Raw genomic sequence first — 144,179 nt, forward strand, 5'->3', positions numbered from 1 at the left:
GTAAACAATTTTGAAATCAGTTATGAGAAGAGCAAGGATACAATCACACAGACTTAGAACACTTAGAATCACCACCATTTAACAGACAGTTTACACACAAGGGTGAAGGGGGTTGGGGACATATAGAGTTTATGTCAGGGATACATGAAGGTGGAAGTATATAGACAACAAATGCACAGAATACTTAGAAGTCTATTGACTCAGAGACTTAACTAGTTAGCCATGATAATAGATAGTGAGAACATAGAGCAGGACTGCAAAAAGAAGTCATGTTGAAACAGGGGTGCATTGGACAAGATTAATCATACAATTAGGGGTAATCAAGTTCATTAGGAGGCTAAGTTGCTAACATGATCGCATCAGTGGGTAAAGGGGGTAAGTAGGGACTAAGTAACCATGCTAGGAAAGTATCAAATAACCAAGTGAAATTAGACATGTTGATTACACATAAGGCAGAATTTAGACATGCTTAATAAAACAGCAAACAGGGAAACAAATTGAATAACATAGCCAATTGAACTAGTGCAGGAAAAGAACCGTGGAGTTTGAGTTTTAAAATTTAACTAGAGACATACCAGTTAAAGAAGAAAGTGCAGAACGTAAAAACAGGTGCAATTCCACTATCTAGCCTTGGCTTTATGCCAGCTAGACCAATAGTTAGCACAATTAACAAAGAAAAAAGAGAGAGTTTGAATGTATGTATGTGTATTCTGAACTGTGTGTTTGTGTCTGAGAGGTAAAAATAAGAGAGATTATATAGTAGTTCGAGAGTAGAGTAATTAAGGTAAAAGAATCAACTTCAGTCAATTAAGGAAGTCACAGAATCCAATCACATAAGTGTTTAGAATAAACCTCTCTTAATTGAAGGCAATTAGCCAAACGGTAATAATAAGGAGTCTAATTAAGGAAAGAAGTTCAAATCAAACCAAATAAATGAGTTCAAAATAAAATAATCAGGGGTCTAATTAAGGGAAGAATCATGTAAAGGAATCAGTAAATATACATGTAATCAAATAAGGCAAGAATGACTAATTAAGGTCGTAAATAGGGAAACAAGCAAGACTTAGGCATACAATTCTCTAATAGAGCAAATCAATCAGCCAAATTTCTAAGTAACAATGATTTCTGGAAAGAATATATCAACTCCCATAAATAGAAAATAAACTAAGTAAAGACTTCACAAAAATATAGAAATTAGCTAGAAAGACAGATTCGAACCCTAATAGGGCTCAATTAGGGTAAATTTATAGAATATGGATTTGACAAAGGAAAATCGTGTAAGTTAAAAATACAGGATGAGTTAATGCGATTGGTAACACTGAAAGACTCAAAATTGAATCAAAAATTAGAAGATCAGAGTTTCACATAAAATTGACTAGTGTTTAAGCATCTTTTGCACAAGTTAGTCAAGAAGATGAAAAGAGGATCGATTAAACATTAGAAGTCAGAAAACCTTTGAGAAACAACTCGTAATGAACCCTAGATTTAGGGAAAAGTAAGAATAGTCGATTAAAACCAGAAATATTCAGAGAAAAATATATAATAGTGCTCGATTCGTCTCAGATCTATACAGATTTGGAAATGATCGAAGGTAATGGACTTGGATTTTCTGAAAACATAACCGAGATGAGAGCATAAGTTTAGAAACCATAGATTCGTAACAATAAAAGAGAAGTTTTCACTCACATTTGAGAAAATGGCCTGACACAGGCTAATAAACGAAGGTTTCAACCCAGAACTAGCTAGGTTGTTTGAGATCTTCTCAAGGATCCAAGATATCAAAGAGCCATGGCGTGTAAGAGGCCAAGACTGAGCGGAGAAGACAAGAAAACATCACCACGCTGAGATATACACAAGTGATAGTGCTTGAGAACTAGGGTTTAGTTGAGAAAGTTTTAAGAGAAGAGAGAGATGAGGACGACATGTGAGGGAGTGAATGAAAGGGTTTGGAAGGGGGTCATTTAGGTTAATTATGGTAAGATGGGTTGTGGACCGTTGATAAAAAATGATCAACGATCAGAATTGAATGAGGGATTAGGTCAGATAGGTGTGTGTTGGGCTTAAAGGGATTGGTCCAATTCTAGAGGGTATTTGGGCTGGTTTGGTGGGTTAAATTTGAAAATAAGGGGCTATTTAATAAATACCCACGTAATTAAATAGAAATATTCTATAAAATAAGTAACAGATTATAAAAAATAATTTTAATGCATAGAAATGTTTTAAAATAATTATTAAATTTTTAGAAAATACAATGAGCTATTTTCTGTTAAAATAATGTAATAAGGTACACATGGGCTATAATTGCAAAATTATTGCAATTGTAGCCAAAGGGTACAAAACTGGCCATTTGTGAAATAATTTGAGCTTAAATACAACCATAAATAGTAATATTAAATCATGGAATGCTATAAAGTCATTTGTGATGCAATTTTGTAATTATTTATATAAATAAAATATTAGGATAAATTAAATTAAAAAATATAGAAATTATGGAAAAATATCAATTGATGCTAATGCATAGTTTTGAAGGTATACATGCACTTTAAAAATATTATAGGGAAAAATTAGGTATCAACAACTGCCCCTCTTTATCCGGTAATGATGAAAGAGTTTTCGGGTAAAGAAATGATGGCTAATTTTGACCAAATGGGATGTTTTTAGAAAAATAGAGGCCGAGCTCTGGTCTTTGAGATGCCTACATATCCCTGGTTTTACAGGAACCAGGCCATGTGTAGTTCCGGACCCAACGACGAGCGAAAGCCGATGGAGTTGTTATAGGAATGGTAGCTAATTTCAGGAAGGGTTCTTTTGTGAAGGGTAATGTTGGATGGAGTTATGATTATGGGTATGGAGTGTATCAGATGTATTATAGGGCAGACAGCTGTATATCACGAGGTAGGATGGGTAACATATGAGAATCGGTTATGAATGGCAAAGTGAAAATGGTATGAGCAGGAATCGGAACGAAGGTTGCTCCTATTTGAAAACGGTTACCTCCGGGACAACCTGCAAACTCAAAATATGACGCATGCAAGTACATAGGTTACTGCGAAAATTTAAACGTGATGCAAATTCCCTTTGGACCATAAAAGATTGCCTTTGGACGATGCGGATGACGTCCTTAGAATATGATGTCCCGGGCCATAAATTGTGAGATAGGAGATTTGAAGGCCATGAAATGATGTTCTCGGGCCATGAAAATGGTGCCTCTGAACTATTACACCTTTGAATAATGATATGCAAATTTGAGAGATCCTCAGGCCATGGCATGGTGTCTTCCGGCTATGAGGATGATTGCCTTTAGTCGATGACGCCTTTGGACAAGTTGTTGATATTTCAGCCCATGAGATGTAATAATATGATGCTAAAGTCAACAAGACAATTTTTAGTCTTATGAGGTTAAGGGAAGAGCTTCACCTGAATGAGGAGAAAATAGATAATGCCGAAATAGAGCGACATTTATGCAAGGAGGGACAATGCTTAGTCCCATGAGAAGGCAGTGCTTAGCCTTATGCAAAACTGGAGACAGAGCTTAGTCTCATGCAGGATACGGGACAGGGCTTAGTCCCAGGCAGATAGAAGGCAGAGCTTAGCCTTATGCAGATATGGAGGCAGGTCTTAGCCTCATGCAAGGTTCGAGACAAGGCTTAGTCCCATGCAAAGTTCGGTACAGGGCTTAGTTCTATGCAAAGTTCGGGATATGGCTTAGTGCCATGCAAATGGAAGGCAAAGCTTATCCTTATGCAAATATGGAGGCAGGGCTTAGCCTCATACAAGATTCGGGATAGGGCTTAGTCCCATGAAGATGGAATGCAGAGCTTAGCCTTATGTAGATATGGAGGCAGGGCTTAGCCTCATGCAAGATTTGGGACAGGGCTTAGTCCTATGCAAATATGGAGGCAGGGCTTAGCCTTATGCAAATATGGAGGCAGGGCTTAGCCTCATGCAATATGGAAACATGGCTTAGTCTCATGCAAATGGAAGGCAGTGCTTAGCCTTATGCAAATATGGAAGCAGTATGGAGGAAGGGATTAGCCTCATGCAAGGTGTGGGACATGGCTTAGTCCCATGCAAAGAACAAGTAGAAAATAAGAGTAGAATATGTCTTAGCTGGAGATATATTCAGTGCTTGAAGGTCCGATTGATAGTGATTCTATTGCGTGCATATATTTGCGAATGCTATGGTTACGTCAGATGTGCATGCGCTCAAAGAAAAATTGTAAGTTTTGTATGGGGAGGTTGGTTCGTGCCTTCGTCTGCTGGCTTTGCTCTTTTATTCTGGAGGCCTTGTTTTAGTTTCCCTGGGTAACACCTGGCTGTTACAGAAATAGAGTTTTCAAAAATATCCAATTATTGGTTAAAAATAAAGTTATTTTTTTTAGAAAATATAGGGAAATATCACGTAATTTTAGATGAACTAGTGATTGTAACACATTTCAGAGATGTTGTAGCTTTCTTGTATTAGAATTTTGAGGATCCTCCTCAAAATTCTGCCCCAGTTTGGTAAGTGATCCTTCGGCTATTTGCAAGTGATGAAACTTGTTGAACCTTCTTCGGAATTTTGCGAATCCTTCTCAAAATTCTCCCCCAATTTCTGACTTCCTGGCATGCGATAGCATCGGCTGGACTTGTTCCGGAATTTTGTGGGTTCTCATCAAAATTCTGCCCTAGTTTTTGGTTCTACGGGAAATGAAAATTTTATTATGATATGATTGAACCCACAGGGTTGCCTACGTATCCCCTCTTAAACGGTAATCAGGTGAAGCGTAGTTCAATTACATCAGATGAAGAAAATGGTAGTAGTCTAAACATAGTATCTTTTGACTGTGTCTGAATTGATTGGTTTTGGCCAGATTTCTCCGTCCATTTCTACAAGTATGAGTGCTCCTCCAGTTAGCACCTAGTGAATTATATAGGGACCTTGCCAGTTGGGAGAGAATTTCCCTTTGGCTTCATCTTGATGTGAGAAGTTCTTCTTCAGCACCAACTGTCCTGGTGCAAACTGTCTTGGTTAGACCCTTTTGTTGAAAGCTCTGGACATTCTGTTCTGATAAAGCTGACTATGACATGCTGCGTTCATTCTTTTTCCATCTATAAGGGCCAATTGCTCATAGCGGCTCCTTATCTATTCTGCATCGCTGAGTTCGGCTTCCTGTATGATCCTTAAAGAGGGAACCTCTACCTCGGCTAGGATGACAGCTTCGGTACCATAAACCACCATGTAGGGAGTTGTCTCGGTTGATGTGCTAAATGTAGTGCGGTATCTAACAAGGCAAAGGGTAACTTCTCATGCCATTGTTTGTGGTTTTCTACCATCTTCCTTAGTATCATCTTGATGTTCTTGTTGGCGGCTTCTACGACTCCATTCATCTGAGGTCTATATGCTGAGGAGTTCTTGTGCTTGATTTTTAAAGTTTCACACATGGCTTTCATCAGATCACTATTGAGATTGGTGGCATTATCAGTGATAATGGACTCGGGAACTCCGAATCGGCAAATAATACGATCCTTGACAAAGTCCGCAACGACTTTCTTGGTTACAGCTTTGTAGGATATAGCCTCTACCCATTTTGTGAAGTAGTCAATGGCCATTAGAATAAACCTGTGCCCGTTAAAAGCAGTAGGCTCGATCGGACCGATGACATCTATTCCCCAGGCAGCGAATGGCCAAGGTGAGCTTGTTGAATTTAGCTCATTTGGCGGCACTTTTTTCATATCAGCATGTACTTGACATTGGTAGCATTTACAGACATACTGGACGAAATCTGTCTCCATAGTCATCCAAAAATAACCGGCCCTAAGTATCTTCTTGGCCAAGACAAAACTATTCATATGTGGGCCACATGTCCCATCATGTATCTCTTCAAGTAGCTTAAAAGCTTCTTTTACATTGACACACCTTAGCAACCCCAAATCAGAGGTACTTCTATACAAGTTTCCTCCACTGTGGAAGAAGTGATTGGACAATCTTCGAAGTGTGCATTTCTGAGTATGGTTCACATGCTCCGGGTATTCTCCTTTCGCCAAATATTCCTTGATGTCATGGAACCAAGGTTTTCCATCAGTCTCCTCCTCAATATGGGCACAATACGCTAGCTGATTATGAATCCTCACTAGGATGGGATCAATGAAATTCTTGTCTGGATGCTGTATCATAGATAACAAAGTGGCCAATGCATTGGCAAACTCGTTTTGAATTTTGGGAACATGCCAAAACTCTATCTTCATGAACCTCTTTCTTAATTCCTGCACATGGTGCAGATATGGCAAAATCTTGGCATTCTTGGTGGCCTATTCTTCTTGTACCTGGTGCACAAGAAAAGCTGAATCACCGATTACCAGTAGCTCCTGAATATTCATGCTGAAGGCTTCATACTCTGCCATGTTATTGGTAAAGGGGAATCTGAGTTTAGCAGACACCAGATAATGCTGGCCAGTTTCCGATACCAAGACAGCTCCAATGCTCACTCCTTTGAAATTTGCAGCTCCATCAAAGAACATCCTCCAACCGTTGTAAGTTTCAGTGATATCCTTTCCTACGAATGACACTTATTCATTAGAAAATACGTTTTTAAGGGTTCGTATTCTCCTCCTACAGGATTTTCAGCAAGATAATCTACCAATGCTTGTCCTTTGACCGCCTTCTGAGTTGCATAGACGATGTCGAACTCTCTTAACAGTATCTACCACTTGGCTTATTTTCCTGTCGGCATGGGCTTCTGAAAGATGTACTTTAGGGGGTCCATCCTCGATATGAGATACGTGGTATGGGCACAGAAGTAATGCCTCAATTTTTGGGCCGTCCAGGTCAAAACACAACAAGTGCATTCCAATAGAGAGTATCGTGCCTCATAAGGTGTGAATTTCTGACTCAGGTAGTATATGGCTTGCTCCTTTCTCCCTGTCTTGTCATTTTGTCCCAAAACACATCCGAAGGCTCCAACTAATACAGATAGATAGAGTAGCAAAGGTCTACCTGGCTCTGGCGGGACCAAGACTGGTGGTGTGGATAGTTACTCCTTGATTTTGTCGAAAGCTTTCTGACAATCTTCGGTCCAACTTGTTTCGGCATCTTTCCTCAACATCTTGAAGATGACTTCACATATAATTGTGGACTGTTCTATGAAGCGACTTATATAGTTGAGACGCCCTAGAAGCTCATCACGTCCTTCTTGCTTCTTGGTGGTGGTAACTCTTGAATAGCCTTAACTTTGGACAGGTCCAACTCGATTCCCCGATGACTGACAATGAATCCCAACAACTTTCCTACAGGAACCCCGAATGCACATTTTGCGGGGTTCAATTTTAAGTTATACCTCCTTAACCTGTCGAAGAACTTTCTTAAGTCTGTTATGCGATCCGCGGCCATCTTAGATTTGATTATGACGTTGTCAACATACACCTCTATTTCTTTATGTATCATTTTATGGAAGATAGTTGTCATGGATCTCATGTAAGTAGCTCCAGCGTTCTTCAGAACAAATGGCATCATCTTTTAGCAGTACACCCCTATGGTGTAATAAAAGCTATTTTCTCTGCGTCTTCTTCATCCATCCAGATCTGGTGATAACCCGTGAAGAAATCTACAAAGGATTAGAGCTCATGCTTGGTGCAATTATCGATCAAGATGTAGATATTTGGTAGTGGGAAATCGTCCTTAGTACTTACTCTATTTAAGTCTTGATAGTCGACACATACTTTGACTTTTCCATCTTTCTTCGGAACTGGTACAATGTTGGTTAAACAGGTTGGGTACTCAACAACCCTGAGGACTTTGGCTTTGATCTTCTTAGTAACTTCCTCCTTGATTTTCAGGCTCATATCCGGTTTGAACTTTCTGAGTTTCTACTTCACCGGTGGACACATTGGATTGGTAAGCAACTTGTGAGCCACTATAGATGTGCTTAGACCGGTCATATCATCATATGACCATGCAAATGTGTCCTCACATTCCTTTAAGAAACGATTGTACCCCTCCCTCTCTGTCGGTGATAAGTGAATGCTTATGCGAGTCTCCTTGAAGGTTTCAGCATCTCCTAAATTTACTGATTCGGTTTCGTCCAGGTTGGACTTCGGCTTATTCTCAAAGTTCTCAACTTCTCTAAAAACCTCCTCAGGTATTTCATATTCTTCCTCCGAGTCACTATCCTTATATTTTATTGTCTCATTATATGTCATATTCACTGATTCATCAGGAAAGGTAATGATAACTCTTTAGAATGAAAAGTGTGGAAAATAGCAATGAATAATAAATAGCAATGCATTGATTAAAACTGAAAACATCCAAAACAAGTATGGCTCTATGAATCGAGCAATTATTTTAAAACAAGTGAGTTTTTAAAACAAAATTACTAAAAATATCTTAGATGCCTAGCATGGTTATAGAAATAAAATTAAGCTGATTGTAAAGCTACCTAGGGACTCGGCGAGCCCGGGATGGTGTGGCAGTCCAGTTCCTGAGAACAGCTCCCTTCTCCATAGTTTGAATGGTGAGGCCTTATTCCCCCTCCTCCTCAATTATTGCACTGCGATCCATATCCTCGTCCTCTAGGAATAGATTCCTCAATCCAGCTAACACTTCTTCTTCTGCAGTTCCCCATATTGTATCAGCCAGGTGAAAAGTCTGACCCAGATGTGGCACTGGTTGCTCGAGAGGGTAATAATTTCCATGCCATGGAGGCGACCAATCATCATACTCCTGCCATGTATACTGGTATCCAAGCTCGAAAGTAGTACCATGACGTTTCAGCTGTATTGGTTTGGTGATGCCTTGGAGATTCTTCCCAAGCCCTTTGCCGGGTTCATACCCAGACCATGCTAGTATGCTTTCTATTTTATTACTCCATAATTTGTCTTTCTCAACGGCATTGACATGTTTGATGTGATGATAAGTTTCCTTTCCTAGCCTTTTTCTGTTCCCAATAACTGGGATGGTTTGACTGGTGAAAATGGGGTTACTCCCATCCCCGTGAATGATCACCTCCTGATGGTTCCATTCGAACTTTAAGGCCCGGTGTAGTGTGGAAGCTGCAGCCCCAGTAGCATGTATCCAAGGTCGTCCTAATAGAAGATTGTATGAAGCTGATATGTCAAGAACTTGGAATTCAACATCGAATCAAGTTTGCCCTATCTGTAGACAAAGATTAATCTTCCCAGTCGTGGCCCTTTGGGACCCATCAAAAGCTTTCACGTTCATGCTTCCTGCCCATATTTTATGGAAACCTTTGCCCAATATTTTCAGAGTATCTAACGGACAAATGTTGAGGCTTGAACCTCCACCGATAAGGACGCTGGCAATGAACTTATCTTCAAATTGTACCGTGATATGCAACGCTCGGTTATGATTCAACCCTTCAGGCGGTAGTTCATCTTTGTGGAAGGTTATCTTATGATTTTCCAGCACTTGCCCTACCATGTTGTCCATATCCCCACAGGTGATATTGTTGGGCACGTAAGCTTCATTCAACACCTCCATCAAAGTATTCTTGTGCGCCTCCGAATTTTGCAGTAGTGACAGGATGGAGATGTGGGCAGGGGTTTTGTTCAGATAATCAATGACGGAGTATTCCCTCACCTGTACTTTCCTCCAAAGGTCATCTGGTCCTATTTCAATGACAGGCTGCTTGGTAGTGGTATCCTTACTTGGTTCTCCCAAGTGTTTAGGTATATAGACCCTTCCGGTCCTGGTCGTTCCTTGTGCAACATCAGATTCTTCCATCTTTGCCTTTACTTTTTGCGTAGCTTTGCCAACGTAATCCCATGGTATTACTTTTGAATCAAAAGGAGGTGTGGTTGATACTGTCATTGTGAAAGGTGTGGCTACTTCTACTTCAAATGGAACAGGTGTGGCTGCAGGTGGAGCTACCTCAACCTCAAATAGAACCGATGCGGCTACCTCAACCTTAACTGGCGACTGAGTCTGTACTACAATAGGAGTAAGTGTAATTGCAGGTTTAATGTCATCGCCTTCTCGAATAAGCCCAATCGACCCCTTAGGATCCCATTATTTGTCTATCTCTATCACATGTATTCCACCACCCCTATGATCCGGGAGAGGATTGTTGTGAACGTTGGGTGCAACTTCTTTTGCCTGTATGATCTTGTTATCAATCGGTGTGTGGATTTTGTATTTCAATGTTTGGCACTTGTAGATGGTGTGCCCCTGCATACCAGAGTGATATGCACAGGTTTTGTTTGGGTTGAACCATTGGGATGTGTTCTCCACTACCACAGCGAGAATAGGAGTGACATAACCAGCGACCTTCAACCTTTCATACAATTGGTCGATGGGTTCAGCAATAGCGGTGTATTGTGTTGGTAGTCTGCGGTCAAAATTGGGTCGCGGTCTTAGGTAGTTTTGACGAGTTGGAGGTGAATGGAAATGAGATAGTTGGGAATTATAGGTGTGACAGACAGTGGCTGGTTGGGAATATCTAAGAGATGAGGGTTGATATGTAGGTGGAGGTGTTTGGTATGTGGGTGGGGGTGTTTGGTATGTGGGTGGAGGTGTTTGGTATGTGAGTGGAGATGTTTGGTATGTGAGTGGAGATTTTGGGCCTTGAGCCACCATTACTGCCCCGACGTCTTTCTTTTTTGATATGTCGCCTGATTGTAGTGCTTTGTTCGTGGCCTGTAGTGCCTTAAAGTTTGTTCCAATTCCGCTCTTGATGCCTTTTTTGATCCTTTCACCAAGTTTGATGATATTGGAGAACTTATGGTTTCCAATAACCATCAACCTTCATAGTATTGCGGATCCATTGCTCGGACGAAGAACTTGTTCATCTGTTACTCGTCCAAAGCTGGCCTGACCTTGGCCGCTTCTAACCTCCAACGAGTAACATACTCGCGGAAAGTCTCGATGGGCTTCTTCTTGAGGTTCTGAATGTAGAAAACATCTGGTACATTTTCTGTGTTGAACCTGAATCGGTCCATGAAATCAGATGCCATACTCACCCAGTTGGACCATTTCTTAGGATCCTGGCTGATGTACCAGGACAAAGCATCTCCCGTAAGACTCTTCATAAAAAGTTTCATCCGGATCTTTTCATTCTTTCTGACCCTGACAAGCTTGTTACAATAGGTCCTTAGATGAATCCAAGGATCACCTATTCCATTAAACATTTCAAATTTGGGAGGTTTGTAACCCTCCGACAGTCCCACGTCCGGTTATATGCACAGATCCTCAAAATTCAAACCTTCTACCCCTTTGCCTCCTTCGACACCCTGAACTCGACTTGTCAATTTGTTGAGTTCCTCGGCCATGTTCTTGATGAGAAGGTCCTTCTCAGCGGATTCTAGTGTATAGGAGATTGGTTGAGTAGAGTGAGGTATGGTTTCCACATATATAAGGTTGTTTTCGTGAGTGTCAGGGACATGGGTGTAGTAGTGGTCATTGGTTGAGTTTTGAGGATCGGGAATGGGTTGTTGTGTGATATGGGGAGTGTGATAAGTAGCGGTTGGTGGTTATTGGATTGGTTGATGATGGTGTTGTGGTGGAGTTTCTTTTGGTAAGGGATTGAGATTTTGAGGTGGAGTTGCATATTGATGCAGTGTGAGAGGGTTTTGTGGATGCTGGTTTGGGGCATTTGGGGGAGGTGTTGGGTTTTTGATGTTTTATTGGTTGATATTAGGGACATTCAGGTGAGGGATAGGTTTGCTAAGTTACGGACCTGCTCAAGTTCTCCATGTAGCTCTAGTATCTTTTGCTCTAACCGTAAAACCAAATCATTTGGTGTTGGAGTACTCTGACCGTTCGAAGTTTCTACATTCTCCACATTTTCCTTTAGGATACCACTTAAGTCTTCCATTTTAGCTTTCCCTCTATTCTTTGTATTACTTGGAGGAGGAGGAAGTGGAGGGCCTCTAGATCTGGTGTGATACGCTGATGATGCCAGTATGTACGAACCAATATTAGGAGATGGGAATAAAGAATAAAGAAAAACAAAAGGTAAACAAGTCAGTAAGGGTTCTGAAATATTTTCAGTATTTAAACACATTGTGGGAATGTACATTTGTGTCCTAATTTAGGAGCCTCGTTATGCCCGAGGTAGGCCTACCGATAAATAGATTTTAGAGAAATTCAGTGCCAATAATTGCCTCATTTCATTAATGTAAAAATAAATAACCCAAAACGACACTAAATAATGTTACTAATGGAACTTGGCCTTATTACATTTAAAAGAAAATCGAGTAAGCCTAATCTACTTGGTTCTAGAAGGACCCTCTCCAGACAGGATGCTATTGTCGATCAGTTCTCCTAGCTCGCGTAGGTTCAGCAGTAAGAATGCCCTTGCCAAATGCCCTCCTTCGTTTCCCTCAGCGTTCCGGCAGTCAGTGACTCTCTTTCTTATCATCCCTTCCAATTCCATTAAACTATATTCCAAATATTATATCCTTTCTCTGGATTTAACAGCTCTCTCTTTCCACTCATTAATCATTTTCATATCGGCCTTATGTTGCGGCATATGCTCAGCTTCAGACTCTCGAACTCTTTTTTGTAGCTTGTTATACTTCACCTCTGCTTCAGCAAACTCATCTATGACCCTGTTTCCTGGACCAACCCTTGGTTCGAAGATTCCTGATAGATTATCATCCAACCATGAGGGGTAAAAGTATGAGTGGCCTGCATGATATCAGTCCTGCTCGATGGTATCCTTCTCCACGATGATCTTCAAAGTCCACATATGTTGTGCTTAATTCTTATATGGGATGGCGTCACCCTAGAAATCATCTATGAAGTGACTCATTTTAGCGACCCGTGGTATGACCTGTCTCCTGCCTGCCTGTCTCATAACCTTGAGGGGAGCATAAGGGTATATCCCCCTTAACCCAATCAACACCAAGTGTGGGATGTCTTTGGATCTGATGATGAACTCGTTGGCAGGGAACCACTCGATTATCCACTTAACCTGGTCCTCAGTTAACTTGTTGAAAAACTGCACCCATCCTACAACATCCTTAGGTTGAGCAAACATGTCCGAAATGTAAGTCATTCTCTTAGGGTGATGGAAAGTTATGTGGTCATTCCATGGCCTTCGTGGAAACTCCTGATGGTATTGACCCCTTTGGATATGCTCTAGAAACCAAACCTATAGCAGAAAATTGCAACCCTCAAAGAATCTGGACCCCTTCTGACAGCGTTCCAAGGCCCGGTACATATCTGCAATGATCATAGGGACAATGGCATATGTCTGCCCATCGATCCCGTCCATCAAAGTTTTGGCCACCATGACCAGCCTAGTATGGATTCTATCCCCTTGGATTGGGAATACCAGCATGCCCAAGAAACACATAATGAACACGAAGACCCTACGATGAACCCAGCCCAAAGAGGTGATTGAGAATTCATCATCAAAAATACGGTAAGAACTACTGTGATTGTATCCTTCATAGAGGAAGCCAAAAGGTATGTAGGAGTTCTTCAGGCACTCTAGATCATCATTTTTCTTCAGTCCCATCATTTTAAGGAATACTCTAGTGGTGCGATTTTCAGGTGCCAATAGACCAGGGCTATCCCAAGGCTGCCCAACAAATCCCCCTATTTCTTCTAGAAGAGGAGTCATTTCTATGTCCCCAAAGCGGAACACAACCCTTTCCTTGTCCCAAAACATAGTGGCAGCTTCAATCAACATTTTATTTTGCTTAAGATGCAACAGTGAAGGCAAATTTCCTAAAACTCGTTTCACATGATTTTGGTCACTTGAGGGAAGATCCCTCTACTAATCTAGCAAAAGTTAAGGTATGCTACCGACCATACCGAATCTGGGGACTCCGTGCCTCATTTTCTGCAAAACAAAAGATGGTTAGGCTCTTTCCCCCTCCAGGTTCATCTATTTATACAACAATGATTCGCATATTGGAACTTATTTCTCCCAAATTAATGCACACAATCGTGGTTGCGTCCGTTGGAATTATGGAAAACCCGATGGACTTTTGGACGAGGCTTGTCTTAACGGGTTATTATGCGGACAACACATCAACTCGGCTAGGTTTGATCATGATGCATGCACAATTAATCAGAGTAAGGTTGCTATAGAGGTCTAGACTGGGATCCTCAAGCGGAAAACTTGATCGACCAGTTTTACCGCAAAATACGCCTTTGGGAATTTAAAGGGTGATATATAGGAAGAGCGCAAACACTCATCAAGCGTTTCTATAGTATTGATTGCGCACAAGTGGATTATGATGTTAATCATGATTTATGCAACAATAAATAGCATGTTGTCAAGTATTTACACGTTAAAAAAATGATAAATACAGTATTTAAATAATTAAAAGACAGTTACAGAAAAGAAAACAAAGAGACAAGTCAGTTTCAGGAAGTAAAGGAAATCATAAATACTTGAAAATAAACAGTTAAATCCAAATAAAGGGGAGGGTGCATGGGATAAAGCATGATTAAGATTAATTCACAAAAACAAGTTCGTTATGGTAAGAGCCTAAAATATCCCCAGCAGAGTCACCATGTTGTCGTGCCCCCCTTTCTTCTTGTGGAGTCCGGGTTTCGACATTCATTGGGAACAACTCATTTCCTTTTGGGAATTGGGTATTTGAAGAGTCGCCACCTAACGGATTAAGGTTCATTAGGGCACCTAGAGCAATTAAATCATATAACCAGTTTGCATTACCATAGATTAGGGTAAGGGATCGAAATAACCTTGAGGGGAAGGTGTTAGGCATCCCTCGCGGTCCACAAGGGTAGGTCCTGGCCGAACTTAGTGGTGTAAATTAGTCATTTAACAGGTAAACAGTCTAAGCACACATTTTCAAATAAGGGAAGTTTATGCAGTCTAAGCACACATATATAATCAAGGAAGTCTCGATGGTTCAAGCACACATATGTAAATTTAAGAATATTAGACAGTCTAAGCACACTTACTTAAATTAAAGAAGTTTGGACAGTCTAAGCACACATACTTAAATTAAAGAAGTTTGGACAGTCTAAGCAAACATAAATTAAGGAAGGGAAGTCCGAAGTTGGTTAGCCTATAGGATCCTATCTGTACAATAACCGGTAAGCCTTCCTCAAATACAGGGGTTACACACGACATTGGCGCACAGGTGATCATATCCTTTTACTACCCATTACCCCCTTAGTGGTTATATAAGTGAGTTTAATTAACAAGCTCTAAGCGTGCTTTACCCGTCCCTTCCTTGTGGTCCCAGAGCTGTTTAGGACCTCTATACTTAGGCAGTTCTATGTCACGACCCAAATCGATGGGCCGCGATGGGAACCCAGTACCTTACTCAACCGAGTACCAACATAATGTATCTTTTCATGTCATACTATCATGGATAACTGAGTTGGAGAGGATGTCGTGAAATAGGTAGAATATAACAGGTAATGCCAACTTATACATAAGACATATGGGCCTCTAGGACCAAAATAACCACTTGGACACTGAATGTAGGCCGACAAGGCTATATAATCTTTTACGTACATGACATCTGTCTACAAGCCTCTAAGAATACATAATTTTCATAAAGGTCGGGACAGAGTCCCGCCATAACAAACAATACACATCTAACTCATACTAACCAAACAAGCAACTCCGAAATAAATGGAGCACACCAACATCTTCTGCTGAGCTGATAGCCTACTTGGAGGGCTCTTGACCTGTCTATCGGGACCTGTGGGCATGAAACACAGTGTAACTAGGTAAAAAGGGACGTCAGTACGAATAATGTACTGAGTATGTAAGGCACATAAATAAGTGTATGACAGACATGGAGGAAATATAGAGTAAATGACTTCACCTATAAGTATGAATAACTTTATAAATCATGAAATAATTATAGTATCATGTATATGTGTATGAATGTCATGTCGTGCATAGGTACATGTTTCATAACATCATCAGTTTCATAACATCATCAGCCTCTGAGGGCATCCCATCATATCATATCGGCCACTGTGGGCAAAATCATCATCGTATACCAGCTGATCAGGTGGTGGTGCGTATATAACGCCATAACCTTTCCCATATCCCATATACATATATATACATACATATATACGCGTATATAACGCCATCTGGTCATGGGTCAATGTACATGAATGTAATGCATGAAAAGTACGTTAATAAAATCTTTCATAATGTCATAAGACCATTTTTCTTTTGAGTAACATCATAAAGTAAATTCTTTTCAATTTTCGTATTTTTCTGATACCCATGAACATATGATAGAATAATATGATACATGGGGAATCAAGAATATAGGCATCCCTAGTATTTCTATGAATAGATTCATTTATGAAAGTTGCATATTTTGCTCATTTCATTTGTATCGTATGGATCATGCCAAAAGAAAGAAGGGATAGCCTTAACGTACCTGGACCGATTCCCTTGACAATTGCTCTAACACATGTCTTTTGCAAAGAATACATAACGGCAGATCGAAGTAGGAAAAAATTCGTATGATGTTCATGAGAAAGATGGTACCATTTTCTCTTGGAATTGCATCTTACGCTGCTATTACATGCTATAATCTCATATAATTCGCTGAAGATTCATCCTTCACTTAGTGAATATAACCCTTCTCATTTTGTGATTTTTAAGAAGCCTTTTTGTAGCTAATAATGTTACCAATGCAAATCTGATGGATAACACTCTTAAATGAATTAGAGAGGCTTATTATTAAAGTAGTGTGGGCCCCACTTGGTAAAAGTTACTTAGCAAAACAATTTCCCCAAGTGTGCCACTTTGTTAATGGTGTAAGAGTCACTTATTTATGCTCATTCTTGCTGCCACATTTTAGCTCATTAGTCTTATTCAAAGACTTTGGTTAATTAACCATTAATTATTAATTAACTAGTTAATTCCCCCATTATCCAATAATTCACATAACTAAGGATTATCTCAAATTACTTATAATACTACTCACTTTTAACTCATCTTATACACCTTACTACCATGGTCATATGGCACCTTGTATGACACTAGTCCATAAATACTGGGTCTCTTAGCTCTGGCCGTATTTTATCCCAACATGACAAACCTTGACGAAATTTATTTTCTTTTATTTACTTACCCTCTTACCTTCACGAATCTACTTATCACTTGTTCGAAATAGCATCATACTTAAAATCCAAAAATAACCTAATTCCCGAGCTTATATCAATTTGCTCATGGCGTACTTTTATGTACAAAAACATGGGGTGTAATATCATTCCCCTCTTTGGAACATTCGTCCTCAAATGTTGACTAGTGCACTTATCATTTTTATAGCATATGTCTTCCGAATGATTTATTACTCTCATTTCCATCTACACAACTGTACTGTGAATAAATCCAAAGGCCAGGGCATTCTCCCTTTTAAGTCTCTTTCTCACACCACGACTTGTAGTCGGAATCCTTCTAATCTCGTAACTGTTGCTACCTTCTATCGTGAAGCATTTATGACTCTAACTTTGTATGTGCACCTATGTGACTCTTCTCTTCTCTTTCCTCTAGCTTTTAGCCAATCTCTAGGCTTCACTTTGTGAACATATACAAAATTATGTCAAGCTGTCCCTTTGGGCTTCATTAGCTTTACTACATCTAAGTAGGCCATACTATACCATAATTCTTACTTTGATTTATTGATACTGAGGTCTGCTACCGAACTCCAGGTTACTCTCGTTGCTTATCCTATATGCATAAAGCTAAATCATTTAACGTTTCTTCATTACTGTTCATCTTAAGACAGATGGCCCAATCTCATCTCATTCTTTGTAACTTTTATACATCCATTGTTGATTCACCTTGATGTTGATCTGCAATCTACTACTAATAATGTGGCCTCTTATGTAACACTGCTGCTAGGGCTCACGTCTCATCGGGGAACATCTGAAATGATTAGACTGATCCACCTAGGGCCATACTATAATTCCATAAATGTATTTCATAGCATCCCAATGTGATTTACCTTACATGGGTATTTTAATCCGGTAGAATTTATGAAATCTTCTTCAAATCATTACTCAATCGAAGGCCCAACCGTCATCCTTTATCTATCACAATTACACCTTTATCCTACTAGCAGGGCAGCAGTCCATCTCTCCCAAATGCTATTACTCTTAGACTTTTTTAAGTTCGTTTGGGCTATGTTGAGCTTTCTATAACTTAGATAAATCATTAGCTCTCTTATTTTGATGGGCTCAATCCCGAGGACTTATCCACTCTCATCATCATCTCATTCACCCTTTCTCATCCTTACTCATGTCATAAAACCTTGTTGCTTTACTATACTTTAGCTTGCGGCCTATATGCATCTATTTATACTATTCGCAACCTTCCTTTAACTTGCACCATAGATTTGCTTATGTTATTCTGGAACATCTAGCGAGACATCACATCATCTCTAACCCTTCTTTTCCGTTTTGGCTAGATATTTCGGTACCTAGAAACCATATATGAGATGATATGCCACTAACGACGCTGCTATCATTCCTGGATAATGAATCCCCACGCTTCTAGCCTTTTATTTGAAGTATGGACCATTCACATTTGCACTTGAGTACCTCATACATTGTTCACCTTTACCTTACATTAAAATCTCACATCGTATCTTCTATCTCTTTCATGACCTCCCTTTCCCAAGGTGTAATTCACGTCCATAATTTGAAGCTCTATTATAATACTTGCACCTCTGGTGCATACACAATCCGGTGGGATCTTCGTACTAAATTCTTATGAGGCTGGTACTATTCTAACTAGCTTAAACATAAGGTCGTTATAGAATATGGCTACTGTACTATCCCTCTTGTACCTCGGATATTAAGAGTAATCCTGCAAGGTTCTCACACTAGGTTTATAATTTCCTGATTTACTTCGTTAATGTAACTCTTTAGTTTCTTCTTCCTTCTGATCAACCTTTATGTAGGTTTAAGCTATCTTCCGATCTGCGGCTCATGGTATTAGTTATTACTTTATCCCTTCATGGACGCTATGGAATATTCATGATACAATCTTTTAACAATTTAATCCTTTGTCTATGACTTGGGCTCAATTCTTTGTTTTAACTTATACCAGAGTCTTCTACGGCTATATGATTGTCAACATATATGCTGCATAGTAGCCCGAAATCTTAAGTGCGTTCATAACGTAACTAACTCCGGATTAATCATCGAAACGTTCCTTTTCAGCTTTCTTTAATGTAAGCTATTTATTTTTCCGATCTTTCTGCCCCCTTGTTGCATGCATACTTAGCTTATCTTAATTTTCACGCATGCTGGGGTTCTTGTGCAACTCATATGGTCTCGAATATCACTTTTGATTTTACTCCCCATTCATTAGCCACGGTAGGTGCAACTTTCTTATGAAGTGCGTACAATGTTGTTGTGAGACTATTGTTACATGACCATGTCTCCTTCAAGTTACAATGTTTAGGTTGAAGTCTTCTTCCTTATTTCCTTAGCTAGTCTTTCATTGTAGTACTTAGGAGGGGATCCTCTGACCCTCATAAAGCTGTGAGCTTATTACAAACTTTTTGATGTCCTTTCTTGCCTATAATTATTCGTAGTTGCTTATCTCTGTGCCCTTGTGCTTGTAGGGTTGCTTCTGAACTGATATTTTGATTGCCTTCCCAGTGGCACTTTCTTTTATCCCCGTAACATACATACAATATCTTTAACTACCTCGACTCCTATTTGAATATATCTCACGTATTATAGTGACATTACTGCGAGGTTGAATTCACTATACTAGGTTTTGCTATGTTTATCTTGCACGATCTATTGCTTTGTCTGTATCCTCTTGTCTAGCCATAACCAGGCTCTTCCTGAATCAACTACTAACTACTTATTGGCCCATTCTTATATTTATATTCCACGTAATCTTTCTTGGGTAATTTACTTTGTCTTAACCTACCTCTCGCACCGGCTCCTTATTCATCAATAACATCCCGGACAGGCAACCTTACTTCCTTTCCTTGACATCGTGCTTGCGTAATGTTCTAGAATCGTAGCATATCTGTAGGATTTGGATAAGTGCGATCTCCTTCCTTTCTTATTTTTATCGCATTCTTCCTTTACCATTTTATTGTTACTAGAACCACTTAATTCTGACTTAATGCTACATCACTCCATATTTCTGACTTAATGCTACATCACTCCATATTCCCCCCTTTATGGGAGTACTAAGAGTTGGAGCTAGGATGACCTACCTATAGATGTTTTACCCCTTCATCTTTGGCGTCCTTTCGCATCATCGATGACCCTTACTCGCCTTTAGGTAATCCTTTTGTACCAAGGATAACAAAATTCCTTACTTGCGATGGTGACAATTAGTGTAACTGGAACATACAGTCCCTTAAGCTTAACTTTGCTCACATTGTTTGCTTTAGGGAAGCGTCTTCCTGAATAGGTCATTCTTTGGATTTATGATGATGCCGACTATTGTCAAAACATTCAGCCCCTAATTTATGTTTAGTTTACCTTATTCACCAGCCCATACTGATTTGTATGACTTTGGAGTCTAACTTTTCCTTTTGGTAATTATGTTAGAGTCACGAACTTGTTTCTCGAAAAGAGGATAAGACTTTATGGCACATACTCTTTTGTGTCTCAAGGCCTATCACCTCTCGTCTTTTCCTTTACTTGACTATAGACTCTATAATACTGTCATTTTTTTACCTACCGCTGTCATCCATGTATCACATCTTACTCTTAATGCTTCATTAGCTCTCTTTTTATTTCCTGCTAATATTTCTGTCTATCACTTTATTTTGAAAACTTCAATACAATATTCTTTTGCTTTTATCTCCCCTTTGCTCTATCCACTGGCTCTTTGGGTTGCCTAGAATTATCTTTCTACTAGGGACGGGAGCCATACTAAGATAATATTTATCCCTTTCCAAGCTTCCAGTACCTATCTTTGTAGCACGCATATCTAGATGTACTATTTTAGAGTTCACTATCTAGGTGTCTCACAAGGAGATCAGTTACCACGTTTGCACTATCCTTCGGAAATGTCAACTAACTCTACCAATCCATCCACTATTTTGGGTTACTCTAACCTCAGCTGGATCCTGATAACCCATCATTCTCTTAAACTATATATGTTGGCTTCCATAGGGCATAACTGAGATCGGTGTGGCCGATTGTACATACATCTGTTATTGTTGAGGTAACTCAAAATGCTTATATTTCACTGCTTGAATTGTAAATATTGTTATTCTTCATTAACTAGGTACCTCGTATCCTTCTTCACCTTGCTTCTTTTACTTGATGAAACTTGTGTCTACCTTCTGATTCTCTTATTCATTTTTACCGTAAGAGTGGATAGACATTCTTGCCTTAAGGCTCCTTATCAAGAAGCTTACACCTTCTAGTACACGCATGGTCTGCCGAAGACCTCACATTTATTCATCATAAGCATGATGCAAAATTGAGTTCTTCTGACTCAACACTTCTATAGCTATATCTCTTACCGGCCGTCTTTCTAAATGTTGGCATCATTTACGAATAAGATAGTGTCACGACCCGGATTTTCCACCCTCGGGAGATGTGATGGCGCCTACAAATGGGAGCTAGGAAAGCCAAACCTTAACTATATACTACACTTTCACATTGCTTCTGTTTAACAAACACAAGGCGACAATATAATAAAAACCGAGTTTTAAGAAATAAAGCGGAAGTCAACAATTATATAACTTAAGGCTACGTCTATTACAACTTTTAAAACCTCAATACCCCAAAATATAGTGTCACAGTGTCAAAAACTGTCTAAGAGTCACTACAACTAAGGTCTGAAGAAAATACAATATACTGTTTCTGAACGCAAGAAAATCAAACAGATAAAAAGGAATAGAGGGGGATGCCAGGGCCTGCGGTCACTTGCAGGTCTACCTTGGGTCTCCGGGTGGACTGAAGGAAGCCCTCCAACTACTGTCCGAAAGCTGCTCCTGGATCTGCACACAGTGCAGAGTGTAGTATCAGCACAACCGACCCCATGTGCTGGTAAGTGTCTAGCCTAACATCGGCGAAGTAGTGACGAGGCTAGGACCAGACTACCAAATAAACATGTGCAGTTATATAATATATAGCCGAAAGTAAAGCAGAATAAACAATAAAGATGGGAAGGGGAAACATGCTTCGGGGAAAACAGGTAAAACAGAATATTAAGAGAACTATAAAGGAATCAAAATCCAACCACTAAAAAGACATCAAGTAAGGAAAGAAAACAACATAACTAGAATATCAACAAGGAAGAAGAATTCAACAATTTGCACGGCATCACCCTTCGTGCTTTTACTCTCAGCCTCACCAAAGCAGTTATATAATAAAAATGTGCATGGCATCACCCTTCGCGCTTTTACTCTTAGCCTCACCAAAGCAGTTATATAATAAAAATGTGCATGGCATCACCCTTCGTGCTTTTACTCTCTTTCCTCACCATATAATCAATAGAATCGGTACGGGAATGGAACAACAGTTAAACAATTAAATCCCGGCAAGGGAACATCAATTAAACAATTAATTCCCAGCAAGGGAACAACAAATAAATCAACAATAGCACGACAAGGGTGCCAACATATGATGTCTTCTCTTTCTCAATTTTACTTCACAACTCGAGCCAATGCTCTATAGGTTCGATTATCACTTATACTTTCACAACTCGAGCCAATGCTCTAAAAGTTCAATTGTCACTTATACTTTCACAATTTCGCTTATACAACTTGATCCAACGCTCCTCAATGTTCATAGGTCACAATTCTTTCCACAATATTTATACAACAATTAGAAATCTTCACCAAGGCATGATACAATGAAATCATGAAAATCACAATATAAGACTCACGGTCATGCTTGACACCAACGTATAGATACTCGTCACCATGCATATACATCGTACTCGACAAGAAGCAAGTAGCAAATAGGAAACAACTCCTAATCCCTCAAGCTAAGGTTAGACCAAACACTTACCTTGATGCCACAAACACAACTCAAGGTTCAATTATAGCTTTAGCCCTTGATTCCACCGCCAACCCGGGCCCATATGGTCAAAAACTGAGGTTTGAACCAAAACCCGATTACCCATTCCTCCATGAACCCAAATATATAATTTGTTTTGAAATCGTACCTCAAATCGAGGTCCAAATCCTCAATTTTTGAAAAACCTAGATTCTATCCAAAATACCCAATTTCCCCATGAAGATAATTGATTTCAAGTTGAAATCATGTTAAAAGATGTTAATGATTGAAGAAAACTAGTTAAAAATGACTTACAATTAATTTGGGGAAGAAAGGTTATTTGAAAATTGCCTCTTATGTTTTTGGGATTTTGAAAAGTGAGAAATAACTGAAAAGTCCTTTAAAATATACTCCTCTCAAACCCTCTCTGCGGACCGCATAAAAAAGGTCTGCGGCCGAGGACCTCCACCGCGGACCGTAAGAAATCAAGCACGGCCGCGAAGGTTGGCCTTGCTCACAGCAGACCGCACAAATCCCACCGCGGTCGCGGAGTCCCACTGCGGCCGCAAAGTCTCCACCTCGGCCGCGAAGCTTCTAACGCGGACCGCGTGACCTGGCTTCAGAGACCTGCAATTTCTCTGAATCTGCAACTTTTTCCTAAGTTCAAAACTTGCCGAAACACATCCGAAACACATCCGAAACACACTCGAGCCCTCGGGGCTCCTAACCAAACACACGTACTAACTCAACAACATCATACGAACTTATCCGTGCGATTAAATCGCCAAAATAACCTCAATAACAATGAATCAAACCCCAAAAATCAAGAACTCTCAAAGTTCATAACTCTTCAACCGGAAATCTAACTCATGTCAAATAAACTCCATTTTTCACCAAATTTCACAGTTATCTTTCAAATACAATAACAAATTTGTACCGGGCTCTGGAACCAAAATACGGGCCCGATAACAATGGTTTCATACATTAATTCTTTTCTTTATTGTTTAGATAATTCAGTAAAACAATTTCTTTCAAAAATTGATTTCTAAGGCTTGGGACCTCAGAATTCATTTCCGGGGATACGCCCAAGTCCCATATCTTACTGCGGACCTCCCAAGATCGTGGAACACGGATCCGGGTTCGTTTGCTACGAATATTGACCAAAGTCAACCACAATAAAAGTTTTAAATCTAAAAATTCTATTTCTCATATTTTTCACATAAAAGGTTTCCTGAATATAGGTCCGGACCACGCACGTAAATCAAGGTGGGGTAAAAAGGGAGGTTTTTAGGCCTCGGAACACTGAATGCACTTGCAACACAAGTGATGACCCTTTTTGGGTCATTACATTCTCCACATCTAAAACAACTATTCGTCCTCGAACGGACAAAAGAAGGAAGTACCTGAGTCGGGGAAATGATGGGGATAACGGCTACACATATCGGACTCGGACTCCCAGGTCGATGCCTCCGGGGGATGACCTCTCCAATGGACACGAACAGAAGGGAAACTCTTCGACCTCAACTGTCAAACCTTCCAGTCTAGAATAGCTACCGGCTTCTCCTCATAAGACAAGCCCTTGTCCAACTAGACAATGCTGAACACTTACCTTGTTCAACTGCCGGTAATCAATACACATTCTATTCGATCTGTCCTTCTTCTTAACAAACAACATCGGCGCACCCCAAGGCGAAACACTACGTCTAATGAAACCCTTCTCAAGCAAGTCTTGCAACTGTTTCTTCAACTCTTTCAACTCCGGCGGGGCCATACAATACGGCGAGATAGAAATGGGCTGAGTGTCCGGAGCCAAATCAATGCAAAAGTCAATATCCCTTTCGGGTTGCATACCCGACAGGTCTGAAGGGAAAACATCAGGAAACTCTCAAACAATGGGCACATAATCAATAAAAGGGACCTCAACACTAGAATCACGAACATATGCCAAATAGGCCAACCACCCCTTCTTGACCATACGCCGAGCCTTCACATACGAGATAACACTGCAGGTAGAATGACCAGGAGTCCCTCTCCACTCTAAACGGGGCAAATCCAGTAAGGCTAAGGTCACAGTCTTAGCATGATAGTCCAAGATAGCATGGTAAGGTGATAACCAATCCATCCCCAATATAACATCGAAATCGACCATGTTTATAAGGAGCTAATCCACACAAGTCTCAAGACCCCCAATCACCACAATACAAGAACGATGGACTCGATCTACTATAATAGAGTAACCCACCAGTGTAGACACATAAACATGAATACTCAATGAATCACTAGGCATGACTAGATACAGTGCAAAATAAGATGACACATACGAGTAGGTAGACCCTGGATCAAATAACACTGAAGCATCTCTATCACAAACCAAAATAGTTCCTGTATTGACTACATCTGAAGCCTTAGACTCGGGCCTGGATGGAAGGGAATAACATCGGGGCTGGGCCCCACCACCCTGAACTACATCTCTGGGACGGCCTACAACTGGCTGGCCTCCAACTCTGGCGGCTTGAGCTCCACCTCTAGTACCTCTACCTCCACCTCTAATACCTCTACCCGTACTTCTAGCTGGCTGGGAGGGATGTGGAACACCTGGTGCTTGTACCAAAGCACGATAACCCTGATGCTGAGAGCTACTCGGTGCTCGAGGGCAAAACCTGGCAATGTGACCCGTATCACCACAAGTGTAACAAGCCCTCGGCTACTGAGATTGCTGGCCCTGACGACCTGAATGATCACCCCGAAAACTCTGAAGCGGTGGTGCACTGATAGGAGTAGGTGGTGCACTGTAGGACTGCTGATCGGGATACTACATCTGGGGACCACGACCACCTGAAGTACCGTGAGAAACCTGGAGCGTTGACTGAGATAGCCTAGGAGGATGGCCTCTACCATACGAATCTCGACCTCCGGATGAGGTATCACTGAATCGGCCTGAATGATGGGGCCTCTTATGTGACCCATGGCCACCTCCCTATGAAAAAACCATCTCAACTCTACGGGCCACATTGGCCGCCTCTGGAAAGGTAATCTCACTCCCAGCCTCTCTAGCCATCTGAAGATGAATCGGCTGAATAAGATCGTCAATAAACCTCCTCACCCTCTCTCTCTCGGTGGGGAGTATGATGAGAGAATGTCGAGCTAAGTCGATGAACCTGGTCTCGTACTAGGTGACAGTCATGGAACCCTGCTAGAGGCGCTCAAACTGCCTCCGATAGGCCTCTCTCTGAGTAATGGGGAGAAACTTCTCCAGGACTAACACTGTAAACTGCTCCCAAGTCAAGGCTGGCGATCTGGTTGATCTCGTTAAGCAATAATCCCTCCACCAAGTCTTGGCGGATCCAAACAAGCAAAATGCAGCAAAATCAACCCCATTGGTCTCAACAATGCCCTTCCTAAGAACCTCGTGCCAGCTGTCTAGATAATCCAGGGGATCCTCAGTAGATGCACAACTAAAAGTAGAAGTGAAGAGCTTGGTGAACTTGTCCAGTCTCCACAAAGCATCGGCGGACATAGCCGCTCCATCACCAGTCTGAGCTACCACACCCGGCCGTACTGCTCTAACTAGCCGAACTGCTAGACTCTGAATCTGAGGAGCTACCTGCTCCGGAGTGCGAGTAGCAGGAGTCTGGGATGCTCCTCCAGCCTGAGAGATGGTTGGTGCTATAGGAAGCAAGCCTGCCCAAGTGACACTCTCCATGAGGCCCACCAATCGGACCAGAGCATCCTGAAGAATTGGGGTAGCAATTAACCCCTCTGGGACTTAAGCTGGGCCCATCGGAGCTGCTGGGGCCAGAACCTCGTCATCAAAATCAACCTGAGGCCACTGGTGCTGCTGCTCGGGGCTGAGCTCTACCCCTACCTCGGCCTCTAGCACGGCCTCGGCCTCGCCCTCTAGCACGGCCTCGGCCTCGCCCTTTTCCCCTTGTGGAAGCTGCTGCTAAGCGGTGGATGAGGAAGCGCGTGTTCTCGCCATCTGCAAAAGAACAGAGTAGAAGTTCAATTAGCATTGAGAAACAAAACCGCACGACGAGAAAGAACAAATGTGAAGTGTTTCCTAACTCTGTAGCCTCTAAGGGATAAATACAGACGTCTTCGTACTGATCCCTTAGACTCTACTAAGCTTTTCTGTGAACTGTGAGACCCATGCAACCTAGGGCTCTGATACCAACTTGTCACGACCTGGATTTCCCACCCTCGGGAGTCGTGATGGCGCCTACTAATGGAAGCTAGGAAAGCCAAACCTTAACTATATACTACACTTTCACATTGCTTCTGTTTAACAAACACAAGGCGACAATATAATAAAAATGGAATTTTAAGAAATAAAGCAGAAGTCAACAATTATATAAATTAAGGCTACGTCTATTACAACTTTTAAAACCTCAATACCCCAAAATCTGGTGTCACAGTGTCACAGATTGTCTAAGAGTCACTACAACCAAAGTTTGAAGAAAATACAATATGCTTTTTCCGAATGCAAGAAAATCAAAAAGAGAAAAAGGGATAGAGGGGGACGTCAGGGCCTGCGGTCGCCTGCAGGTCTACCTTGGGTCTCCGGGTGGACTGAAGGAAGCCCTCCAACTATTGTCCGAAAGCTGCTCCAGGATCTGCACACAGTTCAGAGTGTAGTATCAGTACAACCGACCCCATGTGCTGGTAAACATCTAGCCTAACATCGGTAAAGTAGTGACGAGTCTAGGACCAGACCACCAAATAAACCTGTGCAGTTCATATATATATATACAGCGGAAAAGAAATATAGAAAACAACCAGTCAATGTGGGAGGGAAAAACATGTTGTGGGGGAGATAATAGTTCCGAATAAAAATGCATCAAGTAAGGAATGTAAACAATATAACTAAAATATCAACAAGGAAGCAGAATTCAACAATTTGCACGGCATCACCCTTCGTGATTTTACTCTCAGCCTCACCAAAGTAGTTATATAATAAAAATGTACACGGCATCACCCTTCGTGCTTATACTCTCGTCCTAACCAAAACAATCATATAATGGAAATGTACACGGCATCACCCTTCATGTTTTTACTCTCTTTCCTCACCATATAATCAATAGAATCAGCATGAAATGGTACGCCGTGCGGCACGACATCACCCTTCGTGCTTTAACACTCTTCCTCACCCAAACAACAATCACAAGCAAAGGGGCAAGGGAATAAACAAAATAGTAATAGAGATCCCGACAATGGAACAACAGTTAAACAATTAGATCCCGGCAATGGAACAACAGTTAAACAATTAGATCCCGGCAATGGAACAACAGTTAAACAATTAAATCCCAGCAAGGCAACATAAATTAAACAATTAATTCCCGGTAAGGGAACAACAAATAAATCAACAATAGTACGGCAAGGGTGTCAACATATGATCTCTTCTCTTTCTCAATTTTACTTCACAATTCACTTCACAACTCGAGCCAATGCTCTAGAGGTTCAATTATCACTTATACTTTCACAACTCATTTCACAACTCGAGCCAATGCTCTAAAAGTTCAATTGTCACTTATACTTTTACAATTTCGCATATACAACTTGAGCCAACGCTCTTCAATGTTCATAGGTCACAATTCTTTCCACAATCTTTATACAACAATTAGAAATCTTCACCCAGGCATGAAAAATACAACGAAATCATGAAAATCACAATATAAGACTCACAGTCATGCTTGACACCAATATATAGATACTCGTCACCATGCCTATACGTTGTACTTGACAAGAAGCAAATAGCAAATAGGACACAACTCCTAATCCCTCAAGCTAAGGTTAGACCAAACACTTACATTGATGCCACGAACATAACTCAAGGTTCAATTATAGCTTTACCCCTTGATTCCACCGCTAACTCGCTCGTATCTAGTCACAAATTACTTAATTACATCAATAAACGCTAAATGAATCAACCCAAATGCATGAAAATGAGTTTTTTTCCAAAGTTTTACCCAAAAAGTTAAAAATCGCACCGGGCCCACATGGTCAAAACCCGAAGTTCGAACCAAAACTCGAGTACCCATTCCCCCATGAACCCAAATATATAATTTGTTTTGAAATTGTACCTCAAATCGAGGTCCAAATCCCCAATTTTTGAAAAACCTAGGTTCTATCCAAAACACCCAATTTCCCCCATGAAAATAATTTATTTGAAGTTGAAATCATGTTAAAAGATGTTAATGATTGAAGAAAACTAGTTAAAAATGACTTACAATTGATTTGGAGAAGAAAGGTTATTTGAAAAATCGCCTCTTATGTTTTTGGGGTTTTGAAAAATGAGAAATAACTTAAAAGTCCGTTTAAATATACTCCTCTCAGACCCTCTCCGCGGACCGCATAAAAAAGGTCTGCGTTCGCGGACCTCCACCGCGGACCGCACGAAATGGAGAGCGACAGCGAAGGTTGGCCTTGCTCACCGTAGACCACACAAATCCCACCGCAATCGCGGAGTCCCCACTGCGGCCGCGAAGCTTCCACCGTGGACCGCGTGACCTGGCTTGAGAGACCTGCAATTTCTCTGAATCTACAACTTTTTCCTAAGTTCAAAACTTGCCGAAACACATCCGAAACACACTCGATCCCTCGGGGCTCCTAACCAAACTGTCGCAACCCAAATCCCGGTCGTGATGGCGCCCAACACACTACTAGGCAAGCCCGACCATTATTCAACACTTAACCCAATTTATCAAAAATAGCGGAAAGAAATATCAATTAAACAAGATTAAAGTACTGAAGATTTTAACAAAATACACAATATAATCTCACTAGGACACGGTGTCACGAATCTGAGACTCTAGAATACAGAATATCATCCTAATACACGGTATATACAAAGTCTGATAATGCGGAAATAAAGAGATAGGATAGGAGGGAGAAGATCAATGGCTGCGAACGCCGTGAAGCTACCTCGATACTCCCAGAGGCTGGATCTGCTGATCAACTGGATCTACTGAGCCTGAGACTGCCCTGGATCTGCACACAAGGTACAGGGAGTAAAGTGAGTACTCCGACCCAGTGAGTAATAAAAGTAACTACAGTCCGAAGATAAGAAAATCCAGTAAATACACAAAGTAAGCTACAATTCGAATATATAGCAACATATGGAACTGAGCAGCTAAACACCAGTATAAATACAAATACATGAATGCAATGCAATGCATATGATGGTACATTCCAATACCCACTGCGGCGTGCATCCCGAGCCAACCATATTTATTTATCGTCGACGACGCTCACTGGGGGTGTGTACAGACTCCGGAGGGGCTCCTACAGCCCAAGCGCAATATCTTGGTCAGTCATTGTTACCTGACCGGTCAACCATTGTTACCTGACCAATTTATATCACACAGTGCCATTGTTACCACTATTCAAGTATATCATCCAGTGTCATTGTTACCACTATTTCAAGTATATCACACAGTGTCATTGTTACCACTGTTTCAAGTATATCACACAGTGTCATTGTTACCACTGTTTCAAGTATATCACACAGTATCATTGTTACCACTGTTTCAAGTCACTTTATAATCAGTCCAGAAAATCATATAATAAGCCCCTTGGGCATTTACAAAACAGAAGTTCCCAGCACGGAATACATTTAAAAATATCATTTAAGTTTTCAACACTTAGAATTATGGCTGAGTTTGCAAAACAGCATTTAAAACCTTAGACTGAAATTAAATGATATGCAAATCATGCTAAGCAGTAATATCAATCCTCGAAGGATTTTACAAATCGGCACAAGGCCCCAAACATGGCATCAAGCCCAGTAATATTAATGAAGTATGTGTATCAATCACCAGTATAGTATAAACATCACACGGGATGGACCAAGTCACAATCCCCAATAGTATCCGACCCCTCACTTGCCATGGAGTGCGTGTCACGCCTCAATATAGCGTTACAATGTGAAAGTCCGGGGTTTCAAACCCTTAAAACAGCATTTACATCTATTACTCACCTCAAGATGGCCAAAAGTCTACTCCGCGATGCCCTTTCCTTTCGAATCGACCTCTTCGCGCGACGAATCTTGCCAAAACCACAAGGAATATATTACAATAGGCTAAGGGAATATAACTCAATCGAAAAGACTCGAAAAATATCGAAAATACGAAGTTTGCAAAACCCGAGCCCCGGCCCCACTTCTCGAAAAATTACGAAAGTCACATCACCAGATTCCTCGTCTCGCCATGAGTCCGTACATATAAAATTTACCAAAATCGGAGTTCATTTGACCCCTCAAATCACCAAATCTTATTTTCAAATCTCTAGGCCTAAATCCTCAATTTTTCTACAATTTTCATGCTCAAATCCATACATAATTGATGTATTTAACTCAAAATAGGTGGGGATAACTTACCTTCACATTGATGATGAAAATCCCCTCTTGTAGCTCCCCAAAAATCGTCCATACTTTGAAGAAATGAAGAAAAGTGAGCTAAATCCGTGTATAAAAGAATCTGCCTGTGCTTCGGCGAGTTGTACCTTGCACTTGTGCTATACAAGTTGTACATCCTATTAAAATTGTTCCTTATCGGACACCTTCTGTTTAAACACCCATAACGTCTTGTATAAATATCCAAATGACAAACAGTTTGAAGATTTAGAAACTAGACTCAAAGATATTTAATTTGATAGGTTGTACACCATATAACACTTTATATATCCCGAGATATGAGCTTCTAAAATGCATCGTAAATTCTGCCGAAATTGCTTCAGCAGCCCTTTTCGATCCATCGTAACTTTCTTAGATGATATCCAAATCGCGAATGGTTTAACGTTCCGGCAACTAGAATGTATGTGCTACAACTTTCGTGTTTTGCACTTTTTCTGATTTCTTATAGATTACAAGATATGAGCTTCCAAACTGGACTACTCGCACCTAAAATTTTCTGGGCACAGCAGAATTTTTTGCAATTTTCTGCAATTTTTCCTTAGTCCGAAATCACTCCGAGACACCTCCGAAACACTCCCGAGCCCTCGGGGCTCCAAACCAAATATGAACATTGACTCTAAAACATCACACGAACTTTATCGAGCGATCAAATCGCCTAAATAACATCAAAATCAATGATTTGAGCCTTAAATCCAAGAATTCTTTCAAATTTCTTAAACTTTCAAATTTTTCAATTTAAGGCCGAAATCCGTCAAACAACGTCCGTTTGTAACCAAAATTTACAGGAAGCGCTTAACCAACATATATGACCTGTACCTTGCGTCAGAACCAAAATACGAGCCCGATACCATTACTTTCTGTTCAAATTTTATTTTCATTTTCCTTAAACATTTTCAGAAAACAATTTCACGAAAAAATTCATTTCTCGGGCCTAGGACCTCGGAATTCGATTCCGGAAACACGTTCAACTCCCATATTTTTCTATGGACCTTTCAAGACCAAAAAATCACGGGTCCGGGTCCGTTTACCAAAATTGTTGACCAAAGTCAACTTTAACAATATTAAATATCAAAAAATTTCAAATTTTTCCCATAAATCATATATTTCAACACAAAGATATTCCGGACACACTCCTAAGTCCCAAATAACCTAACGAAGCTATACAAACCATAAAATTTGCATTTCGAATCCGATATCAAAATTTCCATTTCCGGCCAAATTTTCTCAAAAACCTTCAATTTCCATCTTTAGCCGAACGACTCCAAAATGACCTACGGACCTCCGAATTCACTTCCGATCGCGCTCCCAAATACAGAATCACCATACAGAGCTACTCCAGTCTCGGAATCCCAAACGGACATCAATAACACTGAAATGCATTTAAACCAAACTGCTGCAATTTCTTCTAAAATGCTATCTTCCACAATAGGCGCCAAAACGCTCCCGGGTTATCCAAAACCCGATCCGGCCATACGCCCAAGTCTGAAATCATCATACGAACCTGCTGGAACCTTCGGATCCCAATTCCGAGGTCGTTTACTCAAAATTCCAATCCTAGTTCATTTCTTCAATTTTAAGCTTTCAAAATGAGAATTTTCATTTAGATTTGACTCCAAACTTCCTGAATTTTAATTCTGACCATACACACAAGTCAATATACCTGAGATGAAGCCGCTCATGGCCTCAAACTGCTGAATAACGTGTCGGAGCTCAAAATGACCGGTCGGGTCGTTACAATCTCCCCCACTTAAACATATGTTCGTCCTCGAACGTGCTGAGAACTACACTGAAGTAGTCTGGAATCACTTGTTTAACACATTATGCACCTTTCCATGCTACCACTACTTTGTTGAGCTCGATAATTCTGTAGATATACTTATTTATTCAAGCAAATAAGCCAGTAGGACCAATTCCAACATCCTGAATTCCCTGCCAAGCCTGTTTCCATCATACGACCACCATATCAATCTCCACACGCTGTACCCAAACATGACTGCATAACTTTGCTGAATTCACATTTTGCATCACTTTACTCATAGAACCACAATAACATTCTTTAAACATAATAGTCGAAATTCCACGAATCTGATGCTCCCATTGCATCTCATGATCTACACAGGTCTTGCTCAATTTATTTTTTATTTTTTTTAACACTGATACGACTAAAGAGATGTGCCGAAATTCATAACCAACTGCTGAATCAACAATTCATTGGATCTACACTCCTGACAAGTTCCATTACCTTGTCCCAAACCAAAGAATGATCTTTGCTCTATAATATACTTCATATAATCAGTTTGCACTGACCCTAAATCTAGTAACCTCGTCTCACCCAGTATGAACTGCTCAGGCAATAAGCCACCTCAGAAATAATCAAAAATCCCACAAGACGCCACAATGTGCCAGTATGCTATCAATTCGAACGCGATACAAAAGGAAGGCGAACCCTAGAAGGAACTATTCAACGCACACTAACATAGACTTCCTCAGAAAACAAGGAAACAGAACACACAAAAGCAAATATGGGCACTGAACTGAACATCACACTGTTGCGGCGTGCAACCCGATCCAAACAACATACCCATGGCGGTGTGCCACCTGATCCACATATAGAACTCACATAAGGAGATATACGTCGAGCTGAATAGCTCATCACATCAAAATAGCGAATATCGGTCATAAACACACTAAGGTGCATAATATCATTCCCAAGGAAACATATAGCGCTATAGGCTACAAACTCAAGCACAACTGAGGTGCGATATATGATCTAAGTCTCATCCTGCTCATATAACATCACCGCTGAGCGGAACCTCAACACATAAGGAATTTACCAAACCGTCTCACAACTCATACGGTGCAATATATCTTTACATGAATTAACTGACCACGAAATAAGACCGCGACTATCTTTCCATAAAGAGCGCATTACTGAAATAAACACAACTGGCCTGACGTAAGGCTCACTTCCACATTTAAATCTATCCACCAGCCTCAAGTCGATCCTGATCGTGCCAACCTAGGCCAATAATCTTTCACAGGTCCATAACCCAATAAACAGAGTGCCCTCCAGGCATAAATTCTCAAATGGATGATATTACCAAAATTCTCATACTTGGTTTAAATTTCTAATTAATCAAGTGACTACATGTCACACTTATACAATATTCATGTGGGACAAGCTCCCACCATCTTCCGAAATAATTAACGGGTCTGCACATCCAAACCACCGGCTTGTACTAATGCTGAAAAGCGATCAAGAATCCCTAACCAGGATGCAAAGCCTTTCTCACAGAACACCGACCTCAGGTGATACTGACGTCAATACCCATCTTACTCAAAACACTGAAACTCATATACTGCTCATCCGAGATCGTGACATCACAGTCATTGACCAAACTGCAACCTTGGTCCTTACTTCAAATTCCATACCACTCACTGCACCTCACGTGCCAATATACGATAGACGCGATTTCCATCACAACTCTGGAACCGCCGATAGGCTAATACTTCATCACATAAGACTTTCCATTTAACTCACTTCAGGAGAACTATAGCAGCATACAGGCGAATCCTCATAATCGTCGAATATGCCAATCTCTAAGTAGTTGTCCAAGCCACCATAACACTTTCTGGGATCCGCCTACTCATAATAGGCCCTAACAAAAGAATGCTTCAGAATAACATCAATCACTGCGGCCGACAAGCCTCACATGCATAACTCGATCACGTTGAACGAACCGATCACTAACACCAGTATACCAACTCAACTATGGCTAATCAATCTACTTCCTTCCAATTTATCTTTGATTGCCTTAGAAATAATAATATCTCCCTTTAACACCTAACTTATTTCAACCAAACTCACCCCGAGTGACCTTAAATCACGAGACCATGCTGTCTCAAATACCATGACCATTTCATGTCTCTCAAATGCTACACCACAAGTCAAAACATCATAGAACATTATGTGCCTTTGTTTATAAGCTGCTTCAAAAGCTTGACTCTTAATCGTACTTATAGACTCAAAATCATTAGGCACCACACTTTACCTCTTGAATTAACTAGGACCGCTATTGAGAGCCACCCAGCTCTGACTTGGCCCCGAATGCAACCAACTCTACTGAATTTTATAACATATGAATACCCTCTCGATAAAGCACCTAGAGGGATCACTTCCCTCGAAGCCTGCACCTATACGAGGCATAAATCATGAATCTTCCCTCAAGTCTGAACATGAGCCAATAATGCTAACCATAGCATGCATCCAACAATTCATTTACTCAAATTACCACTCATGGTCCTTTTCCGTAGCTGCAATAACCCACCAATACACCAATAACCAGAATTCATGCAGGTAATAAACCGTGCAATCAACTAATCAACAGCAAGCTCCCCAACTTGGCTCGAAGCCATAGATCACAACACATATACTCTATTGTTGTCGTAATATCATGGTGAGATTAAACTCACTCCATCATAAGCTCGTGGAAACACGAATCATCTAGAATTTTAACTCTTCTGCAATTCTTGCATTTACTCACACAACAGTTAAGCCCACTCTCTAGGCGACCAATTTTTTTTTAAGTCCTAAATTTTTCAAAAATTTCGGCAGAGCCTCCTTTGTAATTGGTCCTATCCACCTGCCAGAGAATCACCAAAACCATCCTAACAACACATCCACAACTTGACAAAGCATCACAATGCATATCAATTACATAAATCTAAATTGATACATGGACATGCGTTGCACATATTTGAATCATAACACATAGAAAATACCCTTCAACCCTCCATTATTGGGCTATTCAACCAAGTAGGAACATATTCTTCCTTTAATATTTTTGACCTTCAAGGTGGTCTCCTTGGCTCAACGATTTCGTCATAATACATTTACGGAAGCGATCTCAGCTCCCAGACTTATCTAACTAGGAGACACGAAAAATATTTTTCACGCGCCCATAACTCGGGCTACTCAACAAATCACAATAAGAAACGAATCACTTAACAGTTCATCTACTATCCAGTAGGCTTCTTCGCCACTACCAAGTCGTACAAATACACCTCGCAACACTAACATAGTCATCACGTGGATATCCAACCGCTATTCCGGCTAACAAGGACAATAATGAACATAAGAGTTCAAAATACATGCTCACAAAATCAGCACCTCGGTGCTCAAGCCATTGGCAAAGATTTGGCCTCAAGTCCTCCAGACTGGTCTAACTTCAAACTCACAGAGATTACACCTCGCCCCTCGATCGAGGAATCAAAAGCCATCGAGACACATCTGATACTGAGCGCCCGTTGGTGCATACGATCACGCGGAAGGAATTTTCAAAAGTTTCTTTTCAAGCTGATTCAAGGACGCACGATAAAAATTCAAGAATGTGAAGTTTTCCTAAAAGTTCGGCAGCCTCTCGAGGATAAGTACAGACGTCTCCGTACCGATCTGCGAGACTCTACTAAACTAGCTCATGACACGCGAGACCAAGTAACCTAGGCTCTGATACCAACTTGTCGCGACCCAAATCCCGGTCGTGATGGCGCCCAACACACTACTAGGCAAGCCCAACCATTATTCAACACTTAACCCAATTTATCAAAAATAGTGAAATGAAATATCAATTAAGCAAGATTAAAGTACTGAAGATTTTAACAAAATACATAATATAATCTCACTAGGACCTGGTGTCACGAATCTGAGCCTCTAGAATACAGAATATCATCCTAATACACGGTATATCCAAAGTCCGATAATGCGGAAATAAAGAGATAGGATAGGAGGGAGATGATCAATGGCTTCGAACGCCGTGCAGCTACCTCGATACTCCCAGAGGCTGGATCTGCTGATCAACTGGATCTACTGAGCCTGAGACTGCCCTGGATCTGCACACAAGGTGCAGGGAGTAAAGTGAGTACTCCGACCCAGTGAGTAATAAAAGTAACTACAGTCCGAAGATAAGAAAATCCAATAAATACACAAAGTAAGCTACAATCCGAATATATAGCAACATATGGAACAGAGCAGCTTAACACCAGTATAAATACAAATACATGAATGCAATGCAATGCATATGATGGTACATTCTAGTACCCACTGCGGCGTGCAGCCCGAGCCATCCATATTTATTTATCGTCGACGACGCTCACTGGGGGTGTGTACAGACTCCGGAGGGGCTCCTACAGCCCAAACGCAATATCTTAGTCAGTCATTGTTACCTGACCGGTCAGCCATTGTTACCTGACCAATTTATATCATACAGTGCCATTGTTACCACTTTTCAAGTATATCATCCAGTGTCATTGTTACCACTATTTCAAGTATATCACACAGTGTCATTGTTACCACTGTTTCAAGTATATCACACAATGTCATTGTTACCACTGTTTCAAGTATATCACACAATGTCATTGTTACCATTGTTTCAAGTCACTTTATAATCAGTCCAGACACTACAAAAAAAAAACTGGATTTAGCTACGAACGTCGTCGGTAATCTGTCGCTAAAATGCTCGTTGCTAGAAGAATCTTTTGATAATCCGTCGCTAATCCGTCGCTAAATGAGATTAGCGACGGATTTTTCTGTTTAGCTACAGATTTTGTCCGTCGCTAAACCCTGGTTTTTTTAGTAGTGAGAAAATAATATAATAAGCCCCTTGGGCATTTACAAAACAGAAGTTCCCAGCCCGGAATACATTTAAAAATATCATTTAAGTTTTCAACACTTAGAATTATGGCTGAGTTTGCCAAACAACATTTAAAACCTTGGACTGAAATTAAATGATATGCAAATCATGCTAAGCAGTAATATCAATCCTCGAAGGATTTTACAAATCGGTACAAGGCCCCAAACATGGCATCAAGCCCAGTAATATCAATGAAGTATGTGTATCAATCACCCGTATAGTATAAACATCACACGGGATGGACCAAGTCACAATCCCCAATAGTATCCGACCCCGCACTCGCCATGGAGTGCGTGTCACGCCTCAATATAGCGTTACGATGTGAAAGTCCGGGGTTTCAAACCCTCAGAACAGCATTTACATCTATTACTCACCTCAAGATGGCCAAAAGTCTACTCCGCGATGCCCTTTCCTTTCGAATCGACCTCCTCGCGCGTCGAATCTTGCCAAAACCATAAGGAATATATTACAATAGGCTAAGGGAATATAACCCAATCGAAAAGACTCGAAAAATATCGAAAATCACAAAATTTGCAAAACCCGAGCCCCGGGCCCACTTCTCGAAAAATTACGAAAGTCACATCACCAGATTCCTCGTCTCGCCACGAGTCCGTACATATAAAATTTACCAAAATCGGAGTTCATTTGGCCCCTCAAATCACCAAATCTTATTTTCAAATCCCTAGACCTAAATCCTCAATTTTTCTACAATTTTCATGCTCAAATCCATACATAATTGATGTACTTAACTCAAAATAGGTGGGGATAACTTAACTTCACATTGAAGATGAAAATCCCCTCTTGAAGCTCCCAAAAACTCGTCCATACTTTGAAGAAATGAAGAAAAGTGAGCTAAATCCGTGTATAAAAGAATCTGCATGTGCTTCGCCGAGTTGTACCTTGCACTTGTGCTACAAGTTGTACATCCTATTAAAATTGTTCCTTATCGGACACCTTCTATTTAAACACCCATAACGTCTTGTATAAATATCCAAATGACAAACGGTTTGAAGTTTTAGAAACTATACTCAAAGATCTTTAATTTGATAGGTTGTACACCATATAACTTTTTATATATCCCGAGATATGAGCTTCTAAAGTGCATCATAAATTCTGTCGAAATTGCTTCAGCATCCCTTTTCGATCCATCGTAACTTTCTGAGGTGATATCCAAATCGTGAATGGTTTAACTTTCCGGAAACTAGATTGTATGAGCTACAACTTTAGTGTTTTGCACTTTTTCTGATTTCTTATAGATTACAAGATATGAGCTTCCAAACTGGACTACTCGCACCTAAAATTTTCTGGGCACAGCAGAATTTTTTGCAATTTTCTGCAATTTTTCCTTAGTCCGAAATCACTCTGAGACACCTCCGAAACACTCCCGAGCCCTCGGGGCTCCAAATCAAATATGAACACTGACTCTAAAACATCACACGAACTTGCTCGAGCGATCAAATCGCCTAAATAACATCAAAATCAATGATTTGAGCCTTAAATCCAAGAATTCTTTCAAATTTCTTGAACTTTCAAATTTTCCAATTTAAGGCCGAAATCCGTCAAACAACGTCCGTTTGTAACCAAAATTTACAGGAAGCGCTTAACCAACATATATGACCTGTACCTTGCGTCAGAACCAAAATACGAGCCCGATACCATTACTTTCTGTTCAAATTTCATTTTCATTTTCCTTAAACATTTTCAGAAAACAATTTCACGAAAAAATTCATTTCTCGGGCCTAGGACCTCGGAATTCGATTCCGGAAACACGTTCAACTCCCATATTTTTCTATGGACCTTTCGAGACCAAAAAATCACGGGTCCGGGTCCGTTTACCTAAAGTGTTGACCAAAGTCAACTTTAACAATATTAAATATCAAAAAATTTCAAATTTTTCCCATAATTCATATATTTCAACACAAAGATATTCCGGACACACTCCTAAGTCCCAAATAACCTAACGAAGCTATCCAAACCATAAAATTCGCATTTCGAATCCGATATCAAAATTTCCACTTCCGGCCAAATTTTCTCAAAAACCTTCAATTTTCCATCTTTAGCCGAACGGCTCCAAAATGACCTACGGACCTCCGAATTCACTTCCGATCGCGCTCTTAAATCCAGAATCACCATACGGAGCTACTCCCAGTCTTGGAATCCCAAACAGACATCAATAACACTGAAATGCATTTTAAACCAAACTGATACAATTTCTTCTAAAATGCTATCTTCCACAATAGGCGCCAAAACGCTCCTAGGTTATCCAAAACCCGATCCGGGCATACGCCCAAGTCCGAAATCATCATACGAACCTGCTGGAACCTTCGGATCCCAATTCCTAGATCGTTTACTCAAAATTCCAATCCTAGTTCATTTCTTCAATTTTAAGCTTTCAAAATGAGAATTTCCATTTAGATTTGACTCCAAACTTCCTGAATTTTAATTCTGACCATACACACAAGTCAATATACCTGAGATGAAGTCGCTCATGGCCTCAAACTGCTGAATGATGCGCCGGAGCTCAAAACGACCGGTCGGGTCGTTACACAAACACACGTACTAACTCAACAACATCATACGAACTTATCTGTGCGATCAAATCGCCAAAATAACCTCAATAACAATGAATCAAACCTCAAAAATCAAGAACTCTCAAAGTTCATAACTCTTCAACCGGAAGTCTAACTCACGTCAAATAAACTCCGTTTTTACCAAATTTCACAATTATCTTTCAAATACTATAACAAGTTTGTACTGGGCTCCGGAACCAAAATATGGGCCCGATAACAATGGTTTCATACATTAACTCTTTTCTTTATTGCTTAGATAATTCAGTAAAACAAATTCTTTCAAAAATTGATTTCTAAGGCTTGGGACCTCGGAATTCATTTTCGGGCATACGCCCAAGTCCCATATCTTACTGCGGACCTCACGGGATCTTGGAACACGAATCCGGGTCCGTTTGCTATGATTGCTGACCAAAGTCAACCATAATCAAAGTTTTAACTCTAAAAATTCTATTTTTTATATTTTCACATAGAAGGCTTCCCGAATATAAGTCCGGACCAAGCACATAAATCAAGGTGGGGTAAAAAGGGAGGTTTTTTGGGCTCGGAACACTGAATGCACTTGCAACACAAGTGATGACCCCTTTTGGGTCATTACAGATAGAGATTAGGAAATTGAGTTCTTACAACTAAGCTTTACCACATGATCTAGAGTAAGAAGAAAGAGTGACAATCCTAAATGCCCTGTAGCCTCTTGTTTATAAGTGTGGTGCACGATACACCCATAAACAAGACTCTACTATACATGACTTGTAGACACCCTAGGACAGAATTACTCTGATACCACTTTTGTCACAACCCAAACCGATGGGGCGCGATGGGAAACTGGTACCTTACTCAACCGAGCACCAACATAACGTGTATTTTCATGTCATACTCTGCGTCGGAGAGGCTGCTATGAAATAGGTAGAATATAATAGGTAATGCTAACTTATACATAAGACATATGGGCCTCCAGGACCAAAATAACCACTTGGACACTGAACATAGGCCGGCAAGGCCATATAATCTTTTACGTACATGATATCTGTCTATAAGCCTTTAAGAATATATAATTTTCATAAAGGTCGGTATAGAGTCCTGCCATAACAAACAATACACATCTAACTCATACTAACCAAACAAGCAACTCCTAAGCAAATGGAGCGCACCAACAACTTCCGCTGAGCTGATAGCCTACTTGGAGGGCTCTCGACCTGTCTATCAGGACCTGCGGGCATGAAAAGTAGTGTCCCCGGGCAAAAAGGGACGTAAGTACGAATAATGTACTGAGTATGTAAGGCACATAAATTAGTGCATAACAGACTTGGAGGAAATATAGAGTAAATGACTTCACCTGTAAGTATGGATACTTTTATAAATCATAAAATAATTATAGTATCATACATATGCGTATGAATGTCATGTCGTGCATAGGTACATGTTTCATAATATTATCAGCCTCTAAGGGCATCCTATCATATCATCTTGGCCACTGTGGGCAAAATCATCAATGTATATCAGCTGATCAGGTGGTGGTGCATATATAATGCGATAACCTTTCCCATATCCCATATACATATATATATATATACATATATACGCATATATAATGTCATCTGGTCATGGGTCAATGTACACGAATGCAATGCATGAAAAGTACGTTATTAAAATCTTTCGGAATGTCATAAGACCATTTTGCCTTTGAGTAACATCATAAAGTAAATTCTTTTCAATTTTCGTATTTTTCTGAGACTCATGAACAGATGATAGAATAATATGACACCTGGGAAATCAAGAATATAGGCACCCCTAGTATTTTTATGAATAGAGTCATTTATGAAAGTTGCGTATTTTGCTCATTGCATTTGTATCGTATGGATCATGCCAAAAGAAAGAAGGGATATCCTTAACAAACTTGGACAGATTCCCTTGACAATTCCTCTAACACACGTCTTTTGTAAAGAATACATAACGGCAGATCGAAGTTGGAAAAAATCCGTATGATGTTCATGAGAAAGATGGTACCGTTTTCTCTTGGAATTGCATCTTACGCTGATATTACATGCTATAATCTCATATAATTCGCCAAAGATTCATCCATCACTTAGTGAATATGACCCTCCTCATTTTGTAATTTTTAAGAAGCCTTTTTGTAGCTAATAATGTTACCAATGCAAATCTGATGGATAACACTCTTAAAAGAATTAGAGAGGCTTATTATTAAAGTAGTATGGGCCCCACTTGGTAAAGGTTACTTGGCAAAATAATTTTCCTAAGTGTGCCACCTTGCTAATGGTGTAAGAGTCACTTATTTATGCTCATTCTTGCTGCCACGTTTTGGCTCATTAGTCTTATCCAAAGACTTTGGTTAATTAACCACAAATTATTAATTAACTAGTTAATTCCTCCATTATCCAATAATTCACATAATTAAGGATTATCTCAAATTACTTAAAATACTACTCACTTTTAACACACCTTATACACCTTACTACCATGGTCATGTGGTACCTTGTATGACACTATTCCATAAATACAGGGTATCTTAGCTCGGGCCGTATTTTATCCCAACATGACAAACCTCGACGAAATTCATTTTCTTTGATTTTTTTACCCTCTCACCTTCACGAATCTACTCATCACTTGTTCGAAATAGCATCATACTTAAAATCCAAAAATAATCTCATTCCCGAGCTTATATCAATTTGCTCATGGCGTACTTTTATGTACAAAAACATGGGATGTAACATTCTAGACACTCCTAAGGTATTTAAAAGGTAAAATCTAAGCGACAACAAAGAAAATATAGGCCCTGGAACATGGTATCTAAATGAGTATCACAGAATATGCAGCATTGTTTTAAAAGCGAAGTGATATAACCTGATCAATTGCCTACTGATTTAGAATCTTTTAAACTGGGCAAATTTACAAATAAGCAGAGCATAACTTTACAGTTTAGACCATTAATTGCCTAAGGCTTGCCTAGGCATGGGCTGTGTGCGATCATAATTCTGAGAACTAATTAAAAATAACTTAAAGTTATTCAGTCCTATAGGCATGCTGATTTAGGTAATTAATGTTGCAAACTGATTTCATGCATGTTTACACTAGAACATGATATCTACATGTTGGACTGTTTTAAAACCCCTTTTATAGACAGTTATTCATTTAAGCGACGTAGACACAATATAGAGTAAATGCAAACAGATTCCTAAGGCAAGATTCCTAATGCACAGGGAGAGATGGTCATTTTATTAAGCATGATTACGGTAATGACTTAATGACGGGATTTCCAGGTGGTAGCAACTTATGCTGAATCAGAAGAGAATTGATGAACTTATAACATATTTTCTAATATGCAAAAGTAATAAGTGTGAGCATCTTAAGGTAGGATTTCTAATATAAATAACATAGACCTATGACATGTTTCTAATGCAAGTAACATAGCATATATACCTAAAGCATGATTTCTAGCAAAATATAAACCCAAAGTAGGAAATTCATATATATATACCTAAGAGCATGATTTCTACTGTACAACAACATATATAAACCTAAAAGCATGATTTCTACCCGGTTTCCCAAAAGAAATCATATAGGAACCCTCCCCTTTTTACTAATCACCCCAATATCTATTTACAAAGAAAATTATTACAGACTAGGATCAAATGAATTACATAAGTAAATGAAACTATACTACAGGGAGCTTCAATACAGTCTTAGAAGCCAAAGATCTCACAACCAATAGTGTGTTCTGGTATGTCAGAGTTCCCTAAAGAGCTCAAGGATCCCGGGCAGTGTTTACACCAAGACCTTTCTCAAATAGGGATTGGTTATGTGCAGTGTGGAAGAGCCAGCCCTAGTATGCAAGAGTTTAGAGGGATCTCAAGGATCCCTAAGCAGTACACACACCAGAGGGGAAGAACTTAATAGTCTAAGAGTGGGGTGAGAGTGCTCGACATAGTTTTGAAAGACTTAGTAAAATAGTATAGAGATAACCTTTAGGAATGGAAAGATTCTCAGAAAAAGTTTAAGAAATATTAAGAGAGGAAAATAGTTTTGAAATCAGTTCTAAGAAGAGCAAGGATACAATCATACAGACTCGGAACACTTAGAATCACCACTATTTAACAAACAATTTACACACAAGGGTGAAGGGGGTTTGGGACATATAAAGTTCATGTCAGAGATACATGAAGGGGGGGGAGTATATAGACAACAAATGCACATAATACATAGAAGTCTATTGACTCAGAGACTTAACAAGTTAGCCATGATAATAGGTAGTGAGAACATAGAGCATGACTACAAAAAGAAGTAATGTTGAAATAGGGGTGCATTGGATAGGATTAGTCATACAATTAGGGGCAATCAAGTTTATTAGGAGGCTAAGTTGCTAACATGATCACATCAGTTAAAGGAAGGGGGTAAGCAGGGACTAAGTAAACATGCTAGACAAGTAGCAAATAACCAAGTGAAGTTGGACATGCTGATTGCACATAAGGTAGAATTTAGACATGCAGGAATAAGCATGGAGGGACACATAAAGTTGAGTTTCAAGATTTAACCAGAGACATACCGGTAAAAGAAGAAAATGTAGAACGTAAAAATAGGTGCAATTCCACTATCTAGCCTTGGCTTTCAACCGACTAGACCAACAGTTAGCACAAGTAACAAAGAAAGAAGAGAGAGTTTGAATGTATGTATATGTGTGAGCACGTGATTTTTTCCCTACGAGAACTACTCCCAAAAATTCAGAATAAAATGGTTTTGTGTTGTTTGTGATTTATTTGTATTTTTGTCCGTGCATGTTTTAAGAAAAATACAAAAATATGTGTTGCGTGTGCATTTTACAATTTAAAAATTAATTAAACAATCAAGTTTGTTTTACAAAATGAAAAAATCACAAAAATATGTACTTTGCATTTAATGTCCGAATTGTGTGATGTTTATCTTTATTGATGTTTAATTTCGTGTGATAGTTATTATTAAGAGTTAATATTTTTATTTAATTGTCGATTTTATAATTTAATTAGGATTTTTAGTTTTATTGTTGAAAAGGAAAATTGAAAGGGAAAAGAGAATAAGAAGAGGAAAATTCAGTTGGGCCAATTTGGCCAAGCCCAAATCCAAAAACACAGCCAAACCTGGCCAAAAAACCAGCCCATACCTGCCCCAAATCCAGTCCACTTGCGACCAATCCAGAACGACATCGTTTGCACATTGTGAATCTGGACCGCCAATCTCATACGATCAAATCCCAAATCGAACAAACAAACCCTAACACCAAACCTAGAGGCAGTTCGAGGAAAAATTGGGGGTTCTAATCGACTTTAGTCGAGTGTTCTCAGTTGAGAACACTCGATTAAAGTCCGTTTTTACCCCAAAAGGCTCAAGTCGGAGTTACGAGCAGAGCGAGTGAGAGATAGGTCTGAGTTCGGAGGTATTTCTTCTGTTTCTCTGTTTGTTTTTCATGTTTTGTTGTTTGTTTGTCTAAGATGAGTTCAAATTCGTCTTTTCTTTCTCCATCAGACATTTTATTTGGTCCAATTTTATTATTGCTTCTGTTTGTTGTCGATTGTTATATGTTATAATTTGTGTAATCGATTGAATAAGTGTCGTTGATTAGTCTGGTATGCTTGAATGTTAGATTAGCATGATAATAGTTTAATTTGTGGTTCATTCCAGTAGGTTTACCCTTCTGTTTCTTTTCTGTTCTAATTTTGTGTTGAAATAAGCCTGTTGGTATCATTTGTTTCAAATTGTTCCAATTTCCTTTTCTTATTGTTATTCACCATGTTTTTTCATATGAGTTCAATTCGTTTGTCGATTTCAGTACGTTTACAGTCATCATTCCTTCTGCCTAAGTTTGATTTAGAATTGTGAATGCAGTCAGTTAATCCCATGTACATATGCATCTTAGCAACTTTGCATCAGTCTACTATTTGATCTAATCTGAGTTCTAAGTTCAAACTGCTAGGGGAATTGAATTAAATTGGTTATAGCTGCTATAATTTGCTGATTAATTAGGAATCAATTTAGTTATCTTATTAAGGAGATTGGTTATAGCTGATGAGGTAAAAGGGATTGGGTAGGACAGTAATTTTAGGGGCTTTGGGAGGGTATTTTGGGATTGAAAAGGTTTGAAAGTAGTTTAAGTTGAATGGTCTGACATTAGGGTACTAAGATACCATTAAACTAATGAATTGTTTAAGTGCTAATGGGGAACAAAACATAATGGTAGGGGAAGGTTTAGAGGAAATGGATTAAGAAATAGGTGCCCATACCTATTTGAATTTAAATAAAGAAAAGACAAGGGTAGTGGGGAACAAGTGAATTAAAAAGAGAACAAAACATGTAGTAGTGGTCGAGGAATATCATGGGCAGAAAATCTGATAGTTTCAAGGCAGAGAGGGCAGGCCTATTTTTGGGTTATAAATAGAGTCATTTTAGACAGATTGGGGGGGGGGGTTCTGGAAATCTGAAGGGGCTTTTGAATCTGAAAAAGATCAATGTTTGAGAGATTAAAAAGGGTTGGCTTTTGAAAACACCACTCTTTCAAGAAGTCACACGTTTGAAAATCAATGGAAAAGGGTCCTAAAATCAGTCTAGGATAAATGTTAAGTCAGTTCTTGTTTCTTCTTTAGCTTGGGAGAATCAGTTTAAAAGGAAAAAAGGTTAGGCATTCATGGAGTTTGTTACTGTGCCATTGGGTCCAGAGTTGTTGCTGATTTGATTTTGAGTAAGCTGGGTCTGTTTTAGCTGTTTGGTTTCCTTCCTGAAGTTGAAACTAGTGTGTTGTCTAGTTAAAGTTGACTCTTGGACTGCTTTCTGCTACTCTTTTGGTTTGAAGTAGGTTTCAAGTTAGGTTTATTTTGGGTGTTGTTATTGATGTGTTGGTTTGTTTGTGTTGCTGTTTGGTATAGCTGGGGAATTTTTAACTGATTTTCCTAAGTTGCTGCTGGATATCTGTTACTGTTGCTGTTGTGCTGTGATATCTGTTGTGCTGATCACTCCTTCTTCTTTTCCATTGTATTCCATTTCTAGGTACACATTCTAAAAAACCTGTGTTGATGTAAGCTCGAATTTGAAGTTGAAGTTGAGATGAAATGGAAATGCAGCAGTTAGTTCTATTTGACATAACTGTATAAATAAACTGAAACTGTTTCTTTATTAGCTAGATTATCACTCGATATGTCTTGAATGTATATAAGCATGTGATCTCAAGCAGTGGTTGTGTTTAGTTTTATGTTAGGTTAATAGGATAGTTAGATTAATTTCAGTTTTGGTAATTTGTTTCGTGAAGTCATTTGAAAGCGATTCGCATTGCAATAAACCTTTAGTAATGGTCGTCATGTGTTTTGTACTAAAATATGACTGTTTATTTGCTACATCATGGCATGTTAAAATTGGCCCATAAAGAGTGTTGTGGTTATTTTGTTCAAGTTGTTCCAAGTAGAACAACTTACTGCTTTCACTATAAAATCAGGATGCTTACCTAATGATATGCAAATGAATAAGTAAATGCTTGACTTCAGGGGCTCGATCCCTCGATCTCTCCTACGCAGTTTGGCACGCCCCATTCGGTTTTGGGCTTGCCTCAAGGCCCACCTGTTGCTGTTCTTTCACAAGTAGAATTAGTTGGCCCATTTAATTTGGGCCTGATTTAAAGGTTTCAGTATATAGTTAACACAATATAAGTTTGGGGCTTTGAGGTAGGTAGCGGGTTCAAATTAAAAGGTCCATCCTTTTGTTTGGACTCGAACTTCAACTCGAAGCTCGCTTTTATAATATTAATTAATTAGGCCTTTTTCTCTATCTTTAGAGACAAAAGTAAATAGAGAACCATAGTCGCTTTAGGATGTCCTTAAAATAAATGAGGTGTGCCTCGCCTAATAAGTTGCAAACTGCGGGGCCCTCAATAGGTGCTTATGATAAACACTTAGGTTTCGGGATATGCCGTCTTAGCAAATTTCGTGGCATTCTCAAAATAATAACTCGTTAGCATCTTTAGGCGCGTATTTAATAATGTTACCTCCCTAAACTCGAGTGCACATTTATGTGACTCAAATCCAAATCTCAAAGAAGTTGGAACATATCAAATTTGCGGGTACATTTATGTGGCGCAGTTCGAGATGTATTCTCACAACGTTGCAATCTCTTTAAAAATAATAAATAATAGAAGTGGCTGATTAGCCCTTTTAAAAATAAGTGAGGCATGCCTCGCCGAATAAATTACAAATTGCGGGGCCCTCAACGGATAGTTATTTCAAATGCTTAGATTTCGAGATAGGCCGCATAGCGAACTTTACGGCTTTTCTCAAAATAACAACGCGTTAGTATCTTTAGGCGCGTATTTAATAATGTTATCTTCTTAAACTCGGGTGCACATTTATGTGACCCAAATTCAAATCTCAACGAAGTTGGAACGTATCGAAAATTGCGGGTACATTTATGTGGCGCAATTCGAGATGCATTCTCACGACGTTGCAATTCTTTAAATAATAAATGATAAAAGCGGTACAAGGTTAAAATTGGTACATAGGTTCAAAATGTATTAAAATCAGATAAATAAGCCAAATATGATAGTTGAGCGACCGTGCTAGAACCACGGAACTCGGGAATGCCTAACACCTTCTCTCGGGTTAACAGAATTCCTTATCCGGATTTCTGGTATGCTGAATGTTAAACAGAGTCATTCTTTTCCTCGGTTCGGGATTAAACCGGTGACTTGGGACACCATAAATCTCCCAAGTGGCGACTCTGAATTAAACAACAAATCCCGTTTCGATTGTCCTTTAATTTGAAAAACTCCCTCTGTGCCCCTGCGGGCGCGGGCCAAAAGGAAGTGTGACAGCTCTGGCGACTCTGCTGGGGAGATAAGAACCCAGAATCTCTGGTTCAGGGTTCAAGAATTCGAGCCTGGAATAATTGTTATCATTTGGCTTCATTTATTATTTGATCTTATTACATGTTTTGGCCTAAATGTGCAAAATGTTGCTTTTATCGCTTTGATATTATCTGAACTGTATATAAACTGCTACGAAACCCTTCTCTTCTCACCTTCGGGGATGTGCTTACTGGTTGAGACTCCCTATTCTGTTAGTGTCATATCCTGAAATAAGAAAGAGGCCGGACAAGTTACAAAGCCGGACGATCTCGCGGGTCCCCGGTACGTAGCCCCTCCTCGACTCGAGTTGTCCGCTCGGGTACACAGTCTAGAACAAATACCCAGGTTACAAACCTAGAATAACTCAGCTTCATGTCGGATCCCTAGTAGGAACGTTCATTTGCATCATGTGCATTTGACTTTGGAGGCTCAACACAGGGGTTGGGTCTGTCTAGGACAGGAGTACCAAAACGACAAAAGACCATCCTGATGCATCCAACTTGCTACCTGTGCATTTGTTTGCTTCGGACTTGCATGCTGACCGGCTTTTGAATACTTTGAGGAAAGAGAGATAGAGGTAGTTAATCGCCTGTTTTGAAAAAAAAAAATCAATGTCCAAATAGCGTCGAAACTCTGTCGAATTTTTGGAGAAAACAAAAAGGGTTTTGTTTATGATAAATGGTTTTATTTGCCATTGAAGAGACTCTTGTTTTCAAAAGAAGTTTGTTTTATCTACCCGAACTACGCCGGTTTGATTCTCACAGAGTGCGGGATACGTAGGCAACCCTCATCGGGTCCAACCTCCCCTTTACAAATATCAAAATTTTAATTTTCGTCATAAATAAGTCGGGTGACGCCGTTTTGTCAAAATAGCCGAATGTTCCCAAAAGGGATGCCGGAAGGCTGACTTTGCATAAACGGCCACTTGTAGTCATTTTTTTTTATTTTTGACCGGTTGACTCACCCAGCCTCAAAATCTTCGTTCCCGAAATGCTGAAAGGCCGTGTTCGGAATCGGATCTTTCTTTTAATCTGTGAAAAATTAAAAATAGCCAATTTGTTGAGTCAAATAAATTTTATTTTTTGCTTAATCACCTTAATAAATGTGCAGGATGAGCACGATGCAAAATGAACCTTTTTCAATAATGACTAAAATCCCTTTCAAGTTGCGGCTATGGTGGGATGATTTAGGTGGTGAAGGGCAAGATGAGGTCAAGAAATATCTAAAAGGTCTTACGGGTTTATTGGAAATCTAGCCTCAGGGGGATATCATAAGAGCTTTGGTCACCTGCTGGGACCCGGCACACAATGTCTTCCACTTCTCCGATTTTGAACTCACCCCGACTTTGGAGGAAATAGCCGGGTACATCGGAAATGCTGAAGTTCCGTTGAGACAAAAATACCTAGTTGCTCCAAGAGCTGTCACTGTGCATCGGTTTTTAGATTCGTTAAAGATCCCCAGGATGGTCCATAACCCAGATTTGGCCGCAGGCTTTTGTAATCCGCGCTTCATATATGACAGATACGGTCATGTCGGAGGATTCAACAACCCGGGTAACAAGTTATGCAGCAAAAGTAACCGTCAGAAATGGGAAGAGCATAGACGAGTGGCTTTTATGATAACCTTTTTGGGCCTTTTCCAAGGAAAGACGGAAACATTGATTTGAAAATAGCCGGGGTCATCAGTACCTTGATCACTCAAGATGAAAGCACTCTTGCGCCTATGATAGTATCTGATATCTTCCGAGCTCTCACACCCTGCAAAGCCAGAGGGAACTTTTTCGAGGGGTGTAACTTGTTGCTACAAATATGGATGACTGAGCATCTCTGCCACCGTTCCCAGCTCTTGAGTTATGGTTCTTCGAAGAAAACTTGCATAGAAGAGTTCTACACAAGAATCAAGGGGGTCAGTCTACCCGAGGAAGTTACGACGTGGACATCATTCTTTCGGACTCTCACCGCCAGCCAAATACAGTGGACACTAGGATGGTTGCTGTTGACGAGGTCATCCATATGCCAGAAGCTAGGACCTACTTTCTATTGATGGGGCTCAAGAGCATTTAGCCTTACGTGCCATATCGGGTTTTGAGACAACTTGGGAGATGCCAAACAGTGCCATAGGAGGAAGATCTTAGTGCTCAAGTAATTGAGATTAGCCCTGACGGACAGTTCCCTGAATCAAGAGTCCGTCAGATCTGGAGTGAATGCCAATATTTAAAAGCAGATACTTACGTGCAGGATCAGGCCAAAAGCGAAGTGGTGCCAGGATACCTTGCTTGGTACATGAGAGAACTTGAGCAATAAAGGCCGGCTAAAAGACCCATCTCCAGGAATTCGTCAAGGCATCGCAAGAACAGTGGGATTGGTTGGCTAAAGAGCACGAGTACAGGGTTACAATAGGCAAGTTGGAGAAGCAAGTTATAGATTTGAAATTTGAGAAAGATTTGCATATCGTTGCAGATGAGGGAGAAAAGAGAAACTAGATTAGGAAAACGAGGTCCTCAAAGCTCAAATCCAGGAAATGAAAATAGCTACCGGAAACCCGAAGAGAAGCCGGGTTGATGAAAGGCTCATAAACAGTCTAAAGAAGAAAGTCCTCGAGTATCAAGAAGACCTGGAAAAATCTAAAGCTGGTCTAGCGAGAATCCAGGTGAAATGGATAACGAAGGCAGAAGAACGAGCACGGTCTATGCAACAAATGAAGAGGGACTACGAAAGGAACATCGCTATATTGAGAGAAACAATATCCACTCTCAAAGAGCGGATCTTCAGACAAGCCCGAGATGCCAGAGCAGATAGGAAGCGCTACTATGATCTAATGGCCCGAATGGAGAAACAGATGAATGATTTTTAGGATCAACTCCTTTGCAACGCTCAAATGCTAGGGACGCGAAATCAACAAATAAAGCGATTGCTTATGGAAAGGGACAGAATCAAGGGAAGAATCGACGATATCAGGCACTACATCACCATAAAGTTCCTAGCTTGTGAGGATATGTCCCGTACCACCTTCTGTGCTTCAATAATGATTTATGTCCACCAAATCATGGAAGATTTGAAAGATCTACAAATGGGCCTTGCACCAAAGCCCGCGGCGAGGCCGAACGACACCCCGCGAGCGCCAAAATTCAAAACTCTAAAACATTCATAGTTTGAGTGTGTATTTTCCTCATAGTTTGAGTCTGTTGTCCGTCGGAGTTTGTATTTACCTTTTTGGCATAAAGCCTGTAGTCTGTATCAAGTTTGTCAATTTCCTTTCAAAAATATTTTGCCTTGTAATAAAACATTTTGCTAGTAAAGGTTGAAAAATCCAAAAATGGTGTCTTTATTCTCCGCACGTGTCGCAGAACTACGCGCGGTCTGGTTCATGCGGGGACATGATACATAGGCAATCCACATAAGATTCGACCACCACTAAAAAGAAAAAGATAAAGGAAAAGTGAATAAAAGAAAGGAAAAGAAAGAAATAAAAAGAGAGATAAAGAAAGTTTCAGAAACACTTAAACGAGGCACAAACAAAGTAAGCCGGAATGACGCATGCGGTCGAAGCAAAGACATGTTAGAAATGGTTAAACTGCCTAGGAATATTGCATCCCCCAACATGAAATTGCAATATGTGTTAAACTCTAACGCTAACAAGTTTGTTGTCTTTCCAAAGATTTCGAACCAGTTAGTTTGTTAAAACGTTCTGGCAGATTATCATTACCAAACAAGATCCAAAGGGCCCATACCAAAAAGCATGACTAGTTTAGACCAAAGTATCGAGGATGAAAGGACGGAGAATCAAATACTGAAGGAGGAAATGGATAAGATGAGACAGGAGATGAAAGAAATGCATCTGGCCTTAGCTAGGGTACAAAAGGTGGCTAACCCTCCCGTTACTCCCACTCTCCCACCAGGACACACGCCGGAATACCCTCCCCCCGGCTCTTCGATAAGCTTCCCCAGTCACCAATACTATCAGGGAAGAAATGCCTATGATCCCCAAGCTTCACAACCCAATCAGAACCCTCCTCCACCAAATGTTCCTGTTTTCGTGGCACCCCCACCAGCCACGCTGCAAAGATCATCCAGCGAGCTGTTGTTTCAGGCTCACGATAACCAATATTACCCCCTGAGCCAACCTTCAAAGCACCCGAGCCTCATACTTATAATACTCACTTTGAGATCCCGGTAGAGACTGAAAAGCCGGCTAAGAGCCCAGAGCAAGACGAAGTGCTTCGAAAGTTTAAAAGCCTGGAGCAGTCCTTCAGGAATATCCATGGGTTAGGCAACCAAATCAGTGTGGCCTACAAAGATCTGTGCCCATTCCCCGACATTCAATTGCCGGCAGGGTTCAAGATGCCAAAGTTTGATCTATACGAGGGCCACGGTGATCCAATGGCACATCTGCGAGGTTTTTGCAGTAAGATGAGAGGACCCAGGGGGAAAAGACGAGATGTTGATAGCTCATTTGGGTCAAAGTCTAAGCGGGTCTGCACTGGAATGGTACACAAGACAGGATCCTAGCAGGTGGTACACCTGGGACGATCTGGCACAAGCCTTTGCAGGCCACTTCTAGTACAACCTTGAGATCGTCACTGACCGTCACTCATTGCTGAAACTTGATAAGAAGCCCGAGGAAAGCTTCCGAGAATTTGGGTTTCGCTGGAGAGAGCAGGCGGCAAGAGTTGATCCTCCGATGAGAGAGGGGGAAATGGTGGACTACTTTCTGCAAACTCTGGAGCCAACTTACTTCGGTCACCTGGTGACGTCAGTTGGCAAATCTTTCAACGAAGTAGTAAAAATGGGCAGTATGATTGAAGAGGGACTTAAGTCCAACAAAATCCTGAGCTATTCGGCGATTAAAGCAACCACTCAGGCCATCCAGAGCGGCACGGGAGGTGCGCTCGAAAAGAAGAAAAGGGAAGATATCGCAACAGTCGAGGCAGGTACTTGGTCCAGATCTAGAGGTCCCCCCCCCTCACCACCAACCTAGACCCCATCACTCAAATTACACATACATTCCATACGGCCCTTCACAGCCCTACTACCCACCACAAGAGCCACATTTCTCTGTCCAACATGCCCAAACTTACACCTAGCCTCCAGCTCGCCCGTAATGGCGTGCACTGGCTCCCCAAAATACATATCCACCTCCACAAAACACATATCCACCACCAAGGGCCTACAGGAATCCTTCGGGACCAGGTTTCCGTGGGAATCAGACTTTCAGGAATGAAAGGATGCAGAGGCAGAGAACATTCACTCCACTGGGAGAAACCTATACTACTCCGTTCCACAAATTGAAGCAGTTAGGCCTATTGAGTCCTGTGGAGCCCAAATTGCCAAATCCCCTTCCCAAAAATCTAGACCATTCGGTAAGCTGTGAATATTGTTCGGGGGCTCCCGGGCACGATACTGAGAAGTGTTGGAAGTTGAAGACTGCCGTACAAGATCTTATTAACACAAATAGGTTCGAGGTCCAGGAGCCAAAGGCACCTAACATCAATCAGAACCCGTTGTCGGCACACCATGAAGCCCACATGATCGAACTAGTGCACGAAGGAGGGAAACTCAAGAAGCCCTCACAAACGGTAATGATGATCCGTGCCAGTCCGAAAGAAAAGGCGATCAGTGGAAAAGCGGTAGTGCAGTCGGAAAGGGTAGAAGGCAAACCAGTGGTGGTGATGGGGAAGAGTTTGTCTGATGTTTCCAAGAAGCCAGAGCCGGTCAAAGTAACGGTGCAAGGGATATCAAGCAAGCCAGTAGCCATGAAGGGGGCATGCATAGGACCAGTTGTTATCAGGACAGTAATGCAGTTGCCGATAATCAGCGAGAAAGCTGTACCACTGAGTTACAGTCAAGTAATGGCAATGCATAAGGGGAAGGAAGTTGTGGAGGAAATATATGAGGCACAAGGGTTAACTCGTTCGGGAAGGTGTTTTGCTCCCGCAGAGTTAAGAAGGGCCAATCCAGTAGCGACAAAAAATCCAGTTACTAAGGAATAGGCGGAAGAATTTTTAAAGAAAATGAAGGCGCAAGATTACTCCATTGTGGAGCAGTTGAGGAAGGCCCCGGCACAGATCTCATTGTTATCGTTGTTGATCCATTCAGACGAGCATCGCCGGATATTGATGAAAATTCTGAACGAAGCCCATGTTCTGGATAAGATGTCTGTGAACCATCTGGAGAAAATAGCAAACAAGATTTTCGAGGTCAACATGGTCACTTTTTCAGACGACGAGTTGCCCGTGGAGGGTACAGAACATAATAGAGACCTTTATTTGACCGTGAAGTGAGAAGACTCGGTAGTCACTCGAGTACTGATTGATAATGGATCCAGTGCCAATATCTATCCTTTGACCACGTTGAACAAACTGAAGGTCGATGGTGACAGGATTCACAAGAAAAACATCTATGTTCAAGGGTTTGATGGTGGTTGTATAGACACAGTGGGTGACATCATACTTGAATTAACAATTGGTCCAGTCGAGTTCACCATGGAGTTTCAAGTGTTAGACGTGGCAGTGTCATATAATCTTCTATTGGGGCGACCCTGGATCCACGCCGCCAAAGCAGTGCCTTCTACATTACATCAGATGGTCAAATTCGAGTGGGATAGGCAAGAGATCGCAGTACATGGGGAAGACAATGCAAGCGCCGTAAGTGATGCCATCGTACCCTTCATAGAGACTGATGATGATAAGGGACCGTGGGTTTACCAGGTTTTCGATACAGTTTTAATGGACAAAGTTCCCGAAGGTGAAAGCATCCCACTTCCCAAAATAGCAGCTGCAACTGTCATGGTAGCCTCGGAGATGTTGAAGAACGGGTTTGTGCCAGGCAAAGGTTTAGGGGCTGATCTTTAGGGTATTGTTCAGCCGGTTTCTTTGCCCAAAAATTTTGATACCTTTGGGTTGGGGTTCAAGCCTACATCGGCGGATGTGAGATAGGCCCGCAAGTTGAAGAAAAGAGTTCGGGTCCTTCCCAAGCCAATCCCGTGCCTATCCAAATCATTTGTCAGAGCAGGTATCAGAAAGTTGTCGGTCCCAAAAGTTATCGGACCACTGATTGGGCCAGATGGAGATTTGAATGAGGGCTTTGAAAGGTTGTTCGCCGATGTCAACATGATAGAAGCTGTAGAAGGGTCCAGTAGGTTAGATTTACAGTTTGTGGGGCCTAGGGCAAATATCAACAATTGGATGGCTACTCCCCTTCCTACCCAGAGGGAGTCTTGGTAGTGGGCTCTGATTTTTCTTTCTTGTTTTTTTTTATTATTCCAGGGTTGTAATCCAGTTTTGTTTTGTATTTGGCAAAGTGTGAAACTCTGTTATCCCGTATTTTAAAAAAAGTGAAAGCTTTTCTCTTCTTATTTTGTTTTAACTTTGTTTTCTTCTTTTCTCTTTCTAAACAGTTCTCTTTATATTGGTTCTAATGACATGGCATGCACAATGGATCTTCAACCTAGTCTAAAATATCAATCTGATTCCGAAATAATTGTGCAAAAGGTCGATTATGATGATGAATCGGAATACGATGAGGATGAAGCCTTCGAAGAGATAAACAGAGAGTTAAGCCAGTTTGAAGAGAAATCCAAGCCCAACTTAAATGACATAGAAGCCATCAATTTAGGGGATGCAGATGATATCAGGGAAACTAAAATAAGCATCCACATTGCACCGAATATCAGGGAAGAACTAATCAAAGCACTTATTGAGTTCAAAGACGTTTTTGCATGGTCGTATGATGACATGCCGGGGTTAAGCACGGATTTAGTGGTTCACAAATTGCCCATTAACCCGGCATGCCCTCCCGTCAAGCAGAAATTGAGGAAGTTCAAAACAGACATGAGTGTGAAGATTAAAGAGGAAGTAACCAAGAAGCTGCAAGCAAAGGTTATTCGGGTCACTCGATATCCTGATTGGTTGGCTAATGTGGTGCCAGTGCCGAAGAAAGATGGGAAGATCAGGGTGTGTGTCGATTACCGCAATTTGAAGAAGGAAAGCCCAAAGGATAACTTTCCATTACCCAACATCCATATATTGATCGATAATTATGCCGAACGTGAGATCGGGTCTTTTGTGGATTGCTATGCTGGGTATCATCAGATTCTGATGGATGAAGAAGATGCGGAAAAGACTGCTTTCATTACGCCGTGGGGGACTTATTGCTACCGGGTAATGCCATTTGGTTTGAAGAATGCTGGGGCAACGTACATGAGAGCAATGACTACTATGTTTCATGACATGATACACAAAGAGATTGAGGTATACATGGACGATGTGATCATAAAATCCAAGCATCAGGAAGACCACGTAGCAGACCTAAGGAAGTTTTTCCAAAGACTTTGAAGGTACGATATTAAGCTCAACCCGGCCAAATGTGCATTTGGTGTTCCATCTGGAAAGCTGTTGGGATTCATCGTCAGTAGGCGAGGCATTGAGTTGGACCCGTCAAAGATCAAATCCATCTAAGATTTGCCACCACCGAAGAACAAGACAGAAGTAATGAGTCTGTTAGGAAGGTTGAATTATATCAGTAGGTTTATTGCTCAACTCACAGCAACTTGTGAACCCATGTTTCGGCTACTGAAGAAAGATGTTGCGGTAGAATGGACGGCAGAATGTCAGGAAGCATTTGGCCAAATCAAAGGATATTTATCAAATCCACCTGTGTTGGTTCCACCTGAGCCGGGAAGACCGTTAATTCTTTATCTAACAGTCCTGGAGAATTCGTTTGGCTGCGTACTGGGGCAACACGACATTACAGGAAGGAAGGAGCAAGCCATCTATTATCTCAGCAAGAAGTTTACAGGCTATGAGGTTAAGTACACTCAACTCGAGAAGACATGTTGCGCCCTAACTTGGGTGGCCCAGAAATTGAAGCATTATCTGTCATCATATACTACTTATCTCATTTCACGCTTGGATCCACTGAAGTATATTTTCCAGAAGCCTATGCCCACAGGGAGATTGGCGAAATGGTAGATATTACTCACAGAATTCGACATCGTCTATGTGACGAGGATGGCCATGAAGGCCCAAGCATTGGCTGATCACTTGGCTGAGAATCCTATTGATGAAGAATACGAGCCCTTGAGGACGTATTTTCCTGATGAAGAAGTGATGCATATAGATGAGTTGGAAATGACCAAGGAACCAGGATGGAAGCTTTTTTTCGATGGAGCCGCAAATGCGAAGGGAGTTGGAATAGGAGAGGTACTTATTTCTGAAACAGGACATCATTATCCTGTTACGGCTCAGCTGCGTTTCTATTGTACCAACAACATGGCTGAGTATGAGGCATGCATTTTGGGTCTACGACTAGCTGCAGACATGGATGTCTAGGACGTCTTGGTCTTGGGAGACTTGGACCTCCTGGTGCATCAGATTCAGGGTGAATGGGAAATAAGGGATTTGAAGCTCATACCATATCGACAATGTTTGCACGATCTGAGCAAGAGATTTCGATCAGTGGAGTTTAGACACATCCCAAGAGTTCATAATGAGATTGCCGATGCTTTGGCCACCTTAGCATCAATATTGCACCACCTAGACAAAATTTATGTTGGCCCGTTGCATATTCAGGTTCGTGATCAGCATGCTTATTGCAACATGTTAGAGGAAGAACTGGATGGCGAACCATGGTTCTATGATGTCAAAGAATACTTCAGGATGGGGATATACCCGGAGCAGGCCATCGGAGATCAAAAGAGAGTCATTCGACGACTGAAAAATGGATTTTTCCTCAGTGGAGGAGTGTTGTACAAAAGAACACCAGATTTGGGATTGATGAAATGTTTAGATACTAGTCAAGCCACGACAGTTATGACAGAGGTACATGCTGGAGTTTGTGGGCCACATATGAGCGGATATGTATTGGCGATGAAAATTCTTCGAGCAGGGTACTATTGGCTCACTATGGAGCGTGATTGTATCTGTTTCGTGCGGAAATGCCATCAGTGTCAAATACACGGAGATCTGATTCATTCTCCGCCGATAGAATTGCATACAATGTCAGCACCATGGCCATTTGTTGCCTGGGGCATGGATATCATTGGACCAATTGAGCCAGCAGCATCCAACGGGCATAGGTTCATCCTGGTAGCCATTGATTATTTCACCAAATGGGTAGAGGCCAAAACTTTCAAGTTTGTGACCAAGAAGGCAGTGGTAGATTTTGTTCATTCCCATATCATCTGTAGATTTGGGATCCCAAAAGTGATCATCACGGACAATGGTGCTAATCTTAACAACGGTTTGATGAAATAAGTATGTCAACAGTTCAAGATTACACACCGTAATTCCACCCCATATCATCCCAAGGCGAATGGAGCAGTTGAGGCAGCCAACAAAAACATAAAGAAGATACTTCGGAAGATGGCAAAAGGTTCGAGGCAATGGCATGAAAAATTACCATTTGCATTGTTGGGTTATCGCACTACTGTCCGTACTTCAGTAGGGGCAACTCCTTATTTGTTGGTATACAGAACTGAAGCAGTAATACTGGCAGAAGATGAAATTCCATCCCTTCGGATTGTCGCTGAGGCTGAGATTGATGATGATGAATGGGTCAAAACTCGTCTGGAGCAGTTGAACTTGATTGATGAAAAAAGATTGGCAGCTGTGTGTCATGGACAGTTATATCAAAAGAGAATGGCAAGAGCATACAACAAAAAGGTGCGTCCCCAGGAGTTTGAAGTGGGCCAGCAAGTGCTGAAACACATCCTCCCACATCAGGCTGAGGCAAAGGGAAAGTTCGCCCCGAATTGGCAAGGGCCATTCATTGTAACCAGAGTGTTGTCCAATGGCGCTTTATTTTTAACAGATATCGAAGGGAAATGCATCGACATGGCTATCAATTCTGACGCAGTGAAGAGATATTATGTATGATTTCTTTTAATTGTAATTGTTGTTTGTTTGCATTTGGCATGGTATCGGAGAATGAAATGACGGAGTCAATTTGTTCTTCCATCCAAACACTTCAACCTTTGCTTCCCCTTTTGAGCCTTATTTATTCTTTCATACACCTCTTTGGAATCAGTAATGAAAATGAAAGAAAAAGAGAAGAGAAAAATAATGATAATAAAGACAAAAGAAAAGTCACAAGAAAAACAAAGGAATTGGGAACTACATTTGACCTGATTCCTCAAAAAAGGATACGTAGGCACCTCACGGCTCGGTCATAGTGTAACAAAAAATAAAAATCCCCAAGCAAGAAACTGGGGCAGAAGGTGTGTTTATAATTTTGGGAAGGAAGTTTGATTCCAAGAGTTGTAATGTTTTACCCATCAAAATTGTTTTGAACCTTTTGATACCCCTTTTCTTTTAGCCATACACAAAAACCCATATTGATGTCCAAAAAAGACCTGCCGATCAGTATCCGAGAAGTGCCAAGTCATGCAAATGGAAGTCGGGAATAACACTCTGATCCCCGGCAGAGAAGAGGATCATAAGCTGGAAATGAGTTGATAGCCGAAAGAATCCCCAGTAGAGAGAATCTTATCGGCAACACTCCAATCCCCAGCTGAGAAAGAGAAAATAAAATGAGAGAGTCTTATGGTGAAAACCTTCATAGGCACCGTAAGGCGACGAAAGCTGAGAGAAACAAAATGAGAGAGTCTTGTGGTGAAAACCTTCATAGGCACCAGAAGACGACGGGAGTTGAGATAAATGAGAGTCTTATTAGTGAAAACCCCTCGAAGGGCACTATAAGGCGACAAGATAAGATTGGCGGAAAGGATCCGTCGAGGCATCAAACAGTGCAAAAGTGTTGATTTGGCAAAAAGAGTTGGGCGCCTGCATATCCCCCAGTGAAATGAGGCCACCAGAAAGATTCATTGATACAAATAGACTGGGTTGATTAATCCGGAATGCACGACATGATCGTTGGGATCGGTTATATCATTCAGATAAGTCCTTTTCCTTTTCTCCTCCCCAGCATTTGTTTGAAAAGACTTCTTCCTTTTCCATCTTTTGAAATCATTACTTTTCATTTCTTTTGTTTTAAGAATTTTTCCTCCAGCGGTTTGTTTTGAGAAAGATTTTTCAGAGCTTACTACCAGTTGCCAAAACGGTGCAAAGCAAAATGCGAATAGGACAGTCCAAAGATAAGGCGACAAAGCAAAAAGAAGTTTGTCCCAAGACCAAATAATGAATGGGTCTAGATTCCAAGGGGACCAAATTTCCAGGGGAAGTTGGAGAAAAACAGAAAATTAGGAAGTTGAAAGTTATGGATCAAATTCCAAGAGGATCTCCAGCAGATTTGCGAGATGCAGGAACAACTCCGACAGATTATCGACCAAGTTCCGCGATGGTCGGATAACCCAGAGCGGGGAAGGAAGAGAAAAGAAAAACCATCCCCAGCAGGAATATCATCCCCAGCAAATAATATCATCCCCAACAATTTTCGTAATAAAACGCAAAGCAGGGAAAGGAAAAAGGGAAAAACCATCCCCAACAGGAGTGGCACGACCACTCACCACGTTTTAAACTAACAAATTTTTCTTTGATTTAAAGCAGGGGAAAGGAAATGTTATTGACAGCGGGAAGGCATGGCCACAAAGAAGATTATCAAACTGGGGCAGAAAATTTTCTCTAATTGCGAAGATTTTCTTGAAATCAGATACCCACTTGGGGAAGATGGAAGATAACACAAGTTTAGAAGGAAGTGGAATCCACAGCAGTTTACGGGAGAAGGCAATACAAGTTTTAAAGAAAGCAATCTTGGAAGAAGCAAGATAACCCAAGTTTTAATGGTAGTGGTCTTTGAATCAGTATCATCCCCACCATTGTTAAAAGGAGGAAAGTAACTAGTCTTAAAGAAGAAAAATAATTCCCCTGCAGTGTTATCCCCGACAGGTTTCAGAGAAGTGAAAACACCAGTATGAGGGAAGTAATTGTTGAAGAAGTCAGGAGCCCGCCTGTAGAATGGAGGTTGTTAAATTTTAAGTTGGAGTCAGGAGCCCTCCTGTAGAACAGAGGTTGTTTATTTTAAAAGTTGAAGAAGTCAAGAGCCCGCCTGTAGAGCGGAGGTTGTTTATTTTAAAAGTTGAAGAAATTAGGAGCCCGCCTGAAAAATGGAGGTGTTATATTTTTGAGTTGTAGTCAAAGTCAGGAGCCCGCCTGGAGAATAGAGGTGTTATATTTTTAAGAAGTTGTTGAAGTCAGGAGCCCGCCTGGAGAATGGAGGTGTTATGTTTTTAAGAAATTGTTGAGGTCAGGAACCCGCCTGGAGAATGAAGGTGTTATATTTTTGAGTTGTAGTCGAAGTTAGGAGCCCGCCTGAAAAATGGAGGTGTTATATTTTTGAGTTGTACTCGAAGTCAGGAGCCCTCCTGGAGAATAGAGGTGTTATATTTTTAAGAAGTTGTTGAAGTCAGGAGTCCGCCTGGAGAATGGAGGTGTTATGTTTTTAAGAAATTGTTGAGGTCAGGAACCCTCCTGGAGAATGGAGGTGTTATATTGTTGAGTTGTAGTCGAAGTCAGGAGCCCGCCTGAAAAATGGAGGTGTTATATTTTAAGTTGTAGTCGAAGACAGGAGCCCGCCTGGAGAATGGGGGTGTTATGTTTTTAAGAAATTGTTGAGGTCAGGAGTCCGCCTGGAGAATGGAGGTGTTATGTTTTTAAGAAATTGTTGAGGTCAGGAACCCGCCTGGAGAATGGAGGTGTTATATTGGTGAGTTGTAGTCGAAGTCAGAAGCCCGCCTGAAAAATGGAGGTGTTATATTTTAAGTTGTAGTCGAAGACAGGAGCCCGCCTGGAGAATGGAGGTATTATCTCTAAATTGTTTATTGAAGTCAGGAGCCCGCCTGGAGAATGGAGGTATTATCTTTTAAGTCGTAGTAGAAGTCAGGAGCCCGCCTAGAGAATGGAGGTGTTATGTTTTTTAAGAAATTGTTGAGGTCAGGAACCCGCCTGGAGAATGGAGGTGTTATATTTTTGAGTTGTAGTCGAAGTCAGGAGCCCACCTGAAAAATGGAGGTTGTTATATTTTAAGTCATAATTGAAGTCAGGAGCCCCGCCTGGAGAATGGAGGTGTTATATTTTTAAGAAGTTGTTGAAGTCAGGAGCCCGCCTGGAGAATGGAGGTTGTTAAATTTGAAGTTGAAGGAGTCAGGAGCCCGCCTGTAGAACGGAGGTTGTTATATTGGAGTCAGGAGCCCACCTGTAGAACGGAGGTTGTTATAATTTTAAGTTGATGAAGTCAGGAGCCCGCCTGTAGAACGGAGGTTGTTATGTTTAAAAGTTGAAGAAATCAGGAGCCCGCCTGTAGAATTGAGGTTGTTAAATTTGAAGTTGAAGGAGTCAGGAGCCCGCCTGTAGAACGGAGGTTGTTATATTTTAAGTTGGAGGAGTCAGGAGCCCGCCTGTAGAACGGAGGTTGTTATATTTTAAGTTGGAGGAATCAGGAGCCCGCCTGTAGAACGGAGGTTGTTATGTTTTAAGTTGGAGTCAGGAGCCCGCCTGGAGAATGGAGGTTGTTATTATTTTAAAAGTTGAAGAAGTCAAGAGACCACCTGTAGAATGGAGGTTGTTAAATTTTAAGTTGATGAAGTCAGGAGCCCGCCTGTAGAATGGAGGTTGTTAAATTTTAAGTTGATGGAGTCGGGAGCCCGCCCGTAGAACGGAGGTGTTACTTCTAGGTTGTTGCATTCGGCAGCCCACCCGTAGAACGGAGGCGTTACTTGTTAAGTTTTTAAATTCAGGAGCCCGCCTGCAGAACAGAGGAATACATTTCAAGATCAAATCAGAGGTCAGTAATGTGGAGGGTTACAACAAAATATCCCCAGCATGAATCCCATCGCAGAAATCAGAAAGAAGACCACAAGAACAAGTCGAAGATAGATAAGATTTTGTAATTCCTAGTTTAAGTCTAGCTTCTTGTTTTCTTTTAGCACGATGTAATAAGGAGGTCGGAAAGCAGTAGTAACGGCATGAAGCAGTAGTAACAACATGCAGCAGTAGTGATAGCAAAATTGCAGTCCCACGGTAGTCCCAGCTACCAAAACTTCCCGAACTACATTGACCTGATTCCCTCTTAGCCAGGGATATGTAGGAAACCTTCGAAGTAGAGGTTCGGTCAAATCTTTCAAAAAATGCTTCACACGGAGTAGCCGAACGGGCAAAAATTGCTCGTATCCGCTCACTTTATCTTTGCACGGAAACTCTTCGTGTTACCGGACAAAGAGGGGCAGCTGTGAGCACGTGATTTTTGCCCTACGAGAACTACTCCCAAAAATTCAGAATAAAATGTTTTGTGTTGCTTGTGATTTATTTGTATTTTTGTCTGTGCATGTTTTAAGAAAAATACAAAAATATGTGTTGCATGTGCATTTTACAATTTAGAAATTAATTAAACAATCAAGTTTGTTTTACAAAATAGAAAAATCACAAAAATATGTACTTTGCATTTTTTAAATTTAATGTCCGAATTGTGTTATCTTTATTGATGTTTAATTTCATGTGATAGTTATTATTAAGAGTTAATATTTTTAGTTAATTGTCGATTTTATAATTTAATTAGGATTTTTAGTTTTATTGTTGAAAAGGAAAATTGAAAGGGAAAAGAGAATAAGAAGAGGAAAATTCAGTTGGGCCAATTTGGCCAAGCCCAAATCCAAAAACACAGCCAAACCTGGCCAAAAAACCAGCTCATACCCGCCCCAAATCTAGTCCACCTGCGACCAATCCAGAACGACATCGTTTGGACATTGTGAATCTGGACCGTCAATCTCATACGATCAAACGGTCCAGTCCGCCTCCAGAATTATCCAAACGACATTGTTTTAAGTCAGTCAATCTCAACCATTCATTTGATTGGATCGAACGGTCCAGATCACCCCATCCTCACCCGGTCTAGCCCGACCCGCTTTACATTCAAACCGACCCAACCCCCGCCTAAAAGAAACGGTGTTGTTTCTATTAAGTGTTTAATCCAGTCCGTTAATTTTAATTAATCTAACGGACTAGATCGAATCTTTCATCCACTATATATTCCCAAACCATAGCCCCCCCCAAGCCAACCCCCTCACCTCTTCGCCTCTGAGCTTCAGAAACCAAACAGATCCTCCTCCTCTTACCACCATGCTCCACCCACCGGAAATCGCCCCACGGCGGTTCCGGTGGTCCAAACGACCCCATCTTTTCACCACTGATTCCTCTCGACCTCCCTATTCCGAATCCCTAACTCTTATCCCTCGAATCCCAGTCGTGTGCTTCGAATATTAGATCGAAAATCAGGCCGGAACCCTATCTCGTCCAATGGCCTCCAATTTCACACCACAGCTTCCCCAAGACTTCCTTGTTCCAGTCCCATACTCATTTCCCTTCGAATCAAGCCCAAGCGTTTTGAATATTCATTCGAAGGTACAAACCCTAGCGCCGCCACAAGATCCCCTAGTGGCGGCGCCTAACCTAAACCCTCCCAAACATACACCCGTTGACCACTAGACCTCCTCAGTCCCAAATCACACCCCAGTTTCGTTCGAATCTCATCGGAACTATTTAAATCCCAAATTGAACAAACAAACCCTAACACCAAACCTAGAGGCAGTCCGAGGAAAATTGGGGTTTGTAATTGACTTTAGTCGAGTGTTCTCAGTTGAGAACACTCGATTAAAGTCCATTTTTACCCCAAAAGGCTCAAGTCGGAGTTACGAGTAGAGCGAGTGAGAGATAGGTATGAGTTCGGAGGTATTTCTTCTGTTTCTCTGTTTGTTTTTCATGTTTTGTTGTTTATTTGTCTAAGATGAGTTCAAATTCGTCTTTTCTTTCTCCATCAGACCTTCTATTTGGTCCAATTTTATCATTGCTTCTGTTTGTTGTCGATTGTTATATGTTATAATTTGTGTAATCGATTGAATAAGTATCATCGATTAGTCTGGTATGCTTGAATGTTAGATTAGCATGATAATAATTTGTGGTTCATTCCAGTAGGTTTACCCTCCTATTTCTTTTCTGTTCTAATTTTGTGTTGAAATAAGCCTGTTGGTATCATTTGTTTCAAATTGTTCCAATTTCCTTTTCTCATTGTTATTCACCATGTTTTTTCATATGAGTTCAGTTCGTTTGTCGATTTCAGTACGTTTACAGTGATCATTCCTTCTGCCTAAGTTTAATTTAGAATTGTGAATGCAGTCAGTTAATCCCATGTACATATGCATCTTAGCAGCTTTGCATCAGTCTACTATTTGATCTAATCTGAGTTCTAAGTTCAAACAGCTAGGGGAATTGAATTAAATTGGTTATAGTTGCTGTAATTTGCTAATTAATTAGGAATCAGTTTAGTTATCTGATTAAGGAGATTGGTTATAGCTGATGAGGTAAAAGGGATTGGGTAGGAAAGTAATTTCAGGGGCTTTAGAAGGGTATTTTGGGATTGAAAAGGTTTGAAAGTAGTTTAAGTTGAATGGTCTGACATTAGGGTACTAAAATACCATTAAACTAATGAATTGTTTAAGTGCTAATGGGGAACAAAACATAATGGTAGGGGAAGGTTTAGAGGAAATGGATTAAGAAATAGGTGCCCATACCTATTTGAATTTAAATAAAGAAAATACAAGGGTAGTGGGGAACAAGTGAATTAAAAAGAGAACAAAACATGTAGTAGTGGTCGAGGAATATCATGGCCAGAAAATCTGATAGTTTCAAGGCAGAGAGGGCAGGCCTATTTTTGGGTTATAAATACAGTCATTTTAGACTGATTGGGGGGGATTCTGGAAATCTGAAGGGACTTTTGAATCTGAAAAAGATCACTGTTTGAGAGTCTAAAAAGGGTTGGCTTTTGAAAACATCACTCTTTCAAGAAGTCACACGTTTGAAAATCAATGGAAAATGGTCCTAAAATCAGTCTAGGATAGATGTTAAGTCAATTCTTGTTTCTTCTTTAGCTTGGCAGAATCAGTTTAAAAGGAAAAAAGGTTAGGCATTCATGGAGTTTGTTACTGTGCCATTGGGGTCCAGAGTTGTTGCTGATTTGATTTTGAGTAAGCTGGGTCTGTTGTATCTGTTTGGTTTCCTTCCTGAAGTTGAAACTAGTGTGTTGTCTAGTTAAAGTTGACTCTTGGACTGCTTTCTGCTACTCTTTTGGTTTGAAGTTGGTTTCAAGTTAGGTTTATTTTGGGTGTTGTTATTGCTGTGTTGGTTTGTTTGTGTTGCTGTTTGGTATAGCTGGGGAATTTTTAACTGGTTTTCCTTAGCTGCTGCTGGATATCTGTTACTGTTGCTGTTGTGTTGTGCTATCTGTTGTGCTGATCACTCCTTCTTCTTCTCCATTGTATTCCATTTCCAGGTACACATTCTAAAAAACCTGTGTTGATGTAAGCTCGAATTTGAAGTTGAAGTTGAGATGAAATGGAAATGCAGCAGTTAGTTCTATTTGACATAACTGTATAAATAAACTGAAACTGTTTCTTTATTAGCTAGATTATCACTCGATATGTCTTGAATGTATATAAGCCTGTGATCTCGAGCAGTGGTTGTATTTAGTTTTATGTTAGGTTAATAGGATAGTTAGATTAATTTCAGTTTTGGTAATTTGTTTCGTGAAGTCATTTGAAAGCGATTCACATTGCAATAAACCTTTAGTAATGGTCGTCATGTGTTTTGTACTAAAATAGGACTGTTTATTTGCTACATCATGGCATGTTAAAATTGGCCCATAAAGAGTGTTGTGGTTATTTTGTTCAAGTTGTTCCAAGTAGAACGACGTACTGCTTTCACTATAAAATCAGGATGCTTACCTAATGACATGCAAATGAATAAGTAAATGCTTGACTTCAGGGGCTCGATCCCTCGATCTCTCCTACGCAGCTTGGCACGCCCCATTCGGTTTTGGGCTTGCCTCAAGGCCCACCTGTTGTTGTTCGTTCACAAGTAGAATTAGTTGGCCCATTTAATTTGGGCCTGATTTAAAGGTTTCAGTATATAGTTAACACAATATAAGTTTGGGGCTTTGAGTTAGGTAGCGAGTTCAAATTAAAAGGTTCGTCCTTTTGTTTGGACTCGAACTTGAACTCGAAGCCCGCTTTTATAATATTAATTAATTAGGCCTTTTTCTCTATCTTTAGAGACAAAAGTAAATAGAGAACCATAGTCGCTTTAGGATGTCCTTAAAATAAACGAGGCGTGCCTCGGGCCCCGCAGTGTGCAACTTAATAAACGAGGCGTGCCTCGCCTAATAAGTTGCAAACTGCGGGGCCCTCAATAGGTGCTTATGATAAACACTTAGGTTTCGGGATATGTCGTCTTAGCAAATTTCGCGGCATTCTCAAAATAATAACGCGTTAGCATCTTTAGGCGCATATTTAATAATGTTACCTCCCTAAACTCGAGTGCACATTTATGTGACTCAAATCCAAATCTCAACGAAGTTGGAACGTATCAAAATTGCGGGTACATTTATGTGGCGCAGTTCGAGATGCATTCTCACGACGTTGCAATCTCTTTAAAAATAATAAATAATAGAAGTGGCTGATTAGCCCTTTTAAAAATAAGTGAGGCGTGCCTCGCCGAATAAATTACAAATTGTGGGGCCCTCAACGGATAGTTATTTCAAATGCTTAGATTTCGAGACAGGTTGCATAGCGAACTTTGCGGCTTTTCTCAAAATAACAACGTGTTAGTATCTTTAGGCGCATATTTAATAATGTTATCTTCCTAAACTCGGGTGAACATTTATGTGACCCAAATCCAAATCTCAACGAACTTGGAACATATTGAAAATTGCGGGTACATTTATGTGGCGCAATTCGAGATGCATTCTCACGACGTTGCAATTCTTTAAATAATAAATGATAAAAGCGGTTCAAGGTTAAATTGGTACATAGGTTCAAAATGTATTAAAATCAGATAAATAAGCCAAATATGACAGTTGAGCGACCGTGCTAGAACCACGGAACTCGGGAATGCCTAACACCTTCTCTCGGGTTAACAAAATTCCTTATCCGGATTTCTGGTACACTAACTGTTAAACAGAGTCATTCTTTTCCTCGGTTCGGGATTAAACCAGTGACTTGGGACACCATAAATCTCCCAAGTGGCGACTTTGAATTAAACAACAAATCCCGTTTCGATTGTCCTTTAATTGATAAAACTCCTTCTGTGCCCCTGCGGGCGCGGGCCAAAAGGAGGTGTGACAATGTGTATTCTGAACTGTGTGTTCGTGTTTGAGAGGTAAAAATAAGAGAGTTTATATAGTAGTTCGAGAGCAGAGTAATTAAGGTAAAAGAATCAACTTCAGTCAATTAGGAAGTCACGAAATCCAATCACATAAGGGTTCAGAATAAACCTCTCTTAATTAAAGGTAATTAGCCAAACCGTAATAATAGGGAGTCTAATTAAGGAAAGAAGTTCAAATCAAACCAAATAAAGGAGTTCAGAATAAAATAATCACGGGTCTAATTAAGGGAAGAATCATGTAAAAGAATCAGTAAATGTACAAGTAATCAAATGAGGCAAGAATGACTAATTAAGGTCATAAATAGGAAAACAGGCAAGACTTAGGCATACAAATCTCTAACAGAGCAAATCAATCAGCCAACAAGTAAAAATGATTTCTGGAAAGAATATATCAACTCCTATAAATAGAAAATAAACTAAATAAAGACTCCACAAAAATATAGAAATTAGCTGGATGCCCAGATTTGAACCCTAATAGGGCTCAATTAGGGTAAAATTACAGAATACTGGATTTGACAAAGGAAAATCATGTAAGTGAAAAATACAGGATGAGTTAATGCGATAGGTAACACTAAAAGACTCAAAATCAAAGCAAAAATTAGAAGATTAGAGTTTCACATAAAATCGACTAGGGTTTAAGCATCTTTTGCACAAGTCAGTCAAGAAGATGAAAAGAGGATCGATTAAACATTAGAAGTCAGAAAACCTTTGAGAAACAACTCGTAATGAACCCTAGCTTTAGGGAAAAGTAAGAATAGTCAATTAAAACAAGAAACTTTCAGAGAAAAACATGTAATAGTGCTCGATTCGTCTCAGATCTATACAGATATAGAAATGATCAAAGGTAATAGACTAGGGTTTTTTGAAAATATAACAGAGATAAGAGCATAAGTTTAGAAACCATAGATTCATAACACAACAAAGAGAAGTTCTCACTCACAGTCGAGAAAATGGCCTAAGACGGGCTAATAAACAAAGGTTTCAACCTAGAACCTGCTAGGTTCTTTGAGATCTTCTCAAAGATCCAAGAGATCAAAGAGCCATGGTATGTAAGAGGCCAAGACTGGCCGGAGAAGACAAGAAAACATCACAACGCTGTGATATACGCCAGTGACGACGCTTAAGAACTAGGGTTTACATGAGAGAGTTTTGAGAGAAGAGGGAGATGAGGACATAGTGTGAGGGAGTGAATGAGGGGGTTTGGGAGGGGGTCATCTAGGTTAATTATGGTAAGATGGGTTGTGGACCGTTGATCAAAAATGATCAACGGTCAGGATTGGATGGGGGTATTGGGTCGGGCAAGTGTGTGTTGGGCTTAAAGGGATTGGGCCAATTCTAGAGGGTTATTTGGTCTGGTTTGGTGGGTTAAATTTGAAAATAAGGGGCTATTTATTAAATACCCAAGTAATTAAATAAAAATATTTTATAAAATAATTAACAGATTATAAAAAGTAATTTTCATGCATAGAAATGTTTTAAAACAATTACTATATATTTAGAAAATACAATGAGCTATTTTCTGTTAAAATAATGTAATAAGGTACACATGGGCTATAATTACAAAATTATTGCAATTGTAGCCAAAGGGTGTAAATCTGGCCATTTGTGAAATAATTGAGCTTAAATACAACCATAAATAGTAATATTAAATCATGGAATGATATAAAGTCATTTGTGATGCAATTTTGTAATTATTTGTATAAATAAAATATTAGGATAAATTAATTTAAAAAATATAAAAATTATGAAAAATATCAATTGATGATAATGAATAGTTTTGAAGGTATATATACACTTTAAAATATTATAGAAAAAAATTGGGTATCAAAAGCAGTGATTTTGCTTTCCCAAGTTACTAGCAAAACCCTTGTCAAGATTTTCTCAACCTTGTCTTCTTCAAGAATAATTCCTCCAAGAGGCTTAAGTTCATTTGTTAGTGTTGTGGACTTTGTGTACATTTCTTGGATGGTTTCACCTTCCTTCATGGTGAAATTCTCATATTGAGAATACAACAGTGGTCCTCTTAATCTCTTTACTTGAGGAGTTCCTTCATGGGCCACTTGTAGAGTGTCCCAGATCTCCTTAACAGTAGTCCACTTTGAATTCTACTGTACTCGTCTAGACATAGTCCACACATAAGCCATTTCTTGCCCTTGGCATTCTTTTTCCATTTCTTCAAATCTTCAGCAGTATAGTCAACTCTCGTCTTTAGCACGTCCACTCGTTCAGCATTCTTCTTTGTAGTAGCCAGGGGACCATTAGTAACAATGTCCCAAAGTTTATAGTTTTCTCCTATGATGCGGTCTCTCATCCTGTTCTTCCACCAGGTATAGTACTGGCCATTAAAGAGTAGAGGCCTAGCAGTGGATTGTCCTTCCCAGTTTTCAGGTGGTGCACTCATCTTGATCTATTCCTACGGTGTCCGCCTCTTCAAGGATAACCTGCTCTTATACCAATTGATGTGTTATACTTTAATACCTCACAAGAGGGGAGGGGGGTGATTTGTGTGGTACCCAATTTTTGCTTAACTTGATTATAAAAGGAACTGATTCTTCTATATATTCCAACTACTACTGTTGCGGAATAATAAACACAGAAAATAAAGAACACAAATATTTTACATGGAAAACACCTAGCTCAAAAGGTGAAAAACTATGACCTACCTTCCAGTAGGATTTTCCCAAACTCTTCACTAAAATCACTGAGCCAAAAACTGCATTTACCAAAACTCTTTTGTAAACCTAGGTTTGCGACAACTTCAAGTTAACTCTAACTTGAAAACTCTAATTACCTAATACAATTGCTTCTAAAATAAGCTGAAAGATATAATGTAAAATCACCTACGACAATTGAATGGCTCTCTAAAAAAAGGATTTCCTATCGTTGCATGGGTTCCTTTTTGTATAAAACATATTGACTACAAATTGAACTAAAGAAAGAATGTTGACTGTTCGACAACGTTGGTTCGATCACCCCACATATCGACGGTTGCTTCAGGTTTGCATGCTTGAATCACACATAAATTGCTTGCAAAATTGCCTTGCTATTTTGCTCTCAATTCACGTTTAACTTCTGCTTATGTGCATTACCAGTAAAAGAGAACAACACTAATATTTAAGGAGTTATTAATTAGAGATTGACTAGGATATTGATGTTACACTTCCATGGTGGAAGAGTTCTTGTTGATCTCATACTCTAACTCTATTCTTTTCCTTAATCGTGTTCTCTTTGTGTAAGGAGTCTTTCTCCTTATCCAATATGCAACATTTTTGATCATGACTAGGAGATATCACTTTCGATAAGTTAGGTTTGTCTCCTTCACGTGCATCTCACATGTTTGTGTTGATCATAATTGTGCTTCACAAGATGGACCTAGTCTATGTCTGAGTTCCTTTGTCAGTCTTCAAAACTTCACCTTTACTTGGGCCAACAAGACCTCTTCAAGCTATACTAGGTCTTCTTTCCACATAACTACAATTCCTCCTGATTGGCCAACTGTAGAAGATTGGAATTGAGCTGAGAATTGAAGCTCGGCAATTAAGTACGTGTGATCAGCCATTCTTGTCTCAAGGAGGACAAGGGCTGCCGGTTGTGCAGCTTCACCATGGAGGTAGTGCCTGCAAAATTCAGCACTGTTGGCTCCTCTCGCATTCCATATTAAGAAATTCATCAGCAACTGATTTTGAGATTAGGCTTTCCTCTTGAGTCCCTTCCTCTTTCCCACTAGGGTTGAATTCTCTCCTCCCAATACATGGCTTATTGCAACTGCCTAGTTCCCTAAGCTTGGAGATGATGGAGCTTGGATATTTAGCTTACAATTTACTAGATTTCTAGGGCAGAGAGCAATAAGCATTTCTCCGCACTGCTCTTTGAACTCGATCACCATTGCCTCCTACATGAGTAGTACTGTTATTTTTAGGACTCCTAGCTTTTTTAAGATGTTTTCTAGGTCTGCGTTGGACTCTTTGAGATAGACTAGGGTTTGGTTTTTCTCCTTTATTAGCATGTCCATGGCTACAGTCTGATTTATTGGTGGGGGAGTTTTGAGGTTCACTGGTGTAGGAGTGGGTTGGTTCACCTGGGGCCATATTGTGAAGGTTGGTGATGGAAGGGGGGTGTTCAGGTCCATCAAAGGGAAGAAAGGTATTGTTTGGCAGAATTGGCCCATGAGAGAGTTGAGCTCTTCTATTGAGAGAAGTTGTTGAGTACCCATGTACTGGGCTTGGAGAAGTATGGATAGCCATAGTTGATGGTCGAAATTGGACAGACCCTGGTGAAGTAGGTGGGTTGCTAGTTGTGCCAAGTAGTGGGGGTCCTGAATGGTGATGGAGATGGGTACTGGACCAACCATCATTTATAGATTTTGGGAGCGGCCTTGTAGGTCCATCTCCATCCATGAGTCTGGTATCAAGTTTGGTGGTAATGGGATGGTGGACATGGTTAGATGGTGGTTGTTTAGTGGAGGATTTGGATTGTTTGGAGTCATCATTGAGAGGAGATTTTTGGGGAAGATCTCCGGTTGAGCTAGGCAAAGAAGGCATCTCTTCAGTTGCCTGTGTATAATCCATTTGGGGGCTATTAGGATCCGTGATGTGTTGATTGAGATCTTTGCTCAATCTTGAGGGAATGATACTCAGTATCACTTCACTGATGAGCAATTGATTCGATTTCCCCCCGCTGTTAGATTTACTCTACTGAGAACAGTGCAGACGGGGTGGGTTTGTTGAGTGTTTGAGTATGGGTGTGGGGAAGAGTGTGGTTAGGCTGTTGGGCTAGGTGGCTGGCCCACTGTAGATTATTTATTTTGGGGATTGTTTGTCAAGGTATAATTACCCAAATCTGGGTAAGTGCCAGGTGTAGAGATACTACTCAATTTGGGTGGGGGGCGGGGCAATTACCAAATTGATAATGGGCTCCATTCTTTCCCCTTGTTCCTTACACTTCTTTTCCCTTACACGTGCCCATAACCCGAAGGGAGGGATCTCTGGTCAATGGGGCAGTGGGATCCAAATGCCTTTTTAGCCTAGAGATTCGTGTGTTTAGGCTAGTGTGTGGTTGGCTTGTGGTTTGTAGAGGCGATGGGCCGATGTGGTCCAGGCCCAAATTTTGCTCTGTAACCCATTTTTGATAGTGTGGTTAGACTGCCCAGTGGTCCCTACGGCATTCATATTTTGGGCTTTGTGTAGTGACTGGTCATTGGGTCCCACAACATCTATGGTCCATTTGTGTTTTGGGTTCCGGTTGCCAGAATCTGTACCTGAAAAATGCTTAGGGTAAAGAAACTTACCTGAGGAGGCATAAAACCTCTTTACCTGGGAGTTGACTTGGGTGGCCTTGTGTCTATGGCGTCTGTGTTTTGAGAAAGTCACTGTGCGCCACTCAGAGATCTGTTCCCTTGGGTTGTCCTCGCTATTGGTGCCGCCAGTGTGTATTCCTTGTGTGTAGTTGATTGGAATTTGCAGCTTCTCATAGTATGGCTAATTCTCCCACATCCCGTACAAAGAATCCCTTCCCCTTCGTAGACTAGTTCCTGATTGTGGGTGCCAATAATGACTTTCGTTTTCACCGGAATATCTAGAGGAACCTGGACGCGAATTCTTCCGTATCTTCCTCTTATGGTAGATGGAGTGTATGTATCAATTTTTAGTATCTTGCCCACTCTGTTGCCTACTTGTTCTAAAATGGTTGTGTCATAGAATTTTGTTGGCAATGGTGGGAGTATGATCCAAACTATCGTAATGGCAAGCTTAGATGTTGCCAGAATAAAATTTGGTTCCCATTTGCGAATTGATAGGAAATGTCCTGCCACAAACCATGGTCCTTCACTTAGAACTTTGCTCATACTCTCCTCTATGTTGAATTTTGCGATAATGAAATCACCTCCTAAGTTAATTAGGGTAAGGGGTTCTTCTAGAGTTCCATAGATTGGAGAGTTTGGCCTTGAGTAGATGATGCAGGACTTTTTCCCCCAAACAGTTTAATGATCAAAGAGTATTTCCAAGGTTTATAAAGTCTAATTCCTCGATTGACTATGATCCAAACTATCGTAATGGCAAGCTTAGATGTTGCCAGAATAAAATTTGGTTCCCATTTGCGAATTGATACGAAATGTCCTGCCACAAACCATGGTCCTTCACTTAGAACTTTGCTCATACTCTCCTCTATGTTGAATTTTGCGATAATGAAATCACCTCCTAAGTTAATTAGGGTAAGGGGTTCTTCTAGAGTTCCATAGATTGGAGAGTTTGGCCTTGAGTAGATGATGCGGGATTTCCCCCCCAAATAGTTTAATGATCAAAGAGTATTTTCAAGGTTTATAAAGTCTAATTCCTCGATTGACAAAGGGATCTGTATGTTCCCCTAATTTAGATCGAAAGCCTGTGTGTGGGCACTGGATTGAAGTGGGTCATAGCTTGAAGAGGACGCAAGTTTTTTGTCCAATAGGACTTCTTTGAAAGAATTTGGATCTGATTTGTCTTCCTCCATAGCAATGATTGAGGCTGTTTGTGATATATCGGGAGGTTCTGGGGATTTTCCTATGGGGGGAGGGGGTCGCTGGATGGGAGTGGAGATGTGGTCATGCCTGGTAGGCTAGGGGGTTAGTATCTAGTTGGAGAGATGTTGGTCTTTCTCTCTCTAATAATTTCAAACTCATAGGTCATTGGTAGAGGTAAAGTGTCTGTAACTTGCCCTTCCATTAATTTGATCTATTCCTCTCTATCAATCTTAACATTGATGATATATACTAATCTCTGTTTCAAATTAGATGACACACTTCCTTATTAGTCTGTTTCAAAAAGAATGACACATTTCTACAATTAGAAATAATTCAACTTTCAACTCTTCATCTTATGCATTTTATCCTTAATGAGAAGCTTTTATAACCACACAAATGTCATGACCCTATAAAGCTTTTACCCCTTAACCTCTTAAGATCACAAATTTCAAAAGTCTTTTTTTCTTAAACTACGCGCCTAATCAAATTACCTCATCAAAATTGAAGCGGAGAAATTAGCATTTAATTTTTGGCTTGAATCCTGATTCCACTTCTGACTATTTAAATGACGGGTAATAATTGATTAGCATTTGTTATCTGTCTACATCTATTATAATACTACTTCTTTTTTCCTTTTCCCTTTTTTGGTTCTTGTATATAATATGGATATTAACACAATTTTTTCATGACCCATTTTTGGCCGGTATTAATATGAGTACTTTGGATTATGACCTCTTTTTTCAACATACTTCAAATCAATTCTATACTTTTGTTTGCTATCACTAAGACAGACTGCATTAGTGAAACCGTGAAGACAAAGTTAACCAAGCCAGTAAACACTGACAACGACGAGGTAAAAGACAACCCAATCATACATCTTTTTGATAAGTTAGAGACAACATATTCCAAACATCCACACTTGAAATCAACAGTCCATATTGTATGTGGATTATATGATTTTGGAAAAAGAAAATAATTGTATTTCACTTGAACGAGAAAAAAGAGAGAGAGTTGTACTCCAACATAGCAAAATTATCAATCAAAATACACCTAAATAAGTAATCTTTTTGAGAGGATATTAGCTATTGGTATAAATTATACAACTTAAATTAAATACTTCCTATAGAGCTTGAGAGGTCATCACTTGTTTCTAAATTGAATTATGCGCTCTGAGGCCTTAAAAACCTCTTTTAGCATCACCTTGATTTGTGTGCGCAGTCCGGGTGCGTAGACAGAAAGATTATATGTGAAAATCTATGAAAAATGATAACTTTTGACTATAAAATAAGTTAATTTGACTTCGGTCAACGTTTTGGGTAAACTGACCCGGACCCGTGATTTGATGGTCCCGGAAGGTCTGTAGGAAATATGGGACTTGGGCGTACGACCGGAATCGAATTCCGAGGTCCCAAACCCGAGAAATGAATTTTTAAAGAAAATTATTTTCTGAAATTGTTTAAATGAATTTGAAATAAATTTTGATTAGAACATGTTGGTATCGGGCTTGTATTTTGGTTCCAGCACTCGGTACAAGTCTTATATGTGATTTAAGATAACTCTGTGAAGTTTGGTAAGAAACGGAATCAGTTTGACGTGATTCAGACCGTAAATGCAAAGTTTGATGCTTTAAGAAGTTTTGAAATATTTTATTAATTTTGAGGTTTAATTCGTTATTATTGAGGTTATTTTGGCAATTTGATCGCACAGATAAGTTCATATGATGTTATTGAGTTAGTACGTATGTTTGGTTTTGAGCCCCGAGGGCTCGGGTGTGTTACGCATGTGTTTCGGAAGGTTTTTGGAACTCAAAATATTGCAGGTTTTTGTTGTTCAGTGCCCAGGGATTTTACTCTTCGCGTTCGCGTAAGGCAAATCTCCCAGGTGTCAGATTTCTTCTTCGCGAACGCAAAGCTTGAGACACGAATGCGAGGCTGAGGGGAGAATACTCTTCACGAACGCGTAAGGTTAAAGGCCTGGGGAGGGGTCACCATTTTGTGCATCGCGAACGCGGCCACTGTCTCGCGAACACGTAGGCTTGAGGATCCAAAGCTCCACGAAGGTCTGTCAGACCTAACGCATCGCGAACGCGATGGGCTTATTGCGAACGCGATGACCAATTTCGCCCAGTTATTTTAAAAGTCCAGAAACAGTAGCCATTACGGGATTTCTTCCAAAACTCATAACGTCTTCATCTAAACTCCAAATTGGGCGATTTTTAAAAGGATATTCCACCACCAATTCATAAGTATGTAATCTTAGACTCATTTACTTTAATTTTTATTAACACCCATTAGATTATAGGCTTAATTCATGTTTTAAGGGTAGAAAATTAGGAATTTGAGTAGAGTTAGGGCTTTTTGATTATTTGTGATTTGGACCGCGTTTTGGGGTCGAATTTTGGAACTAATTATATATTCGGTCTCATGGGTGAATGGGTGATCGGGTTTTGGTTCGAACCTTGTGTTTTGACCAAGCGGGCCTGGAGTTAATTTTTGGCTTTTTTGGGAAGAATGATTAGAAAGCTATAATTAAGCATTGGAATTGGATTGTTTAGCGCTTATTGATGTTATTAAGTCGATTATGTCTAGATACAATTTATTTGGAGCCAAATTCGAAAGGAAAAGCGGTGTTTGAGGCTTGAGTTGGTCGTGGAAGTTCGAGGTAAGTGTTTGGTCTAACCTTAGCTTGAGTGATTAGGAGTTGTGTCTTATTTGCTACATGGTAAATGTGGAGTACGACGTATAGGCATGGTGACGAGTATCTATTCGTTGGTGTCGAGAATGCCCGTGAGTCTTGTATTATAATTGTTATGACTCCGTTGTGGTTTATTGCGCTTCATATGTTATTATCACCATTGTTCTCTTGCCGGGATGTTTGTTTGATATTAAAGATCCTTTGTCGGGATGTTTGTTTTGATAGTATTGTTCCCTTGCAGGGATGTTTGTTTTGATTGTATTGATCCCTTGCCGGGATGTTTGTTTTGATATTATTGTTCCCTTGCCCGTATGTTGTTGAAATATCATTGTTCCCATGCCGGGAAGTTGTTATATTGCTCTTGTTTCCTTGCCGGAATTCTTGTGATTATTGTTGGTTTGTAAATGGGAGCGGGTGGCACGCCTACCACAAGATATAATGAAATGGGAGCGGGTGGTATGCCTACCACAAGATACATGAAATGGGAGGGGGTGACACGCCTGCCACAAGATACATGAAAAAGGAGCGGGCGGTACGCCTACCACAAGATACATGAAAAGGGAGCGGGTGGTATGCCTACCACAAGGTACATGAAATAGGAGAGGGTGGCACACCTACCACGAGATACAGGAAATGGGATTGGGTTGCACGCCTGCAACAAGATGTGAAAATAAAGTGAAATCTACCTTTGCATTCCTTATTCTTGTTAGTGGTTGGATTTTGATTCCTTTATAATCCTCTTGATATTCTGTTTTACCTGTTGTTCCCCAAAGCATGTTTACCCCCTCTCATCTTTACTTGTTTATTTATATATTTCTTTCCCGCTGTATATATTTGAACTGCATAGGTTTATCTGGAGTCTGGTCCTAGCCTCGTCACTACCTCGTTGGGGTTAGGCCAGGCACTAACCAGCATATGGGGTCAGTTGTGTTGGTGCTACACTCTGCACTCTGTGCAGATACCGGAGCAGCATTGGGACAGTAGCACTTGGGGAGCCAGCCTTCAGTCCATCTAGAGATCCCGAGATAGTCCTGTAGGCGTCCGCGGGCTCGGCATTCTCTTCTATCTATTTATATGTTCTGTTTTCACTTGCTTCTGAGACAGACTATATTTCCTTTTTAAGACATTTGTATATAGTACTCATAGACAGTCCGTGTATATTGTGATATCAGATTTCAGGTAGAAGAGTATGTTGGCATTGTAGCACTGATTTTGATCATTTTTAGCTATTTAAGTCTTCCGCTTATTCTGTTATCGTTAATTTTTAAATTGTCTTTTACTTGTTAATTCAAGTTGATAAAAGGATTAAAATAAAAGAGTTAGAATTTCTATATTTCGTGGCTTGCCTAGGTTCTACGAGTAGGCGCCATCACGACTCCCGATGGTAGAAAATCCGGGTTGTGACAAGTTGGTATCAGAGCTCTAGGTTACATAGGTCACACAATTCACGGACAAGCTTAGTAGAGTCTGAGGGATCGGTACAAAGACGTCTGTATTTATCCCCTAGAGGCTATATAGTTCGGAAAACTTCACATTTGTTCCTTCTTGTCGTGCGATTTTGTTTCTCGATGCTAATTGAATTTCTATTTTGTTCTTTCATAGATTGCGAGAACAGCGCTTCCTCATCCACCGCTCAGCAGCCCGAGCCCCCAACATCAGCTCCTACAAGAGGCAGAGGGCGAGGCCAAGGCCATGCTAGAGGCCGAGGTAGGGGCAGAGCTCAGCCCCGAGCAGCAGCACCAGTGGCGGAGCCTCAGGTTGACTTTGATTATGAGGTTCTGGCCCTAGCAGTTCCAGTGGGCCTAGCTCAGGTCCCAGAGGGGTTTATTGCTACCCCAGTTCTTCAGGATGCTCTGGCCCGTCTAGTGGGCCTCATGGAAAGTGTAACCCGAGCAGGCTTGCTTTCTGTAGCACTAACCATCTCACAGGCTGGAGGAGGAGCCTAGACTTCTACTACTTGCACTCCGGAGCAGGTAGCTCCCCAGATTCATACTCCAGCGATTCAGCCAGTTGGAGCAGTTCAGCCGGGTGTGGTAGCTTAGACCGGTGATGGAGCAGCTATGTCTGTCGATGCTTTGTGGAGGCTGGATAGGTTCACTAAGCTCTTCACTACCACTTTCAGCAGTGCATCTATTGAGGATCCACAGGATTTTCTAGACAGTTGCCATAAGGTTCTCAGGAACATGGGGATAGTTGAGACCAATGGGGTCGATTTTGCTACATTTCGCTTGTTTGGATCCGCCAAGACTTAGTGAAGAGATTATTGCGTGGCTAGACCAGACGGATCGCCAGCCTTGACTTGGGAGCAATTTACACAACTATTTTTTGGAGAAGTTTCTCCCCATTACTCAAAGAGAGGCCTATCGGAGGCAATTTGAGCGTCTCCAGCAGGGTTCTATGACTGTTACCCGGTATTAGACCAGATTCATCGACTTGGCTCATCATGTTCTTGTCATACTTCCCACCGAGAGAGAGGTTAAGGAGGTTTATTGATGGTCTTATTCAGCCGATTCGTCTTTAGATGGCTAGGAAGACTGGGAGTGAGATATTTTTCCAAGAGACGGCCAATGTGGCCAGGAGAGTGGAGATGGTTCTATCACAGGGAGGTGGTCATGGGTCGGACAAGAGGCCCCGTCATTTAGGCAGATTCAGTGGTACCTTGTCTAGAGGTAGGGATTCGTATGGTAGAGGTCATCCTCCTAGGCCATTTTAGTCAGCACTTCAGGTTTCTCATGGTGCTTCAGGTGGTCGTGGTCCTCAGATGCAGTATTCTGATCAGCAGTCCTTCAGTGCACCACTAGCTCCTATCAGTGCACCCCCGCTTCAGAGTTTCCAGGGTCGTCACCCCCAGCAGCCAAGGGCTTGTTTTACTTATGGTGACACGAGGCACATTGCTAGGTATTGCCCTCGAGCTTCGAGCAGTTCTCCGCATCAGGGTTCCCCTGCTATGGTTCAGGCACCAGGTGTTCCACAGGCCACCCAGCCAGAGGTGGGGGTAGAGGTTCTAGAGGTGGAGGTAGAGGTGCTAGAGGTGGAGCTCAGGCCGTTAGAGGTGGAGACCAGCGAGCAACAGGCCATCCTAGAGATGTAGTTCAGGGTGGTAGGGCCCAGCCCCGATGTTATGCTCTCCCATCCAGGCCCGAGGCTGAGGCTTCAGATGCAGTTATTACAGGTACGGTTTTGCTTTGTGATAGAGATGCTTCAGTGTTGTTTGATCCAGGGTCTATGTACTCGTATGTGTCATCCTATTTTGCATTGTATCTGGTTATGCCTAGTGATTCCTTGAGCGATCCTATTTATATGTCTACACCGATGGGTGATTCTATTATGGTAGATCGAGCCCATCGTTCATGTATAGTTGTGATTGGGGGTCTTGAGACTCGTATAGATTTGTTGCTTCTGGACATGGTTGATTTCGATGTTATATTGGGAATGGACTGGTTATCACCTTACCACGTTATACTGGACTGTCATGCTAAGACTGTGACCTTAGCCTTACCGGATTTGCCCCGTTTAGAATGGAGAAGGACTCCTGGTCATTCTATCCGCAGTGCTATCTCTTATGTGAAGGCTCGGCGCATGGTCGAGAAAGGGTGTTTGGCTTATTTGGCATATGTTCGTGATTCTAGTGCTGAGGTCCCTTCTATTGATTATGTGCCCATTGTTCGAGAGTTTCCTGAGGTATTCCCTTCAGACATGCCGGGTATGCCACCATACAGGGATATTGACTTTTGCATTGATTTGGCTTCGGGCACTCAGCCCATTTCTATCGTCGATTCATGAAGGGGTTTTCATCTATCACAGCCCCGATGACCAGGTTGACCCAGAAGGGTGGCTAGTTTAGATGGTCGGACGAGTGTGAGGCGAGCTTTCAAAAGCTCAAGACAGCTCTGACTATGGCACCGGTGTTGGTTTTGCCCTCAGGTTCAGGGCCTTATACAGTTTATTAGTGATGCATCTCGTATTGGACTTGGTGTAGTGTTGATGCAGGGTGGCAAGGTCATTGCCTATGCTTCACGGCAGTTGAAGATTCATGATAAGAGCTATCCAGTTCGTGATTTGGAGTTGGCATCCATTGTTCATGCGTTGAAGATTTGGAGGCATTATCTGTATGGCATGGCATGTGAGGTGTTCACGGATCACAAGAGTCTTCAGTATCTGTAGTTGGACAAGGAATTGTTTTATGAGGAGGAGTCGGTAGCTATCCTAGTCCGGCAGGTTCGTCAGTTGGGATCGAAGAGTTTTCCTTCTGTTTGTGTTCAGTGGAAAGGTCAGCCTCATGAGGCATCGACCTGGGAGTCTGAGTTCGATATGCGGAGCCGTTATCCCCATCTTTTCCCTGACTCAGGTACTTCCTTCTTATGTTCGTTCGAGGACGAATGATTATTTTAGAGGTGGAGAATGTGATGACCCAAAAGGTCATCAATTGTTTCTAAATTGAATTCTGCGCTTCGAGGCCTTAAAATCTCTTTTAGCATCACCTCGATTTACGTGCGCAGTCCAGGCGCATATCCAGAAAACTTATATATGAAAATCTGTGAAAAATGATAAATCTTGACTATAAAATGAGTTAATTTGACTTCGGTCAAAATTTTGGATAAACGGACACGGACCCGTGATTTGACGGTCCTGGAGGGTCCATAGGAAAATATGGGACTTGGGCATATGCCCGGAATCGAATTCTGAGGTCCCAAGCCCGAGAAATGAATTTTTAAAGAAAATTATTTTCTTAAATTGTTTAAAAGAATTTGAAATGAATTTTGATTAGAACATATTGGTATCGGGCCCGTATTTTGGTTCTGGCGCCCGGTACAGGTCTTATATGTGATTTAAGATAACTCTGTGAAGTTTGGTAAGAAACGGAATCCGTTTGACGTGATTCGGACCGTAAATGCAAAGTTTCATGCTTTAAGAAGTTTTGAAATATTTCATTGAATTTGAGGTTTAATTCATTGTTATTGAGGTTATTTCGGCAATTTGATCGCACAGATAAGTTTGTATGATGTTATTGAGTTAGTACGTATGTTTGAATTTGAGCCCCGAGGGCTCAGGTGTGTTTCGGATGTGTTTCGAAAGGTTTTTGGAACTCAAATAGTTGCAGGTTTTTGTTGTTCAGTGCCTAGGGATTTTACTCTTCGCGTTCACGTGGTCCCTCTCGCGAACGCGTAAGGAAAATCTCCCAGGTGCCAGATTTCTTCTTTTCGAATGCAAAGCTTGAGATGCGAATGCGAGTCTAAGGGGGGAATACCCTTCGCGAACGCGTCCATGCAATCGCGAACGCATAAGGTTAAAAGACTGGGGAGGGGTCACCATTTTGTGCATCTCGAATGTGGCCACTGTCCCGCGAACGCGTAGGCTTGAGGAGCCAAAGCTCCGCGAAGGTTTGTCAGACCTAACTCATCGCGAACGCGATGGGCTTATCGCGAACGCAATGACCAATTTCGCCCAGTTATTTTAAAAGTCCAAACACAGTAGCCATTACGGGATTTCTTCCAAAACTCATAACTTCTTCGTCTAAACTCCAAATTGGGCGATTTTTGAAAGGAGATTCCACCACCAATTCATAGGTATGTAATCTTAGACTCATTTTCTTCAATTTTCATTAACACCCATTAGATTCTAGGCTTAATTCATGTTTTAAGGGTAGAAAATTAGGGATTTGAGTAGAGTTAGAGCTTTTTGATTATTTGTGATTTGGACCTCGTTTTGGGGATGAATTTTGGAACTAATTATATATTCGGGCTCGTGGGTGAATGGGTGATCGGGTTTTGGTTCGAACCTCGTGTTTTGACCAAGTGGGTCTGGGGTTAATTTTTGGCTTTTTTGGGAAGAATGATTAGAAAGTTATAATTAAGCATTGGAATTGGATTGTTTAGCGCTTATTGATGTTATTAAGTCGATTATGTCTAGATACAATTTATTTGGAGCCGAATTCGAAAGGAAAAGCGGTGTTTGAGGCTTGAGTTGGTCGTGGAAGTTCGAGGTAAGTATTTGGTCTAACCTTAGCTTGAGGGATTAGGAGTTGTGTCTTATTTGCTACATGGTAATTGTGGAGTACGACGTATAGGCATGGTGACGAGTATCTATTCGTTGGTGTCGAGCATGCTCGTGAGTCTTGTATTATAATTGTTATGACTCCATTGTGGTTTATTGCACTTCATATGTTATTATCACCATTGTTCCCTTGCCGGGATGTTTGTTTGATATTAAAGATCCTTTGTCGGGATGTTTGTTTTGATAGTATTGTTCCCTTGCAGGGATGTTTGTTTTGATAGTATTGATCCCTTGCCGGGATGTTTGTTTTGATATTATTGTTCCCTTGCCGGTATGTTGTTGAAATATCATTGTTCCCTTGCCGGGAAGTTGTTATATTGCTCTTGTTCCCTTGCCAGAATTCCTTGTGATTATTGTTGGTTTGTAAATGAGAGCGGGTGGCACGCCTACCACAAGATATAATGAAATGGGAGCGGGTGGTATGCCTACCACGAGATACATGAAATGGGAGGGGGTGGCACGCCTGCCACAAGATAAATGAGATGGGAGCGAGTGGTACTCCTACCGCGAGATACATGAAATGGGAGCAGGTGTCACGCCTGCCACATGATAAATGAAAAGGGAGCGGGTGGTACGCCTACCACAAGATACATGAAAAGGGAGCGGGTGGTATGCCTACCACAAGGTATATGAAATGGGAGCGGGTGGCACACCTGCCACGAGATACAGGAAATGGGATCAGGTTGTACGCCTGCAACAAGATGTGAAAATAAAGTGAAATCTGCCTTTGCATTCCTTATTCTTATTAGTGGTTGGATTTTGATTCCTTTATAATCCTCTTGATATTCTTGTTTACCTGCTATTCCCCAAAGCATGTTTCCCCCTCCCATCTTTACTTGTTTATTTCTGTATTTTTTTACCGTTGTATATATTTGAACTGCACAGGTTTATCTGGAGTCTGGTCCTAGCCTCGTCACTACCTCGCCAGGGTTAGGCCTGGCACTTACCAGTACACGGGGTCGGTTGTGCTTACGCTACACTCTGCACTCTGTGCAGATACCGGAGCAGCATTGGGACAGTAGCACTTGGGGAGCCAGCCTTCAGTCTATCCAGAGATCCCGAGGTAGTCCTGCAGGCGTCCGCAGGCCCGGCGTTCTCTTCTATCCATTTATATGTTCTGTTTTCACTTGCTTCCGTGACAGACTGTATTTCCTTTTTCAGACATTTGTATGTAGTACTCATAGACAGTCCATGAATATTGTGACACCAGATTCCGGGTAGAGGAGTATGTTGGTATTGTAGTACTATTTTGATCATTTTTAGTTGTTTAAGTCTTTCGCTTATTCTGTTATCATTACTTTTTAAATTGTTGATTACTTGTTAATTCAAGTTGATAAAAGGATTAAAATGAAAGAGTTAGAATTTCTATATTTCGTGGCTTGCCTAACTTCTACGAGTAAACGCCATCACAACTTCTGAGGGTGGGAAATTCGTGACAAAAACACTATTGAAGAAATCCCTTGAGTTAGTCCCAACAAGGTAGGCTTTCTTTTTAATATTGGTGATAATTATATACTGGCATACATATTTAAGTAACTTGGGGTAACATATGGAAAATCTCATTGAGAGGAACTAGCAAAGGAAAGAAAAATGAGTCTAACAACATTAACATGTTTGTTGGGGAGATTGTCCTGACCTGAGGTGTGTCTACATGTATGGGTTTGTTGAGGTCCTTACACAGGCACGTGATTCTCTTTTATATTCTATCAAGAGTTCGGATTGCTTTACCTACGTAGAACGAAAAGAAGAAATTGGAAAGAAAAAAGAAGGAGCTATTCTGAAGCACTAGTTTTATTAATTGAATTGGTTTTCATTTATGGATCTCTGGTGAGTAAATTAATTAAAGTTGAGAATAGATGGAATTGCATTATGGTTTATGAGATTTGATGTGGTAAGGCTACTATGATGCTAAGGGATTAATTGTCATGACGTAAGTAAAAGTATTTTTTCTATAGTACCTCAAAATCCTCGAGTCGTCTTGACTATGACTTGAATCATGTTATGAACTTGGTGAAAAGTTTTTGTCTTGGAGTGTTGTTTAATAGTGATAGTGGCTGAAGGAGCTCTTTCGGACTAGAAAAGATGATAAATAAAAGAGAAGGAGAGAGATTCGATCAAACAAATTAAATATGACTCAAATTCTAAGTTGCACAACTCTTGATGTAAGAGAAACTCGATCATCATAATTTCTGAAGCAAACTTGTATTCTTCTAATTTGTTCTAGCCTTTCAAGATAATCAAAATGAGGTCCTAATAAGAGGTGAAGACTTCCATCAGCTCTTTCGGGTTTCAGCCCATCGCTTGCTAAAATAAAACTAGACCCAAAGAATCTAATAGAAAAGAGACGTAAATAATGGAAAAAATAGCACGGGCTAGCCAGTTTTCGGACTGGTCATTCAAAAATAGTCAGTATTTGTTAAGTCATTGAAAAATAATCATTATTTTGCTGTAACATTGAAAGTTCCAGCATAATATACTGGAGATCGGTGCACCTGTGTATGAACTTCTAGCATATTATGCTGGAACTCCAACACGCGGAAAGTTCCAGTATAATATACTGGACCGGTATATTATACTGGAACTCCAGTATATTTCCAGTATATTATACTGGAATTTCAGTATATTTTACTGGAGTATTTTTGCCGGATTTTGAACAATAATTTCGTTTAAATTTATCTTTATATGAAAAGTGGCTAAATTTTAATTACTTTTAAAACTGTAGCTATTTTTTAATGAACACTTGTAAATCTAGCTATTTTTGAATTTCTCCCTAAATAATGCTTTTTTGGTCAAACGCAGAAATAAGGCCCAAACCAATCATCAACTTACTTCATTTGTCTATCTTAAGCATTTCCAAAAGATAAAAGGTGAAAAGAAGATATGAAAGGAAAAGATAATCTGAAATCTTATACTACGGTAGTATTATGGTTACGTTGGTCATTAACAAGTAAATTATTGTACGACTTTACAAACGATAGGGTAACAAATAGAAGGGAAAAAATCACAAATGAGGGAGAAATAGAAAGTGTAAAATAACAGACGATAAGGTGCTGCTTAACCACAAAGCAGTATAAGAAGGAGGTCAAGTTGCTTAAAAAAATCAAAGAAATAGGATTCAAATAAAAAAATGCATGCATATATCATTAGAGGTGGAAAACACAAAGGAATCTTTTTGAGTTAATAGATGGTTAGGCTATAAAAGTGGTATTTATACAAAGGACAAGAAGATTTAAGATATGTCACTTTAAGACACGCGATGCATCTATATATATATATATATATATATAAAGTTGGGGATAGAATAAGTAATGTGGCCTCTCTAATGCTTGGATTCCTATTTATCTATTCTCTCATTTTTTGGCTTTTTTTCTCTTAGTTTCCCTTAAAAATATTACAAAATATAAAGATACCCTATTCACCTCTTCCTTAAATGTGTTTCATTAATTTCTTTCCTTATTAAATATCCAATTTGCTTTCACTATCCTTCTTTTTTTATGTTTCTTCTGTGCAAAATTTCTCATTATTACGATTCTTCCGTTTCACATGTTTAAGAGTAACTACTCCTTTATTTTCCTTGTTTGTGTTACCATGATCCTTTCCCATTATTTCTCATAACTCTATCAAATGTATATAAATTTAATTGCAGCAGCATATAAAATTAGTGGCTCTCACACTTCCCTCCCACATCTTTACTGGCTTTATTTTTTGAGTTTATACCTATGGGATAGTGAAGTTAAGATAGATCATATGATCAATTTCATGCCTCTCATTTTCACTTTGTTTTCTTTCTATGCATACACAAATACAAATCTTTTTCTTTCTTTCTACGAGAAAAAAAAAATCAGAACATGATAATGGAAGAAAATTGCAAGAAAGAGAGGTCACCGTGCTACATGCGAGCTCTTGGACTTTATCTGCTTGAAGGTGGTAGCTGCTATTTCATTTAATACAAAGAAAGAAATTGAAGAGAAAATAGAGAACCATGCCAATTAGTGAGGCATCACGAAAGGTGAAATAATTATTTTTTATCGATAAATTTCTTTTTTAATCCCTAGCAACTGGATATTTTACTTAATGAATATGCAGTTTGTTAGTAAATTGATGTCCTTTTAATTAATATGTGTTTAAGTTTTGTTTCATTTGCTTTAATTCCAGTAGGAATTTTATATGAAAAAATGTATAATTAGTAAAAATAAGTCTTTTGAGATGATGAAATACTATTAGATGTTCAACGTGAATTCTGGACTAAAAGGAATTTGCAATTTTACGGGAGTGGTTTTAATTTTGTCGGAGAAGTGGTGTATAAGGAGAAAACCAAATGAATAAAGAAAAAAAAAAGGAAGGAAAAAGAAAAAATCCAAAAGAAGAGAGTAGAAGATCGGAAGATAATGGAAGAGCCTCCTTAAAGTTGATCTGCTTCATACAAACTTGCAGTTTGATTATCATGTTGATTGGGTAGTATCTTTTAATAATTTTATATTGGCAATATTGGTAAGAAGACTTATGAAACGAGATTAATATCCAAATTAATTACTCCCTCCGTTTCAATTTATGTGAACCTATTTCCTTTTTAATCCGTGCCAAAAAGAATGACATCTTTTCTTATTTGGAAATAATTTACCTTTACACAATGATTTATAGCTACACAAAATATATGTGCCTCATTTTACACCACAAGATTAAAAGTCTTCTCTCTTTTCTTAAACTCCTTGCCGAGTCAAATGAGTTCACATAAATTGAAACGGAGGGAGTATATTCTATCTTATCAGTTTAAAAAGTTAGATAAACCAGTTTTAATTTATATGTGACACATTTCTCTCTCTTGATATATAGTTGAGAGAGAATTATTATATTTTGTGCTTGTGAGGATAGGAATCGTGATCTAAACAAGTCTTGATATTAAAACCTTAAAAGTAAGACATATAATTGAAATAAAAACCAAACATCATATGTAAGAACTACAAATTTAAAAACTAGCTCCTCACACCTATTTGTTTTAATTTATTTATCATTTGAATATTTAAAAATATTATTTCATGAATATAACGAGATATTTTATAATCGCGCGAAGCCCGAGATGTTCACTAGTTTATATATATGGGAAAAGCTTTTTTCAAATATCAAAGGAGCTGAGACAATTTATCTGGTCTTTGTGGGTAGTGAATTCTCTTCTTTTAAATTTAATTATAAAAAAATAGTTTGCTGCAGAAAACATCATGCATTCATGCAGGGTCCGGGGAAGGCCCGCACTTTACGAGTATGATGTAAACAGTCTAATATAATGCAAGTATTAGTGGCTGCTTTCGCGGTTCGAACCCGTGACCTATAGGTCACATGGAGACAACTTTACTTTTACTTCAAGACTCCCCTTAAAATTTAATTAAGGAATTTTAAATTTTATAGTAGCACATTTATTTCCTAAATTGTTTGTTTTCTGAGCATTAAAACTTCCAAAATTTGGCGACCAAAATTTACTAGAAATCCGGAAAAAAGTTACCAAAATTTGGCGACCAAAATTGGTCTATCAAGAAAAGTGACCAAAGTTGGTTGCTAAATTGGAGAAAATAATTAAATAATTATTCTAAAAACATTAGTGACCAAGGTTGGTTGCTTTTTGATCGATAATGTGGTCAAAATGTTGACCGGACTGGTCAGACTTGCTTGGTGTGACGACCCGGCCTGTCGTCACGTGATTTACTGCCCCGTTTCCCCTATTTTATGCTTCTTCATGTTTCGTTATCGGTATTCGATGTGTTAGAGTTAAATCGGATTGGTTTTGATGGGAAATGAGACACTTAGTCTCTTTAAGGAAGGCTTGTTTTGGAAAAGTCAACCAGATGTTGACTATTGAGTTAGAGGGCTCGGATGTGATTTCCGGTGATTCGGTTAGCTTCGGGGGTTGATATGTGGCTTAGGAGTGTGATCGGAATTGATTTTGGAGGTCCAGAGTAGAATTAGGCTTGAATTGGCGAAGTTAGTATTTTAGCGAATTCCGGTTGGTAGATGAGATTTTGATACGGGGGTTGGAATGGAATTTCGAGAGTTGCAGTAGCTTCGTTAGGTGATTTTTGATGTGTGTGCAAAATTTCAGATCATTCGGAAATGTTTTGGTCGAGTTTTTGATCAAATGCGTATTTCGGAAGTTTTTAAGAAATTTATGCTTGAATCCGATGTAATTTGATGGTTGTGGTGTTGTTTGTGGTGTTTTGATGATTGGAACAAGTTTGAATGATGTTTTAGGATGGGTTGGCACTTTTGGTTGAGGTCCCAGGGGCCTCGGGGTGATTTCGGAAGGTCAATCGGACCAATCTTGGTTTTTGAAGTTGCAGATTTCAGCTGAGTGTTGCAGAACATTTTTGTTCTCTACGATCGCAGGAGTACAATTGCGATCGCATAGAAGGTTTGGGGAAGGCCGTTCTGATTGTTCATTGCGATGACATGAGGAGTAATGCGATCGCATAGTGTTAAATGGACCTGAGGTTCTGAGGGGTACTTTGTTCAATGCGATTGCGGAGTAGTGTATGCGATCGCGTAGGTTTGATTGGTGAAGCAGTGCGATCGCAGTTAAGGGGTCGCGTTCGCATAGGACATTTTGGAGGCCTGGGAAAGTTGAGCTATGCGATTGCATAGAGTAAAATCTGTGCTGACATAAGGGTTTTAATAAACATTTCACCCGCGAACCAAGTCTCATTTCCTCCATTGTTGAGTAGCCTTGGGAGCTTTTGACGAGTATTAAAGAGGGTTTTGACTGGGAATCGATTGGAGGTGAGCCCTATGGCCTAGAAACGTCATTTAATTGTAGATTCAACATCTAAATTCATGGAAATTTGATTAAAAAGGGAAGGATTAGGGCTTGACTTTTGAAATAGAAATTTGGGGGTTTGAGGGAGCATTTGAGCTCGGATTTCGGTAAATTTGATATGTATAGACTCGTGGCGAGATAAGGAATCTGGTGATGTCAATTTTCTAATTTTTCGAGAAGTGGGCTCGGGGCTCGGGTTTTGCCAACTTCATGATTTTCGATATTTTTCGAGTCTTTTCGATTGGATTGTATTCCCTTAGCCTATTGTAACTTATTACTTGTGGTTTTGATCAGATTCGACGCTTGAGGAGGTTGATTTGTGAGGCAAGGGAGTAGCGAGCTAGGATTTCGGCCTACTTGAGGTGAGTAATGGTTATAAATGATGTTCTGAAGGTTTGAAACCCCGAATTTTGCACAACGTGGTACTATGTTGAGATGAGACACACGCTGTATGATGAGCATGAGGTCTGTTACTACTGGGGATTTGGACTCGGTCCATCCCGTTTGATGACTCTACTATACTTTTGACTGAGACTTAATTAAAATCATTATATTATGGGCTAGTTGTCATGTTTGGGGCCTTGTGCCGATCTGTAGAACCCTTAGGGGGCATTTGTATTGGTTGACCTCACTTTTCTTGTCGAAATCATACCCTCAGTCATGTTCTTAACTGATAAACATAATATGAACCAGCTTTAGAAATTGTTAAATCCTAATGAGAGTAACGTGTGGGTTGAGAACCCCGTCTTATCTTAGTGTGCCCGAGAGGCCAAGTCTATATTGACTGAGAGGGGTCGAGAACCCCATGGTGAGGGTATTTGATATGCTATGGATCGGGCTGCACACCGCAGCAGTATATATATTTATGCGGATCGGACTGCACGCAACAGTAGTATATTATATGGATCAGACTGCACGCCGCAGTAGTATATTATATGGATCGGACTGCACGCCGCAGTAGTATATTATATGGATCAGACTGCACGCCGCAGTAGTATATTATATGGGTCTGACTGCACGCCGCAGTAGTATAGCGCTTGGGCTGAAGGAGCCCCTCCGGAGTCTGCACACCCCTAGTGAGCGCAGTCAACTATTCTTGGATCGGGCTGCACGCCGCATCAGATATATATATATATATATATATATATATATATATATATATATATATATATGGATCGGGCTGCGCGCCACAGCAGTATACTATGTGGATCGGGCTGCACGCCGCAGCAGTACAAATATGAATTCGGTTATCGTGAGGAGTAAATGAAATGAATACTGGCTTAAAGGACTTTTAACTTACTTCTTCATTCAGTTGTTGTTTTTGATATTCTCACTGTTTTAATATAGAACTGCGTAGTGTTTTACGAGTTTTCTTTCCGTCGGTCATTATTTATTGTTATTACTCACTGAGTTGGAGTACTCACTTTACTCCCTGCACCATATGTGCAGATACAGGTATCCCAGAGGCATAATTTGAGCTTTCTGCTGCTGTTCAGCTTATTCCGGAGTCATCGCGGTAGCTGCATGGCGTCCGCAGGACCCGATTTCTCCCCTTATCCCCTTTATTTTCCGCATTCTAGACAACTCTATGTATAGGTTGCTACACAGACTTGTATTAGAGGCTCTTGGCTCGTGACACCAGATCGGTGGGATTTATATTGATATTTTATGGATTTTTCGTACTGTTTATCTATTGCTACAGAGTTATAATCATGTTAATTTGGCATTAAATCCTATTAATTGGTAATGAATTCTACATATGGGATTGTGAGTGACGAATTGGTCGGGCTTGCCTAGCATCGTGTTGGGCGCCATCACGACCGGGGACTGATCAGACTTGCTTGGTCAAAGAAATACTGAAATTAACGACCAACTTTGGTTGCTAAAGTGGGACCCACCTATAAAATTTTAATAATTATATTATTATTTAAAATAAATTATAAAATATAAATAAATATAATTTAAAATTAGCGACCAAAGTTGGTCGTTTACGAAAGGGGAAGCAGATAAAGACCAACTTTGGTCGCTAATCTGGGACCCAGTTATAAAATTTTAATAATTATATTATTATTTAAAAAAATTATAAAATATAAATAAATATAATTCAAAGTTAGCGACCAAAGTTGGTCGCTTACAAAAGGGGAAGCAGATAGAGATCAACTTTGGTCGCTATTTTGGGACCCAGTTCTAATGTTTAATAATTATATTATTATTTAAAATATTTTATAAAATATAAATAAATCTTATTTAAAATTAGCGACCAACGTTGGTCGCTATTTTTTAATTCTAGATAATTAGCGACCAACGTTGGTCGATATTTTTTTATTCTGGATAATTAGCGACCAAAGTTGGTCTCTTTTCAGGTCAACATTAGTCAAAATTAAAAATCACTTTTGTATTTACGATCTAAATAATATAAATGTAATCCGTTAACACTTTTGTAATACAAGGGATGAATACACTAAAATATATTCTAACATGCTATATATGTAGTTAAAGTAGTACAACAAAGCGTGTTATATATATATATATATATATATATATATATATATATATATATATATATATATATATATATATATATATATATATATATATATAGAGAGAGAGAGAGAGAGAGAGAGAGAGAGAGAGAGAGAGAGAGAGAGAGAGATGAATCAATTTACACAGATATATGTGATGAAAAATTATAATATACTAATTAGGATCTTGACAAGTCTATCAATCCCTAAAAGAACCCGACCATATACAACTAATATTCAAAAAAATAATCCTTGCATAACTAATCCATATACAACTAATATATGCATAATTAATCCATGTATTATTTATTCTTGCATAACTAATACATACATAACTAATACATGAATAACTAATACCTGCATAAATCTAACCGGCAACCAAAGGACCCTATGTGTGCAAATCAAAGTTTCTAGTTTTGACAAATCAAAGTGTCTTGACTGCTTTTAAATTATATTATATACTATTTAAACAAATGTACGCATACATTATTTTTGACAAGTAAAGACTACTGGTGAGAGAAAAGGTCTCACTACTTATGGCATTCAATCTGTAGCCTTTTCTTTTCAAAATTAATGTGTTGTCTTTTATTTAGAAGTAGTCTTGGGATTTACGAAAACTTCCTGAAGAAGTCTTGAAAGTACATGTATGTGTTAGTACTATGCAAGATAAGTGCCAATGAACAAGAAAAAAAGATACAATTGCTCTCGAGGTTCTTTTAAGGATTGATAGACTTGTCTAGATCCTAATTAGTATATATAATTTTTCATCAAATATATTTGTGTGTAAATTGATTCATCGACTTATAACCTAATCAAATGCATCGTTGAATGTTAAAAACAAAACATCTCGACTTATATCAATTAATATGTTATAATTGATTCATCGACTTATAACCTAGTGATGAATGAATGTAATTCATTAACTCTGTTACAATACAAATAATGAATACAGTATCATGTACTATAACATGCTATATATGTAGTTAAAGTAGCACGAAGTGTGTGTGTTATATATATACACACACTAACATATACTATAACAAGTTATATATACGTTATAGTATTACAGTGAAGTGTCTGTGTATATATAAGAACATGAAGCGCTAGGAACATAGGGTCGGGTTATTTTAATTAAAAGCACGAAGGGTTTTAGCGAAATGTCGTTTGCCTTTTTTGCCCTTTAAAAATAGAGTTCACATTAGACAAAACAATCATTTATAATAATTTCCTAATATTTAGGAATGATCTTTTAATTAATTCCCTAATATTTAGGAATAGTGATTTAATTATAACCTTGATACTTAGGACTTTAATTTTAACTAAAATTTGGTTAATATTTTTTCTTATTTGAAATACGTAAAAAGTTCTCATATTCGAAAATTTAAAAGCAGAATATTTCTAATTACAAATATGGTATTCAATATTTATGATTTAAAATGAACATGCACTTTCAAATTTCTATTTTGATATTCTAAGTTTGTTATTAAACTAAGACAAGAAAAAGTTGTTAACTTATCAATTTCTCAAACAAGGATATGTTAGTAGCAAAACTATCAATTTGTTTGATATTGGATGTCTTATATCCGTAGACAAGACTTTTTTCGAAAATTTAAGTTTTTCTCTAATATTTAGGAGTCTTATATCAACAAAATTTTATCCATTAAATTCTTTACTTTGTATTTGTGCAAAAAAAAAAATCTTTTTGAATTATGTAACATAATAATTTGTAAAAAACAAATAATACCAGAAATTAAACAATCAACGTAGAATAAGTAAAAAATAGTTATTACTTATTGTTTGTTTGAATTACTCTTTGACGCATAACTATAACCAATTAATTTTATCTTAGTAAAAAGATTTAGAGAAAGACAAAGTAAAAATATAATGGAAGCCGATAAACTCGACCAGCACTTCTTCTATTTTTCTTATTCTTAATTCTAGATTTATTATCGAATGTAGAATAAACACCCATAAATATTTCACATACTTTACGTGAAAAATTATGATTGATTCTCTGGTATATAATAGAATATCCATTATCCTTTAATCAAATGCGCCTTCTATAAAATGCATGTATCAAAATATAAATATACATTCTAATAAATACGACAATTAGATATAAATAACTTAATTTCTATAATTACAATACTCAGTTACTCAACATCAAATTTAATAATTACTTTTAAAATGACACATAATAACTGCACATGGATAGATACATAGTTGCGCATACGCTAAAAGTACGAAAAAGCCTCTTTTTATTTAAGTATGAAGTCCTATTTCGTAGGACTTTAAAATTCATTAAAAGCAATTAGAAATGGTTACTTGAATATGTAGAAAGTCCTCTTTCGACAAACATTATCATTTTCATAAACTTATAGTATATATATTGATTCATCGACTTATAACCTACTCAAATGCATCTTTTAGGTATTGATACACTTGTAAATTGATTCATCGACTTATAACCTACTCAGATGTATCGTTGAATATTAAAAACAAAACTTATATCAATTAATATGTTATAATTGATTCATCGACTTATAACCTAGTGATGAATGGATGTAATTCATTAACTCTGTTACAATACAAATGATGAATACAAGTGAAGAAAAAGATGAGAGGTGACAGGCCTTAAGACAACAAAAGAGTATAGGTGTCACGACCCGAATTTCCCACCTTGGGAGTCGTGATGGCGCCTACTAATGTGAGCTAGGCAAACCAATTATTAAACCATCTACCTTTTTACCAGTTTTATTCTCTTTAACAATTACGAAGAAATAACATTTAAAAAATGGAATATAACATAAGCGGAAGAAAACAATAAGCCATCTATACATGAATATCTATTACAACTGTTTGAGTCTCGACTACCCAGAACTAGTGTCACAGTTTCACAGACGGTCAAAGAATACTACAAATAAAGGTCTGAAAGAATTAATTACAACACTGTTTCTAGAAATACATGTAAGAAATAGGAAAGTAGATAGAAGGAGACGCCAAGTCCTACGGACACCTACAGGACTACCTCGGGTCGCCTGATTGTCACGACCCGGATTTCCCACCATCGGGTGTCGTGATGGCGCCTACTATCGAAGCTAGGAAAGCCAAATATTTAAAACACCTTTCCTGCTTTCTTTCAAACAATATAATAAACGAGACAAAACTTAAGCGGAAGACTTTAAATATAAAGCAACTGAAAACCAAAAGTGCGGAAGTTTAATACACATCACTACCCAAGGTCTGGTGTCACTAGCTCATGGACTACTACAGAATACTACAAACAATGTCTGAAAGGAAATACATCATGTTTGTTTGATACAAGATGAACAAACGGAAAACATGGAAAGGGACTTCGGCCTGCGAACGCCAGCTAGGCTACCTCGAGAGTCCCTGGACTGAAGATAGCTCCCAGAAGTCCTGCTACTGTGGTCCGTAAGCTGCTCCCTGGTCTGTGCACAAAAATGCACAAAGTGTAGCATCAGCACAACCGACCCCATGTGCTGGTAAGTGCCTGGCCTAACCCCGAGTGACGAGGCTAGACAGGACCTACCACAATTAACCTGTACAGATATATATACAAGTGCAAGAAAACAATAACAAGATAATACAAAGTAAAGCTAGGAGGGGACATGCTATTAGGGGAGTAACAGATCCCATAATATCATATATAAGTGGACGGCGTGCCACACGATCCCATAATATCATATATAAGTGGACGGCGTGCCACACGATCCCATAATATCATATATAAGTGGACGGCGTGCCACACGATCCCATAATATCATATATAAGTGGACGGCGTGCCACACGATCCCATAATATCATATATAAGTGGACGGCGTGCCACACGATCCCATAATATCATATATAAGTGGACGGCGTGCCACACGATCCCATAATATCATATATAAGTGGACGGCGTGCCACACGATCCCATAATATAATTCGAAACATCTGATTTTGTAAGGAGAGTCCCATTAGGGAAATCAACAACATATCACTCCAACCCGGCAAGGGTACAACTAACAGCACAAAATATCCCGACAAGGGAGAGTATGTATATTGGTCTACACATCCCGGCAAGGGAGTAATCACAACACATTCTCTTTTTAAATCCCTTCTTCCTCAACTAACACATTCATGTTCGAGCTAACGCTCCAAAAGTACACCAATCACAATTTTACCTCAACCATTCACATTATATGAAACTCATCATATAAACAAGGAGATTGTGTCACGTTATTCGAATTAAAAGCAATTAAGACTCACGGTCATGCTAGACTCCGGTGCATAGATAACCGTCACCATGCCTATACACCGTACTCCACATTAGCAAGTAGCAAATAACATCCTAATCCTATTCCCTCAAGCCAAAGTTAGAACAAACATTTACCTCGAATGCTCCAAAGTCAACTCACGCTTCTAGTGTAGTTTTACCTCTTGATTCCACCACCAATCCGCTCGAATCTAGTCATAAGTTACTTAATCACATTAATAATTACTAAATGAATCACTCCCCATGCATGAAAAATAAATTTTACAAGGTTTTTCCCAAAATGGTCAAAAGCACCCCCCGGACCCACGTGGTCGAAACTCGAGGTTCGGACCAAAACTCGGTTACCCATTCTCCCCCGAATCCAAATATATGATTTGTTTTGAAATCGGACCTCAAATTGAGGTCCAACCCCTCAATTTGTAGAAAACCTAAGTTCTACCCAAAACACCCAATTTCCCCCATGAAAATATTTGATTTGAATTTGAAATCATGTTAAAAGATGTCAAGGAATAAAGAAATTAAGATAGAAATCACTTACCAATCGTTTTGGAGAAGAAAAGTTGATTGGAAAATCGCCTCTTAGGTTTTGGGTTTTGAAAAGTGGGTAAAATGACTAAAAATCCCGAATTTATATATATGTTGGGGGCTGGCGCGGACCGCACAGAAATGCACCGTGGCTGCGTGGCTGCCAGCGCGGACCACGCGGAAATGCACTGCGGCCGTGCCGAGGGAGGGAAGAAGTGGGCTCTCTGAACCCACCCAACGCGGATCGCACTGATTTGGTGCGCGGCCGCGCTGGTCAACCTGGCTACCGACCCTCTGAAGCCCCCCCCCACCACGTGGACCGCACAGAAAAGCATTGCGGCCGCGTGGCTGCCACCGCGGACCGCGCGGAAACGGCCGCGGCTGCGCTGGGCCTGCAACACCTGAACCTGCATTTTTTTTAAGTCTAAGACCTCCCGGGCACCACTCAAAACTTACCCGAGCCCTCGGGGCTTCGAACCAAACATACATATGATCTTAAAAACATCTTACGGTCTCATTTGTGCGATCAAATCGCCAAAATAACATCATATACATAGAATCAAGCCTCAAAACACATGATTTTCTTTCAACTTTCATAAAACTCAAATTCCCCATTTTAAGTCCTAAACACGTCATATGATGTCCGTTTTTATCCAAACTTTACAGATAGTGCTTAAAACATATTTAAGACTCGTACCGGGCGTCGGAACCAAAATACGAGCCCGATACCACAGTTTTCTGATCAATTTCCTTCTTCATTTTCCTTAATTAATTTTAGAAAACAATTTCACACAAAAATTCATTTCTCGGGCTTGGGACCTCAGAATTTAATTCCGGGCACACGCCCAAGTCCCATATTTTTCTACGGATCCTCCGGGACCGTCGAATCACAGGTCCGGGTTCGTTTACCCAAAATATTGACCGAAGTCAATATTATGCATATTAATATCAAAATTCATCAAATATTTCACATAATTCACATATTCTAACATAAAAACTTTTCCGGCTACGTGCCCGAACTGCGCACGCAAATTGAGGCAACTAAAAGCGAGGTTTTCAAGGCCTCGGAAGTGCGGAACAAGGAAGAACTACGGTGATGACCCTTTGGGTCGTCACATTCTCCACCTCTAAAACAATCGTTCGTCCTCGAATGGACAAAAAGAAAGAAGTACCTGAGTCGGGAAATAAATGAGGATAACGGCCCCGCATATCGGACTCGGACTCCCAGGTCGATGCCTCAGGAGGCTGACCTCTCCACTGAACACGCACCGAAGGAAAACTCTTCGACCTCAACTGTCGAACCTGCCGGTCTAGAATAGCCACCACCTCCTCCTCATATGACAGATCCTTGTCCAATTGGACAGTGATGAAATCTAACACGTGCGATAGATCTCTGCGATACTTCCGGAGCATAGATACATGAAACATGGGATGCACAGCTGACAAGCTAGGTGGCAAGGCAAGTCTATAAGCCACCTCTCCCACACGATCAAGAATCTCAAATATACCGATGAACCTAGGGCTGAGCTTGCCCTTCTTCCCAAATCTCATCACGCCCTTCATAGGCGATACACGGAGCAATACCCGCTCCCCAACCATGAAAGCAACATCTCTGACCTTGCGGTCTGCATAACTCTTTTATCTAGACTGAGCTGTACGAAGTCTATCCTGAATAATCCTGACCTTGTCCAAGGCCTCCTGAACCATATCCGTACCTAATAATCGAGCCTCTCCCAGCTCAAACCATCCAACTGGAGACCGACATCGCCTACCATACAACGCCTCATACGGAGCCATCTGAATGGTGGACTGGTAGCTGTTGTTGTAGGCGAACTCTGCTAAAGGCAAAAACTGGTCCCACGAGCCTCCAAAATCAATGACACAGGCTCGGAGCATGTCCTCAAGAATCTGAATAGTCCTCTCGGACTGACCGTCTGTCTAGGGATGAAATGTTGTACTCAACTCAACTGGGTGCCCAACTCTCGCTGAACCGCTCTCCAGAAATGCGAGGTAAACTGCATACCCCGATCTGAAATGATAGATAGCGGCACCCCATAAAGGCGAACAATCTCCCTGATATATATCTCGACTAGCCTTTCAGACGAATAAGTGGTTGCAACAGGAACAAAATGCGCTGACTTGGTCAGCCTATCAACAATGACCCAAATTGCATCAAACTTCTTCTGAGTCATCGGAAGTCTAGTAACGAAATCCATCGTAATCCTCTCCCACTTCCACTCGGGAAGTGCAATCCTCTGAAATAGACCACCAGGTCTTTGATGCTCGTACTTAACCTACTGACAATTCAAACACCGAGCCACATGCACAACAATGTCTTTCTTTATCTTGCGCCACCAATAGTGCTGCTTCAGATCCTGATACATCTTCGTGGCGCCCGGGTGAATAGAATACCGAGAACTGTGGGCCTCCGCTAAGATCAACTCTCGAATCCCATCAACATTAGGCATACAAACTCTCCCCTACAATCTCAATACGCCATCATCATCTAAGGTTACTTTCTTGGCACCTCCATGCTGCACCGTGTCTCTTAAGACACACAAATGGGGATCATCGAATTGTTGATCACGGATACGCTCCAATAATGAAGAACGAGCGACCGTGCAAGCTAATACTTGACTAGGCTCAGAAATGTCCAACCTCACAAACTGATTGGCCAAAGCCTGAACGTCCAAAGCAAACGGTCTCTCACCGACCGGAATATAAGCAAGACTGCCCATATTGGCTGACTTCCTACTCAAGGCATCGGCCACCACATTGGCCTTTCCCCGGTGATATAATGTTACAACCCATATCCATATGTGTTAGTTCATGCCATATATTAGTTAACATAAATCCAAGAAGGAATTATCTTTGAGATGATAAGAATTCAATCATATTGGTCTTAAGTGATACAAGAGTGTATAAGGGTGATTAACAAGTATTAGAAGTTAAATGAATCAAAGATGTTGTAACTCGTATTTTCAGGTAAATCTAGCGGTGCTTAATACACTCAAGAGGTCATGTATTAAGGTATTTTAATCATATAATATACGTATCATAAGTCTTGAAGTCAAACGAGTTATGAAACAAAAGTCGACAAAAGTTGTCGCAACTTAGGTTTATAATTTTACTTAAACATTAGGTCAAATGTTTCTAATCTTTTATCCTAATTTACAAGGAATTACAGGGTGATATACCAAGAAAATTTAAGATCTATGAGTCTAGTTTCCAATGCATTAAACCGTTCATTGATACGATCTCGGAGTAGAGAGATATTCGCATTTTCGCGAGACTGCGCCAAGCACCTCTCTATGGGGCTCACTAAGGCAGTTTAAGATATTTGGACCTATATAGGATGCCTCCAACCCGTTTTAAGTCATTTATTCTCACTATTTTCACACCTTAGAACCCTAGGAACATCCTCTCAAGGTTCTCTCAAGATTCAAGACCCAAAAAAGGGCAAACAACACAAATCAAGTGTCGGGAATTCCGTGGCGCTAGTAAGTCTCTTGTTCTTCTTGTTGTTTCTCATTTTTGTGTTGTTCCAGCTTGTGTGGGAGGTTGTTTTAAAGGGTTTATGTTCTGTAAATACTCCCTCATGTTCTTAATATCAATTCTAGGTGATTTCAAGCCTTCTAAAGTGATTCTAGTGCCGAAAAACACTAATTGATCGCTAGTTTCGCTTTTTTGTTGTTGTGGCAGCAATGGAGGGATATTTCATGGAAATTTAAGGTCAAATTGGAGTTTTTATTTCTGTATAAAGGTAAGTAACCTCTTACTCTATATGTATTTAAGATTATCTAAGTTGCGGCTAAGCCATTGAAGCTAGAACTTGTGAAATATATATCGAAAGGCTTGGTAGTAATGTTATTGTTTTGTGGATTGTTTTGCGTTGCTGTTGGGCTGCGTATTTTACTACTGTTTTGTGGAGTTTTGGAGGATGAAGGGTGTGTAGAAACACCATATATATGTAGGGTTGTGGGATGATAGTTATTCGTAACATTTTCGGGTCGTTTGACACGACTACGGTGGTCGTCGTATGTATGGAGTGATTAGGCTGTGCGTGGACTATTTTGGGAGGCTCAATATATTTATTATTGATGTTGTTTGGGCTGTTTGGTGATTGTTTTGAATGGTGTGAAGTCATATATATAGGGGAGGTGCTGTCCGTTTCATCGTAAAATAGGTTGTGGTCGATACATAATAGTTATGATGCTTAAATGATAATGATAGTATCGTTTCTCTTATTGTAGACTAAGGAGTTTTGACAATTGCATAGCTTGAGATTGGGGCAGTATATACAAGGTATGTGAGGCTATCCCTTTCCTTCTTTTGCACGACTCCGATTGTACATAATGTAATGAACGAGCTTCCAAGATACTCTACTCTTAGAAGCTAGCAGTACTTACATTATTTTCCCTCTTATGGAACGATTGATGTTAATGTTGCTTCTCTTATTCTTATGTTATCAATGTTGTTGGTACTTCCTGATTCTTATAAGGTTCATAGTGAAGAGTTAGTCCTAATAACGTGTACAGAGGATACCGACCTTACGTCACTCCGAAAGGTTTAGAATGTGATTCCATGAGTCGAGCATGCATTATATATATGTATCTATTTTACTCTACCGAGCCACGCTATAGTTGGCCGGGTACGGCACCTATTGTGCAACCACTGATCAGTTGGGTTTTACCGAGCTCCACATGGCCGGGTACAATTCTACCGAGCCTTAAGATGGCCGGGTACCTTTTTTACCGAGCCTATTATGGCCGGGTACGATATGATGATGATGATGCCCACATACGCGAATGTTTTAAAGGTTTATGTATTTATACATATGTATCATGCATTTCATGTCAGTAGCCCTCAGAGGTACTAAGATGTTACAGGTTGTATATTCTCTATCCTTGCTTATATTACTGATCGTATTTATGGTTACCTGCCTTACATACTCAGTACTTTATTCGTACTGACGTCCTTTTATTTGTGGATACTACATGTCGTGTTGCAGGTCCTGATAGACAGGCAGGTGAAGCTCCCCCACCACAGTAGGCTGTCCAGTTCAGCGGTGATTGGCGAGATCCCTTATCCGGACTTGCCTTGGTCTTGGTATGCAGTTTTGTTATAGACATTATGGGTATGTCGGGGCCCTGTTCCGGCTATGTTGCAGCACTTATGTTCCTTTAGAGGCTCATAGACAGGTGTCGACTCATGTATAGTTTGGTATGCCTTGTCGGCTAGTTTTTGTTGTATAGTTTTTCATGGTAGCGTGGTAGCTCATACCTTATATGTAGTTTCTTGATTGTCTGGTCATCCCATATTATATATGTTCATGCCATCAGTTTTTATTGTTGGTTGTCCATGATCCAGGTCTACCATTTATATTGATCTCGTCAGCCCTAAAAGACAATAATGAATATTAGATGAAATGTACGTTGGTGCTCGGCAAGTATGGTCGGGTGCTAGTCATGGCCCTCCAGTTTGGGTCGTGACATATAAGATAGTGATGTCATAATCTTTCAACAATTCCAACCACCTCCTCTGCCTCAAATTCAACTCCTTTTGCTTGAACAAATACTGAAGACTCTTATGATCCGTGAACACCTCACACGCCACACCATATAGATAGTGCCTTCAAATTTTCAATGCGTGAACAATGGCTGCCAATTCCAAATCATGCACTGGATAGTTCTTCTCATGAACCTTCAACTGCCTCGAAGCATAGGCAATGACCTTGTCATCCTGCATCAACACTGCACCAAGTCCAATACGAGATGCATCACAATAGACTGTATAGGGCCCTGAACCTGTGGGCAAAACCAACACTGGTGCCGTGGTCAGAGCTGCCTTGAGCCTCTGAAAGCTCGCCTCACACTCGTCTGACCATCTGAACTGGGCACCTTTCTGGGTCAATCTGGTCATAGGGGCTGCAATGGATGAAAACCCCTCCACGAACCGACGGTAGTAACCTGCTAACCCCAGGAAACTCCGAATCTCCGTAGCTGAAGCTGGTCGAGGCCAGTTCTTGACTGCCTCTATCTTCTTCGGGTCTACCTGAATACCTGCTACTGATACGACATGACCCAAGAATGCAACTGAACTCAGCCAAAACTCGCACTTCGAGAACTTAGCATACAACTGACTACCCTTCAGGGTCTGAAGAACTGCTCTGAGGTGTTGCTCATGCTCCTCCTGACTGCGGGAGTATATAAGAATATCGTCAATGAAGACTATCACGAACAAGTCCAAATAAGGTCTGAACACTCGGTTCATCAACTCCATGAACGTTGCTGGGGCATTAGTCAATCCAAATGACATGACCAAAAACTCATAGTGCCCATACCGAGTGCGAAATGCTGTCTTAGGGACATCAGATGCCCTAATCCTCAGCTGGTGGTAGCCAGATCTCAAATCTATCTTTGAAAACACCCTCGCACCCTGAAGCTGGTCGAATAAATCGTCGATCCTCGACAGTAGGTACTTGTTCTTAATCGTCACCTTGTTCAATTGTCGGTAATCAATGCACATCCTCATCGAACCATACTTTTTCTTCACAAATAGCACCGGTGCGCCCCAAGGCGAAACACTGGGTCTAATGAAACCCTTCTCAAGCAAATCCTGAAGCTGACCCTTTAACTCTTTCAATTCTGGCGGCGCCATACGATACGGCGGAATGGAAATGGGTTGAGTGCCCGGGGCCAGATCAATACAAAAATCAATATCCCTGTCAGGCGGCATGCCCGGCAGGTCTGAAGGGAAGACCTCGGGAAACTCCCGAACAATAGGAACAGAATCAATAGATAGGACCTCAGCGCTGGAGTCGCGAACATAAGCCAGATAAGCTAGACACCCCTTCTCGACCATGCGTCGAGCCTTTATATAAGAAATAACACTGCGAGAATAATGACCAGGAGTCCCTCTCCATTCTAAACGGGGCAAATTCAGTAAGGCAAAGGTCACAGTTTTGGCATGACAATCCAAGATCGCATGATACGGGGACAACCAATCCATCCCTAATATGACGTCGAAATCCACCATATCCAAGAGCAACAAGTCAACATGGGTCTCAATACCCCTGAATACCACAACACATGAACGATGAACCCGGTCCACCACTATAGAATCCCACACTGGCGTAGAAACATATACAAGAATACTCAAGGCCTCACTAGGCATAACCAAATAGGGTGCAAAATAGGACGACACATATGAATACGTAGATCCGGGATCAAATAGCACAGAAGCATCCCTATCATAGACCAGAATAGTACCTATAATCACAGCATCTGATGACTCAGCCTCTGGCCTGGCTGGCAAGGCATAACAACGGGGTTGGGCCCCACCTCCCTGAATCATATCCCTAGGACGATCTGCTGCTGGCTGACCCCTACCTCTAGCGGTCTGAGCTCGACCTCTAAGACCTCTACCTCCACCTCCATGTCCTCTACCCCCGCCTCTAGCTGGCTGGGCAGGCTGTGGGGCAATTGGTGCCTGGATCATCGTGCGAGGACCTTGTTGCTGCGAGCTGTTGGAAGCTCGAGGGCAATATCTGGCAATGTGACTCACATCGCCGCAAGTATAACAAGCCCTCGGCTGCTGAGAATAACGAAGTGGTGGTGCACTGATAGGTGCTGATGGTGAACTGAAGAGCTGCTGGTCAGAATACTGCGGCTGAGAACCACGACCACCTGGTGTACCATGAGAAGCCTGGAGAGCTGACTGAAAGGGCCTCGAAGGATGGCCTCTACCATAAGAATCCCTACCTCCAGACGAGGTACCACTGAATCTACCAGAATGACGGGGCCTCTTATCAGACCCATGACCACCTCCCTAAGCAAGTGCCATCTCTATCCGGCAGGCACCATCTGCCGCCTCCTGAAATGAAATCTCACTACCGGCACTCATAGCCATCTGAACACGGATCGGCTGGGCCAACCCATCAATAAACCTCAGCACCCTCTCTCTATCTGTGGGGAGTATCATAATGGCATGACAAGCAAGATCAATGAACCGGGTCTCATACTGGGTGACCGTCATAGGACCCTGCTGGAGACGCTCAAACTGCCTACGAAGAGCATCTCGCTGAGTAACTGGAAGAAACTTCCCCAGAAATAGCTCTGAAAACTGATACTAGGTCAATGATGGCGACCCTGCTGGCCTGGCTAAACAGAAATCCCTCCACCAAGTCTTGGCGGATCCTGCCAGGCGAAAAGTGGCGAAGTCGACCCCATTGGTCTCTACAATGCCCATAGTCTATAGAACCTCATGATAGCTGAATATAAAATCCTGAGCGTCCTCTGAGGGGGTGCCACTATATGTGGTTGTAAAGAGCTTGGTAAAATGATCAAACCTCCACAAAGCATCCGCGGACATAGCCGCACCATCGCTAGACTGAGCCGCAATACCTGGCTGGGCTGCCACAGCTGGCTGAACTGCCACGGCTGGCTGAACTGCTGGAACCTAAGCCTGAGGAACTATCGGCTCTGGAGTATGAGTATCGGGATTTTGAACTCCTCCCCCAGCCTGAGATGTGTCTAGAGCTACGGGAAGGAAACCTGCTCTAGAAATGCCCTCCATAAAGCCTACCAGTCGGACCAAAGCGTCCTAAAGCACTGGAGTGGCTATGAAACCCTCTGGGACCTGAGCTGGGCCCACCGGAGCTGCTGGAGCTGGAACCCCTTCGTCAGTCAACATGAGGCTCCACCTCTGGGACTGCCGCTCGGGGCTGAGCTTTGCCCCGGCCTCGGCCTTTGGCACGGCCTCGACCTCGCCCCCTGCCCCTGATAGGAGCTGCTGCTGGGGGCTCAGGCTGCTGCGCGGTAGAAGAGGATGCACGTGTCCTCGCCATCTGCGAAAGAACAGAGTGGAAAGACAATCAGTACTTGAAAAATAGAATCGCACGACAAGAATGAACAAGGTGAAGTTTTCCTAACTCAGTAGCCTCTGCGGGATAAATACAGACGTCTTCGTACCGATCCCTCAGACTCTACCGAGTTGTCCGTGAGTTGTGAGACCTAAATAACCTAGTGCTCTGATGCCAACTTGTCACGACCCGGATTTCCCACCATCGGGTGTCGTGATGGTGCCTACTATCGGAGCTAGGCAAGCCAAATATTTAAAACACCTTTCCTTCTTTCTTTCAAACAATATAATAAACGAGACAAAACTTAAGCGGAAGACTTTAATCTAAAGCAACTGAAAACCAAAAGTGCGGATGTTTAATACACATCACTACCCAATGTCTGGTGTCACTAGCTCACGGACTACTATAGAATACTACAAACAATGTCTGAAAGGAAATACATCATGTTTGTTTGATACAAGATGAACAAACGAAAAACATGGAAAGGGACTTCGGCCTGCGAACGCCAGCTAGGCTACCTCGAGAGTCCCTGTACTGAAGATAGCTCCCAGAAGTCCTACTGTTGTGGTCCGTAAGCTGCTCCCTGGTCTGTGCACAAAAATGCACAAAGTGTAGAATCAGCACAACCGATCCCATGTGCTGGTAAGTGCCTGGCCTAACCCCGGCGAAGTAGTGACGAGGCTAGACAGGACCTACCACAATTAACCTGTACAGATATATATACAAGTGCAAGAAAACAATAACAAGATAATACAAAGTAAAGCTAGGAGGGGACATGCTATCGGGGAGTAACAGATAAAAATGAAATATCGGAAATAAACAGAAGTGGACGGCGTGCCACACGATCACATATTATCATATATAAGTGGACGGCGTGCCACACGATCCCATATTATCATATATAAGTGGACGGCGTGCCACACGATCCCATAATATCATATATAAGTGGACGGCGTGCCACACGATCCCATAATATCATATATAAGTGTACGGCGTGCCACACGATCCCATAATATCATATATAAGTGGACGGCGTGCCACACGATCCCATAATATCATATATAGGTGGACGGCGTGCCACACGATCCCATAATATAATTTGAAACATCTGATTTTGTAAGGAGAGTCCCATTAGGGGAAATCAACAACATATCACTCCAACCCGGCAAGGGTACAACTAACAGCCCAAAATATCCCGACAAGGGAGAGTATGTATATCGGTCTACACATCCCGGCAAGGGAATAATCACAACACATTCTCTTTTTAAATCCCGTCTTCCTCAACTAACACATTCATGTTCGAGCTAACGCTCCAAAAGTACACCAATCACAATTTTACCTCAACCGTTCACATTATATGAAACTCATCAAATAAACAAGGAGATTGTGTCACGTTATTCGAATTAAAAGCAATTAAGACTCACGGTCATGCTAGACTCCGGTGCATAGATAACCGTCACCATGCCTATACACCGTACTCCACATTAGCAAGTAGCAAATAACATCATAATCCTATTTCCTCAAGCCAAAGTTAGAACAAACACTTACCTCGAATGCTCCAAAGTCAACTTACGCTTCTAGTGTAGCTTTACATCTTGATTCCACCACCAATCCGCTCGAATCTAGTCATAAGTTACTTAATCACATTAATAATTACTAAATGAATCACCCCTCATGCATGAAAAATAAATTTTACAAGGTTTTTCCCAAAATGGTCAAAAACACCCCCCGGACCCACGTGGTCGAAACTCGAGGTTCGGACCAAAACCCGGTTACCCATTCTCCCCCGAATCCAAATATATGATTTGTTTTGAAATTGGACCTCAAATTGAGGTCCAACTCCTCAATTTGTAGAAAACCTAGGTTCTACCCAAAACACTCAATTTTCCCCATGAAAATCTTTGATTTGAATTTGAAATCATGTTAAAAGATGTCAAGGAATAAAGAAATTAAGTTATCACTTACCAATCGTTTTGGAGAAGAAACGTTGTTTGGAAAATCACCTCTTAGGTTTTGGGTTTTGAAAAGTGGGTAAAATGACTGAAAATCTCGAATTTATATATATGCTGGGGGCTGGCGCGGACCGCGCAGAAATGCACCGTGGCCACGTGGCTGCCAGCGCGGACCACGCGGAAATGCACTGCGGCCGCGCCGAGGGAGGGAAGAAGTGGGCTCTCTGAACCCACCCAGCACGGACCGCACTGATTTGGTGCGCGGTCGCGCTGGTCGACCTGGCTACCGACCCTCTGAACCCCCCCTACCACCACCACCACGTGGACCGCACAAAAAATCACTACGGCCGCGTGGCTGCCAGCGCGGAGCTTGCGGAAACGGCCGCGGCCGCGCTGGGCCTGCAACACCTGAACCTGCATTTTTTTTAAGTCTAAGACCTCTCGGGCCCCACTCAAAACTCACCCGAGCCCTCGGGACTTCGAACCAAACGTACATATGATCTTAAAAACATCTTACGGTCTCATTTGTGCAATCAAATCGCCAAAATAACATCATATACATAGAATCAAGCCTCAAAACACATGATTTTCTTTCAACTTTCATAAAACTCAAATTCCCCATTTTAAGTCCTAAACATGTCATATGACGCCCGTTTTTATCCAAACTTTACAGATAGTGCTTAAAACATATTTAAGACTCGTACCGGGCGTCGGAACCAAAATACGAGCCCGATACCACAGTTTTCTGATCAATTTCCTTCTTCATTTTCCTTAATTAATTTCAGAAAATAATTTCACACAAAAATTCATTTCTCGGGCTTGGGACCTCGGAATTTAATTCCGGGCACACGCCCAAGTCCCATATTTTTCTACGGATCCTCCGGGACCGTCGAATCACAGGTCCGGGTCCGTTTACTCAAAATGTTAACCGAAGTCAATATTATGCATATTAATATCAAAATTCATCAAATTTTTCACACAATTCACATATTCTAACATAAAAACTTTTCCGGCTATGCGCCCGAACTGCGCACACAAATCGAGGCAACTAAAAGCGAGGTTTTCAAGGCCTCGAAAGAGTGGAACAAGGAAGAACTACGGTGATGACCCTTTGGGTCGTCACACTGATGATCAAGAATCAACAATCTCACTGCGGTCCAAAGTCCACAACACTGGGGTCTGCACAAAAGAGTGCAGAGTGTAGTATCAGCACAACCGACCCCATGTGCTGGTAAGTGCCTAGCCTAACCTCGGCGAAGTAGTAACGAGGCTAGGACCACACTTCCAAATAAACCTGTGCAATTCAATTATATACAGCGGAAAAGAAATACAGAAATAAACAAGTAAAGTTGTGAGGGGGAAACATGCTTCGGGGAATAGCAGGTAAAACAGAATATCAAGAGAATTATTAAGGAATCAAAACCACCCATTAACACGAAAAAAGGGAACAAAGGCAGATTTCACTTTCTTTTCATATCTCGTGGCAGGTGTGTCACCCGCTCCCATTTTACTTGTCTTGTGGTAGGCGTACCACCCGCTCCCATTTTATTATATTTTGTGGTAGGCGTACCACCCGCTCCCATTTCATTATATCTTTGTTGCGGTGTACAACCCGATCCACATATAATATTGTTGTGGCATGCAACCCGATCCACATATAATATTGTTGCGGTATGCAACCCGATCCACACATAATATTGTTGCAGCGTGCAACCCGATCCACATATAATATTATTGTAGCGTGCAACCCGATCCACATATAATATTGTCAATTATAACGAGAGTCCCGACAAGAGATCAATAAGGTCTACACTGTCCCGGCAAGGGATTCGACAGCATAAGCAATCACGTCCCGGCAAGGGAGAAACAACTATAACCAAACTTGATACCACACCTAACTACCTCAGCTATAACCAAACTCGTTACAACATCTAACCACCTTAGCTATAACCAAAGTCGTCACCACACCTAACTACCTCAGTTATAACCAAACTCATTCCGACACCTAACTACCTCAGCTATACCTATAATACCTACCCAACACAAAGAGTCCTCAACCTAAGTATCTGTAATATCAATTAAGAACACAATGCAAGGGAACCACAATTCAACAATAGCCCGGCAAGGAGGCAACATAATGATCTCTTCTTTTTCTCACTCTTACTTCACAACTCGAGCCAATGCTCTAGAGTTTCAATTTTTACTTATACTTTCACAACTCATTTCACTATACAACTTGAGCCAACGCTCCTCAATGTTCATAGGTCACACTTCTTTTCACAAATTTTATACAACAATTAGAAATCTTCACCAAGGCATGAATAATACAACGAAATCATGAAAATCAATATATAAGACTCACGGTCATGCTTGACACCAACGTATAGATACTCATCACCATGCCTTTATGTCGTACTCAACAAGAAGCAAATAGCAAATAGGACACAACTCCTAATCCCTCAAGCTAAGGTTAGACCAAACACTTACCCCGGTGCCTCGAACACAACTCAAGTATCAATTATAGCTTTACCCCTTGATTCCACCTCCAATTCGCTCGTATCTAGCCACAAGTTACTTAATTACATCAATAAATGCTAAATGAATCAATTTGAATGCATGAAAATGAGTTTTCCAAAGTTTTACCCAAAAAGTCACATTCGCCCCCGAGCCCACATGGTCAAAACCCGAGGTTCGAACCAAAACTCGATTAATCATTCCCCTACGAACTCAAATATGTAATTTATTTTGAAATCGGACCGCAAATCGAGGTCCAAACCCCCAATTTTTGAAAAACCTAGGTTCTACCCAAAACACTCAATTCCCCTCATGAAAATCTTTGATTTTGAGTTGAAATCATGTTAAAAGATGTTAAGGAGTGAAGAAAACTAGTTAAAAATGACTTATAATTGATTTGGAGAAGAAAGGTTGTTCGAAAAATCGCCTCTTATGTTTTTGGGATTTTGAAAAATGAAAAATAACTGAAAATCTCGTCTAAATATACTGCCCTCGGATGCACTATGCGGACCGCACAAAATCGACCGCGGCCGCACAAGCCTCCATGTGTTCTGTAGTGATAGGCCTTAGTATTTTGTCCATAACTTTCTCTACAGATTTCCAAATTGTGATCTCTTTACCTTTCTAGAAACTAGACATGAAGGGATACAACTTTTGTTTTTCAATCATCTCAAAATACCTTATGGATCAAAAGATATGGGTTTCCGAAGTCGGACCAGAGAAATGTTCTTCACCGCGGACCGCACCAAAACTAGTGCGGCCGCACAGGCTTCTCCGCGGCAGCGGTCCATATTGTGCGGACCGCACTGGCCTGTTCAGAGGTCCTCCACCTCTTTGATCCTGCAACAGCTCAGTTTTTAAACCTAAGACACCCCGGAACCTACCCAAAACTCACCCGATCCCTCGGAACTCCAAACCAAGCGCACACAAAACCTCAAAAACATCCTACCGACTTATTCGTGTAATCAAATCTTCAAAATAACATCATGAACATCAAATTAAATCTCGAGTTCAATGAAATTTTCTCAAAATTTCTTTAAACATCAATTTTGTGATTTAAGTCCGAATCACGTCATATGATATCCGTTTTTCACCAAATTCCACAGAAATGTCTTAAATCAAATATAAGACCTCTACCGGGTGCCGGAACCAAGATACGGGCCCGATTTTTCACAGATTTTCACATTTAAGCTTTTTCGTCTACACGCCTAGACTGTGCACGGAAATTGAGGTGGTGCTAAGGGAGGTTTCTAAGGCGTCGGAATGTAGAATTTCATTGCAACACAAGTGATGACCTTTTGGATCAACACATTCTCCACCTCTAAAACAACCGTTCGTCCTCGAACGGACAGAAGAAGGAAGTACCTGAGTCGGGAAAAAGATGGGGATAACGGCTCTGCATATCAGACTCGGACTCCTAGGTTGATGCCTCAGGAGGCTGACCTCTCCACTGAACTTGAACGGAAGGAAAACTCTTCGTTCTCAACTGACGAACCTGCCGGTATAGAATAGCCACTGGCTTCTCCTCATAAGATAAGTCCTTGTCCAACTGGATAGTACTGAAATCTAACACGTGGGATGGATCGTCGTGTTACTTCCGAAGAATGGACACATGAAACACTGGATGCACGGCTGATAAGCTCGGCGGAGTCTATAAGCCACCTCTCTCACTCGATCGAGAATCTCAAACGGGCCAATGAACCTAGGGCTAAGTTTTCCCTTCTTCCCAAATCTCATCACGCCCTTCATAGGCGACACTCGGAGCAATAACCGCTCACCAACCATAAAATCCACATCTCGAACCTTGCGGTCTACATAACTTTTTTGCCTGAACTGAGTTGTACGAAGCCTATCCTGAATAATCCTGACCTTGTCCAAGGCCTCGTAAACCAGATCCGTACCCAACAATCGAGCCTCTCCCGGCTCAAACCATCCAACCGGAGACCGACACCGCCTACCATATAAAGCCTCATAAGGAGCCATCTGAATACTCGACTGGTAGCTGTTGTTGTAGGCAAACTCTGTTAAAGGCAAAAACAGATCCCACGAGCCTCCAAAGTCAATGACACATGCTCGGAGAATATCCTCAAAAATTTGAATAGTCGGCTCGGACTGTCCGTCCGTCTGAGGATGAAATGCTATGCTCAACTCAATCCGTGTGCCCAATTCTCGCTGAACTGCTCTCCAAAAATGCGAGGTAAACTGCGTACCTCGGACCAAAATGATAGAAACAGGCATGCCATGAAGGCGAACAATCTCTCGGATATAGATCTCAGCTAACCTCTTAGAAGAATAGGAGACTTCCATAGGAATGAAATGCGCTGACTTGGTCAGCCTATCAACAATGACCCATACTGCGTCGAACTTCCTCCGAGTCTACGGGAGTCCAACAACGAAATCCATAGTGATCCGCTCCCACTTCCACTCGGGAAGCTCAATCCTCTGAAACAAGGTACCAGGCCTCTGATGCTCATACTTAACCTGCTGACAATTCAAACATCGATCCACATATGCTACGATATCCTTCTTCATTCTCCGCCGCCAATAATGCTGCCGCAAATCCTGATACATCTTTGCGGTGCCCAGATGAATAGAGTACCGGGAGCTATGGGCCTCCTCTAAGATCAACTCTCGAAGCCCATCCACATTAGACATACAAACTCGACCCTGCAATCTCAAAACTCCATCATCACCTAAGGCAACCTGCTTGGCACCTCTGTGCTGCACCGTCTCTCTAAGGACACACAAATGGGGGATCATCATACTACCGATCATGGATACGCTCCAATAATAAAGAACGAGCGACTGTGCAAGCTAACACACGACAGGGCTCAGAAACATCCAACCTCACGAACTGATTGGCCAAAGCCTGAACATCCAAAGCAAGCGGTCTCTCACTAACCGGAATATGAGCAAGACTACCCATATTGGCTGACTTCCCAAAGCATCGGTCACCACATTGGCCTTTCCCAGATAATATAAGATGGTGATATCATAATTTTTCAACAACTCCAACCACCTCCTATGCCTCAAATTCAACTTCTTTTGCTTGAACAAATACTGAAGGCTCTTGTGATCCGTGAACACCTCACATGCCACGCCATACAGATAATGCCTCCAAATCTTCAATGCGTGAACAATGGCTGCCAACTCCAAATCATGAACCGGATAGTTCTTCTCATGAATCTTCAACTGTTATGAAGCATAAACAATGACCTTGACATCCTGCATCAACACCGCACCAAGCCCAATACGAGATGCATCAGAATAAACTGTATAAGGCCCTGAACCTGTGGGCAAAACCAACACTGGTGCCGTAGTCAAAGATGACTTGAGCTTCTGAAAGCTCGTCTCACACTCGTCCGACCACCTGAACTGGGCACCCTTCTGGGCCAACCTGGTCATTGGGGCTGCAATGGATGAAAACTCCTCCACGAACCGACAATAGTAGCCTGCCAATCCCAAGAAACTCCAAATCTCTGTAGCTGATGCTGGTCTAGGCCAGTTCTTAACTGCCTCAATCTTCTTCGGATCCACCTAAATAACCTCTGTTGATAAGACATGACCCAGGAATGTAACTGAACTCAGCTAAAACTCACACTTCGAGAACTTAGCATATAGCAGACCATCCCTCAGAGTCTGAAGAACCACTCTAAGATACTGCTCGTGCCCCTCCCGACTGTGGGAATATATCAAAATATCATCAATGAAGGCTATCACGAACGAATACAAATAAGGCCTGAACACTTGGTTCATCAAATCCATAAAAGTTGTTGGGCATTTGTCAACCCAAATGACATCACCAAGAACTCACATTGCCCGTACCAAGTGTGAAAAGCTGTTTTAGGGACATCGGATGCCCTAATCCTCAACTGATGGTAGCCAGATTCAAGTCAATCTTCAAAAATACCTTGGCACCCTGAAGCTGATCAAAAAAATCATCAATCCTCGGCAATGGATACTTATTCTTGATTGTAATCTTGTTCAACTACCGGTAATCAGTACACATCCTCATAGACCCATCTTTCTTCTTAACAAACAACACCGGCGCACCCCAAGGCGAAATACTAGGTCTAATGAAACCCTTCTCAAGCAAGTCTTGCAACTGCTCCTTCAACTCATTCAACTTAGGTGGGGCCATACAATACGGCGGGATAGAAATGGGCTGAGTACCCAAAGCCAAATCAATGCAAAAGTCAATATCCCTGTCGGGCGGCATACCCGGTAGGTCTGAAGGGTATACCTCCAGAAACTCGCGAACAACGGGCACAAAATCAAAAGAAGGAACCTCAGCACTAGAATCACGAACATATGCCAAATAGGCCAAACACCCCTTCTCGACCATATGTCGAGCCTTCACATAAGAGATAACACTACGAGTAGAATGACTAGGAGTCCCTCTCCACTCTAAACGAGGAAAACTCGATAAGGCTAAGGTCACGGTCTTGGCATGACAGTCCAAGATAGTGTGGTAAGGTGATAACCAGTCCATCCCCAATATAACATCGAAATCAACCATGTCCAGAAGAAGCAAATCTATAAGCGTCTCAAGATCTCTAATAACCACTATACATGAACAATGGGTGCGATCCACCACAATAGAATCACCCACCGGCGTAGACACATAAACAAGGGCACTTAAAGAATCACTAGGCATGACCAGATATGGCGCAAAATAAAACCGAAGTTTCTCTACCACAAACCAGAACATACCTGTACCTCCACCTCTAATGCCTTTACCTCCACCTCTAGCATCTCTACCTCCACCTCTAATACCTCTACCTCCACCTCTAATACCTCTCTCTGAGTGATGTGGAGAAACTTCTCTAGGTGAACTGCTCCCAAGTCAAAGCTGGCGATCCGGCTGGTCTAGCCAAGCAATAATCTCCGCACCAAGCCTTGGCGGATCCAGACAAGCAAAAAGTAGCAAAATCGACCCCATCGGTCTCCACGATCCCCATGTTCCTGAGAACCTCATGACAACTGTCTAGAAAGTCTTGGGGATCCTCAAAAGATGCTCCGCTGAAAATAGTAGTGAAGAGCTTGGTGAAACTTATCCAACCTCCACAAAGCCTCCGAAGACGTAGTTGATATATCACTAGTCTATGCTGCTGCTACTCAGCTGAAGAAGCAGTACATGACCTCACCATTCGCGAAAGGATAAGAGTTGAGGTTTCAATTTAAATGCATGAAAATGAATTTTCCAAAGTTTTATCCAAAAAGACAAAATCGCCCCCGGGCTCACATATTTAAAACCCGAGGTTCGAACCAAAACCCAATTACCCATTCTCCCATGAACTCAAATATATAATTTGTTTTGAAATCGGACCTCAAATCGAGGTCCAAACCCCCAATTTTTGAAAAACCTAGGTTCTTCCCAAAACACCCAATTTCCTCCATGAAAATCTTCGATTTTGAGTTGAAATCATGTTAAAAGATGTTAAGGAGTGAAGAAAACTAGTTAAAAATGACTTACAATTTATTTGGAGAAGAAAGGTTGTTTGAAAAATCGCCTCTTATGTTTTTAGGATTTTGAAAAATTAAAAATAACTGAAAATCACGTCTAAATATACTGCCCTCGGACCCTCTATGCGGACCGCACAAAATCGACCGCGGCCGCACAGGCCTCCCTGTGTTTTGCAGTGACAGGCCTTAGTATTTTTGCCATACCTTTCACTACATATTTCTAAATTGTGATCTCTTTATCTTTCTCGAAATTAGACATGAAGGGCTACAACTTTCGTTTTTGAATCATCTCAAAATTCCTTATGGATCAAAAGATATGGGCTTATGAAGTCGGATCAGTGAAGTGTTCTTTACCGCGGACCGCACCAAAACTAGTGCGGCCGCACAGGCCTCTCCGCGGTAGCGGTCCATATCGTGCGGACCGCACTGGCCTGTTCAGAGGTCCTCCACCTCTCTGAGCCTGCAACAGCTTAGTTTTAAGCCTAAGACACCCCGGAACTTACCCGAAACTCACCCGAGCCCTCAGAACGTCAAACCAAGCGTATACAAAACCTCAAAAACATCCTACGGACTTATTCGTGTAATCAAATCATCAAAATAATATCATGAACATCAAATTAAATCTCGAGTTCAATGAAATTTCTCAAAACTTCTTTAAACATCAATTTTGCAATTTAAGTCCGAATCACGTCATATGACATCCGTTTTTTACCAAATTCCACAGAAATGTCTTAAATCATATATAAGACCTGTACCGGGCGCCGGAAACAAAATACGGGCCCGATACCACCATGTTCTAAGCAAATTTCATTTCAAATTTCTTTAAACAAATTTCAGGAAACAATTTTTCTTTAAAACAATATTCGTTTCTCGGACTTGGGACCTCAGAATCTGATTCTGGGCATACGCCCAAGTCCCATATTTTCCTACGGACTCTCCAGGACCGTCAAATCACGGGTCCAGGTTCGTTTACCCAAAACGTTGACCGAAGTCAAATTTATTTATTTTATAGTCAAAACTTATCATTTTTCACAGATTTTCACATTTTAGCTTTTCCGCCTATGCGCCCGAACTGTGCACACAAATCGAGGTGGTGCTAAGGGATGTTTCTAAGGCCTCGGAATGTAGAATTTCATTGCAACAAAAGTGATGACCTTTTGGATCATCACAGTATGTTATATATATACACACACTAACATATACTATAACAAGTTATATATACGTTATAGTATTACAGTGAAGTGTCTCTGTGTGTGTATGTGTGTGTCTATATATATACAATTCATAGAATAATATTATATTGGTTTATCAATTCATTAATTATTCGTACGTAGTAATATATAAGATTGATCATCAATTACAATATAGTTTATGTGTGTGTATAAAATTACTCATATACTTAAATATAACTTAAAAAATTCCTTTACATACATGCAATTATAATCTATTAAAAGTAATTACCTAGTTAATATTTTTTTTAAGTATGCTTATAGTTTTTAATTATTTATAATAATTGTAGTTAAATAAAATAAATATTTATAGCTAATAAGATTTTTTTATAGCTTATAATATTTAAAAAACAAAATAGAAAAAAAAATATTTTTTTTTGAAATAGCGACCAACGTTTGTCGCTATTTTGTTCAAACAGTCACGTTGGTCGCTTTTTGTAAATCCATACTCAAAAATGGGTTTCCCCCTCCCATTCTCTTATTTTCTAAAACAAAATTTCCCCAACTCTGTAACGACCCAAATTTTTGTTCTAAGAATTAGCATTTCCGTTCAGAGGCTTAAGACCTTGAGAAGCTTCGTAATATGCATCATGACCCGCATGTATGGTCGAGTTTGGTTTTCGTAAGATTCGGAGTTAAATTTAAAGAAAAACAAAATATTATTTTTGAAGCTCAAATGGAAAGAGTTGACCGGAGAGTTGACTTTTGAGCAAACGACCCCAAATTGGAATTTTAATATTATCAATATCTGTGTATGGTGATTTTGGACTTAGACGTGTGTCCGAAATTGGATTTGGAAGTCCATAGGACAATTCAGCGCGTTTTGGCGAAGTAAGAAAGTTGACGTGTTCTAATTAAATTATTTTATATGTGGAAGAGTTCTATTACTATGATAGATTCCAATTGGATATGATAGCAAGTGTACAAAACATACTATAAGTGATATGAGATCTAAGGAAGATTCTAAGTCTAAGCCAAGTTGGAAAATTACATAATAGACTAAAGTTGCAAATGAATACGTGCAAGACCTCACTTTGGATGAGCATATCTACATGGATATAATGAGTTATGTGATTCACGACCTATCAAATTAAAGCTCTTTGAGTCTAGTTTCCAGAGCATCAAACCGTTTGTCATTTGGAAGTGTATACAGAAAGCTATGACTATTTTACTGGACCTCTATCATATGTGCGCCCAGGTGCGCTGCGGCCGCGCATATTCGAAAGTTTCTGCCTTGTGAGCGCGTCCTGAGTGCGACCGCGCTCGTAAAATCACTATAATACCCCTGGATAGTGTATAAACCGAAGGGATCCAAAATTTCTTCCATTTTTTATCATTCAAGTACGGATTTAGGCGATTCCAAAGGGGTTTTTCACGATTTCGACTTGGGTAAGTGTTCTATATCCGGAAGTGATTACATTTCATGAATCTACATCAATATTCATCGTTTAATTCGGATTTGAATGGAAGAAATTGGAATTTTTGCAAAACTTTTCAAAAATGAAAAATTAAGATTTGGAGGTCGAGTTGTTGTCGGAATTTGATAATTTTGGTATGGATGAACTCGTATCGGAATGGGTTGTAGGATTTTATGAATTTCGCCGGATTTTAAGACGTGGTCCCCACGGGCAATTTTGAGCTAAATTTCAGATTTTAATCCGGAAAATTTGTAAATTCATATAGAATTAGTTCCTACGATTCATTTTGAGTATTTTAAATTGTTTATGACTAGATTTGAAAATTTCGGGCACGAATTCGCGAGGCAAAGGTTTGTTGGAATTTTGAATTTGGTTGCAAAGCGAGGTAAGTGTTTGGTCTAACTTTAGCTTGATGGATTAGGAGTTGTGTCCTATTTGTTATGTGTTATTTATTGAGTATGATGTATAGGCATGGTGACGAGTATCTATACGTTGGTGTCAAGCATGCCCGTGAGTCTTATACTTTGATTAATGTGACTCCATTGCGTATTGTATATGATCTATATGATAATTTCTATTGAGGAATATGACTTGTAGAAGTATTAATGTTAATTGAACATGGTAGAGCGTTGGCTCAAGCTGAGAATTTAATTGTTGAACATGGTAGAGCATTGACTCAAGTTGAGAATTGAATTATTGAACATTGTAGAACATTGGCTCTAGTTAAGAATAGAATTGTTGAACATTATAGAGCATTGGCTCAAGTTGAGAATTGAATTGTTGATCATTATAGAGCATTTGCTTAAGTTGAGAATTGAATTGTTGAACATTGTAGAGCATTGGATCAAGTTGTGAATTGAGTTGTGAAGTAAACGTGAAAGAAGAAAGGAGAGAGAGAATCATGATATTGTCTCCCTTGCCGGGATTTTATTGTGATTTTATTTATTTCCTTGCCTTTATTTCTTATGATTGTTACTTGGGTGAGGAAGAGTGTAAAGCACGAAGGGTGATGTCGTGTATGATTTTGTGAGGAAGAGTGTAAAGCACGAAGGGTGATGTCGTGCCGCACGATGTACAATTCCTTGCCGATTATATTGATTTTATGGTGAGGATGAGAGTAAAAGCACGAAGGGTGATGCCGTGCACTTGTCCTTGATTTTTCTTGATTTTAATTGAGTTATGTTGTCTTTTACATGTATTTACTGATTTTCTGTTGTTACTTGATTTTATTTCGATGTTATAGATTCCCTTACCCTATTTGCCTTATGTTTGTTGCTTGGGTGAGGAAGAGTGTAAAGCACGAAGGGTGATGTCGTATATTATTTTGGTGAGAGAGTGTTAAAGCACGAAGGGTGATATCGTGTATTGTTTTGGTGAGAGAGTGTTAAAGTACGAAGGGTGATACCGTGTATTATTTTGGTGAGAGAGTGTTAAAGTACGATGGGTGATGCCGTGCACTTTCTGTTTGCTGTGTTTACTTGTTATTAACAATTCAAGTGTATTAATTGTTTAGATCCCTTTACTGTTGTGATCCTTTGTGTTGGAATCCATAGTGTTTACAATACCTCGCCTTATTTTTTTATATGTTCAATACTTCAAATTTCAACAATTGTTACATTTTTAACTCAATTGATTTCTCAACTAAAGTTTCCTTAAACCGTTTGAGGTTGTACTTTACTTAAAAAGGAATTTCTACTATGTTTTGATTTATTGATTTCTCGTATTAAAGGTAATGACTCATTCGATATTGTAATTTAATTGAAAAGGGTATTTACTTTATCAAATGATTTTTCAAAAAAAACTTCATCTTTTCTTGTTGATTTCCTAATTGGGTTGGAAGTTGTACTCTACTTTATGTTAAGTGAATGAGGCTCCTTGAACATTCTTAATTGTATTGGGTTATGGAACCTATGAATTGAGTAACATGCGAATATTGTTGTGCAATGTGAGACAGAAATATGTGGGAACAAGGTGCCGGGGAAAATATTATGGTTTTATTTAATGGCACGTGAGTTGTCCATGCGGTTGTGATATAAATATGGGCACGAGGTGCCGTGAAAATATGAAAGTGGGCTGAGACCTATATTATTTATGATTATGAAATGAGGCGTCACAAGGTGACCTTTACTCGAAAGAATTATATTCGACAGATGCTTATTTGAAAGATATCTATTTGAAGGATTTATAGGCGAAAGATTTATATTTGAAGGACTTGATTAATTGATTGCACTTGTATTTATTATTTGTTGAGAAACATTTATGGTGTTCTTGTTGCCTGCTATTTATATCACTGGGTGATCATTGTGGCCATCATTGTTATCTGCTTCCTATTATTTTTGTACGCTATATTGCATATGTTTATTTGGTAGTCTGGTCCTAGCCTCGTCACTATTTCGCCGAGGTTAGGCTAGGTATTTACCAACACGGGGTCGGTTGTGCTGTGTAACGACCCGACCGGCCGTTTTGAGCTTTTGCATTTCGCTCGCCAGTTCTCGGGCATGACTTTTTCCATGTGATGCAATATGACTTATGTAAATCGTTGGTTTTGGTTTTTAGGATAATCGGAATAAAGTTGGAAGAATAGTTCCCAGTTTGGAAACTTGAAATTTGAAAGGTTTGACCAATATTTGACTTGTTTATATATGACCTTGGATTGGAATTTTTATGATTTGGTTAGCTCTGTTAGGTGATTTTTGACTTAGGAGCGCGATTGGAATGGGTTTCGGAGTTGTAGAGAAGATTTAGGCTTAAATTGGCGAAGTTGATATTTTGGTGATTTCCGGTTGATAGGCGAGATTTTGATATAGGGGTCGGAATAGAATTCTGAGAGTTGCAGTAGCTTCGTTGTGTCATTTGGGATGTGTATGCAAAATTTCAGATCATTCGGACGAGATTTGATAGACTTTTTGATCGAAAGCATAATTTAAGAGTTCTTGGAGCTCTTAGGCTTGAATCCTATGCTAAATTGGTGACTTGATGTTGTTGTAACCGTTCCGAAGTTTTGAACAAGTTTGAACGATGTCATGGGATGTGTTGGCACAATTGGTTTGAAGTTCAGGGGGATTCCGGGTAGGTTCCGGGATATTTTAGGCCAAAAATCATAACTGTAGCAGGTCCAGAAGGGTTGCAGGCCTCGGAACCCACCAGCGCGGTCCGCACAAATGAAGTGTGGCCACGGTGGGTAACATTCCACTGGTCCTACTTCGGAAGCTCTTATCTTTTGATCTACAAGGAATTGTGAGGATGATTCAAAAACGAAAGTTGTAGCCCTTCGTGTCTAGTTTCTAGAAAAGTAAAGATATTGCAATTTGGACATCTGTAACGAAAGTTATGGCCAAAATACTAAATCCTGTCACTGCAGATTAAAACTTGTGCGGCCGCAGTCATTTTTGTGCGGACCGCACTGGTTTTATGCGGATCGCGGTCATTTTTGTGCGGTCCGCAGAGGTGGAAATCTGTGGGGTACTCTATAAATACGAGGTTTTGGGTTTTATTTAATATTTTGACCTAGAGAGCTCGGATTTTGGTGATTTTTTGAAGGGTTTTCAAGAAATTCATCGGGGTAAGTGATTCTAACTCAGATTTGGCTAGAATACATAAATCTATCATTGAATTCATCATTTAATTCGAGATTTGGGATGGAATTTGGGAAGAAAAGTTGTGGAATCTTCCAAAAATATAAAATGATTATTTGAAGGACCAAATGGTACCAGAATTGGATAAGTTTGGTATGGTAGACTCGTGAGGGTATGAGGACTCTGAAAATGTAAATTTTACCCTATTCCGAGACGTGGGCCCAGGGCTCGGGTTTTCATAATTTCAGGAATCATGCCCTTTGTTGATTGTTTTTGGTTGGGCTTTGTTCCCTTAGCATATTGTGACGTATTCGTTCTGATTTTGGATAGATTCGACGCGTGTGGAGGCCGATTCGAGGGGCAAAGGCATTGCGAGTTAGAGATTTAGCCGGTTCGAGGTGAGTAATAATTGTAAATGATGCTCTGAGGATTTGAAACCCCGGATTGCACATCGTAGTGCTATATTGAGGTGAGGCACACATTTGATGACGAGCGTAGGGTCGTGTACTATTGGGGATTGTGACTTGGTCCATCCCAACTGATGATATTACCGCGTATTTGACTGAAACTTATATGTTATCATCATAATTTGGGTTTATTGTCATATTTGGGCTTCGTGCCAACTATTTGAACCCTTCGGGGATTTTTATTACTATTTCCTCACTGTTTTGACTTATTAATTGAACTCAATCATGTTATTTTCCATTATTTTACTACTCAGTCATTTTTACTCCGTTTTGAGATTTAAATGATATTTTGGCCTGAGAAATATTGTTTTACTAATGTCCGAGGGGCTTGTGAGTATTTTTGACTGAGTAAGGCCGAGGGCCTAGTTGTGAGGAAACACTGATACTGATTTGAGGCCGAGGGCCTGAGGTATGTACGCCACGAGGTGGCTTGTTGATATTGTTTATGAGACCGAGGGCCTGAGATATATATGTCACGAGGTGGCTTGACTGATATGAGGCCGAGGGCCTAGATTTGATGCCACGAGATGGCTTGATATTTCGCTTGGGTCGTAAGGGGCCCCTCTCGGAGTCTGTACACCCCTAGTGAGCGCGGGTACCCATTGTGATGTGAGATATAGCCCGAGGGGCTGATATTGTTCTATGTGATAGCCTCAGGGGCTGGTATTGTTCTATATGATTGCCCGAGAGGCTGGTACCGTTCTATGTGATTGCTCGAGGGATTGGTATTGTTCAGAGATATTACCCCAGGGGAAGAGTTGTTGACATTGTGCCCGAGGGGCGAACCTTTATGTGTTTATCTTTCATATTTACCTGTCATTCACCTGTTTAACTATGGTACTTGTGCCCGAGGGGCGGATTTCTGTGCTTATCTGCACTAACTATTTTGCATTCATTTTCGTAACTGTTGAAAAAGTCATTTTAAAAGAAGTTTAAACTGAGCTAAGATATTTTAAGAGATTTGTACATTTTAACTGCTTTCTCATTGGTTTTTAAACTGCTTATATATAGCATCTTGATATGCTTTACGTGATGTTTTACCATTCAGACTTTAGTTATGATTATTACTCATTGAGTTGGAGTACTCACTTTACTCCCTGCACTTTGTGTGCAGATTCAGGTATTTATACACCCGGTAGTGGGTTTTGGCTAATCGGAGGCAGAGTCATCGGAGTTTAGCAAGGTGGTTGCAGGCGTTCACAGCACTGTTTCTCTCTCTCTCTCTTTATTCATTAGTCTATATTTGTACACTTCAGACTTTCAGTTGTATTTATACCTTAGTAGATGCTTGTAACTTGTGACACCCCGGTTAGGGCTGTGTCAGGTTGGACTTTCCGCATTGTTATCGATATTTCCACTATTTAGTATTGTTTAAATCATGTTTAGACTATTTTCATGTTGATTAACTGCTTTAAAAGTTGAGTTGGGTTGAACTGGCTGGCCTTGTCTTCACGAGAGGCGCCATCATGACCGGGTTCGGGGTTAGGGTCGTGATATGCTGATACTACACTCTGCACTCTTTTGTGCAGATCCTAGTGCTGTAGACTTCGGACCGCAGTGAGATTGCTATTTCTTGTTCATCAGGCGACCCGAGGTAGTCCTCTGTAGACGTTCGCAGGCCTTGGCATCTCCTTTTATCAACTATTCATGTTTCTTTCATGTATTTCCAGAGACAGTGATGTATTTATTTTGTATAACTACTCTTAGAAAGGCTTATGACTTGTACTACCGGTTTTGGGAATTGTATTTTATTCAGAGTAATTTTATTTGAAGTTTTTAAATACCCATATTATTACAGTAAATGTTAGGCTTACCTAGTTTAGAGACTAAGTGCCATCACGACTTCTTTGGAGGGATTTTTGGGTCGTGACAAGTTGGTATTAGAGCTCTAGGTTCATAGGTGCTACAAGTCATAAGCGAGTTTAGTAGAGTCTTGCGGATCGGTACGGAGACGTCTGTACTTATCTTCGAGAGGCTACAAAACTATTAGGATAACCTCACTTCTTTCATTCCTTATCGTGCGGAGTTTATTCAACTTGAAGCATATAACTTATGTTGTTTTACATCCACTCATATATGAAATTGCACACTCGGTAATAACTATGCGTCAACGGTCAGTGGTACTACATAGAGGTTATAAGGGATCCAGGATTGCTCAATCATTGTTACCACTAGGGGGTGTTCATAAAAACTCGAAAAATCGAACCAAACCAAACTGACCAAAAAAATCGATACTTTTGGTTTGGTTTTGGTTTTGAATTTTAAAAACCGATCAAATTTGGTTTGGTTTTGGTTTTAATCAGAAAAAAACTGGAAAAAAAACCGAACCAAACCGACTATAGGAGTAGCTATTTCAAATTTATTATTACACCTATATATATGTATATTTCTATACAAAGTTTCAAAAATTTAATGGTAAATGTTAATAGTTTGCATTTTTAGTATAGTTCTTTACCTTTACATTCTAGTTTGATTGGTAGTTTTCTTTTGTTAAGTGTAAGAATTAATTTCGTGTTAAAAATTATATATTTTTAATTGAGTCCTTAAATTATTCATCACTATTTGATTCAATTATCATCAATATATCTTGGTAAATAATAGACTTCTCAAAGGGCAATTGATTTGATAGTGTTAAATGGAAAATGTGGTCTCCGAAATATGTGTTTGGTAGTATATGTCTTATATTTAAGAAAAAACCAACAAATAACCGAAAGAACCGAAAAATCGGCAAAACCCGACATAAACCGAATCGAGAAAAAAAACCGACTTAATTGGTTTGGTTTGGTTCTAATATTTGAAAAACCGACTTACTTGGTTTGGTTTCTTTTTAGGAAAAACCGATCTAAACCGAACCATGAAAACCCCTAGTTACCACGTGTTTCCAAGATTGAAGATGCGGAAGTATTGAGAGATCACCCTGTGAATCATGTAGGGGTGCAATGGGCCCTGGCATCAAGTTGACTTATATGAGTTGTGAAGGTTAACATTGTGGATTATCGGATGTTGTGACCTATGGCTTCGTGCCAAGTGAGGGGAGTCCACTATCAAGGATCATATTGCGAAGTCATGTGTTATACCAATTTTGGCCTGAGATGTATTTATGTGGTATTGAAAGGTTTTCCAAAACTTGTATATGATCAAGAGTTCATATTTGAATGGGATGATGATAAGACTTGAGATATTCCTGCGTTCTTAATAATTCTACATTTCAGTATCACTAGGGTCATGGAAACATATCAGTATACTCGTAGTGCTTAAGTTAATCACAACACTCGTGTGGGGCGGTCATCTTTTAATGTACCAATGGCATGGAATTTCCTGCAATGGTTAATTACGTTATCCGGTACAGACTCAGTATGAACAGTCGAATTACGGATGGGTTGTTATGAAAATGGTGATACTAGGTTCATCTTGAGAAATTGTCATAGACTTGGGAGAAATCTATTCCATCATAGCACACGTGCCACATACTCCATTACAGTTACTACTCTACTTACACTACCAACTAGGGGTGGAGGAAAAGCGGGTAGATGGCGCCTAAGAGGTGGAGGCCTGACCCATTGATATATTTGCTATGGTATAGCTGAGGTTGCTACACTAGATGGAGTCGTTACAAGTACGAACTCGAGTTATCATTAAGGAACAATTTCCTTAACTTGATTCGGTTATGAATATCGAGGCAAGTCCTCCTAATATGCTCTACTCATGAGTAAGCTTCGTAATCTTAAATTTACTTATGTGAATACTCCTGTTGGGAGATTATATGAATTAGTTATGTCTATCATTATGTTTTTGTCACTAAAAATAGTTGTGAGGCTAAACGTGACTTTTGTTAATCAATTCGATGAGTTTGATGTAATTTCTAAATAATTGATTTCAGTTGTAAATTATATGCCCTACCGGTATGAGGGATCATTGTATGTTGTGATTTTGTTTGACGGAATTTTATTTAGAAGAATAAAGAAAGGAAATGGAAAATTTCAGTTGGCACAATGTGCAAAATACTTGTGATTCAGAGTTGAGGACGAGATCCTCACATTTTTATATGATATGAAATATTTAAACCGGGCTACAAGCTGCGGTGGATGTCATATAAGGATGAGGTCCTTGTGGTGAAAACAAAATGTGTTTAAATGCTCCCTTTGTGAATTTAAAAATTTGTACTATAGTACTTATAGGGAGTCATGCCTATGAGGTTTATTTGAAAATTCTTGTATGAATATCTCTGTGCATAATTTTCCAATTTGTATTGTAACTATTGAGTTTTATCCCACAAGATAAGTGCTCAGGTGGCGTTAAATGTGACTCGTTAATTCGGGTAATTAATTATGAGGTCTTCATGCCTCGTTGTTAGAAAATGGAGGTTTGAAAAGAGATTTTTGTTGGCATGAGATTAATTGGCGATTCGTAATCGATTAGGAACAACTATTAAGACCATACATGTTGTTATGCTCATACATATGATGTGTTTCATGTCCAGATATCCTTATGATAATGTCACGTTTGTAATGCGGAGATTTGTGTTATTGATATATACATTGTGGTGATTCATTAAGTTGTGGATGTATTGTTAGAAGTTATTTTGGTGTTACTCTGACCGGTGAATAGGCCCAATTACAGGGGAGACTCTACTGAAATTTCTGAAAAATTTGGGAGTTAGAAAAATTTGGGATATTGAGATGTGCAAAGAAAGAGATAAGTTACATTATGTGTTTGAGGACGGACTCTACTTCTTATTTGAGGATGACTGACCCTAAGTGGGGGAGGATGTAATAATCGTTAAGTGCTATTAAAAAGTTGATGCGTGCGTAGGCACGAGTTGCTATAGCCAGGTGAGACTAATATCGTGTGATGATGTGAAAATCGGACCTTTTGAAAATGATCGGAGTGTAAGAAATTTGGTCTTAAAGTTTAAAAGAAAAAAATATGGAGGAAAGGAATAATCTCAATTGAGATGGTATTGTCGTACATATTTCGAATGCGGTAATGTGGGATCAACCGCGAGTATTGGTGTAAAAGTAAAATCATCAAGTTGGTAACATTTGAATAATTCTTAGTACATTCGAGGACGAACGTTTGTTTAAGAGGTGGAGAATGTAATGACCCAAATTTTCGTTCTAAGAATTAGCATTTCCGTTCAAAGGCTTAAGACCTTGAGAAGCTTCGTAATATGCATCATGACCCGCATGTATGGTCGAGTTTGGTTTTCATAAGATTCGGAGTTAAATTTAAAGAAAAACAAAATATTATTTTTGAAGCTCAAATGGAAAGAGTTGACCGAAGAGTTGACTTTTGAGCAAATGACCCCAAATTAAAATTTTAATGATGTCAATAGCTTCGTATGGTGATTTCAGACTTAGATGTGTGTCCGAAATTGGATTTGGAAGTCCATAGGACAATTCGGCGCGTTTTGGCAAAGTAAGAAAGTTGACGTGTTCTAATTAAATTATTTTATATGTGGAAGAGTTCTATTACTATGATAGATTCCAATTGGATATGATAGCAAGTGTACAAAACATACTATAAGTGATATGAGATCTAAGGAAGATTCTAAGTCTAAGCCAAGTTGGAAAATTACATAATAGACTAAAGTTGCAAATGAATACGTGCAAGACCTCACTTTGGATGAGCATATCTACATGGATATAATGAGTTATGTGATTCACGACCTATCAAATTAAAGCTCTTTGAGTCTAGTTTCCAGAGCATCAAACCGTTTGTCATTTGGAAGTGTATACAGAAAGCTATGACTATTTTACTGGACCTCTATCATATGTGCGCCCAGGTGCGCTGTGGCCGCGCATATTCGAAAGTTTCTGCCTTGTGAGCGCGTCCTGAGTGCGACCGCGCTCGTAAAATCACTATAATACCCCTGGACAGTGTATAAACCGAAGGGATCCGAAATTTCTTCCATTTTTTATCATTCAAGTACGGATTTAGGCGATTCCAAAGGGGTTTTTCACGATTTCGACTTGGGTAAGTGTTTTATATCCGGAAGTGATTACATTTCATGAATCTACATCAATATTCATCGTTTAATTCGGATTTGAATGGAAGAAATTGGAATTTTTGCAAAACTTTTCAAAAATGAAAAATTAAGATTTGGAGGTCGAGTTGTTGTCGGAATTTGATAATTTTGGTATGGATGAACTCTTATCGGAATGGGTTGTCGATTTTATGAATTTCACCGGATTCCGAAATGTGGGCCCTATGGGCAATTTTGAGCTAAATTTCGGATTTTAATCCGGAAAATTTGTAAATTCATATAGAATTAGTTCTTATGATCCGTTTTGAGTATTTTAAATTGTTTATAACTAGATTTGAGAATTTCGGGCACGAATTCGCGAGGCAAAGGCTTGTTGGAATTTTGAATTTGGTTGCAAAGCGAGGTAAGTGTTTGGTCTAACCTTAGCATGAGAGATTAGGAGTTGTGTCCTATTTTGTTGTGTGTTATTTGTTGGGTACGACGTATAGACATGGTGACGAGTATTTATACATTGGTGTCAAGCATGCCCGTGAGTCTTATACTTTGATTAATGTGACTCCGTTTCGTATTTTATATGCTCTATATGATAATTTCTATTGAGGAATATGAATTGTGGAAGTATTATTGTTAATTGAACATGGTAGAGCGTTGGCTCAAGCTGAGAATTTAATTATTGAACATGGTAGAGCATTGGCTCAAGTTGAGAACTGAATTGTTGAACATTGTAGAGCATTGACTCTAGTTAAGAATAGAATTGTTGAACATAATAGTGCATTGGCTCAAGTTGAGAATTGAATTGTTGAACATTATAGAGCATTGACTCAAGTTGAGAATTGAATTTTTGAACATTGTAGAGCATTGACTCAAGTTGTGAATTGAGTTGTGAAGTAAACGTGAAAGAAGAAAGGAGAGAGAGAATCGTGATATTGTCTCCCTTGCTGGGATTTTATTGTGATTTCATTTATTTCCTTGCCCTTATTTCTTGTGATTGTTGCTTGGGTAAGGAAGAGTGTAAAGCACGAAGGATGATGTCGTGTATGATTTTATGAGGAAGAGTGTAAAGCACGAAGGGTGATGCCGTGCCGCACGGTGTACAATTCCTTGCCGATTATATTGATTTTATGGTAAGGATAAGAGTAAAAGTACGAAGGGTGATGTCGTACAGTTTATATTGATTCTTATGGTGAGGATGAGAGTAAAAGCACGAAGGGTAATGTCGTGCACTTGTCCTTGATTTTTCTTGATTTTAATTGAGTTATGTTGTCCTTTTCGTGTATTTACTGATTTTCTGTTGTTACTTGATTTTATTTCGATGTTATAGATTCCCTTACCCTATTTGCCTTATGTTTGTTGCTTGGGTGAGGAAGAGTGTAAAACACGAAGGGTGATGCCGTGTATTATTTTGGTGAGAGAGTGTTAAAGCACGAAGGGTGATGTCGTGTATTGTTTTGGTGAGAGAGTGTTAAAGCACGATGGGTGATGCTGTGCACTTTCTGTTTGCTGTGTTTACTTGTTATTAACAATTCAAGTGTATTAACTGTTTAGATCCCTTTACTGTTGTCATCCTTTGTGTTGGAATCCATAGTGTTTACAATACCTCGTCTTATTTTTTTATATGTTCCATACTTCAAATTTTAACAATTGTTATATTTTTAACTCAATTGTTCTCAACTAAAGTTTCCTTAAGCCGTTTGAGGTTGTACTTTACTTAAAAAGGAATTTCTACTTTGTTTTGATTATTGATTTCTCGTATTAAAGGTAATAACTCATTCGATATTGTAATCTAATTGAAAAGTGTATTTTCTTTATCAAATGATTTTAAAAAAAACTTCATCTTTTCTTGTTGATTTCCTAATTGAGTTGGAAGCTGTACTCTACTTTATGTTAAGTGAATGAGACTCCTTGAACATTCTTAGTTGTATTGAGTTATGGAACCTATGAATTGAGTAACATGAGAATATTGTTGTGCAATGTGAGACAGAAATATGTGGACACAAGGTGCCGGGGAAAATATTATGGTTTTATTTAATGGCACGTGAGTTGTTCGTGCGGCTGTGATATAAATATGGGCACGAGGTGCCGTGAAAATATGAAAGTGGGCTGAGACCTATATTATTTATGATTATGAAATGAGGCGTCACAAGATGACCTTTACTCGAAAAAATTATATTTGAGAGATGCTGATTTGAAAGATATTTATTTGAAGGATTTATAGGCGAAAGATTTATATTTGAAAGACTTGATTAATTGATTGCACTTGTATTTATTATTTGTTGAGAAACATTTATGGTGTTCTTATTGCCTGCTATTTATATCACTGGGTTATCATTCTTGCCATTATTGTTATCTGCTTCCTATTATTTTTGTATGCTATATTGCACAGGTTTATTTGGTAGTCTGGTCCTAGCCTCGTCACTATTTCGCCGAGGTTAGGCTAGGCACTTACCAGCACATGGGGTCAGTTGTGCTGATACTACACTCTGCACTCTTTTGTGCAGATCCGAGTGCTGTAGACTTCGGACCGCAGTGAGATTGTTGTTTCTTGTTCATCAGGCGACCCGAGGTAGTCCTGCAGGTGTCCGCAGGCCTTGGCGTCTTCTTCTATCTACTATTCATGTTTCTTTCATGTATTTCCAGAGACAATGATGTATTTATTTTGTATAACTACTCCTAGAAAGGATTATGACTTGTACTACCAGTTTTGGGAATTGTTTTTTGTTCAGAGTAATTTAATATGAAGTTAGTAAATACCCATGTTATTACAGTAAATGTTAGACTTACCTAGTTTAGAGACTAGGTGCCTTCACGACTTCTTTGGAGGTATTTTTGGGTCGTGACAAACTCTCTCTCAACACATTCCCCTCCCCTTCTTTATTTCCCTCACACAAATCAATTCTCCCACCCCGTGCCACCACTGTGACCACCTGAGCCACCGCTGCCACCGTTGCCGCTGCCCCTTTCTCTCCTTATCCACCTAAAAAAACTAGGTTTGAATTATAACCTTGAATCTTTGTTATTTCTAGTTTTTGTTTCAATTATTTCAATATTGTAGTTTAAGAATATGAATTAGTGTTTAAATTCTTTGAACATTGTATTTTTATTGAGGATTAGGGTTTAGGTCTTGTTTTAGTTAGCTTTGTTAATTAATTTTATTAACTAATTAGTTTAATTAGTGTTGAATTTAGTTTAGTTAGATTTGAATTATACTTTGTATTGCCTTGATAGTTTAGTTAGAATCTAGGGTTTAGAATATGAATTGAACTTTTGTGGATATGAATTGAAATTTTAGGATATGAATTGAACCTTTAGGATATGAATTAAAAATTTTGTGTATGAATTGAACTTTTAGGATATGAATTGAGCCTTTAGGATATGAATTGAGCCTTTAAGATATGAATTGAACCTTTAGGATATGAATTGGACTTTTAGTTTATGTATTGGAATTTTAGTTTATAAATTAAAATTTTAGGATATGAATTGAAATTTTGTGGATATGAATTGAAATTTTAGGATATGAATTGAACCTTTAGGATATGAATTGGACTTTTAGGATATGAATTGGACATTTAGTTTATGTATTGTAATTTTAGTTTATGATTTGAACTTTTAATTTATGAATTGAACTTTTTGGATATGAATTGGACTTTTAGTTTATATATTGGAATTTTAGTTTATGATTTAAAATTTTAGGGTATGAATTGAACTTTTGTGGATATGAATTGAAATTTTAGGATATGAATTGAACCTTTAGGATATGAATTGAAATATTTGTGTATGTATTGAACTTCTAGGATATGAATTGGGCCTTTAGGATATGAATTGAACTTTTAGGATATGAATTGAACCTTTAGGATATGAATTGGACTTTTAGTTTATGTATTGGAACTAAAGTTTATAAATTAAAATTTTAGGATATGAATTGAACTTTTGTGGATATAAATTAAAATTTTAGGATATGAATTGAACCTTTAGGATATGAATTGAAATTTTTGTGTATGAATTGAACTTTTAGGATATGAATTGAGCCTTTAGGATATGAATTGAACCTTTAGGATATGAATTGAGCCTTTAGGATATGAATTGAACCTTTAGGATATGAATTGGACTTTTAGTTTATGTATTGAAATTTTAGTGTATAAATTGAAATTTAGGATATGAATTGAACTTTTGTGTATATGAATTAAAATTTAGGATATGAATTGAACCTTTAGGATATGAATTGAAATTTTTGTATATGAATTGAATTTTTAGGATATGAATTGAATTTTTAGGATATGAATTGAGCCTTTAGGATATGAATTGAACCTTTAGGATATGAATTAGACTTTTAGTTTATGTATTGGAATTTTAGTTTATAAATTGAAATTTAAGGATATGAATTGAAATTTAGAATATGAATTGAACTTTTAGGATATGAATTGAAATTTTTGTGTATGAATTGAACTTTTAAGATATGAATTGAGCCTTTAGGATATGAATTGAACTTTTAGGATATGAATTGAGCCTTTAGGATATGAATTGAACCTTTAGGATATGAATTGGACTTTTAGTTTATGTATTGGAATTTTAGTTTATAAATTGAAATTGTAGGATATGAATTGAACTTTTGTGGATATGAATTTAGATTTAGGATATGAATTGAAATTTTGTGTATGAATTGAAATTTTAGGATATGAATTAAAAATTTTGTGTATGAATTGAACTTTTAGGATATGAATTGAGCCTTTAGGATATGAATTGAACCTTTAGGATATGAATTGAACCTTTAGGATATGAATTGAACCTTTAGGATATGAATTGGACTTTTAGTTAATGTATTGGAATTTTAGTTTATAAATTAAATTTTAGGATATGAATTGAACTTTTATGGATATGAATTGAAATTTAGGATATATATTGAATTTTTAGGATATGAATTGAAATTTTTGTATATGAATTGAACTTTTAGAATATGAATTGAGCCGTTAGGATAGTAATAGTACTACGAGGATAATCACCAAAGCCACCCGACAACTTTATGATGCCAATGGAGCAAGATGAGCTATTCAATGAGACTCGTATTGTAAAGAAGAAGAAAGAGACTGATCCAGAAAGGTGGGTCGAGGGTCGAGCCTCGACTATACATGTTAGGTTTTGTAGTTTTCATTAAGTATTTTTATTTACTTTTATATAAATTTGAAATACTAATTCAATGTAATTTTTCTTATAGGTCGCTTCACAACTGACGTGAAGGAATTCATATGCAGTCAGCCACCTAATGAGTCGGTCGAGGAGATCCAACTTTCGGACGAGGATGCTGAAAGAACACTCCTTGAGTACTTTATATACTTTGAACTAGACAATAAAACCAGTTTTTGAATGAGCTTGTAATAAGCGCTAGCTTAGTTTTGTTAGCTTAATGTGTTAGTTCTATTGAACTTTATACTTTGTTGGTTTTAATGTTGTTGTTGTTGTTGGTATTGTTGTTGCTTGTAATAGGGAATTTGGTATGCTGACAGGTGGTGTAGCTGCCAAAACAGGCAGTTTCTGCCAAAATTATACCCAAAAAAGCGACCAACTTTGGTCGTTTTTCTATATAGCGACCAAGGTTGGTCGCTAGTTAACCCAGATTTTTTAAAAAGCGACCAACTTTGTTTGCTATTCTATTAAAAATAATTTCTGGAAAATAGCGACTAATTTTGGTCGCTTATGTTTAAAAAATAAATAAATTCTTGCAATTAACCACCAATTTTGGTCGCTTATGTTTAAAAAAATTAAAAAAAAAATTAAAAAAGTGACCAACTTTGGTCGCTATTTTTCAGATTTTAAATATAATATTTGGTTACAGACCAAAGTTGGTCGCTATATTTATATTATTAAAATATTAAAGGGTCCAAAATGGGTCGGTATATTGTTTACCCGGAATATTTGGTTTTTTAGCGATCAACTTTGATCTCTAAGGTAAAGGGACCAGCAAAATAGCGACAAAGCTATTTTGAACGCTTTTTGGTCACTTTTTGTCCTGTAAGCGACCAACTTTGGTCGCTTTTTGTGATCTTTTTTTTCCAGATTTCTAGCGGTGCAACTAAGTTAAAGTAGAAGAAGATAAGGCTCAAAGATTTTAACCTGGTCAATTTTAATACACTCTAGTATATAGAAATAGTACAGTGCGCATGCTCCTATGGGGCCAGTTCTCGTCCACTGTCTGTCCTTTACCTTTTTTTTGGTTTGAAAAGTCTATATATATAGTCTCCTAACTAAGTCCTGCAAAGAAAGAAAAACAGAGAAAAGCAAAAGAGGAGAGAAGTCGGGTGAGAAGCAGCGAATATGAGTGAAACAGGTCGCCGTGGTGAAAGAGTAGGAAAAACAAGAGAAACTGTGGATTCTAATGAGGGTGGACAAGAAGAATATGGTGGCCAAGGAAGCAATAGCAGCACTAGACGAAGGTCATTACCACCTAAAAGGGGGAGCATAACAAAAAAGATTTTGGAAGTGTCACACCTCCTTTTTCCGCGCCCTCCCGAAGGGTTAAATGCGCGAGTGGAGTTTTTCCGATTTAAGTGACAATATTCGAAAATGGGATTATTTATTTAATTCAGAGTCGCCACTTGGGAAAGGTTTGGCTTTTGGTGTCCCAAGTCACCGGTTTATCTTGAATCCCAAATCGAGGAGATTTTCGACTTTTCCAAATGAAGTCTGCGAACCAGAAATTCTAAGTAAGGAATTCTGTTGACCCGAGGGAAGGTGTTAGGCACCCTCGAATCCCGTGGTTCTAGCACGGTCGCTTAAATTGTTATAATGGCTAAATATCTGATTTAAATACATATTATGACTTACGTGCTTTTATTAAGTTTAAAAACCGCTTTTATTATTATCACTTATTTTTTATAGAATTGCAACGTCGTGAAAACGCATCTCGAACCACGTCACAATCAATGCACCCGTGATCGTCGACACATTTGGACTTCGTTGAGATTCGGATTTGGGTCACATCAATGTGCACCCGAATTTAAGAATGTGATTTAATTAAGCCGCGCCTACAGAGTCTAACGCGTTATTATCTTTGTAGAAGGCCATGAAATTTATTAAATGGCCTATCTTGAAATCTAAATAATTATCATGATTATTTATTGAGAGCCCCGCAATTTTGCATCTTTATTTGGCGAGGCTCATCTCTATTTTAGAAAAGGATATCCTAAAATGGCTACATTTCTAACGCATTTGTCTCTAAAACTAGAAGAAAAGGTACATGCTGATTCAATTATAGGCTTTTGTCTAATCCGGATTTTTGTCAGTTTCTGATTAACTACTTATAAAGTAAAAACGTCATGCCTCGCGAGGATGTTTCAGTCGAACAAAAAAAACTACATATGAGATTGATGAAATGCAATACCTAATCCGAATATTTCTTGAATTGAACTTAACTGAACTTATTTGGACTAGATTAAAGGATAACTGGCAAAGTAAAATACTTTAGTTTGGCAAGGAATCCTGTACGAGCTAAACGAAATACAACACTTAATCCGAACACTTCTCGAGTTGAACTCAACTAAGCTTATGTGGACTAGTCTTAACTAAACAAAACTAGTGAAACCGGAACAGTATTGTATAAGGTCGAAATATACATGCCCACAAACAACTACAGAGTTAAAATACAACAGGGCAAACTCAGTCAAATATCAATACATACTTTCAAACTGCTGGATTATAAACTAATCAATTTTCACAAGCCTGTTAATGTACTATGAATATTACAGCAAATGCTTGAACTTCTTCAACCTTTTCCATTTCATGCTTTCAAACTGTTTCAATTACATCAATATGGGACTTGAAATGTGTACCTGAAAATGCTGAATGTGCAAAGGAGAAGAAGAAGAAGATGTGGAAATCAGCAGCAAAAGAAACAGGACTAGCAATAGCAGCAGGACAGGGCAGCAGCAAAACAAAACGAACAGCAGAAAAGGCTCAAGTGCAGAAATGCAACTATGGCCAATAGAAAGAAATAGCCAAATGAGAGCACAACCCAGTGGAATAGAATCAAGAACTCCAAGCAGACCAAACCAGTAGTGAACCAATGGAAAACACTTGACTAAATAGACACAACTGGAACTTCAAACAATCAGAATTGATTTCAACGAGTTAAACAACTGAAAACCCAAATAACAAATAGGAAGAAACAATTTCTGATTGTAGATTGTATAATTTCTGTATCTCTTTGTATGTCCTTCAAGCTTTCTCTTTCAACACTCCTCACAGTGTGTTCCCCTTTCCTTTATTTTCTGATCTCCTCTCCCCTCTAATTCTGTATTTGCTCCTATGCCTCACTCCCTTTTTTAGCTCTCTAGCTCCCGTCCCCTAATTCTGTATCTCCTCCTCTTTTATAAGCCTCGACACCATCTCTTTTAACAGCCTCTTTTCCAAATGTCACAGTACCCCTCCCATGTGTCTTTTACCTTTTCAGATCCCAATTAGTTATTTAAGTATATAACCCCATCAATATTCCCTGGCAGGCTTTCCTTTCCTATTTTATTAACTAAAAGCAAGCATGGGCAGTAGAATATATCTGACAGCATATGCTGTCAAACAATTTTTAAAAATCAAAAGCCTTCCTATGCAGGAAAACAGGCTGTGCACAAGTGCACATGCCATCAACTCAGATTTCAATTAACAGACCAAGCCTTAGGTTTCTGAAATCACATTAACAGCTTATAAGTACCTGGACTTGGTTCTTAATTGATTCAGGCAAATGTTCAACAGAGGCAAGTCAATTTGTTATCGTTCGGACAGTTGAAACTAATTGACGACATATGTCGACTCGACTATATTAATCATAACACATACAACCGTAACCAAAAATCAGACATTCAAAGTATAGGGCACATGACTTGAATTGTACTGGCTAAACAAAATTATACTTCGAGGAATCAGTTAATCAAAACAAATTTGGAACACAACCAATACACATGCCTTATCAGAATAGGAGGGGTTCAAACAAACACCGTGGTTCAAGCAAAGTGGACAAACAGAAGTTGGTAAAAATTCAAAAGATACAAATTGAAACAAAACATGAACAGCCATTCAATCACTCACATGGACCAAACAGAAATAAAGAAAGCAAGCAAGACTCACCTCAAGTCTTGAAAAATCAAAAACCTTGACTCGGACTTGGACAGACTTTCTTAAGGGTGAACGGACTTTAATCGAAGTGTTTCTCGGATGAGAAACACTTCGATTAAGGTCCATTAGACCTTAATCTCTTTGGTTTGGACGGACATAGGCCAGTGATGAAGAACTACAAAGTTCCAAACTCAGATCCGGGATTTATACTCCCCTGGTCAGATTCGGACCAAACCAAGTATGGTTTGGTCACGAGGGGGGTCCGGGGAGTGTCTGGTATGAATTTAGGGCAGATTGGTGTAGATTAGGTTCCGACTCGAATCTTCAAATGAAGATTCGAGAAGGTGGGATAGGATTCGAGGTGTGTGGTTGATAGATTTGGGTTCAGGATGTCAAGGGGGTTCTACGGTGTTAGGGGCGAGGTCACCGGCGCCCGTGCCGCCGGCTTCCATGGTGAAGGATACAGGGGCGGCTCTAGGGTTTGATGGGGAATGAGGTTGAAGACGGAGGCTGGGGTTAGGATAGGGGGGCAGGGTATGTTACGGGCTTATATATGGAATGAGTAGGCGGATCTCGACCGTTAGATCAATTTAGATCTACGGTCTGGATCTGATGGCTTAAGTGGAACGGTGTCGTTTCGAGGGTAAGGGGTTTGGGTTGGTCCGGGTGGAAACGGGTCGGGTTCCTCAGTGGGTTGTGGGGAAATGATCTTGGCCGTTGATCAATCTGAGATCAACGGCCCAGACCACACTGGATTAAAACGGTGTCGTTTAGACACCCTGGGCATCCACTGGTGTTGGACCGGGCAGGCCTGGGTTTGGGCTGAGTTTGTTTGGGCCAATTTTGTTAAAATTGGCCCAAGTCCGGAAGGGAAGGGGTCTTTTCTTTATTTTTTTTATTATATTTTTTTTTATTTATTTCCTTTTTCTTATTTATTTTAAAAACAAAACTAAGCCAAAAAATCAAATTAAAATTAAATACACACTCAATACAATTATTTGCACACACACTAAAATATTTCAAAACAGGTAAAGTCAAACCAAATAAAATCAACGGACGAAAATGCCTATTCATGATTTTCTATTTAACGACCGGATTACGGTTTGAATTATGCAGGACACATATATTTTTTGAATTTCATTTTAATAAAGTAAATAAATAAAAATGGGCCAAAGTCACAAATAAATCAACAAGGTGCCGCACAGAAATCCGAAATTGTACAGCAGGGCCAATTATATTTTTTTTTATTTCTTTTTGGAGCGATTGTCGTGCGAAAACAAAAATCACGTGCTCACAGCTGCCCCTCTTTGTTCGGAAACCCGAAGGGTTTTCGTGCAAAGATAAAGTGAGCGTGTATGAGCGATTTTTGCCTATAGAACACTCCGTATGAAGCATTTTTTGAAAGATCTGACCGAATCTTGCTTCAAAGATTTCCTACATATCCTGGGCTAAACAGGAATCAGGTCAATGTAGTTCGGGAGGTTTTGGTAGCTGGGACTACCATGGGATTGCAATGCTTGCTGCTACTGTTGCTGTTGTTGCCACTGCTACGTTACTGACCGCCTTATTACAACCAAATGGAAATTGGAAACTGAGCTAACTACTTATGTGTATGTCAACTGCTAGTTAAAAGATTCCTATCTATGATTCTTTTACGACTTGATCTTGGGTCTTAGCTGATTCTGCTTGCAGACTCCGATCTGAATCTTGATGCTTGCGAGTTGTGGTGACCTGTTTAATCTCTGGGATACTGAGTGAGGCGCGACTGGCAGGGTTAAGGACCTTAATTAAATGCTGGAGTCAATCCGCCTTCCATTTAATCCGAATCTTGGGACACCTCTTTTTCTTCTTTGATTTTGAGTTGAGACTCATCTCGTGGGTCATTTCGATCCGTGTGGCTTGAGGTTAGACCTGCGGGAAAAAACAAACAAACGAACGAAATTTCTGCCCCAGTTTCACTAGGAAAATTTCGTTAATTATTCACCAGGAAGTTCATAAAATTGATGAGAGAGGATATGCATGCTCAGTTCAGGGCTGGAGCCCTGACACCGGCTAGCTGGGGAGAGGTTCGGTTTGGGGTTTAAAACCCTAACGTCGAACAAAGGAAGAATTCAGTTTAAGGTTTAAAACCCTAATGCTGATTGCATGGGAAAGCTCAGTTTAGAGTTTAAAACTCTAATGCTGGCTGAAAGGAAAAAGTTCAGTTTAGGGTTTAAAACCCTAATGCTGATTGCATGAAAAAGCTCAGTTTAGAGTTTAAAACTCTAATGCTGGCTGAAAGGGAAATTCAGTTTAGGGTTTAAAACCCTAATGCTGACTAAAAAGGAAAATTCAGTTTAGGGTTTAAAACCCTAATGCTGATTGCATGAAAAAGCTCAGTTTAGAGTTTAAAACTCTAATGCTGGCTGAAAGGGAAATTCAGTTTAGGGTTTAAAACCCTAATGCTGACTAAAAAGGAAAATTCAGTTTAGGGTTTAAAACTCTAATGCTGATTGCATGAAAAAGCTCATTTTAGAGTTTAAAACTCTAATGCTGGCTGAAAGGGAAATTCAGTTTAGGGTTTAAAACCCTAATGCTGACTAAAAAGGAAAATTCAGTTTAGGGTTTAAAACCCTAATGCTGATTGCATGAAAAAGCTCAGTTTAGAGTTTAAAACTCTAATGCTGGCTGAAAGGAAAATTCAGTTTAGGGTTTAAAACCCTAATGCTGACTAAAAAGGAAAATTCAGTTTAGGGTTTAAAACCCTAATGCTGATTGCATGAAAAAGCTCAGTTTAGAGTTTAAAACTCTAATGCTGGCTGAAAGGAAAATTCAGTTTAGGGTTTAAAACCCTAATGCTGACTAAAAAGGAAAATTCAGTTTAGGGTTTAAAACCCTAATGCTAATTGGCTGGGGATAAAGCTCGAGAATACTACACGATCTATTTTTTGAGTTTTCTTGTTTTAATAGAAGATAAAAGGGGGTTTTGCGGGAACTTACCTTTTGAGTGAATTCCTTATTGCCAAAATGTTTCTTGTATCCGCGTACCTTCTTCTTTGGGCGATACCTGCTTCTTGCACGGTTGTCTTGGATTAAAACCTGTTTCAACTTCTCAGACAAAGAACAGACTGTTAGTTCGGAAATGACGGTCGGTTCGGTGACCTTGATCGTTCCCAATTGCTTCGTTGCGTCTTTACTTCTGTTGCGAAGTCCCGCCATTGATTCGATTCGAATGGCGAAACCTTTAGACTACACAGGCTTGTATTTCCGGATTCTGTGATGACTTGCTTCGTAAGGCCCCCTTTTTTTTCTTTTTTTTTGTCCCGTTTTGCTTGGAGGTTCTCAACGGGGATTTTATTGGAGGTATTTTGTGGGGATTTGTACAAAAGGGAAGCTCTGTGGGGAATATTTACAAAGTGGATTCTTTGTGTGGATTTTTGTACAATGGGCATGCTGGGGATTTATTTCAAAGCGGGATTTCTAGGATTTGTTGGGGTAAGCTTGTTGGGGAATATTTACAAAAGGACTCGCTGGGATGTGCTGGGGAGATTCCATTTTTTTTTTTATATTGGGGAGATTCTGTGGGAGATTGTACAAGACTCTATTGGGGTTCTGTACAGGGGGAGACTCTGTGGGGATTTGTCCGAATGTGGACTTGCTGGGGAAGATTTCAAGATTTCTCTCTTTTTCCTTTACTCCGGAACACCATCAAACGTCATGATTCATCATGCTTGGGTAATCATATCAACGAGATGAGGTGCTTTCCTTCATGAGACGGGATTCCGTGCAAACAAACCTACCACCTGTCCTTTCCGGTGTGTCCTGAACTCGGGGTTAAAATGCGAAAGGGATTCGAAAAGAAACAAAGAAAAGAGAAAACAAATCAGAAAAGGAGTAACCTTTTCGGGATGAGAAAGACTTATCTGAGGAAGATAATGCTGGCTTTCAATGACATGACATGCTTTTTGGACTGGACGTCTGACCTTCTAAGAGCTTGCGTTTTCCTGAATCAGAACGGATCTGTGATTCCAAACTGGTGGCATTCTGCCGAAACTTTCTTGGGATGGCGTCATTCTTTTCGGCCAACAGCGCCCTTTGCGGGTTTTCGCTGGCTGACCTCTCTCATTTCTCTTCCTGTCATCGCTTGATAGCACTCTTTACAAGTTTTTACTAAACAAGCTCTCTCATTTTGGTTTCTCTTCTCCCGTCGCCTCGTGGTGCCCGAAGGTTTTCACCGCCGAGACTCTCTCATTTTATCTCTCTCAATTCAGAGTGTGATGGTCTTCGTTTGTGACGCTTATTGATTCCCCACCATATTTGGTAATTGATTTGAAGGCTTGTGCTTGGTAAAGAGAGGTAGTGATACTAACTTCTCAACTGCTCGACGTGCCCCGGTTTTCAATTTCAGGGTGAATGGGATTTTATTGTTGGTGTGACTGAACCTCGGGGAGAGGCTGCCTACGTATCCTTTCGGAATCAAGTCAAACGTAGTTCAGGCTCAATCAAATTTTGTTTTGTTTTGTTTTTTTGTCTTTTTTTTGTTTCTCTTTTTTTCTTTTTGTAGAGAGGATTGGGTAGTGTTTGGGAGTAGTGGGGGATAAAACCTTCGCCATTCTCAAATGTGTCAGGACTGCTTGGAGTATGATCTAGACGTAGTATCTCTTGACTG

The sequence above is a fragment of the Nicotiana tabacum genome, chromosome 8, assembly GCF_000715075.1.
Source record: "Nicotiana tabacum cultivar K326 chromosome 8, ASM71507v2, whole genome shotgun sequence".
Classification (NCBI taxonomy): domain Eukaryota; kingdom Viridiplantae; phylum Streptophyta; class Magnoliopsida; order Solanales; family Solanaceae; genus Nicotiana; species Nicotiana tabacum.